This window comes from Nerophis lumbriciformis, linkage group LG20, assembly GCF_033978685.3.
Source record: "Nerophis lumbriciformis linkage group LG20, RoL_Nlum_v2.1, whole genome shotgun sequence".
NCBI lineage: Eukaryota > Metazoa > Chordata > Actinopteri > Syngnathiformes > Syngnathidae > Nerophis > Nerophis lumbriciformis.
In genome coordinates this window covers 38968981-39102500 of record NC_084567.2, presented here as the reverse complement: position 1 = coordinate 39102500, position 133520 = coordinate 38968981, and the positions used below count along the sequence as shown (strand labels likewise).

The following is a 133520-nucleotide window of genomic DNA, read 5'->3' as shown; positions in this document are numbered from 1 at the left end:
AAACCACAAAATAAAATAAATAAATCAACACAAAAATGTGACACATTATGGGTGGGTCACATATGTATGTCCAGTAGATGGCAGTATTGTCCTGTTTAAAAGTGTCACAACATTGCTGTTTACGGCAGACCAACTGCTTTACGGTAGACGCTGTTGTTGTGTGTTGTCAACATGTCACTCAGGTCCGCATGGAGCTGGAGGGGGCGTGGCCTCCAGCTCCGCCTGAATTTCGGGAGTTTTTCGGGAGAGGCGCTGAATTTCGGGAGTCTCCCGGAAAATCCGAGAGGGTTGGCAAGTATGGGCACAGTTGAGTGTTCCAACAGGACAATGACCCCAAACTAAAACTAAACTAAAATAATGCTATTTGGTAACAGTAGAAAAGAGCATCATCCACGTATACAAATAGACGGAGTAGATATTGAAAGGGTAAAAGAAACCAGATTTGTGGGCGTATTAATAGGTGATCAAATGAACTGGAAATCTCATATACAAAACATACAACATAAGGTGGCAAAAAAACATTTCAATAATGAATAAAGAAAAATACGTCCTGGGCCAAAAATCACTTCATATTCTCTACTGCTCGCTAGTGTTACCATATCTGAGTTATTGTGCAGAAATATGTGGAAATAACTACAAATGTGCGCTACATTCGCTAACCGTGTTACAAAAAAGATCAGTTAGACTGACACATAATGTTGGATATAGAGAACATACAAACACTTTATTTATTGAGTCAAAAATATTAAAGTTCCATGATTTGGTAAAATTGCAAACAGCTAAAATGATGTACAAAGCAAACTATAACCTGCTACCAAAGAATGTACAACAATTCTTCTCAACTAAAGAGGAGAAATATAACCTTAGAGGAAAATGTAATTTAAAACATTTGTATGCACGTACAACACTTAGAACCTTTAGCATATGAGTATGTGGAATTAAATGATGGAATGGACTAAGTAAAGAAGTCAAACATTGTACTGATATGATCCAGTTTATGTGCGTTTGTTTTATGTGAGAAGGAGAGACAAGAAAGAGTGAGAAGAGCCTGTAGTGTAATGCCCGCAGCTAAAAGCAACTGCGTGAGAACGTATACTCCAATATCACCATATAGTCATTTTCTATATCGCACTGAGACAAACCCGGGATATATCGAGTACCGTATTTTTCGGACTATAAATCGCAGTTTTTTTCATAGTTTGGCCGGGGGTGCGACTTATACTCAGGAGCGACTTATGTGTGAAATGATGAACACATTAGCGTAAAATATCAAATAATATTATTGATCTCATTCACGTAAGAGACCCAAAATGTTGAAAGAGCCATATTGGACCAAAAATACAAAAACAAATCTGTCTGGAGCCACAAAAAATTAAAACCCATAGTGTGTCATGAGATATAAATTGAATTAAGAGGACTTAAAGGAAACTAAATGACCTCAAATGAGGCATAATGACGCAATATGTACATATAGCTAGCCTAAATAGCATGTTAGCATCGATTAGCTTGCAGTCATGCAGTGACCAAATATGCCCGATTAGCACTCCACACAAGTCAATAACATCAACAAAACTCACCTTTGTGCATTCACGCACAACATTAAAAGTTTGGTGGACAAAATGAGACAGAAAAAGAAGTGGCATAAAACACGTCCTAGAAAGTCGGAGAAAGTTATACATGTAAACAAACTACGATGAGTTCAAGGACCGCCAAAATTAGTAGGACAAAACGGCGCTCGCCAAATACTCGAATCAGTGAAGCATGTTTAATATTAACAGTGTGCTTTATAACAATTAGGGAGGTTTGTGTCATGTTTGTCCTCCTACAGAAAACATATTAAAACAAAAAATATATTTTATTCACCTCATCTTTTTCCATTTTTCATACATTTTTGAAAAAGCTCCAGAGAGCCACTAGGGCGGCGCTAAAGAGACGCATGCGGCTCTAGAGCCGCGGGTTGCCGACCCCCGGACTAGACGTATAAGATTTCATGGGATTTAGCGATTAGGAGTGACAGATTGTTTGGTAAACGTATAGCATGTTCTATATGTTATAGTTATTTGAATGACTCTTACCATAATATGTTACGTTAACATACCAGTTGGTTATTTATGCCTCATATAACGTACACTTATTCAGCCTGTTGTTCACTATTCTTGATTTATTTTAAATTGCCTTTCAAATGTCTATTCTTGGTGTTGGCTTTTATCAAATACATTTCCCCCCAAAAATGCGACTTATACTCCAGTGCGACTTATATATGTTCTTTTCCTTCTTATTATGCGTTTTCGGCAGGTGCGACTTATACTCCGGTGCGACTTATTAGAGATGCGCGGTTTGCGGGCACAACCGCGGAGTCCGCGGATTATCCGCGGATCGGGCGGATGAAATAAAAAAAAATTAGATTTTATCCGCGGGTCGGGTCGGGCGGTTGAAATAAAAAAAATTAGATTTTAAATAGATTCAGGCGGGTGGCAGTTAAACCAATTCGGAAATATATATACATAGTTAAATGTTGTTACCCACATACGAAAAACGAGCAGGCACCTGCTGCATATGCCACAACAGAAGAAGAAAAAAAAAAGAGATGGACACTTTTACGGAGCGGAGAAGGGACGCCTCGCCGGGGTCCGGGACCGAGGCCCCTTCCCCCGAGAGGGCCCCACCAGGAGCCGTAGCTGAGGCGATCCGCGAGAATGGCCCGACGCACGTCCAGGGTCACCACCGCGCCCACCGCACCGACACCCCGCCTCGTCCGCCTTCGCCGCGGCCGGCGTCACGCGCAGCAGGTAAGCAGCTTACCTGCCCGCCACCCCCGTGGCCGGGGGCGCGTAACAGGGGTCACTCCGCGCGCAGTGCGCTCACGAAAGGGGTGGGGCTCACCCTGGTTGATATAGACAGCAGGACGGTGGCCATGGAAGTCGGAACCCGCTAAGGAGTGTGTAACAACCCACCTGCCGAATCAACTAGCCCTGAAAATGGATGGCGCTGGAGCGTCGGGCCCATATACCCGGCCGTCGCCGGCAGCGAGACGCGCTTGGAGGTGCGCTCAGCGCGGCTCCCATATGATTGCGCACTGGTGTGCGTCTGGGCCGTGACAGCGTGGCACGCGAATGTCTGTGCTGCATTGGATCAGTCTCCTTTCTTTAACAGGCAAAAGCTTTATAACCTCACTGATGCCTTGCATCGTCTATATTAGATATATAACAGCGGGCGGGTGCGGTTCTGATTAAATGTTAGATCGGGTGGATGGCGGATGGTTGACGACTTTCTGATGCGGTTGCGGATGAAATAATTGCCTATCCGCGCATCTCTACGACTTATACTCCGAAAAATACGGTATATTCCATATATGGCCCAGCCCTAACTTAATCCCACGTCTGCCTGTGTTCCACCAGAGTGTACATCGGCAAGAGGCTGACCACGCCTCCCACCAGCTCCTTCTGAAGCCCAGCCTGAAGAAAAGTGCCTGAGAAGTGGCCTGGAACCATGAAGGAGAAGAGTTTTTTCCTCCCGCTACCCTGCTTGCCTCCTCTTCCTCCTGGCTGAGATATGACATGTTCTCAGTAATGTATCCTCTTCCTTTTCTGGACTGGCTTTTCTGAGTGTACAGGTTCTACCTTTACATCCACTCATCTGTCAAGGCTTTTCAAAGAGTGCCTAAAGGCCTTTTTCTCTCTCTCTTTCTCCACTTTAGTGAGGATCACACTTTAATTCAGGTGATAAGATCCACTCTAGGTAAAAAATGAAAGTGTCAACACGCCTTTATGGGGGTAGTAGCCCCTTTGCTCTTTCTTTGCTGTTCTTTTCTTCTCATGTTTGTGTATTTTACAGCAGTCACTGTTAGGTTTACCGTAGTGGCCATCCCTTATTGAAGAAACAAAAGAGGTGAAGGATTGTTGTTTGCAGAAAGACGGGTGTTGTTGATGCACACGCAGTATTTCAGTGTTGAGGAGTCCAGACAGGTCGACGTTCTTTTAGTGCAAGTTGAGCCGCTTTGTTGGTCTGCGACATATCAAAGTTATAATTCTCATTTTTACCCTTTCTGGCAATTTTAGGTTCCGTTAGGTCAGGGGTCGGCAACCCGCGGCTCTTTGATCACTCTGAATCTGAATCTGCTGAACCCCCCAATTTTCCCGTGAAACTTCCGGATTTCAGTGCCTCTCGCAGAAAACTCCCGGGATTAATATTCACCGATTTTCACCCTTACAGCTATAATAAGGGCGTGCCATGATGGTACAACATTTGGCGCTCTCTACAATCTGCATTAACAGCGTGCCAGCCCAACACTTGTTATACAATATACATCTTCTGCTTGCACACGTAAGTGACAGCAAGGCATACTTGGTCAACAGCCACACAGGTTACACTGACGGTGACCATACAAAACAACTTTAACACTCTTACTAATAATGCGCCACACTTTTAACCAAAACCAAACAAGAATGACAAACACATTTCGGGAGAACATCTGCACCTTAACACAACATAAACACAACAGAACAAACACCCAGAATCCCATGCAGCCCTGACTCTTCCGGGCTACATTATACACCCCTGCTACCACAAAACCCCGCCCCCCACCCCAACCCTGCTCCCTCACACATCACCCCCCGTGATGGTACAGCATATAGCGCCCACTACAACCAGCGTGCCCGATCGGCCACATGTCGTATGGTGTTTTTGCTTGCTCACGTAGGTGACAGCAAGGCATACTTGGTCAACAGCCACACAGGTTACACTGACGGTGACCATATAAAACAACTTTTAACACTCTTACTAATAATGCGCCACACTTTGAACCAAAACCAAACAAGAATGACAAACACATTTCGGGAGAACATCTGCACCTTAACACAACATAAACACAACAGAACAAACACCCAGAATCCCATGCAGCCCTGACTCTACCGGGCTACATTATACACCCCTGCTACCACAAAACTGTGTCAAAAAAATCTGGATTTTTGCTCAGTGTGCAAAAAATAGGATTTTTTTGTAAATGTCAAAAAGTCGGGATTTTTTCTAAATTTCAAAAAATCTGGATTTTTTTCTAAGTGTAAAAAAGTCTGGATTTTTTTCTAAGTGTCAAAAAGTCTGAATTTTTTCCGGCCACCCCCTCTGTACGTCGGTTGAGGTGGGCGGGGTTTGGTAGCGGGGGTGTATAATGTATCCCGGAAGAGTTAGGGCTGCATGGGATTCTGGGTATTTGTCCTGTTGTGTTTATGTTGTGTTACTGTGCAGATGTTCTCCCGAAATGTGTTTGTCATTCTTGTTTGGTGTGGGTTCACAGTGTGGTGCATTATTAGTAAGAGTGTTCTAGTTTTTTTTTTATACCGCCACCGTCAGTGTAACCTGTGTGGTTGTTGACCAAGTATGAAACTGCTCAAAATGGCTCTTTGACTGGTAAAGGTTGCCGACCCCTGCGTTAGGTTTTGTTACTTATCCGAAAGGTCTGACAAACAACGAATTGTACGAAAATTAGAGCCGTTTTTCCTGTAAGAAATAATGTCAATTCTATTCCACCCGACAGAAATGAACACAAAACACATTTTAGAGAGAATTATTATAATTTGACATCGCCTTTCTTTGGCCATTTGGTTGGATTGTTTTATAGTCGCACTCCTTAAAACACACATCGTCGAAAAAATGCGTATCGATAAGGCATAAAATGTCTTTGGTGATTAATTCATTTAAATGTAAATTTGCACGCAAATGCCGTTCTTAACTCGTTATTATTTAGTGCAACAAAAAAAATTTTTTTGGTGTGGCCATTTGATTCAGAGTCCATTCTCGTAATATATTACAGTATATACAGTACAGGCCAAAAAGTTTGGACACACCTTCTTTTGTTTTCTTTATTTCCATGACTATTTACATTGTAGATTGTCACATCAAAACTATGAATGAACATGTGGAGTTATGTACTTAACAAGAAAAAAAGGTGAAATAACTGAAAACATGTTTTATATTCTAGTTTCTTCAAAATAGCCACCCTTTGCTCACTCTTGGCATTCTCTCCATGAGCTTCAAGCACACCTGTGAAGTGAATACCACTTCCGGTTTCAGCTCATGGAGAGAATGCCAAGAGTGTGCGAGAAAGTAATCAAAGCAAAGTGTGGCTATTTTGAAGAGACTAGAATATAAAACGTGTTTTCGGTTATTTCACCTTTTTTAACTCCACATGTGTATACCGACACACAACGGCTTTTAAGTTGTTTTTTTTAAATGTTATTTTATTTACGAAAATCACAGGATTGTAGTCAACCCAACAAAAGAAAATAAAGCAAACCCAACCTAATCCCATCTTTACAAGAAAAGACATTTACAAATAAATTAAGAAGACATACAAATACAGTACTAACGAAAATTTATATAAGCTAATGTATCAATAATACTAATAATAGTTGAATATTGCTTTTAATAACATAGACATAGTACATAGTGTACTACAGTACACATAGAATACTACATAGTGCACTACAATACACACACATAGACATGTTACATAGTGTACTACAGTACACACACACACAGATATACTACATAGTGTACTACAGTACACACACATAGACATACTACATAGTGTATTGCAGTACACGCACACATACATACTATATAGTGTACTACAGTACACATAGACATACTACTTAGTGTACTACAGTACACACACACAGATATACTACATAGTGTACTACAGTACACACACATAGACATACTACATAGTGTACTACAGTACACACACATAGACACACTATATAGTGTACTACAGTACACATAGACATACTACATAGTGTACTACAGTACACACACACAGATATACTACATCGTGTACTACAGTACACACACATAGACACACTATATAGTGTACTACAGTACACATAGACATACTACATAGTGTACTACAGTACACACACACAGATATACTACATAGTGTACTACAGTACACACACATAGACATATTACATAGTGTACTACAGTACACACACACAGATATACTACATAGTGTACTACAGTACACACACATAGACATACTACATAGTGTACTACAGTACACACACATAGACACACTATATACTGTACTACAGTACACATAGACATACTACTTAGTGTAGTACAGTACATACACACACATATACTACATAGTGTACTACAGTACACACACATAGACATACTACATAGTGTACTACAGTACACATAGAATACTACATAGTGCACTACAGTACACACACATAGACATACTACATAGTGTACTACAGTACACACACACAGATATACTACATAGTGTACTACAGTACACACACATAGACATACTACATAGTGTACTACAGTACACACACATAGACACACTATATACTGTACTACAGTACACATAGACATACTACTTAGTGTAGTACAGTACACACACACACACACATATATACTACATAGTGTACTACAGTACACACACATAGACACATTACATAGTGTACTACAGTACACACACATAGACACACTACATAGTGTACTACAGTAAACAACATAAACATACTACATAGTGTACTACAGTACACACACATAGGTACATACTACAGTAAACAACATAAACATACTACATAGTATACTACAGTACGCACATACATACTACAGTCAACAACATAAACATAGTACATAGTGTACTACAGTACACACACATACATACTACAGTAAACAACATAAACATACTACATAGTGTACTACAGTACACACACATACATACTACAGTAAACAACATAAACATACTACATAGTGTACTACAGTACACACACACATACATACTACAGTAAACAACATAAACATACTAAATAGTGTACTACAGTACACACACACATACATACTACAGTAAACAACATAAACATACTAAATAGTGTACTACAGTACACACACACACGTACATACTACAGTAAACAACATAAACATACTACATAGTGTACTACAGTACACACACACATACATACTACAGTAAACAACATAAACATACTACATAGTGTACTACAGTGCACACACACATACATACTACAGTAAACAAGGTAGATGTACTACTTAGTGTACAGTACACAACATAGACATAATACTTAGTGTAAAGTACACACCTCCTAGAGCTGGTCGCCGGGTGTAAACTAATAAGAAATTAGGCCTGTCTTGGTTGATAGTAGGCAGGTGTCACCACAGTATTATGTGCAGTACTTCACAGTATTACACACACAGAGTCTGCTAATAGCAAAACTATGTTATGATGGCCAAATACTATCAAGTATTCTTTCAGTCTCACCTAAACACATCCAATATGGCGTCGACATGATTCAACGTTTAATGCGGCTTGTATGTGTGTGTATGTGTATATGTATATATATATATATATATATATATATATATATATACAGTATATATATGTAGTATGTATGTATACATATATATGCATGTATATGTATACATGTATGTATGTATGTATATATATATATATGTGTTTGTGTATATACAGTACAGGCCAAAAGTTTGGACACACCTCATTCAATGCATGTTCTTTATTTTCATGACTATTTACATTGTAGATTGTCACATGAAAACTATGAATGAACACATGTGGAGTTATGTACTTAACAAAAAAAAAGGTGAAATAACTGAAAACATGTTTTATATTCTAGTTTCTTCAAAATAGCCACCCTTTGCTCTGATTACTGTTTTGCACACTCTTGGCATTCTCTCGATGAGCTTCGAGAAATGGTTTCCACTTCACAGGTGTGCCTTATCAGGGTTGATTAGTGGAATTTCTTGCTTTACCAATGGAGTTGGGACCATCAGTTGTGTTGTGAATGAGAAAGGTGTGTCCAAACTTTTGACCTATATATGTATGTATGAATGTGTATATATATGTATGTATATATACATATGTATATATGTGTGTATCTGTATGTGTATATATATATATACACATTTAATATATGTGTGTGTGTATATATATATATATATATATATATATATATATATATACACACATATATATATATATATATATATATATATATACACATATATATATATATATATATATATATATATATATGTATGTGTGGGAAAAAAATCACAAGACTATTTCATCTCTACAGGCCTGTTTCATGAGGGGGGGTACCCTCAATCATCAGGAGATTTTAATGGGAGCATTCGCATACCATGGTTTATATAGGGCACAGAGTGGGTGGGTACAGGCTGGCGTAGGGGCGTGGTGATTGGCTCATGTGTTACCTAGGAGGTGTTTCCGTCTGTGGCGGCATGCTGTTACAATTTCGCTGCGCTTGTTGAGGGATGACAGGTCTGGACGGTAAATAATAAACAGTTTCTCTTTCTCATGAAACAGGCCTGTAGAGATGAAATAGTCTTGTGATTTTTTCCCCACACATACATATATTGCGCTCTACTACGGTATCGAGCACTATTTTTTGGATAACCTTATTAAGACATATATATACAGGTAAAAGCCAGTAAATTAGAATATTTTGAAAAACTTGATTTATTTCAGTAATTGCATTCAAAAGGTGTATATATATATATATATATATATATATATATATATATATATATATATATATATATATATATATATATATATATGTGTGTGAGTGTGTGAGTGTCTATGGATACCTTCTGCCAACTAGTGCATGTCACTATAAACAGATAATATTTAATTAAGAAAAATTTTATAATTTCTCAAAGAGCACACGAATGCACCACGGCACAGTGTTTATGAATAATTTCTAAAAAAAAATTAAAAAAAAATCTAAATGGAAAAAAACAATGTTTTTCTTTTATAGAATGGAGTTATCTTCTTTTTTAGGTATTTATCTTCCACAAAATAAGCAGAATTTCTACGGCTGTTCTCGATTTTTTTTTTGCTTGATTTGACTGACCGACACACTTATTGAGAGATGGCGGACACACGTGTGACATGTGGAGTCTTTAGTTGGACGTGTCTTGTCTCACAGCTGCTTTTTCAGCTCCCCACACCCATCAGGGGGTTGAGTCAGGTGGGCCCACAAACAAACAAACAACTTCCTGCAGAGCTGCCACTGCCACTGATCTGTCCTGCAAAATGCCAAAAAATCCTGTGTGGAAATGCAGTGTAGATGAAATGTTAGCAGCACTAATCATGCTAGCAAGGATCCAGCAATTGTTATAGTTTGCACAAAACCAAAACAAAGAAAAGTATGAAGGTTAGCAGAGTGGTGACCCACCCACAACTATACTCACCATGTGTGCTCCTGCTTGACCATTGGTGGCTTTCAGAAAGCTGATTTTGTTTTGTTTCAAAATGATTGATTCATGATGAAGAACAGGTCCTAACAGTGTCGTTCATGTATCGTCATGCATTTGCTTGATTAGTTCCTTAACCTGTTGCATTCACCAAATGAGAAAACCTGTTTGTCATTAAAGATAACCTGGATGAATACTTCCTGGTTTTTGTGAGAATGAGATATGTTTAAGTGTTCTTTTTTAATCCACAGTCATGTTTAAATCAGCTAGTGTTTTCCCTCCTGACCTCCTTGCTTTTATCTTATGTCCGCCAGTAAACTCTTATATATCATTTTTGACACTTAGAAAAAATTCAGACTTTTTGACACTTAGAAAAAAATCCAGTTTTTTTTTTAATTTAGAAAAAATCCAGACTTTTTGACACTTAGAAAAAAATCCAGTTTTTTTTTTAATTTAGAAAAAATCCCGACTTTTTGACATTTACAAAAAAATCCTAATTTTTGCACACTGAGCAAAAATCCTGATTTTTTTGACACAGAGAAAAAAAATCGGACTTTTTGACACTTACAAAAAAATCCTGATTTTTTGACACTTAAAAAAAACATCCAGACTTTATTGACACTTATAAAAGAACCAGACTTTTATACACTTATTAAAAAAAATCCAGATTTTTTTGAAATTTTGAAAAAATCCAGACATTTTGACACTTACAGAGAATCAACATTTTTTGACACAGCAAAAAATGTTCAGACATTTTGACACGTGGAAAAAAAATCACGACTTTTTGACACTTACAAATAATCCCGATGTTTTCACACTTAGAAAAAAAATCCCGACTTTTTGACACTCAGCAAAAATCCCAATTTTTTTACCACAGAAAAAACAATCCCGACTTTTTGACACTTAGAAAAAAAAATCCAGACATTTTGACACTTAGATAAAAATTCATCCAGACTTTTTGACATTTAGAAAAAAATCCAGATATTTTGACACATTAACAAAATCCAGATTTTTTGAAATTTAGAAAAAATCCTTTCTTTTTGACATTTACAAAAAAATCCAAATTTTTGCACACTGAGCAAAAATCCAGATTTTTTTTGACACAGAGAAAAAAAACATCCTGATTTTTTGACACTTAGAAAAAAAAATCGGACTTTTTGACACTTAGAAAAAATCCAGATTTTTTGACACTTAAAAAAAAAATCCAGACTTTATTGACACTTATAAAAGAACCAGACTTTTATACACTTGAAATTTTGAAAAAATCCAGACATTTTGACACTTACAGAGAATCAAAAATTTTTGACACAGAAAAAAATTTGCAGACATTTTGACACATAGAAAAAAAATCCCGACTTTTTGACACTTAGAAAAAAAAATCCTGACGTTTTCACACTTAGAAAAAAATTAATCCAGACTTTTTGACATTTAGAAAAAATCCAGATTTTTTGACACATTAAAAAAAATCAGATTTTTTGACATTTAGAAAAAAATTCAGATTTTTTGTCACTTACAAAAAATCCCAATTTTTTGACACTTAGAAAAAAAAACTCAACTTTTTGACACTTAAAAAAACCAAACTTTACTTTTTGACACTTAAAACAAAAATCCCAACTTTTTGACACTTAGAAAAAATCCTCCAACTTTAAAGCATATGATGGCATAAGTTATCCATCAATTTGTACATACAAAAATTAAATAACCAGGTAAGTATAAAATAAATTCGATTTTCTAAAATATGTGAATGGAGAGGGGGTGTGACGTTCATATGTTGTCAATATTCAGTGTTTTATCCTTCATAGTTAATATTGTAAATCCCACGTTCTTTATTTTCATGTACATTCTGGGTGTCTCACTAAGTAAAAAAAATGTAAAATGTAAAAAGATTAGATTTTTGAAAATTACAAAAAAAAAATCGTAATTTGAATGTGATTAAAAAAACATTTTTTTAGCACCCCTAATTATTATATACCGTATGATAGTTTGTGAAGATAACAATATATACGTAAATATCTGCTTGTCACCTCAGCAAAAATCCCAATTTTTTTACCACAGAAAAAAAAATCCTGATTTTTTGACACTTAGAAAAAAACAATCCCGATTTTTTGACACTTAGGGAAAAAAATCCAGACATTTTGACACTTAGAAAAAAATTAATCCAGACTTTTTGACATTTAGAAAAAAATCCAGATTTTTTTGACACATTAAAAAAATCCAGATTTTTTGACATTTAGAAAAAATCCAGATGTTTTGTCACTTACAAAAAAATCCCAATTTTTTGACACTTAGAAAAAAAAACTCAACTTTTTGACACTTAAAAAAAACAAACTTTACTTTTTGACACTTAAAACAAAAATCCCAACTTTTTGACACTTGGAAAAAATCCTCCAACTTTAAAGCATATGATGGCATAAGTTATCCATCAATTTGTACGTACAAAAATTAAATAACCAAGTAAGTATAAAATAAATTAGATTTTCTAAAATATGTGGATAGAGAGGGGGTGTGGCGTTCATATGTTGTCAATATTCAGTGTTTTATCCTTCATAGTTAATATTGTAAATCCCACATTCTTGTACATTCTGGGTGTCTCATTCAGTTAAAAAAATGTAAAATTCCATTTCGTTTTTTTCAGGCGGTCTGTCATAACATTTTTAGCTTTCAAGCAGACATTATTGTGAGGTTTTGTATTAGTGTTCACATTTTTTTCTCTAAATTTGGCCCCCCGAGTCAAAATAATTGCCCAGGCCTGTCTTAAAGGCTCCTGTTTTTCGGCTCTCAGAGCAATTTTGGCCAGTTCCTTATGTTTTGAAGAAGCAGCTGTGCTCCTTACTGGGCGGGAGGGGCTGTTTTCGCTCTACATAAGCTGACTCTTTTTGTTTGAATTTAGACCTTGGTTAAGTACCATCCTGTCTCTGGGGGCCTTTTTTACTCAACATATATGTCAACCAAAACAACTTGGGAGTGACCAGTGAGTTTTATTCCCTGAGAGGAAGTCATTTTGCAGAGATGATTTATGGAAGTGGACATTTAAAGTTCCTTCAGGACCGCTCCTAAAAAAAAAAATGCGGTGAGGTTTATTGCCGTTCGGTCTTCCGCTTGTGTTCAGCACACTTTGCCAGCCGTCGCGGTCCACAACTCTTCTGGAGCGCGTTCAAGTGCGCGGTTTTCTGCACGCCTGCTCTGGCATAACTTGTGGGGACTCTTGTAAGAACTAAACCACTTCAACTCAAACCTCGGGGGAAATAACATCTTGTGGACCAAATTACCAAAAACTTAGCACATGCAAACTTGACCGTGCACGAAAAGATGATCTACTAAACTCGTGAGCAGAGGATTGTCTCTTAAATGATCAAATTAGAGAACACAATCCAAGAGATTTTAACCCATTTCTCCATTAATTACTGTTTTAAACTAAAATGGTGAAAAACCTAGATTGATAAAGTCACGGACTGACTGGCGCTAGCTCGCTAGCTTAAATGCTAACATGAAAACAAGAGATTTTAACCCGTTAAGAAACAACATACCCCAATCTAAACGTACATAAACACATCACTGGTGCGTTCAAGGACCGCTGAATAAAAGCACACCGCCGCCCGGCAGAAAGAGTTAAAACAATAAAAGATTAGCCATAAAAAACGATCAAATATTAAGACATAAAAAACATGTAAAATAGTGGCTTTTTAACAGTTTATTTATTTTAGTTCTTTAAAAAAACAACTTGGTCAAATGATTTCAGTGCTGTTATTAGTATTTTTAACTATAGCGCAATAATGATAACTGTAATACTGAATTTTAATATGTTACATCCCTATTGTCAAAACTGAAAGGTCTATTCAGCAATATTATTTTACAATTTCATAGCTGCTGGATGGCTTAAGGGGTTGATTAAAAAAAGATTCAATAGATCAGCTGTCTGCTGGCCTTTTTTAAGGGTGTTTGTTTGTTTATATAAAAAATAAAATATCTCTTATACTAAAAAAAATTAATTGCTATGTGAATTTTGTGATCAATCAATCAATCAATGTTTATTTATCACAAGTGTCTCAAAGGGCTGCACAAGCCACAACGACATCCGCGGTACAGAGCCCACATAAGGGCAAGGAAAAACTCACAACCCCAGTGGGACGTCGATGGTCCAGATGCAACACCGGCACACCCCCTGAGCGCACCTTCGGTGTGCTAAAAAAAGGTTCTATTGTCTAAATCGCTTCTCAATAAAGCCCAGAAAAGGTGGTGCCTTTTTATATTTGTGTGCTGCATGTCCACAACATGACAACATGCCAGGTTGGAGGAGGCGTGAGGACAAGCACACCGTCGCATTTTCTCCACTAACTGCAGGTACCCTAAAATTATGACACTTACAAAGAAATCCCGATTTTTTTACACTTAGAAAATTCACAACTTTTTGACACTTAGGAAAAAAATCCAGACTTTTTCACACTTAGCAAAAATCCCAATTTTTTTTGACACATAGAAAAAAACATCCTGACTTTTTGACACTTAGGAAAAAAATCCCGAATTTTTTGACACTTACAAAAAAAATATCCGCACTTTTTGACACATTTAAAAAAAAATCCAGATTTTTGATACTTAAAAAAAATCCAGATTTTTTGACACTTGGAAAAAAATCCCGACTTTTTGACGCTTAGGGAAAAAAATCCAGATTTTTTTGACACTTACAAAAAAAAATCCGACTTTTTGACACTTAGGAAAATATCCAGATTTTTTGACATTTAGGGGAAAAAAATCCAGATTTTTTTAACATTTAGGAAAAAAAAAAAAAGACTTTTTGACACTTAGAAAAATCCCGACTTTGTGACACGTACAAAAAATCCAGATTTTTTGACACTTAGAAAATTCACAACTTTTTGACACTTAGAAAAAAAATCCCGACTTTTTCACATTTAGCAAAAATCCCAATTTTTTTTGACACAGAAAAAAACATCCTGACTTTTTGACACTTAGGGGAAAACCCCCCGATTTTTTTGACAATTAGGAAAAAAATCCCGATTTTTTTGACACTTGCAAAAAAAATATCCGCACTTTTTGACACATTTTTAAAAAAAAATCCAGATTTTTGTGACACTTAAAAAAAATCCAGATTTTTTGACCCTTGGAAAAAAATCCCGACTTTTTGACGCTTAGGGAAAGAAATCCAGATTTTTTTGACACTTACAAAAAACAATCCGACTTTTTGACACTTAGGAAAAAATCCAGATTTTTTGACATTTAGGGGGAAAAAATCCAGATTTTTTTGACATTTAGGGAAAAAAATCCAGATTTTTTTGACATTTAGGAAAAAAAAAAAAAGACTTTTTGACACTTAGAAAAAATCCCGACTTTGTGACACTTACAAAAAATCCTGATTTTTTGACACTTAGAAAATTCACAACTTTTTGACACTTAGAAAAAAAATCCCGACTTTTTCACACTCAGCAAAAATCCCAATTTTTTTTGACACATAGAAAAAAACATCCTGACTTTTTGACACTTAGGGGAAAAAAACCCTGATTTTTTTGACAATTAGAAAAAAAATCCCGATTTTTTGACACTTACAAAAAAAATATCCAGACTTTTTGACACATAGAAAAAAAAAATCCAGACTTTTGGACACTTAGAAAAAATCCAGATTTTTTGACACTTGGAAAAAAATCCCGATTTTTTGACACTTAGGGAAAAAAAATCCAGATTTTTTTGACACTTAGAAAAAAAATCCCGACTTTTTGACACTTAGGAAAAAATCCATATTTTTTGACATTTAGGGGAAAAAAATCCCGATTTTTTTTTTCATTTAGGGAAAAAAATCCAGATTTTTTTTTACATTTAGGGGAAAAAATCCAGATTTTTTTGACATTTAGAAAATAAAAAAATACTTTTTGACACTTAGAAAAAATCCCGATTTTGTGACACTTACAAAAAATCCAGATTTTTTGACACTTAGAAAATTCACAACTTTTTGACACTTAGAAAAAAAATCCCGACTTTTTCACATTTAGCAAAAATCCCAATTTTTTTTGACACAGAAAAAAACATCCTGACTTTTTGACACTTAGGGGAAAACCCCCCGATTTTTTTGACAATTAGGAAAAAAATCCCGATTTTTTTGACACTTGCAAAAAAAATATCCGCACTTTTTGACACATTTTTAAAAAAAAATCCAGATTTTTTTGACACTTAAAAAAAATCCAGATTTTTTGACCCTTGGAAAAAATTCAGATTTTTTTACACTTGGAAAAAAATCCCGACTTTTTGACACTTAGGAAAAAAAATCCAGATTTTTTTGACACTTAGAAAAAAAACTCTGACTTTTTGACACTTGGGAAAAAATCCAGATTTTTTGACATTTAGGGAAAAAAATCCAGATTTTTTGACACTTACAAAAAAATATCCACACTTTTTGACACATAGAAAAAAAAATCCAGACTTTTGGACACTTGGAAAAAAATCCAGATTTTTTGACACTTGGAAAAAAATCCCGACTTTTTGACACTTAGGGAAAAAAATCCAGATTTTTTTTGACACTTAGAAAAATAAATCCGACTTTTTGACACTTAGGAAAAAAATGCAGATTTTTTGACACTTAGAAAAAAAAATCTGACTTTTTGACACTTGGGAAAAAATCCAGATTTTTTGACATTTAGGGAAAAAAATCCAGATTTTTTGACACTTACAAAAAAATATCCACACTTTTTGACACAGAAAAAAAATCCAGACTTTTGGACACTTGGAAAAAAATCCAGATTTTTTGACACTTGGAAAAAAATCCCGACTTTTTGACACTTAGGGAAAAAAATCCAGATTTTTTTTGACACTTAGAAAAAAACCCAACTTTGTGACAGTTAGAAAAAAAACTGACTTTTTGACACTTAGAAAAAATCCCGAATTTACAAGAAATACTTATTGACACTTAGGGGAAAAAATCCGACTTTTTGACACTTAGAAAAAACCCCAACTTTGTGACAGTTAGAAAAAAACCTGACTTTTTGACACTTAGAAAAAATCCCGAATTTACAAGAAATACTTATTTTAAAGACTCTTATTTTGTTAGTGCAGGCAGGATGAAACAGCGCTTTTATTGTGAAGACAGGAACTGTGCGGTCAGTCTTTAGGCATTTGACAGCAGGTACGGCGCGAGAGTCTGTTGAAATAAAAAGTGTTTCTCGCCTTCCTGTCGGTCATTTTTTCTTAATAATGATCTGTCAGCAGCCAGCTTCATCTCACAAGACCCTCGGGTGCCGTGAATGTCAATCAAGTGAAGAAAGTGACGTCTTGGTGAAGATGTATTTACGTAATGGGTACCCCTGGTCTAGTTGAATAGCCCTGACTTACAAGTTAGCTTCAACTATAAAATCTCATCTCCGATATACAATCATTCATATTTTCCTTCATTTATGCAAAAGTAACCTATTTTTCCCCAAATAAAGCACACAGTAAATATGAATAAATGCACTTCAACACAGTCTCCAGTTTCAAATCATATATTTGTTTGCATAAATACAATAATGTGTAATCGATGATCCTTTCTCCTCCTCCATCCTCAGCACATGTTCTTGACCAATCCCTACATGGCGAGGCTCGTATAGCTCCGCCCACTGCAGCGGATGTGGTTACCATGGGTTACCAAGGGTGGTGGCTTGCCATGTCTCTGCATTGGTGCCTTAGTCCTCATGCTGCACTTCCCAGCCCACGTAAGAACTGTACTTACGTCACCTCATTAGCGTCTCGCATGCGTGACTTTGTGTTGAAAATGCAGTTTTATGTCGGGGAAAGAGAGAAACCTGCAGGATGCTCATGGACTGTGTTGTACAAAAATGTCTGGTGAAATATCTGAGGTACAACTGTAAAGTCATCATGGCTGCCACACTGCAGGAAAGAGCTGACAAAATGTCAAATGAGACTAAAAACTAGCAAAATAATTTGTCCGTGCTGCTCGTTATTTTTACTGGATAAGACATCTTAAAGTAATATTTGTATGTCCAGAACAGTGATTTTTAAAAATGTGGTGTGTAAAAGTGGCTTAATTTAATAAAGAAATTAATTTAAATAAATAATAATTATAATTATATATATTATAATAATTATATTATAATATTAATTAATTATATATAAAATAATATATTTTATATAATATTTTATTATATAAATTATTATTCATTATTATATTAATTATACTATAATAATTATATTGTATAATTTTACATATATATAATTTAAATAAATGAATTAATGTATTCATTTAATTTAATTAACTCTAGTGGCACGTAAAAGATTCAATTAAATATTCAAACACAGTGTCACTGTTCAAACTATGTGTAATGTTACAGTGGCCAAAAATATGAAACGTTAATTAATTTCTATATCAAATAATTATTTTATATAATATTATTATATTATATAATATATTATTATTAATTATTACATTATGTAATATTACTTATTATATTAATGAATTATGTTATAATAATTATATAAATAATTATAGTTGTGTATATATATTATATATATATATAATATAATAATTTATAAATTAATTAATTTAATTCAATTAACTCTAGTGGCATGTAAATGATTCAATTAAATATTCAAACACAGTGTTACTGTTCAAACCGTGTGTAATGTTACAGTGGCCAAAAATATGAAATGTTAGTTAATTTCTATATCAAATCATTATTTTGTATAATATTATTATATTATATAATATATTATTATTAATTATTATATTATATAAAATTACTTATTATATAATTAATTATATTATAATAATTATATAAATAATTATAGTTGTATAAATATATATATATATAATAATTTATAAATTAATTAATTTAATTTAACTCAAGTGACACGTAAAAGATTCAATTAAATATTCAAACACAGTGTCACTGTTCAAACTGTGTGTGATGTTACAGTGGCCAAAAATATGAAATGTTAATTTCTATATCAAATCATTATTTTATATAATATTATTATATAATATATTATCATTAATTATTATATTATATAATATTTCTTATTATATTAATTAATTATATTATAATAATTATATAAATAATTATAGTTATATATATATATGATTTTTTTAATTTATTAAATTAATTTAATTAACTGCAGTGGCACGTAAAAGAGTCAATTAAATATTCAAACACAATGTTACTGTTCAAACTGTGCGTAATGTTACAGTGGCCAAAAAATATGAAACGCACTTGTTAAATAAAACCTCTGTCTTGTTTTTAATGAATGTGTAGGCCTACTATGCTACTGTATTTTAATGTTGGTCATTATGGCCGTACTTGGAAAACCAAGTGTAATATATATAAAATAAGTCTTTTATTTCGCAAACAAGCAATTTTTAACTTACAATTTTTAAACTAAGCGTCCTCGGAATGTTGCAGAATCTTTAAACACGATTTTCTATGTGGGGAAACCCAAAATACCTCCTTTGAATCGTTATTTTCCTCAATAGAACAGACAAATATACTCAAACACGCCAAAATGAAGATTATGATGTTAAAGTCAATGACTACAATTGATTAAATGGCTCTTAAAACTTGGGAAATTTCTAGAAATGCAATTGAAAATCAAGTAGCAAATATTGAGCGGAGGCTGACTGAGCACGCTGACGTGTAAACACAGATGAGCGGATATGTCACGTGTGTTTACGTGATGTCACTACTTGTTGGACCAGCCAGGACCGTGCGTGCCCACTCCCTTTCCTCCCACGCCGCCAACTTTCCTCACTTACTACAACCCCACACTTTATCTCTGTCTGCACAACATTTGCACTGCTGACCTCAGGGCCGGCCCGTGGCATAGGCCGTATAGGCAAATGCTAAGGGCGCCGTCCATCAGGGGGCGCCACGCCAGTGCCACAAATGTTGGAGGAAAAAAAAAAAAAAAAAAAAAGTTGGTACTATTATTTCTAAATACAAAAAATAATCCCACGTTAATTAAAATGCAAAGTAAAGCCTATTTAATAGAAATATTATTTGTTACAACATTACGCCCCCCCTCCCTTCCCGTATCATGACTCTTTTTGGACGTCACCACATCAAAAAATCAACACAAGATGTCAAAACGGCCAAAACTGTCAGGTGCCCAGGGAAGAAAAAAGAGAAAAGAAGAGGAGGAGAAACGAGAAAAGACAGAGGTAGCAGGTAGGTAACATTAGCCTACATGACATTATTTGTCTGTTACAGAATGTGATAGTAGCTGGCTTTTTAGCATTAAGCTAATGTTACATGATTCGGCAATTGCTAATCAATAAATAGTTAGTTGTGTTTTAACGTCGGGTTAATATTGTGGAGGGGGCTAAATTGTTATGGAAAATAATAATGTAACGTTAGGTAATTACAGTACTCCCACCTTACATTCCTCAGGGACATTTGTATTAGATCTTTTAAGCAGGTGTTTTTTGTTTACATTGTTATTGCCTTCTGGTTAGCTAATGTTTGCCCTGCAGGTAATAGTCACTTTTCCACCCCTTTATATATTAGGTATACCGTATTTTCCGCACTATAAGCCGCGCCTAAAAACCACAAATTTTCACAAAAGCTGACAGTGCGGCTTATAACCCGGTGCGCCTTATATATAGATTAATATAAATATTTATTTTCATAAAGTTTCGGTCTCGCAACTACGGTAAACAGCCGCCATCTTTTTTCCCCGTAGAAGAGGAAGCGCTTCTTCTTCTATGGTAAGCAACTGCCAAGGTAAGCACCCGCCCCCGTAGAAGAGGAAGCGCTTCTTCTTCTATGGTAAGCAACTGCCAAGGTAAGCACCCGCCCCCGTAGAAGAGGAAGCGCTTCTTCTTCTACGGTAAGCAACCACCCGCCCCCGTAGAAGAAGAAGCGCGCGGGTATTACGTTTCATTTCCTTTGTGTGTTTACATCTGTAAAGACCACAAAATGGCTCCTACTAAGCGACACGCGTATAACGCAGAATTTAAACTTAAGGCAATAAGTCATGCCGAAGAACACGGAAATAGAGCAGCAGCAAGAGAATATAACATAAACCGGCCATTTTGGATCCCGTATTCGCCCAACTTTTTAATTCGGACACCGAAGGAGAAGAATTCGAGGGATTTATGAATGAAGAATAACTTCAGAAAGTGAGCGTTATGTTTATTTTGTGTGTTGTGACATTAACGTTCGAGCAACATTAAGTTATTGATGTTATTGCTCTGCACTATTTTGAATTTTACTATGTTTGTGATTGCACATTTGCGTACATTTTGGGAGTGAACAGAGTTGTTAGAACGCTGGTTTTTAATATATTATTAAAGTTTGACCGACCTATCTGACTGTTTTTTTGACATTCCCTTTAGCGCAGTTAGATGCGGCTTATAACACGGGGCGGCTTATAGGTGGACAAAGTTTTGAAATATGCCGTTCATTGAAGGCGCGGCTTATAACCCAGGGCGCCTTATGGTGCGGAAAATACGGTAGTTGTAAGTAAAAAAAAAAAGGTCAAAGACAAAGCTATTCGGTTTCTTGTGAGTATATACACTTCACTGCCGATGTGGGGGGGCGCCACCTAAAATCTTGCCTAGGGCGCCAGATTGGTTAGGGCCTGGCCTGGCTGACCTTTACACTTTGTGGACCACACACACACACACGCACACACACACACACACAAAAACTCCAGCAGCCTCCCATCCCTCCAGAGAGAAAGCCGGGTGGCAACAAAACTGTCTCACAGCCGACACGTTGTCATGGAAACTGTGCTGACTTCCACAGTCGCCACTGCAGTGGCAGTTTTGGCTCTTTTTTTAGCGAGTCCGGAAGGGTTTTATCTGTGGTTGTTGACCCTGCAGCACACGAAACATGACTTTTATACCTCCTCAAGGTTTTGGACACGTCCCTTGTTAGACTGCATGGGTGTTCCTAATGTTGTGGCTGTAGAATCGTATCGTATTCATCTCTGAAACTAGACAAAATATGCACACAAAAAACAAAAAGGTTGCATTTTGTCAGAATAATTGTATCTAAGTTATCACAAAACTTTGTGTTACATTGAGTTCAGCTCGCCCCTGCGAGAGAACAAAAGCTGTCTTTGGTCCTACCAAGCAAAAGGCTTGTAAAACTCCACTGTGTAGGATGGGGAGCGACATGAGGATGTCGGTTTCTTTGATGTATTTTAATCCACAGGAAGATTTTGTCTACAAAGCGGAGAGGAGGCACCTTTTCTTTGAACTGTTTTACGACCTTTTGCAACCAAAGGCGATGGCTGTTTACGACCCCCCTCCCTTAGAAACAGCTGTTACCATGTAATGAGGGAAAGTCCAAATAAAAGAGGAAGGCGTACAATCTTTCGTCAGAGCGTGGGACGACACTGTTCAAGGGTACAGTGTCTACGCGTTTCTCCTCAATTGAGCTAAATTGAATTCTGTCTCTGTTTAATTCCTTGCTTCTTATCTTGTTTAATAGATGTCATCAGTGTTTGAACCTGACAATTTACAGCACTTTTTTTCCCAAATGTTATGTTCCAGCCTTTTTTCAAAATGGAATAAATTCATTTTTGTCCTCAAAATTCAACACTCAATACCCCACATTTTTTAAATATTTTTTATTTATAAAAACTAAAAATAGATTAAAAACATGTACCATATTTTTCCGACTATAAGGCGCTCTTAAAATCCTTTTTTTCCCTCAAAAATCGACTTATAGTGTGCCTAATGTATGGAACAATTCTGGTTTTGCTCGCCAACCTCGAAGCTATTTTATTTGGTACATGGTGTAATGATAAGTGTGACCAGTAGATGGCAGTCACACATAAGAGTCATGTGTAGACTGCAATATGACTCAAGTAAACAACACCAACATTGTATATCCATCCATCCATCCATTTTCTACCGCTTATTCCCTTCAGGGTCGCGGGGGGCGCTGGAGCCTATCTCAGCTACAATCGGGCGGAAGGCGGGGTACACCCTGGACAAGTTGCCACCTCATCGCAGGGCAACATTGTATATGTTCCATTGAAAATATAGAATAGTAGCTAATGTTAGCATACTTGCAATTGACTAACAATACCAATGAGCATTTTGACTTTGTTAATGGTTTGAAATGATTGTGAAATGTGGAAGTTTGAAAAAATTGCTAACAGCTAATAGCGTGCCAAATACAGCATGCTAACAGTTAGAGTGCCAACGTCAACATGCTAACAGTTAACATGCGTAAAGTACCAAAATATTTGACTCTGGAGTTTATATCTGCAAAAATAGTTTAAAAAAAGAAAAGCTAGCATGCTAGTATTAGCTGCTAATGTTAGCATACTTGCAATTGACTAACAATACCAATGAGCATTTTGACTTTGTTAATGGTTTGAAATGATTGTGAAATGTGGAAGTTTGAAAAATTGCCCATTCATTTTGAATGGGAAACAATGTCCTGGAAAATGTGGAATTCCTGGAAATGAGGGAATTCAAAAAAATAAAATAATGGTCGTATTTTGTGTTGTTTTTAGTATCTTCAAAATCACTCCAACTGTTATATCACTACCTTCTTAAAGACACAAATCATTGGGAAAATGGGATGTTTTAAATTTAGAATAATTACTTTGAATCACCAACAAAAATGATAATAATGATAAATGCCCTATTTTGGTATTATAAAATCAAAGGAATGTTTTGAAAAAGCACAAACTGTGCAACTGAATATGTGTCCCCAAGAAATAAAATGTATAAATGCGTGATAACATAAACTGTAAAATACATTTTAAAATCAAGCAAAGTTTTCCTGCACATTGATGCCAATGCATACTCTAAATATTACTTCAAACTAGGGTTGTTCCCATACCAATGTTTTGGTACCGGTACCAAAATGTATTTTTGATACTTTTCTAAATAAAGGGCACCACAAAAAATTGCATTATTGGCTTTATTTTAACAAAAAATCTTAGGGTACATTAAACATATGTTTATTATTGCAATTTAGTACTTAAATAAAATAGTGAACATACTAGACAACTTGTCTTTTAGTAGTAAGTAAACAAACAAAGGCTCCTAATTAGTCTGCTGACGTATGCAGTAACATATTGTGTCATTTATACACCTATTATTTTGTCAACATTATAAAGGACAAGCTGTAAAAATTGATTATTAATCTACTTGTTCATTTACTGTTAATATCTGCTTATTTTCTGTTTCAACATGTTCTATCTACACTTCTGTTAAAATGTAATAATCACTTATTCTTCTCTTCTTTGATACTTTACATTAGTTTTAGATGATACCACACATTTGGGTATCGATCCGATACCAAGTAGTTACAGGATCATACATTGGTCATAATTTAAGTCCTCATGTGTCCAGGGACATATTTACTGAGTTTATAAACATAATATGAATTTTGAAAAAAGATTTTGTGATGCTAAAAAATAACGATGTAGTCATATTAGTATCGACTAGATACGCTCCTGTACTTGATATCATTACAGTGGATGTCAGGTGTAGATCCACCCTTGGCGTTTGTTTACATTGTGACGCAGGTGAGCTATTGTATCCTCCTACGGTGCGTAGTGAAGCATGTTTGGATATTCCTCGTCCTGCAGTGATAATGATACTTGTAAGAAACTTACTTTTTTTGAGGATTAGTGATTTAGAAGTAGCTAAAACACTGCAGACTGTGGATGGATGTTAGCCGCTAGCTAGCTAGCCATGTCTTAAAGCACCTCTTAAACCAAAATGCTGATATATATATATATATATATATATATATATATATATATATATATATATAAAATCTATAATATATATAATATTTAGATTATGTAATATATGTATTATATAAGGCGATCCTTCATCGGCTTGTGTCCCGGTAGTGCCTTCTCCTACATATATATGATATATATAATATATATTTATACATACATCATACTTGCCAACCCTCCCGAATTTTCCGGGGGACTCCCGAAATTCAGCGCCTCTCCCGAAAACCTCCCGGGACAAATATTCTCCCGAAAATCTCCCTATTTTCAGCCGGAGCTGGAAGCCACGCCCCCTCCAGCTCCATGCGGACCTGAGTGAGGACAAGCCTTTTTTCATGACGGGAGGACAACAGGGTGACAAGAACTAAATCATCCAGACTAGAGATAAATTGTATTATTATTTTTATCTTACCTAAAAATAAATATATTTATTAATTAAAAAAAAATAAAAATAAATACATTGTTACTATATTTTGCTAAAAACATCAACATTAATTGTACTTTTATTTGTATTTTTTCCTGACTCCTTATTACATCCAGCCATAGAATTATACATTAAAATAAACATATTTGAAATAATTGATTTTAAATTTTTATAATAATTCATTTAAATTGACCATATTTAATTATTAAAATAATTGCTTGTTTATCAACAACTTTAGCATTTTATTCATTACATTTTGAAACTCTCAGAAGCCAAGTTATGTTATATTCCTTAATATTTATTCATGCAAGTTTGAAGTATCAATTATCTAAACACAGTTTGTTTGCATATTTTCAGGATGTAGATATATATATATATATATATATATATATATATATATATATATATATCCATCCATCCATCCATTTTCTACCGCTTATTCCCTTTTGGGGTCGCGGGGGGCGCTGGAGCCTATCTCAGCTACAATCGGGCGGAAGGCACGGTACACCCTGGACAAGTTGCCACCTCATCGCAGGGCGATATATATATATATATATATATATATATATATATATATATATATATATATATATATATATATATATATAAAAGAATACCTACCGGAATCAATAAAAGGCTATCGATGCTGTCATCTAGCAAAGCTGAATTTGACCAAGCAACCCCCCCGTACCAAAAAGCCCTTGATGAAAGCGGATACAATTTCACCCTCACCTATGAACCCACGCCAGGAAACCAGCCAAAAAAGAACAGAAAACGAAACGACATCATCTGGTACAACCCCCCATACAGCAAAAACGTCTCAACTAACATTGGACACAAATTCCTCAATCTGATTGACAAACACTTTCCCAAAGACAACACCCTAAGAAAAGTATTCAACAAGAACAACATTAAATTGAGCTACAGCTGCATGAACAATATACGACAAATCATCTCAAACCACAACAAAACAATTGCAAATGAGCCGTCGGCCCCCGGACAGAGCGACCCCAAAACCAACAAAGGCTGCAACTGTCGAAAGAAACCTGATTGCCCTCTCAACGGGGGGTGCTTACAAACATCAGTTGTCTACCAATCTAAGGTAACACGCAAGGACATTAACACATCCGACACATATGTAGGATTAACCGAGGGTGAATTCAAAACCAGATGGAACAACCACAAGGCTTCTTTCAGGAACAAAAACCTGCGAAATACCACAGAACTCAGCAAACACATTTGGGACCTCAAAGACAATAATGTTGAATATTCAATAACATGGCAAATTCTTGCATCCAACACACCTTACAATAGTGGTAATAAAAGATGCAACCTATGCTTGAAAGAGAAACTGTTTATTATTTACCGTCCAGACCTGTCATCCCTCAACAAGCGCAGCGAAATTGTAACAACATGCCGCCATAGACGGAAACACCTCCTAGGTAACACATGAGCCAATCACCACGCCCCTAGGCCAGCCTGTACCCACCCACTCTGTGCCCTATATAAACCATGGTATGCGAATGCTCCCATTAAAATCTCCTGACGATTGAGGGTACCCCCCCTCATGAAACAGGCCTGTAGAGATGAAATAGTCCTGTGATTTTTTTCCCCCACACATACATATATATATATATATATATATATATATATATATATATATATATATACATATATGAAATACTTGACTTGGTGAATTCTAGCTGTCAATATACTCCTCCCCTCTTAACCACGCCCCGCCCCACCCCCGACCACGCCCCCACCCCCCACCTCCCGAAATCGGAGGTCTCAAGGTTGGCAAGTATGATATACATATATATATATATATATATATATATATATATAGTATATATATATATATATCTGTTTCAGTATTGTTATCATTATCATTATTATTATCAATATTACAGTAGTATTTTCAGAACGTGCCAGGGACTTGTGGTGCTGAAAGGACAGCGCCCTTCTTCAAGATTCGGGTGTGACTTCCGGTCAATCTTCCGCGCCCACGTCCACCGGAACCACGTGGTACGCCACCCTATCGCACTCCATTGATTCGCGTCACTCACTTTGTTTAAAATGATTTGACAATTTCCGCCACGAAACACGGATGCCCATCTTAGTCGACACCGGTTATTTTATATAGGGCTTTTATTTTGACAGGGTAGACACCCGGTGTGTGTGCCTCACTGAGGAAGACTTGACACATCATCCTCGCCACGCTCTTAGAAATAAAAGTGCGCTACAGTGATAAAGATATTTTTTCCTGACATTTTCCTCAAGGGTGGGGTTATTCCACGCGTGCACGGTGCTCCTAGTCACGCCGCCCCCACCTGCAAGTGGACCTTCTCAAGGCGGTGGCCGTGCAGGAGACGCTTTTTTGTGTGTGTGCAGCAGCAAGCAGCATGTCGACCACCGGCGGCTTTCTGAACAACATGGGCTCCGACAGCCCCTCCAGGCCCCGCCAGCAGTTCTGCGGGATGTTCTGCCCGGTGGAAGGCTCCTTGCTGGACGGCAAGACTTTGGACTTGGACGCGCTCTCGGCGTGCAGAGGCAAGCGGGACAGTCGAGTCATCGACCGGCAGAGCGACGTCTCCCAGCCCAAGAAGGTGGAGATCCGGGAGAGCACCGGCAAGGAGGCCCTGCAGAACCTGGGCGACTATAAGGTAATAAAAAATAAAAAAAAATTATAAAAAAAACCTTTTATAAACACCTGCACAATAGACAAGTTAGCCGGACTACATTTCCCAGAAGGCATTGCGTTGCAACAGCAGATGGATGCATGCAGAGCTGGGAGGGAGTGGTTGCTTGCTTCATCGTGCATTTTTTTTAGCAACATAAGGCGTGTCATTGTCAGGAAATTCTCATGGATTTGATATTTTCAATTGTTCAAACAACAAAAAAAAAACATAGTGGACAAAGAGTATTATTAGTATAGTTTTAGTATAGAGTGTGAATGTTGTCTATCTGAGGTGGTGACTTGTTCAAGTACCAATGATTGCCACACACACACACTAGGTGTGGCGAAATTATTGACCCATCACCCTTGATCACCCCCCCCTGGGAGGTGAGGGGAGCAGTGAGCAGCAGCGGTGGCCGCGCCCGGGAATCATTTTTAGGTGATTTAACCCCCAATTCCAACCCTTGATGCTGAGTGCCAAGCAGGGAGGTCCCATAGGGTTTAACCCATGTAGGCATACTTGCCAACCTTGAGACCTCCGATTTCGGGAGGTGGGGGGAGGGGGTGGGGGTGGTCGGGGTGGGACGGGGGCGTGGCTAAAAGGGGAGGAGTATATTTACAGCTAGAATTCACCAAGTCAAGTATTTCATATATATATATATATATATATATATATATATAAGAAATACTTGACGTTCAGTGAATTCTAGCTCTCTCTCTATATATATATATATATATATATATATGTATTTTATTATATATATATATATATATATATATATATATACGTATATATATATATTTATTTTATTTTATATATATATATATATATATATATATATATATAAAATAAATACTTGAATTTCAGTGTTTATTTATTTACACATATACACACACACATAACACTCATCTACGTATTTTCCGCACCATAAGGCGCCCTGGGTTATAAGCCGCGCTTCAATGAACGGCATATTTCAAAACTTTGTCCACCTGTAAGACTCCCCGTGTTATAAGCCGCATCTAACTGCGCTAAAGGGAATGTCAAAAAAACAGTCAGATAGGTCAATCAAACTTTAATAATATATTAAAAACCAGCGTGATGTGGGCGCGCATGGAGTCGTATATCAACATGGACGGAGCTGCGTGAAAAAAGCCACCCGGCCTCTTCGCGTAAACTTCCCTTAACCACTCGCTCATCTTTTCTTCATCCATCCATCCCTTCGAGTTAGCTTTTATGATGACGCCGGCTGGAAAGGTCTCTTTTGGCAAGGTCTTCCTTTTGAATATCACCATGGGTGGAAGTTTCTGGCCATTAGCATGGCAAGCTAGAACCACAGTGAAGGATGACTTCTCATTCCCTGTGGTGCGAATATTCACCGTACGTGCTCCCGTTGTATCCACAGTGCGGTTCACAGGAATATCAAAAGTCAGTGGAACCTCGTCCATGTTGATAATGTTCTCTGGCCGGATCTTTTTTTCAGCTATCTTGTTTTTACAATATGCACGGAAAGTAGCCAGCTTTTCTTGAAAGTCTTTAGGCAGTTGCTGTGAAATAGTAGTCCGTGTGCGGATGGAGAGATTGCGTCTTTTCATGAACCGGAAACCTGTCGCTTAGTAGGAGCCATTTTGTGGTCTTTACAGATGTAAACACACAAAGGAAATGAAACGTAATATCCGCGCGCTTCTTCTTCTTCTACGGGGGCGGGTGGTTGCTTACTGTAGAAGAAGAAGCGCTTCCTCTTCTATGGGGGCGGGTGCTTACCTTGGCGGTTGCTTGCGTAGAAGAAGAAGCGCTTCCTCTTCTACGGGGAAAAAAGATGGCGGCTGTTTACCGTAGTTGCGAGACCTAAACTTTATGAAAATGAATCTTAATATTAATCCATATATAAAGCGCACCGGGTTATAAGCCGCACTGTCAGCTTTTGAGTAAATTTGTGGTTTTTAGGTGCGGCTAATAGTGCGGAAAATACGGTACTCATTGTTGAGTTAAGGGTTGAATTGTCCATCCTTGTTCTATTCTCTGTCACTATTTTTCGAACCATGCTGAACACCCTCTCTGTGCTGTGTGGCACGCACAAAAGTGCTTTCATCAAATGCACTAGATGGCAGTATTGTCCTGTTTAAGAGTGTCACAAACATTGCTGTTTACGGCAGACGAACTGCTTTACGGTAGACGAAAAACGTGACTGCTGGTTGTTGTGTGTTGTTGCCGCGCTGGGAGGACGTTAATGAAACTGCCTAACAATAAACCCACATAAGAAACCAAGAACTCGCCCTCCATCATTCTACAGTTATAACGTGATTGGGCAGGTATGCTGACCTGAGTTCGCCTGAATTTCGGGAGATTTTCGGGAGAAAATTTGTCCCGGGGAGGTTTTCGGGAGAGGCGCTGAATTTCGGGAGTCTCCCGGAAAATCCGGGAGGGTAGGCAAGTATGCATATAGGTCCCATTTATTTATAGTCTTCGGTAGAGATGTCTGATAATATCGGACCGCCGATATTATCGGCCGATAAATGCTTTAAAATGTAATATCGGAAATTATCGGTTTCAAAAAGTAAAAGTTATGACTTTTTAAAACGCCGCTGTGTACACGGACGTAGGGAGAAGTACAGAGCGCCAATAAACCTTAAAGGCACTGCCTTTGCGTGCCGGCCCAGTCACATAATATCTACGGCTTTTCACACACACACAAGTGAATGCAAGGCATACTTGGTCAACAGCCATACAGGTCACACTGAGGGTGGCCGTATAAACAAGGTTAACACTGTTACAAATATGCGCCACACTGTGAACCCACACCAAACAAGAATGACATCCGCACCGTAACACAACATAAACACAACAGAACAAATACCCAGAAGCAGCACTAACTTCCGGGACACTACAATGTACACCACCCCGCTACCCCCTACCCCAAAAGCCCGCCGCCCGAAGTTGCAGACAGAAATATAGTCAAGCCCGAGTCCCAATCACTTCAATATTTAAACGTCAGGCAACGTTTGCAGAGATTATGGGCCTGATCTCCTAAAGGTTTGCCTCCCTGAAAACATGTGCAAACTTGATAGCACACGCAAAGCTAATTTACTAAATCTCTTAAGTCAAAAACAAAAATAGCGCAATCCATTTAGCGTGTCTGTTTGAATGAATATGCAAAATATATGCTAATTAGAGATGTCCGATAATATCGGACTGCCGATATTTATCAACCAAAAAATGCTTTAAAATGTAATATCGGAAATTATCGGTTTCAAAAAGTACAATTTATGACTAAAACGCCGCTGTGTACACGGACGTAGGGAGAAGTACGGAGCGCCAATAAACCTTAAAGGCACTGCCTTTGCGTGCCGGCCCAATCACATAATATCTACGGCTTTTCACACACACAAGTGAATGCAAACGCATACTTAGTCAACAGCCATACAGGTCACACTGAGGGTGGCCGTATAAACAAGTTTAACACTGTTACAAATATGCGCCACACTGTGAACCCACATCAAACAAGAATGACATCCGCACCGTAACACAACATAAACACAACAGAACAAATACCCAGAAGCAGCACTAACTTCCGGGACACTACAATGTACACCATCCCGCTACCCCATACCCCAAAACCCCGCTGCCCCCCCCAACTCCGCCCACCTCAATCTCCTCATCCTCTCTCAGGGAGAGCATGTCCCAAATTCCAAGCTGCAGTTTTGAGGCATGTTAAAAAAAAAGAATGCACTTTGTGACTTCAATAATAAAAATATGGCAGTGCCATGTTGGCATTTTTTTCCCATAACTTGAGTTGATTTATTTTGAAAAAAACCTTGTTACATTGTTTAATGCATCCAGCGGGGCATCACAACAAAATTAGGCATAATAATGTGTTAATTCCACGACTGTATATATCGGTATCGGTTGATATCGGAATTGGTAATTAAGAGTTGGACAATATCGGCAAAAAAAGCCATTATCGGACATCTCTGGTCTTCGGTATGACTCGGCCGGGGTTTGAACTCACAACCTGCCGACCTCAGGCGGTAGAAAATGGACGGGAATAAACGTTACCCGCGCCGCACTTTGTATACGCTTGATGTCATTATGAAGTAATTGTATTGCTGGGGTTTGGTGTTGCCTAATGATCGGAAAACTGAGTCACACAAGCAAGTGTTCACTGACTCATGCTGTACGTTTTTTTTTTTTTTTTGTAAATTCGCAGCAAATTACCGCCTAATGATTGCATCACTGTCACTATCATTTACTGTGAAATATATTTTTTTACAGCAATTTTCTATAACTGCAGAGCTATGGTTTTACGGTTAATTACCATAACGTTACAACTAAACGCTGTAACTTCATGATTGTAATTTTATAGTTAATTATAGGGGTGCACAAAAAAATTTGATTCACATCGATTCTAAATCGATTCATAATTTTTGAAAATTAATCCAAAAAAAGTATATATATATATATATATATATATATATATATATATATATATATATATATATATATATATATATATATATATATATATATATATATATATATATATATATATATATGTATGTGTGGGAAAAAAAATCACATGACTACTTCATCTCTACAGGCCTGTTTCATGAGGGGTTCCCTCAATCATCAGGAGATTTTAATGGAAGCATTCACATACCATGGTTTACATAGGGCACAGAGTGGGTAGGTACAGGCTGGCGTAGGGGCGTGGTGATTGGCTCATGTGTTACCTAGGAGGTGTTTCCGTCTGTGGCGGCATGCTGATACAATTTCGCTGCGCTTGTTGAGGGATGACAGGTCTGGACGGTATATAATAAACAGTTTCTCTTTCAAGCATAGGTTGCATCTTTTATTACCACTATTGTAAGGTGTGCTGACTGCAAGAATTTGCCATGTTATTGAATATTCAACATTATTGTCTTTGAGGTCCCAAAGACAATAATGTTGAATAGACAAGAATGTTGAATATTCAATAACATGGCAAATTCTTGCATCCAGCACACCTTACAATAGTGGTAATAAAAGATGCAACCTATGCTTGAAAGAGAAACTGTTTATTATTTACCGTCCAGACCTGTCATCCCTCAACAAGCGCAGCGAAATTGTATCAGCATGCCGCCACAGACGGAAAAACCTCCTAGGTAACACATGAGCCAATCACCACGCCCCTACGCCAGCCTGTACCCACCCACTCTGTGCCCTATATAAACCATGGTATGTGAATGCTCCCATTAAAATCTCCTGATGATTGAGGGAACCCCTCATGAAACAGGCCTGTAGAGATGAAATAGTCTTGTGATTTTTTTTCCCCACACATACATATATTGCGCTCTACTACGGTATCGAGCACTATTTTTTGGATAACCTTATTAAGACATATACCTAAACATATACATATATTTGTATGTATATGTATATGTGCATATATATATATATATGTATGTACAAAACCCAAAACCAGTGAAGTTGTCACGTTGTGTGAGTGTTAAATAAAAACAGAATGCAATGATTTGCAAATCATTTTCAGCTTATATTCAATTAAATAGACTGCAAAGACAAGATACTTAACGTTCGAACTGGAAAACTTTGTTTATTGTTGCAAATATTAGCTCATTTGGAGTTTGATGCCTGCAATCATTTTTCAAAAAAGCTGGCACAAGTGGTAAAAAAGACTGAGAAAGTTGAGGAATGCTCATCAAACACTTATTTGGAACATCCCACAGGTGAACGGGCAAATTGGGAACAGGTGGGTGCCATGATTGGGTATAAAAGTAGATTCCATGAAATGCTCAGTCATTCACAAACAAGGATGGGGCGAGGGTCACCACTTTGTCAACAAATGCCTGAGCAAATTGTCCAACAGTTTAAGAACAACCTTTCTCAACGAGCTATTGCAAGGAATTTAGGGATTTCACCATCTACGGTCTGTAATATCATCAAAAGGTTCAGAGAATCTGGAGAAATCACTGCACGTAAGCGATGATATTAGGCGGTACTGCATCAAAAAGCGACATCAGTGTGTAAAGGATATCACCACATGGTCTCAGGAACACTTCAGAAAACCACTGTCAGTAACTACAGTTGGTCGCTACATCTGTAAGTGCAAGTTAAAACTCTGCTATGCAAAGCAAAAGCCATTTATCAACAACACCCAGAAACGCAGTCGGCTTCGCTGGGCCTGAGCTCATCTAAGATGGACTGATGCAAAGTGGAAAAGTGTTCTGTGGTCTGACGAGTCCACATTTGGAAACTGTGGACGTCGTGTCCTCCGGACCAAAGAGGAAAAGAACCATCCGGATTGTTATAGGCGCAAAGTTGAAAAGCCAGCATGTGTGATGGTATGGGGGTGTATTAGTGCCCAAGACATGGGTAACTTACACATCTGTGAAGGCGCCATTAATGCTGAAAGGTACATACAGGTTTTGGGGCAACATATGTTGCCATCCAAGCAACGTCTTTTTCTAGGACGCCCCTGCTTATTTCAGAAAGACAATGCCAAGCCACGTGTTACAACAGCGTGGCTTCATAGTAAAAGAGTGCGGGTACTAGACTGGCCTGCCTGTAGTCCAGAACAACATTTCTCAACGAACTATTGCAAAGAATTTAGGGATTTCACCGTCTACGGTCCATAATATCATCAAAAGGTTCAGAGAATCTGGAGAAATCACTGCACGTAAGCAGCTAAGCCCGTGACCTTCGATCCCTCAGGCTGTACTGCATCAAAAACTGACATCAGTGTGTAAAGGATATCACCACATGGTCTCAGGAACACTTCAGAAAACCACTGTCAGTAACTACAGTTGGTCGCTACATCTGTAAGTGCAAGTTAAAACTCTACTATGCAACGCCAAAGCCATTTATCAACAACACCCAGAAACGCAGTCGGCTTCGCTGGGCCTGAGCTCATCTAAGATGGACTGATGCAAAGTGGAAAAGTGTTCTGTGGTCTGACGAGTCCACATTTCAAATTGTTTTTGGAAACTGTGGACGTCGTGTCCTGCGGACCAAAGAGGAAAAGAACCATCCGGATTGTTATAGGCGCAAAGTTGAAAAGCCAGCATGTGTGATGGTATGGGGGTGTATTAGTGCCCAAGACATGGGTAACTTACACATCTGTGAAGGCGCCATTAATACTGAAAGGTACATACAGGTTTTGGGGCAACATATGTTGCCATCCAAGCATTGTTTCTTTCATGGACGCCCCTGCTTATTTCAGCAAGACAATGCCAAGCCACGCGTTACAACAGCGTGGCTTCATAGTAAAAGAGTGCGGGTACTAGACTGGCCTGCCTGTAGTCCAGAACAACATTTCTCAACGAACTATTGCAAAGAATTTAGGGATTTCACCATCTACGGTCCATAATATCATCAAAAGGTTCAGAGAATCTGGAGAAATCACTGCACGTAAGCAGCTAAGCCTGTGACCTTCGATCCCTCAGGCTGTACTGCATCAAAAACTGACATCAGTGTGTAAAGGATATCACCACATGGTCTCAGGAACACTTCAGAAAACCACTGTCAGTAACTACAGTTGGTCGCTACATCTGTAAGTGCAAGTTAAAACTCTACTATGCAACGCCAAAGCCATTTATCAACAACACCCAGAAACGCCGCCGGCTTCGCTGGGCCTGAGCTCATCTAAGATGGACTGATGCAAAGTGGAAAAGTGTTCTGTGGTCTGACGAGTCCACATTTGGAAACTGTGGACGTCGTGTCCTCCGGACCAAAGAGGAAAAGAACCATCCGGATTGTTCTAGGCGCAAAGTGGAAAAGCCAGCATCTGTGATGGTATGGGGGTGTATTAGTGCCCAAGACATGGGTAACTTACACATCTGTGAAGGCGCCATTAATGCTGAAAGGTACATACAGGTTTTGGGGCAACATATGTTGCCATCCAAGCAACGTCTTTTTCATGGACGCCCCTGCTTATTTCAGAAAGACAATGCCAAGCCACGCGTTACAACAGCGTGGCTTCATAGTAAAAGAGTGCGGGTACTAGACTGGCCTGCCTGTAGTCCAGAACAACATTTCTCAACAAACTATTGCAAAGAATTTAGGGATTTCACCGTCTACGGTCCATAATATCATCAAAAGGTTCAGAGAATCTGGAGAAATCACTGCACGTAAGCAGCTAAGCCTGTGACCTTCGATCCCTCAGGCTGTTCTGCATCAAAAACTGACATCAGTGTGTAAAGGATATCACCACATGGTCTCAGGAACACTTCAGAAAACCACTGTCAGTAACTACAGTTGGTCGCTACATCTGTAAGTGCAAGTTAAAACTCTACTATGCAACGCCAAAGCCATTTATCAACAACACCCAGAAACGCCGCCGGCTTCGCTGGGCCTGAGCTCATCTAAGATGGACTGATGCAAAGTGGAAAAGGTGTTCTGTGGTCTGACGAGTCCACATTTGGAAACTGTGGACGTCGTGTCCTCCGGACCAAAGAGGAAAAGAACCATCCGGATTGTTATAGGCGCAAAGTTGAAAAGCCAGCATGTTTGATGGTATGGGGGTGTATTAGTGCCCAAGACATGGGTAACTTACACATCTGTGAAGGCGCCATTAATGCTGAAAGGTACATACAGGTTTTGGGGCAACATATGTTGCCATCCAAGCAACGTCTTTTTCATGGACGCCCCTGCTTATTTCAGAAAGACAATGCCAAGCCACGTGTTACAACAGCGTGGCTTCATAGTGAAAGAGTGCGGGTACTAGACTGGCCTGCCTGTAGTCCCAATGAAAATGTGTGGCGCATTATGAAGCCTAAAATACCACAACGGAGACCCCCGGACTGTTGAACAACTTCACTGGTTTTGGGTTTTGTAAATAAAACACCCACAGACGACAAATGCCCCCCGGCGCCGCATTTTGGACACTCTTTTTAAGCACTCCGGATGCTTTTAAAACCTTTTAGCGAGGGTGTAATGTTTGAGTTTCATGTTGCATATTGATTGGAAGCCTTAGTCACACAAGATAGTGTTCACTGACTCACGTACCAGTGGACACTTCATTAGGTACACCTGCACCTTGGAAAGAGGAGCCAGTACAAGACCTTTATCATGCAAATCCCACAAAGTTATTAAGATAATTGTTCTTAGTCAGGGCCCCACAACAGATAAGTGTCCTAATATTTTTTTTTATAATTCTACCTCAAGAAAGTTGAATATAATTAAGGCTGAAACGACGCGTCGACATAGTCGACGTCATCGGTTACGTAAATACGTCGACGCCGTTTTTGTGCGTCGGCGCGTCGCATATTTACGTCACTCTACTTTACTGTCATGGCGGAGCGCAAAGCAGACGATGCGAGCGAGGGGAAAAAAGCACGCCAAAAGTCGTTAAAAGTGTGGGAGTATTTCAATAAACGGCCTAATAATGTTGTTGTATGCACACTGTGTCGAGCGGAAATGGCCTATCATAGCAGCACAACGGCTATGAACGAACATTTGAAAATAAAACCCCGACAGCGTTCTTGCCATCACCATCAACAAGTCAATCGTCCGCGTGCGTATACGTTGTCATTATTACACAAAAACATGAATGTGTCATTTGTATCTGCGTTGTAAATTCATAAACTAAAGCACCGTTTCGCTCTGAGAGGCGCGTTTGGCGTGCCTGTTCAGTGTTTACAAAGACGCGCTCCTCTTTAACGCTGTGGAGAGGCGGCGGCGGCGAGCGAGCGGCGAGGCGGGGCGCGCCGGGAGCGACGCCGCAATCGTGCCCAGGTGCGCGATCCGCGCAGTTGGAAGAGAAAAGACTTTGTGTAAAATTAAAAGATTGTAAACCTGGCAAAGCCGTCTGGCGTTCAGTCTGTCGGTCCTGAAAGAACCCCACGGCACAAGACGTGTCACAAACGCTAACGTTAATTAGTTGTGCAAATACCTTTTACAACATTAACAGTTACATATACTATGTACAAACCAACAATTAACTTTCACTTTAATCATACTATCATTGTTGTGTTATTAAGCAAAATAAGCAATACTTTTACTTTTGTTGAAATGTTTACACTGTACACTTTTTTGTATTGGATGTTTAGCTTTATTTTTGCACATTTTAGCAAATAAGCAATACTTTTACTTTTGTTGAAATGTTTACACTTGTTACAGAATATTTCCGTTTTGCACTTTTTTGTATTGGATGTTTATCTTTATTTTTGCACATTTTAAAGCAAAATAAGCAATACTTTTACTTTTGAAATGCTTATACTATTCCAGAATATTAAGATTTGCACTGGATGTTTACTTTTATATTTGCACATTAAAAAGCAAATAAGCTACTTTTAATTTTGTTAAATGTTAAAAGTTTTAAATGTTTACATTGTTACAGAATATTTTGTCATGTTGTTGTCAATGTTGACTGAGTGGCCATACTTTTTTTTTTGTAAATAAAAGCCATGCCTTTTGAAAAAACTGGCCTACATTTATTTTTCCCTCTTCATTTTAAATAAAAAAAAAAATCGGTAAAAGGAAAAATAATCTATAGATTAATCGAAAAAATAATCTATAGATTAACCGAAAAAAATAATCTATAGATTAATCGATAGAAAAATAATCGTTAGCTGCAGCCCTAAATATAATTAATGCGTCAGGCCTGTGTTGGAATTTCTACATCAATTGTGGCAGTTGGCCACTTGGGGGCAGTGTTGGCTTACCCTGCTCTGCATCCAAACAGCCTCTAATGCAGTGGTTCTTAACCTTGTTGGAGGTACCGAACCCCACCAGTTTCATATGCGCATTCACCGAACCCTTCTTTAGTGGAAAATAAAATGTTTTTTTTCCAATTCAAGACAAAGTTATATGTTTTTTTTTTACTGGTGCACAAAATGAACCGTGCATGACCTTGTTTAAAGAACAAAATCAACACAGTGCATAAACTCAAAACAAATTACACACCTGCAAATCCGATGGAAAATTAGAGGGAACATTGTTCGGGGGTATCCATAATACGCCGATAGGGAGAAGTTTTTATTTACACGATGAGTCGGGTTTGTCTTGACCTCCGCCGAACCCCTGAGGCCGACTCACCGAACCCCGAGGCCAGGTTAAGAACCACTGCTCTAATGCTTTGACTGATTGATGACTAGCTTTTTTCCGCCAAAGCCAGCACATTTCCTTCCATCCTGCATCAAAAATGCACACAAACGGGCGATTATATGGCAACACAATGGCGAATATTATTGATCACACAGCGGAACCTCGATATACGAACTTAATTTGTTCTTGAACATGGTTTATAAACCGAAAAGATTGTATAGTAAAGCAGAGTCCCCCGTAAGAATCAATGTTAACATGAATAATTGGTGTATAAATGTCTGTGTATTAGAGATGCGCAGATAGGCAATTATTTCATCCGCAACCGCATCAGAAAGTCGTCAACCATCCGCCATCCACCCGATGTAACATTTGATCAGAACCGCACCCGCCCGTTGTTATATATCTAATATAGACGATGCAAGGCATTAGTGAGGTTATAAAGCTTTTGCCTGTTAAAGAAAGGAGACTGATCCAATGCAGCACAGACATTCGCGTGCCACGCTGTCACGACCCAGACACACACCAGTGCGCAATCATATGGGAGCCGCGCTGAGCGCACCTCCAAGCGCGTCTCGCTGCCGGCGACGGCCGGGTATGGGCCCGACGCTCCAGCGCCATCCATTTTCAGGGCTAGTTGATTCGGCAGGTGGGTTGTTACACACTCCTTAGCGGGTTCCGACTTCCATGGCCACCGTCCTGCTGTCTATATCAACCAGTGTGAGCCCCACCCCTTTCGTGAGCGCACTGCGCGCGGAGTGACCCCTGTTACGCGCCCCCGGCAAAAGGGGTGGCGGGCAGGTAAGCTGCGCGGGCGGCGCGTGCAGAGTGACCCCTGTTACGAGCCCCCGGCCACGGGGGTGGCGGGCAGGTAAGCTGCTTACCTGCTGCGCGTGACGCCGGCCGCGGCGAAGGCGGACGAGGCGGGGTGTCGGTGCGGTGGGCGCGGTGGTGACCCTGGACGTGCGTCGGGCCATTCTCGCGGATCGCCTCAGCTACGGCTCCCGGTGGGGCCCTCTCGGGGGAGGGGGCCTCGGTCCCGGACCCCGGCGAGGCGTCCCTTCTCCGCTCCGTAAAAGTGTCCATCTCTTTTTTTTTTTTTTCTTCTGTTGTGGCATATGCTGCAGGTGCCTGCTCGTTTTTCGTATGTGGGTAACAACATTTAACTATGTATATATATTTCCGAATTGGTTTAACTGCCACCCGCCTGAATCTATTTAAAATCTAATTTTTTTTTATTTCAACCGCCCGACCCGACCCGACCCGCGGATAAAATCTAATTTTTTTTAATTTCATCCGCCTGATCCGCGGATAATCCGCGGACTCCGCGGTTGTGCCCGCAAACCGCGCATCTCTACTGTATATATGTGTATATATATATATATATATATATATATATATATATATATATATATATATATATATATATGTATGTGTGGGGGAAAAAAATCACAAGACTATTTCATCTCATATATATATATATATATATATATATATATATATATATATTAGGGATGTCCCGATCCAGGTTTTTGCACTTCCGATCCGATACCGATATTGTTTTTGCATTTCCGATCCGATACTGACCGATACCGATACTGACCGATACTGGCCTATCCGAGCATGTATTAAAGTTTAAAGTTATTTAGCCTACTTAGTTGTCAGAATCTTGTTGAAAAGGGTTTTAGTACTCTTGATAACAACTAGCCAGCTGAATTAGGGGAGTTTGAATAATACACAATGGTTGGTAACAAGAAACTGACCTGTTTATTCAAGGATAAACACAAAATAGACAAAATTATACATGACAAACAGAAATGGCATCATTGAACTAGGGCTGGGCGATATGGCCTTTTTTTAATATTGCGATATTTTAAGGCCATATTGCGATACACGATATATATCTCGATATTTTGCCTTAGCCTTGAATGAACACTTGATGCATATAATCACAGCAGTATGATGATTCTATGTGTTTTGATTGATTGATTGAGACTTTTATTAGTAGGTTGCACAGTGAAGTACATATTCCGTACAATTGACCACTAAATGGTAACACCCCAATAAGTTTTTCAACTTGTTTAAATCGGGGTCCACTTAAATTGATTCATGATACAGATATATACTATCAGATATATACTATCATCATAATACAGTCATCACACAAGATAATCACATTGAATTATTTACATTATTTATAATCCAGGGTGTGGAGGGGGGCGCCGGATGTAAGTGTCAAAAAGACAGCCAAAAGAGTTTGATATGAGAATAAATCTAAAGTTAAAATATAGGGTAGAAATGCACCCATTTGCAGGAAATGTAGTCTTGATTTTCAAAATTTTCTTTCAAGGCTTGCATGTCTACATTAAAACATTCTTCTTCATACTGCATTAATATATGCTACTTTTAAACTTTCATGCAGAGAAGGAAATCACAACAAAAAAAAATCACTATTTTTTTCATACGGTGTTGATGTGGAAATTTTTGCCTCAGCATTTTGATGGTGTGGACGTGTGGCACCGAATGGAGATAAGCGTCTCGACAGACGTTACAATATTTGAGCAATGATGACGAAAACTGTTTTCTCTGTCGTGTCCGTGTGTCGAAAATTGTTATGCTCTTATTTTTTCATTTGATTTTGTGCGTGGCATAGATTTGCTATACGCAGAGGACGCTTGAGCAGTTTGCAATTGCACAGGCGAGCACCTTAGAGGGAGCATTGCTCGCACGGCTGCGCTAGCATCACAGCTAACGTTAGCCATGCTGCTACTTCTATGCTCGGGGAGGACGTATACGTATGTGACGTGTGTAAGAAGGTGCACTTGCTGTCTGTGAGAGGGAGACACAGGAAAGAGTGAGAAAAGCCTGTCGTGTAATGCCAGCAGCTAAAAGCAACGGCGTGAGAATTCACAGACCTGTGGATGTGTTGAAGGTGTGCTGGAAAATGCGGAACGGAAATTACGGAGCAGCAGAAAAGTGGAATGTATTATTTAAATCGGTGCGTTGGAAAACACGGACCGGAGTTTTTTTTAAAACTGGATCTGGATCGGCATTTTCCCATGCCTTGCCGATACGCAAGTTTTGGCAAATATCGGCAGCCGATCCGATCCAAATATCGGATTGGGACATCCCTAATATATATATATATATATATGTATATGAGTCTGGTGTGGATGAACTTGACTGGCCTGCACAGAGTCCTGACCTAAACCCGATAGAACACCTTTGGGATGAATTAGAACGGAGACTGAGAGCCAGGCCTTCTCCACAAACATCAGTGTGTGACCTCACCAATGCGCTTTTGGAAGAATGGTGGAAAATTCCTATAAACACACTCCGCAACCTTGTGGACAGCCTTCCCAGAAAAGTTGAAGCTGTAATAGCTGCAAAAGGTGGACCCACATCATATTGAACCCTATGGGTTAGGAATGAAAGTTTAAGTTCATATGTGAGTCAAGGCAGGTGGCCAAATAATTTTGGCAATATATATCTTGTATTATTGTGTTGTCATTAGATTGTGTTAAAATGCTCCCTTCTACCCATGGTAAAAAAAAAAAAACATAATAACCGTACATATGCTTGTCTTAGCAGTGATTGATTCCCCCATTTAATCTAATAAGGTTAACTAATTACATTGTAAATCCTTTTTTTTTGTCCTGTGGCAGTCTGGAGTTTGCATATTTAATGTGAAAAATAGGGGTAGTGCTCAATACACATAGAGAAAATATAATTTGATTTTTATAGAGGGAATGTACAGTATGGAGATAGCTTTTGTTTAGGGATGTCCGATATTCCGATATTGTCCAACTCTTAATTACAGATACCGATACCAACCGATACCGCTATATATACAGTTGTGGAATTAACACGGTTTTATGCCTAATTTGGACAACCAGGCATACTTGCCAACCTTGAGACCTCCGATTTCGGGAGGTGGGGGCGTGGTCGGAGGTGGGGCGGGGGCGTGTTTGGGGCGTAGTTAAGAGGGGAGGAGTATATTTACAGCTAGAATTCACCAAGTCAAGTATTTTCATATATATATATATATATATATATATATATATATATATATATATATATATATATATATATATATATATATATATATATATATGTATGTGTATATATATATATATATATGTATATATAAGAAATACTTGACTTTCAGTGAATTCTAGCTATATATATGTATTTTTATTTTATATATATATAAAAATAAGAGAAATACTTGAATTTCAGTGTTCATTTATTTACACGTATACACACACATAACACTCATCTACTCATTGTTGAGTTAAGGGTTGAATTGTCCATCCTTGTTCTATTCTCTGTCACTATTTTTCTAACCATGCTGAACACCCTCTCTGATGATGCATTCTGCTTCGTCTCCTTGTTGTGTGCGCAGTTGTGCACTGCACTCTCTAAAAGCCTTAGATGTTATTGTCACATATGCATGTACAGTAGATGGCAGTATTGTCCTGTTTAAGAGTGTCACAACATTGCTGTTTACGGCAAACGAACTGCTTTACGGTAGACGAAAAACGTGACTGCTGTTGTTGTGTGTTGTTACCGCGCTGGGAGGACGTTAATGAAACTGCCTAACAATAAACCCACATAAGAAACCAAGAACTCGCCTTCCATCATTCTACAGTTATAACGTGATTGGGCAGGCACGCTGTTTATATTGTGGGAAAGCGGACGTGAAAACAGGCTCACTCAGGTCCGCATGAATTTCGGGAGATTTTCGGGAGAGGCGCTGAATTTCGGGAGTCTCCCGGAAAATCCGGGAGGGTTGGCAAGTATGCAACCAGGTATGGTGAAGATAAAGTCCTTTTTTTTTTAAATTAATAAAATAAAATAAGATAAAAAGTAAAACAATGTAAAAACAGTTACATAGAAACTAGTAATTAATGAAAATGAGTAAAATTAAAGGTTAGTACTATTAGTGGACCAGCAGCACGCACAATCATGTGTGCTTACGGACTGTATCCCTTGCAGACTGTATTGATATATATTGATATATAATGTAGGAACCAGAATATTAATAACAGAAAGAAACAACCCTTTTGTGTGAATGAGTGTAAATGGGGGAGGGAGGTTTTTTGGGTTGGTGCACTAATTGTAAGTGTATCTTGTGTTTTTTATGTTGATTTAATAAAAAAACAAACATAAAAAAACAAACAAAAAACGATACTCATAATAAAAAAAACGATACCGATAATTTCCGATATTACATTTTATAGCATTTATCGGCCGATAAGACATCTCTACTTTTGTTGCCCTTAAACTATGAATTTTTAGCTGTTCCAATCCTATCAGGCAGGGCCGGCCCGTGGCATAGGCCGTATAGGCAAATGCTAAGGGCGCCGTCCATCAGGGGGCGCCACGCCAGTGCCACAAATGTTGGAGAAAAAAAAAAAAAGTTGGTACTATTATTTCTAAATACAAAAAATAATCCCACGTTAATTAAAATGCAAAGTAAAGCCTATATAATAGAAATATTATTTGTTGCAACATTACCCCCCCCCCCCTCCCTTCCCGTATCATGACTCTTTTTGGACGTCACCACATCAAAAAATCAACACAAGATGTCAAAACGGCCAAAACTGTCAGGTGCCCAGGGAAGAAAAAAGAGAAAAGAAGAGGAGGAGAAACGAGAAAAAGACAGAGGTAGCAGGTAGGTAACGTTAGCCTACATGAAATGATTTGTCTGTTACAGAATGTGATAGTAACCTGGCTTTTTAGCATTAAGCTAATGTTACATGATTCGGCAATTGCTAATCAATAAATAGCTAGTTCTGTTTTAACGTCGGGTTAATATTGTGGAAGGGGGTAAATTGTTATGGAAAATAATAATGTAACGTTAGGTAATTACCTTACATTCCTCAGGGACATTTGTATTAGATCTTTTAAGCAGGTGTTTTTTGTTTACATTGTTATTGCCTTCTGGTTAGCTAATGTTTGCCCTGCAGGTAATAGTCACTTTTCCACCCCTTTATATATTAGGTATAGTTGTAAGCCTAGTTGTTAAAGTGCACATCATTAATGTTAATTAAGCAATATGTATGTAAAAAATATTGTATTTCATATATTCATTTTTTATTTTTTGCATTCATTTATTTATTCATATTTTTTTTATCTTGTTAACTATTCTGATTGTTAATTTGCTTTCTTTAAGTAAAAAAAAGGTCAAAGACAAAGCTATTCGGTTTCTTGTGAGTATATACACTTCACTGCCGATGTGGGGGGGGCGCCACCTAAAATCTTGCCTAGGGCGCCAGATTGGTTAGGGCCGGGCCTGCTATCAGGTATTTGTTTTTTAATGTTTGCAACACAAAATGCCGCAGACTCTTGCGTTTGTCCATCAGATCCATGCGCTCTAATCGTAATTGATGCCATTAAAAAAAAAAAAGAAAAAAAAGAAAAAAGAAAAAGCACTGCTGTCAATGGAAGCAGGGCGAGGCCTCGCGCATGCGCCGTCGTCTTCCTCTCTTCGGGCGGGGAAGAGGCTCGGCTCGGCCCCTCCCCCTTCGTGTTTGCTTCGGAAAGACTCGGTGCATCGGCGGAGACCAGGAGGCTGCCAAAGACTCCATCCTGACTCGCAGCGACGTTTTTTACCCGTCCTTTTTTGTGTGTGTGTGTGTGCGCGCCGTCGGTGGGGGAGCTTCGCTTAGCGTGAGGAACAAACCATCCCGCTCTTTTTTCTTTTCTTCGTCTTTCCCGCCCTTAATCCGTCGGCGTTCATATAACGGTCCAAGATGTCCGGCTACCAGGGCAAGAAGAACATCCCTCGCATCACAGTGAGTGTGTGTGTGTGTGTGTATGTATGTGTGTGTGTGTGTGTGTGTGTGTGTGTGTGTGTGTGTGTGTGTGTGTGTGTGTGTGTGTGTGTGTACGTACGTACAGGAAGTCATGGCGTTAAAAAAATGTCCTTCCATGCGGTTAGAAACCTTTTCCCTTTCCACTGGCTTACAGGATTTGACATGCATGCGGCTTGTCGTTTTGTTTTTTTCGCTCAACCTTTTCCCTTCCCACTGACTTACAGGGATGGGACAATCAATGTCATGCAGGTTTAAATGCACTCTTCTCTTTGTCAGCTTAGGTTCAGTTGCCATTTCAATGATCAAACACGTCAGGGCCATTCAAAATATGGAACATATCGTGGAGTTATTTCCTCAAATCACAGTGGGGGCATGAAGAATGGACGTGTAGTGAACAGGGAGGAGGGAGTGGAAGGGGGGGGGGGGGGGGTTGGGGGGGGGGAAGGGAGGGGACTTGTGTTTCCTTCCATGATTGTCTTCTCACTTGAAGAAAGGATGTACCTGCTTGGACGCCATTGGCGTTGTTAGGCCTATTTTAAGGGGGCTCAAGCCCCCCTAAAATATTCTTATGCCCCCCTAAATAATTTGGTGTTTTTTTTTGTTTTTTTTTACAAATAAATGCCGACATATTCATTATAAAGTGGCCCAAATATAAGTTTAAATAAATAATCATATAACCTGTTATTATGCACTCAGTTTCCCCTCACTTCGTAGCGTAAGGTAGAGAACCCCTTTAGTGCGTCGGTATCCAATCCATTCCACTTGTTCATATAGAAAATGCCCACATCACTCAAATTCCAGTCCGCATTTTCTCTGCGACCTTGCTTGCGGTCCTGCAGGTGTACGAAGCACATTATCTTCCTTTACAATGAGTTAAGCTGCACAAAACCTTGTGTGTGCAATTGTAAATAATTAATTTTTTTAAGTTTTGGGTTTCTTGTAGAATCTATATAAAGTAATATACATTAGCCTATTGTTAAAATAATGAAAACATTAAATATATTTGTTTTATTGTATTGTTACATTAATAGCTGTTTTATTATTATAGGATAGCTTGTTAAACATTTCATAGGATTTTCAGAGGGAGGAAAAACCAAGACATTTAATATAAAATGTAAAATGAATAAATACATATAAAGAAAAAGAAAAAAAATGGTTAAAAGCCGTCGTCCCGGGGAGCATTTCATTTCGTCCCGTGCATTTAAAAAAAAAAAAAAATAACAATGAATAATTTCTAAGTCTTTGTTAGCCGTTTGTGAACTTTTGTGCTCGTGCGTAACATTCGCTCGCATCCTGTGCATGTCCTGGGGGCAAAGCCCCCCCCTGTCCTTAAAAGCTAGTGACGCCCCTGTTGGACGCATTAAACCCACGGATGCGGCTAATGGGATCTTATTTTACGTAGTATGGCAGTATACACGGAAGAATAACATGTGTATTGTTGTACCGTATTTTTCGGAGTATAAGTCGCTCCGGAGTATAAGTCGCACCGGCCGAAAAATGCATAATAAAGAAGGGAAAAACATATATAAGTCGCACTGGAGTATAAGTCGCATTTTTGGGGGAAATGTATTTGATAAAACCCAACACCAAGAATAGACGTTTGAAAGGCAATTTAAAATAAATAAAGAATAGTGAACAACAGGCTGAATAAGTGTACGTTATATGAGGCATAAATAACCAACTGGTATGTTAACGTAACATATTATGGTAAGAGTCATTCAAATAACTATAACATATAGAACATGCTATTAGTTTACCAAACAATCTGTCACTCCTAATCGCTAAATCCCATGAAATCTTATACGTCTAGTCTCTTACGTGAATGAGATAAATAATATTATTTGATATTTTACGCTAATGTGTTAATAATTTCACACATAAGTATATATACTCCTGAGTATAAGTCGCACCCCAGGCCAAACTATGAAACAAACTGCGACTTATAGTCCGAAAAATACGGTACTACATAGGGCTGAGCGATATGGCAAAATGAAAAAAAAGATCACGATTCATTGTTTTCGTATAATCCGTTCTCGATTTATACCACATATTTTTAAATATCGTTTTTAACTCGCCAGTTTTAAAGCGTCTGTACGAACAATAAGGGTTGTGCGATATTGACGATATTGTCAGGCTTGGTCAAAAGGATAGGACTCAGATGCAGAGTAGGGAATACTTCGACAGGCTTTTATTTTGACAGCTTCCTTTCACCTCCAGAGTCAGGGTAATACAATATCTATATTAACAAAGACTAGTCGGCGAAAAAGGTTCCAAAAAATAGGAACAACCGAAAATCACTCCGAAAGGAGGAAAACACAAAAACAAAGACGAACTATACTTGGCGCCGTATATGCTATAAAATTTATTAACACAAAACGCTCCAACGGGAGGAAGAAACAATGGATATCAAAAATTCTACACTTATCTAATCTCATAAAGTTTAACAAAAAATTGGAGGAAAGAATGAAAGAAAAAAACTGATAACTCACCACTTCGGCTGAATAAACTAAATAACAAAAAATCACTCTGCTGAGGAGGAAAAAAGGAAAACTCAAAATAGCAACGAAGGAATTCAGGATCAAGAAATATAAATGCAAGGCAAGGCAAGGCATGGACAGGGAATCTAGAGAGGCACGAATACACGAGATAATCTGGCACAGAACAAGGGGAAACGTGGGCTTATAAAACACATGAGGGTAATGGGAAACAGGTGGAAACAACCAGGGGTCAGGGATGACGTCAGACTGATGACACCAAAGGAAGGGCAAGTGGTCTGACACGAGAGGAGTTACTTTTCAAAGTAAAACATGCAATTCACAAGACAGAAGAAACCAAGACAAGACATCCCTCACTGCGGTGTGACAGATATTAGTTAAGTTAAAGTTAAAGTGCCAATGATTGTCACACACACACTAGGTGTGGCGAAATTATTCTCTGCATTTGACCCATCACCCTTGTTCACCCCCTGGGAGGTGAGGGGAGCAGTGGGCAGCAGCGGTTCCCGCGCCCGGGAATCATTTTTGGTGATTTAACCCCCAATTCCAACCCTTGATGCTGAGTGCCAAGCAGGGAGATAATGGCTCCCATTTTTATAGTCTTTGGTATGACTCGGCCGGGGTTTGAACTCACAACCTACCCATTTAAAGGTGGACACTCTAACCACTAGGCCACTGAGTAGGGGGACGTGCCGAACGATGTAACACCGATCGGTATCGGCCGATTTTCACGATAAAGTATGTGATAGCCATTGCAATTACCGTAGTTTTTGGACAAAAGGACGTACCTGCACTGCAAAAACTGAAATCTAAGTAAGATTAAATATGTCAAATCAGGGTGATATTTGCTTATTTTCTGTCTGATAAGATAATTCTTCTCACTAAGCAGATTTTATGTTAGACTGTTTTACTTGTTTTAAGGGTTTTGGTCCTAAATTACTTGTTTTAAGGGTTTTGGTCCTAAATTTCCTCTCCAAGGTTTCTCATTGTCATTCTCATTGACATCCCACTGGGTTGAGTTTTTCCTTGCCCTTATGTGGGATCTGAACCGAGGATGTCGTTGTGGTTTGTCCAGCCCTTTGAGACACTTGTGATTTAGGGCTATATAAATAAACATTGATTGATTGATTGATTGATACATGATCTCAGTAAGATAGTACAGCTTGTAGCTGAGATTTGATGACCTATAATGAGTAAAACATGCTTGAAACTAGAATATCAACTGTTGCAAAGCTGTGTCATCAACACTCACAAGTATAAAACTACTTTTTTAAACTAATAATTTCTTACTTCAAGCATGAAAAAAAAAATCATGATGCCGAGCACATATCATTATGTCAAGATAATGGCACTAGCATTTACTTATTTTAAGAATATTTTTCAACATATTGAGCAAAAAGGTCTCTTTTTTTTCTACCAAGAAAAGTGCACTTGTTGTTAGTGAGAATAAACTTATTTTAAGGTATTTTTGGGTTCATTGAGGTTAGCTAATTTGTACTTGTTATGGAAAGTCTTGACAAGCCGAATTTTCTTGTTCTATTGGCAGATAATTTTGCTTAGTTCAACTAAAATACCCCTAATTTTTTTAATTTTTTTCCTTGTTTTTGAACACTGACTTTTTGCAGTGTGAGCGGGTCTATTTTCATACAAAAGCCGAATTATAGTGGTTAGAGCAGTCTTTTTCAACCTAGTGTGCCGTGAGATACAGTATGGTGTGCCATGGGAGATTATCTAGTTTTACCTATTTGGATTAAAAGTAGGTTTTTCAAACCAGTAATTATAGTCAGCAAATGATGTGTTGTTGTTGAGTGTCGGTGCTGTCTAGAGCTCGGCAGAGTAACCGTGTAATACTCTTCCAGATCAGTAGGTGGCAGTAGGTAGCTAATTGCTTTGTAGATGTCGGAAACAACTGGAGGCAGCGTGCAGGTAAAAAGGTGTCAAATGCTTAAACCAAACATAAACAAAAGGTGAGTGCCTCTAAGAAAAGGTATTGAAGCTTAGGGAAGGCTATGCAGAACGAAACTAAAACTGAACTGGCTACAAAGTAAACAAAAACAGAATGCTGGACGACAGCAAAGACTTACTGTGGAGCAACGACGGCGTCCACAAAGTACATCCGAACATGACATGACAATCAACAATGTCCTCACAAAGAAGGATGAAAACAACTGAAATATTCTTGATTGCTAAAACAAAGTAGATGCGGGAAATATCGCTCAAAGGAAGACATGAAACTGCTACAGGAAAATACCAAAAAAAGAGAAAAAGCCACCAAAATAGGAGCGCAAGACGAGAACTAAAACATTACACACAGGAAAACAGCAAAACAGTCCAAATAAGTCAGGGTGTGATGTGACAGGTGGTGACAGTACACCTACTTTGAGACAAGACCTATAGTGATGCGTGGTTGGGTGTGGTTTAAAGTCATATCCAACAACAACTTTTTACTGTCAACTGAGTTTCGTTTTTTAATGATTTCTGCTGGTGGTGTGCCTCCGGATTTTTCCAACGCAAAAAATGTGCCTTGGCTCAAAAAAGGTTGAAAAACACTGGGTTAGAGTGTCCACCCTGAGATGGGTAGGTTGTGAGTTATTGTGTGGAAATATGGGGAAATAACTACAAAAGTACACTTCATTCACCGACCGTGTTACAAAAACGGGCAGTTTAAAAGAATACATAATGTTGGATTAGTGTTGTCCCGATACTAATATTTTGGTACCGGTACCAAAATGTATTTTGATACTTTTCGGTACTTTTTTGACACTTTTTTAAATAAAGGGGACCACAAAAATTGCATAATTGGCTTTATTTTGACACAAAATCTTATGGTACATGAAACATATGTTTATTATTGCAATTTAGTCCTTAAATAAAACAGTGAACATACTAGACAACTTATCTTTTAGTAGTAAGTAAACAAACAAAGACTCCTAATTAGTCTGCTGACGTATGCAGTAACATATTGTGTCATTTATACACCTATTATTTTGTCATCATTATTAAGGACAAGCTGTAGAAAATGAACTATGAATCTACTTGTTCATTTACTGTTAATATCTGCTTATTTTCTCTTTCAACATGTTCTATCTACACTTCTATCTATGTTCTATCTACACCAAATGTAATAATCACTCATTCTTCTGTTGTTTGGATACTTTACATTAGTTTTGGATGATACCACAAATTTGGGTATCAATCCGATACCAAGTAGTTACAGGATAATACAATGGTCATATTCAGAGTCCTCATGTGTCCAGGGACGTATTTCCTGAGTTTATAAACATAATGTAAAATTTTTTTTTTAAACGAAAGAGGAGAAAAATATCGATGTTATCATCGCAGTATTGACTAGATACGCTCCTGTACTTGGTATCATTACAGTGGATGTTAGGTGTAGATCCACCAATGGCGTTTGTTTACATTTTGACCTACGGTGTGTAGTGAAGCATGTTTACCTATTCCTCGTCCTGCAGTGATAATGATACTTGTAAAAAAAACGTACTTTATTTGTCACCATGGAGGCGAGGATTAGTGATTTAGAAGTAGCAGACTGCTAAAGGACTTTAGCCGCTAGCTAGCTAGCCATGTCTTAAAGCACCTCTTCCTGTTCCGTGTTATAACTTCACCTTTATCGTTAGTTTTTAAGGCAAAATGCGTCCATTCTCCCTTTTCTGTCTACACACCGTGTCTGCTTGTAAGTACTCTGTGATTGTGCGCTGCCAAACATGCTCCTCTGCTCGTAAAACAAGCAATGTCACGACATGACGACGACAGTGGAGGCAGTATAGCATACTTGCCAACCCTACCGAATTTTCCGGGAGACTCCCGAAATTCAGCGCCTCTCCCGAAAACCTCCCGGGACAAATATTCTCCCGAAAATCTCCCGATTTTCAGCCGGAGCTGGAAGCCACGCCCCCTCCAGCTCCATGCGGACCTGAGTGAGGACAGCCTTTTTTCATGCCGGGAGGACAACAGGGTGACAAGAACTAAATCATCCAGACTAGAGATAAATTGTATTATTATGTTTATCTTACCTAAAAATAAATATATTTATTAATAGACAAAAAAAAACTAAATACATGTTTACTATTGTCGGAGGCGGATATTTACATATATCCGAATTTAAGTTGTACTTCTTCCATTTCTTTGTCATATTTGAAAACAGCTCGTGTTTTCCATTTCTTCTCTTGATGCTCTGTCAGCAAGTATACTGTGTGTGTTAACCTTGAGTTCTTTGGAATGTGTTTTGACTAGCATTTGTTTTGTCTACAGAGATGGGACGAGAGAGAGGGTGGTGGGATCGGGAAGACAGACCATTTTGGGAGGCGCAATAGAATGTTCTAGGGTTAGACTGGTCTCAATCAATGTATATTGGCAAAGCTTTGAGAATATACAACAAAATACCTATTCTGTCTCTGGTGGTTTTTCAACTCAGCTTTAAGTGTCGGAAAGAACTTGGGAGCGAATTGTGACTTGAATTCCCTGGGAGGAACAACTGGTCCAAAACGCAACACTATATTTTGCTAAAAACATCAAAATTACTTGTATTTTTATTTTTTCCTGACTCCTTATTACATCCAGCCATAGAATTATACATTAAAATAAACATATTTGAAATAATTGATTTTAAATTATCATAATAATTCATTTAAAATGACCATATTGAATTATTAAAATAATTGCTTGTTTATCAACAACTTTAGCATTTTATTCATTACATTTTGAAACTCTCAGAAGCCAAATTATGTTATATTCCTTAATATTTATTTATGCAAGTTTGAAGTATCAATTATCTAAACACAGTTTTGTTTGCATATTTTCAGGATGTAGATATCTATATATATTAGAGATGCGCGGTTTGCGGGCACAACCGCGGAGTCCGCGGATTATCCGCGGATCGGGCGGATGAAATAAAAAAAAATTAGATTTTATCAGCGGGTCGGGTCGGGTCGGGTCGGGCGATTGAAATAAAAAAAAATTAGATTTTAAATAGATTCAGGCGGGTGGCAGTTAAACCAATTCGGAAATATATATACATAGTTAAATGTTGTTACCCACATACGAAAAACGAGCAGGCACCTGCTGCATATGCCACAACAGAAGAAAAAAAAAAAAGAGATGGACACTTTTACGGAGCGGAGAAGGCCCCCGACGCCTCGCCAGGGTCCGGGACCGAGGCCCCTTCCCACGAGAGGGCCCCACTGGGAGCCGTAGCTGAGGCGATCCGCGAGAAGGGCCCGACGCACGTCCAGGGTCACCACCGCGCCCACCGCACCGACACCCCGCCTCGTCCGCCTTCGCCGCGGCCGGCGTCACGCGCAGCAGGTAAGCAGCTTACCTGCCCGCCACCCCCGTGGCCGGGGGCTCATAACAGGGGTCACTCCGCGCGCTCCGCCCGCGCAGCTTACCTGCCCGCCACCCCTGTTGCCGGGGGCGCGTAACAGGGGTCACTCCGCGCGCAGTGCGCTCACGAAAGGGGTGGGGCTCACCCTGGTTGATATAGACAGCAGCTAGGACGGTGGCCATGGAAGTTGGAACCCGCTAAGGAGTGTGTAACAACCCACCTGCCGAATCAACTAGCCCTGAAAATGGATGGCGCTGGAGCGTCGGGCCCATATACCCGGCCGTCGCCGGCAGCGAGACGCGCTTGGAGGTGCGCTCAGCGCGGCTCCCATATGATTGCGCACTGGTGTGCGTCTGGGTCGTGACAGCGTGGCACGCGAATGTCTGTGCTGCGTTGGATCAGTCTCCTTTCTTTAACAGGCAAAAGCTTTATAACCTCACTAATGCCTTGCATCGTCTATATTAGCTATATAACAACGGGCGGATGGCGGGCGGATGCAGTTCTGATCAAATGTTAGATCGGGTGGATTGCGGATGGTTGACGACTTTCTGATGCGGTTGCGGATGAAATAATTGCCTATCCGCGCATCTCTAATATATATATATATATATATATATATATATATATATATATATATACACATGCATATATATATATATATATATACATATATATATATACTGTATATGTATGAAATACTTGACTTGGTGAATTCTAGCTGTCAATATACTCCTCCCCTCTTAACCACGCCCCGCTCCACCCCCGACCACGCCCCCACCCCCCTCCTCCCGAAATCGGAGGTCTCAAGGTTGGCAAGTATGCGGTATAGTACCGAATATGATTCATTAGTATCGCGGTACTATACTAGTACCGGTATACCTTACAACCCTAATTACAACTGTATACATGTTTAAAATAAACTATAGCCAACTAACCAACTGTGGGTGTAAAGAGCGACAAAAACCTCTCCGTGTTTTTACTGTAAGTCCATAACGCTGCATTAGTGTGAAAAATGTTTGTATTAAAAGCAAACATAAGTTAAATGAAGATGAAACAGTGTGGTCGGATGCAGTCATATATTCACTCCTCCTAAATGTACAGTAGATGCAACTGGAACTAACAGTTGATTGTCAGTTATTATTGTTAGTAATACATTAAAAATGAAGATTGCTTGAGCAGCTGCGAGGCAGTAACGTACTTACAGCATTTCTCATCTAATATACATGAACCTCAGCAAATTGACCACCTGGGATTGGAGCGGCTTCAACACTAATGGCTGGAATGTAGCCGTCAAATAGGAAGTGCACTGGAGGCTGTAAATACGCACAACTCAGTGAATATTCCATTAGACCGTAACTGGGATTGGGGATTGAAATCTACGTTATACAAGATGTCTCAAAGCACATTTGATTTTGTTTCATTAGGGCGCATCGGCTAATATAAATAAATGATGTGGCGTTTCTGTTTTGATGCGAGGGTGCAACATTCCAAGTTGCAGACAGAAAAATAGTCAAGCCCGAGTCCCAATCACTTAAATATTTAAACGTCAGGCAACGTTTGCAGAGATTATGGGCCTGATCTCCTAAAGGTTTGCCTCCCTGAAAACATGTGCAAACTTGATAGCACACGCAAAGCTAATTTACTAAATCTCTTAAGTCGAAAACAAAAATAGCCCAATCCATTTAATGAATATGTGGAATATATGCTAATTTGAGATGTCCGATAATATCGGACTGCCGATATTATCAACCAAAAAATGCTTTAAAGTGTAATATCGGAAATTATCGGTTTCAAAAAGTACAATTTATGACTAAAACGCCGCTGTGTACACGGACGTAGGGAGAAGTACAGAGCGCCACTAAACCTTAAAGGCACTGCCTTGGCGTGCCGGCCCAATCACATAATATCTACGGCTTTTCACACACACAAGTGAATGCAAGGCATACTTGGTCAACAGCCATACAGCCGTATAAACAACTTTAACACTGTTACAAATATGCGCCACACTGTGAACCCACACCAAACAAGAATGACAAACACATTTCGGGAGAACATCCGCACCGTAACACAACAGAACAAATACCCAGAATCCCTTGCAGCACTAACTCTTCCAGGACGCTACAATATACACCCCCCCCCCCCCGCTACCCCCCTACTCCCCAGCCATTATCGGACATCTCTAATAATCACAAGGACAGTTGTCACAAAACTGCAAATCCCTGATTAGTATGACGAGGAATTTATGTATTTTTATATATTTATCAACCAAAAAATGCTTTAAAGTGTAATATCGGAAATTATCGGTTTCAAAAAGTACAATTTATGACTAAAACGCCGCTGTGTACACGGACGTAGGGAGAAGTACAGAGCGCCACTAAACCTTAAAGGCACTGCCTTTGCGTGCTGGCCCAGTCACATAATATCTACGGCTTTTCACACACACAAGTGAATGCAAGGCATACTTGGTCAACAGCCATACAGCCGTATAAACAACTTTAACACTGTTACAAATATGCGCCACACTGTGAACCCACACCAAACAAGAATGACAAACACATTTCGGGAGAACATCCGCACCGTAACACAACAGAACAAATACCCAGAATCCCTTGCAGCACTAACTCTTCCAGGACGCTACAATATACACCCCCCCCCCCCCGCTACCCCCCTACTCCCCAGCCATTATCGGACATCTCTAATAATCACAAGGACAGTTGTCACAAAACTGCAAATCCCTGATTAGTATGACGAGGAATTTATGTATTTTTATATATTTATCAACCAAAAAATGCTTTAAAGTGTAATATCGGAAATTATCGGTTTCAAAAAGTACAATTTATGACTAAAACGCCGCTGTGTACACGGACGTAGGGAGAAGTACAGAGCGCCACTAAACCTTAAAGGCACTGCCTTTGCGTGCTGGCCCAGTCACATAATATCTACGGCTTTTCACACACACAAGTGAATGCAAGGCATACTTGGTCAACAGCCATACAGCCGTATAAACAACTTTAACACTGTTAAAAATATGCGCCACACTGTGAACCCACACCAAACAAGAATGACAAACACATTTCGGGAGAACATCCGCACCGTAACACAACAGAACAAATACCCAGAATCCCTAGCAGCACTAACTCTTCCAGGACGCTACAATATACCCCCCCCCCCCCCCCCCCCCCCCCCCCCCGCTACCCCCCAGCCATTATCGGACATCTCTAATAATCACAAGGACAGTTGTCACAAAACTGCAAATCCCTGATTAGTATGACGAGGAATTTATGTATTTTTATATATTTATCAACCAAAAAATGCTTTAAAATGTAATATCGGAAATTATCGGTTTCAAAAAGTACAATTTATGACTAAAACGCCGCCGTGTACACGGACGTAGGGAGAAGTACAGAGCGCCACTAAACCTTAAAGGCACTGCCTTTGCGTGCCGGCCCAATCACATAATATCTACGGCTTTTCACACACACACAAGTGAATGCAAGGCATACTTGGTCAACAGCCATACAGCCGTATAAACAACTTTAACACTGTTACAAATATGCGCCACACTGTGAACCCACACCAAACAAGAATGACAAACACATTTCTGGAGAACATCCGCACCGTAACACAACAGAACAAATACCCAGAATCCCTTGAAGCACTAACTCTTCCAGGACGCTACAATATACACCCCCCCCCCCCCCCACCCCCCCACCCCCCCGCGCTACCCCCAGCCATTATCGGACATCTCTAATAATCACAAGGACAGTTGTCACAAAACTGCAAATCCCTGATTAGTATGACGAGGAATTTATGTATTTTTATATATTTATCAACCAAAAAATGCTTTAAAATGTAATATCGTAAATTATCGGTTTCAAAAAGCACAATTTATGACTAAAACGCCGCTGGGTACACGGACGTAGGGAGAAGTACAGAGCGCCACTAAACCTTAAAGGCACTGCCTTTGCGTGCCGGCCCAATCACATAATATCTACGGCTTTTCACACACACAAGTGAATCACAAAACTGCAAATCCCTGATTAGTATGACGAGGAATTTATGTATTTTTATATATTTATCAACCAAAAAATGCTTTAAAATGTAATATCGTAAATTATCGGTTTCAAAAAGCACAATTTATGACTAAAACGCCGCTGGGTACACGGACGTAGGGAGAAGTACAGAGCGCCACTAAACCTTAAAGGCACTGCCTTTGCGTGCCGGCCCAATCACATAATATCTACGGCTTTTCACACACACAAGTGAATGCAAGGCATACTTGGTCAACAGCCATACAGCCGTATAAACAACTTTAACACTGTTGCAAATATGCGCCACACTGTGAACCCACACCAAACAAGAATGACAAACACATTTCGGGAGAACATCCGCACCGTAACGCAACAGAACAAATACCCAGAATCCCTTGCAGCACTAACTCTTCCGGGACGCTACAATATACACCCACCCCCGCTACCCCCCTACCCCCCAGCCATTATCGGACATCTCTAATAATCACAAGGACAGTTGTCACAAAACTGCAAATCCCTGATTAGTATGACGAGGAATTTATGTATTTTTGTGCAATCAAACAAAAAATGTATTGAAAAAAAAAAAAACTACTTAAAAAACGTGCCGTTTTTTTTTTTACAAGTCAAATAATGTTCAACTCAAACATTGAAAATGCAAGATTTAGCTGGACCACATCTTGATTTGTCAAGTCACCGGATTAGCATCACCGAACATAAAATTACCATGGCGACCTATCCTGTTTCCTAGTACTGCATATCTTTACTTTATCCTCAAAATTATACTGGATGAGCAGAAATCCCGCTTTGTAGTACTTTTTAATGTCTCTAATCTGGTGAGGGCAGAAGTAACCACAACAACATTCAAGACTAACCAATAACAACATTTCTCACGTAGCTCACACTATTGAATTTGAAACGCTATCAAAAACACAACTAAAACTTTAGGAAATGAATACAAAATTGATAGTTTCATGCAGAAAATTTTTTGGATTCATGAACAAAAATAGCATTTATGTTTTAGATTTGGTAAAAAATATTTTTTGTAATTAATTTTTTTGTTTGAGTGCGTAAAAAAGATGGGTAATTACATATTTCTTACCCCCTACTTCTAAATCCTGTATAAAATGTTGATTGTGTTTAAATACTAATATATTTCAATAATACAGTATAACGCCAGTAATAGCTCAAATATGACTTTATTGGTCATTTGTAAATCAAACTTCATAGCTACAACTAATATTCCTGCAGCAAACCTGCGTGAGCAATCGGACTTCTAAAAATAGATAGAAGCTATAATAAGAACGGCCTGGATTAAAGTCAATCCCTAACGGCGTGCACTAACTCCTAAAGATGCTTCACCCTGCATATGCTGGCTTGTATTCACACTTGACACACACACACACATTCACTCACCTTCCACAACCCCTAACATAATCCCGAATTTCCCCAAAGCGAAACGCCAGACAAATGTGTGGAGAAAGGGAACATTTGACATTACGGAGCGCAAGAACAAAGCAGAGCATTGTGTGGTAAAGTCAGTAACAAGAGTGCAGTGACTCTGGTTGTTCTCTGTGCTCAACTGAGGGGGTTCACTGAGGTAAAGAGACTCATTCATTCATCTTTTTACAATGAAACTGGAGATGTCCGATAATGACTTTTCTGCCGATATTCCGATATTGTCCAACTCTTAATTACCGATACCGATATATACAGTCGTGGAATTAACACATTATTATGCCTAACTTTGTTGTGATGCCCCGCTGGGCACACTAAACAATGTAACAAGGTTTTCCAAAATAAATCAACTCGAGTTATGTAAAAAATGCCAACATGGCACTGCCATATTTATTATTGAAGTCACAAAGTGTATTTTTTTTTTTAACATGCCTCAAAACAGCAGCGTGGAATTTGGGACATGCTCTCCCTGACAGAGCATGAGGAGGTTGAGGTGGGTGGGGGGGGGTGGGGTGTAGTGGGGGGTGTATATTGTAGCGTCCGGAAGAGTTATTGCTGCAAGGGGTTCTGGGTATTTGTCCTGTTGTGTTTATGTTGTGTTACGTTGCAGATGTTCTCCCGAAATGTGTTTGTCAGTCTTGTTTGGTGTGGGTTCAGAGTGTGGCACATATTTGTAACCGTGTTAAAGTTGTTTATACGGCCACCCTCAGTGTGACCTGTATGGCTGTTGACCAAGTATGCCGTGCATTCACTTGTGTGTGTGAAAAGCCGTAGATATTATGTGACTGGCGCTCTGTACTTCTCCCTACGTCCGTGTACACAGCGGCGTTTTAAAAAGTGTTAAAGTTTACTTTTTGAAACCGATAGCGATCATTTTGAAACCGATACCGATAATTTCCGATATTACATTTTAAAGCATTTATCGGCCGAAAATATCGGCAGTCCGATATTATCGGACATCTCTAAATGAAACACATAAACAAAAGTTAATGCAACAATAGTCAGACATTTATAGATACACTATATTGCCAAAAGTATTTGGCCACCTGCCTTGACTCACATATGAACTTGAAGTGCCATCCCATTCCTAACCCATAGGGTTCAATATGACCTTTTGCAGCTACCGGAATTACAGCTTCAACTTTGATTGATTGATTGATTGATACTTTTATTAGTAGATTGCACAGTACAGTACATATTCCGTACAATTGACCACTAAATGGTAACACCCGAATAAGTTTTTCAACTTGTTTAAGTCGGGGTCCACCTAAATCAATTCATGGTAAAACTCTTCTGGGAAGGCTGTCCACAAGGTTGCGGGGTGTATTTATAGGAATTTTCGACCATTCTTCCAAAAGCGCATTGGTGAGGTCACACACTGATGTTGGTGGAGAAGGCCTGGCTCTCAGTCTCCGTTCTAATTCATCCCAAAGGTGTTCTATCAGGTTCAGGTCAGGACTCTGTGCAGGCCAGTCAAGTTCATCCACACCAGACTCTTGTCATCCATGTTTTTATGGACCTTGCTTTGTGCACTGGTGCACAGTCATGTTGGAAGAGGAAGGGTTCCCGCTCCAAACTGTTCCCACATGGAATTGTCCAAAAATGTTTTGGTATCCTGGAGCATTCCAAGTTCCTTTCACTGGAGCTAAGGGGCCAAGCCCAACTCCTGGAAAAACAACCCCACACCATAATTCCTCCTCCACCAAATTTCACACTCGGCACAATGCAGTCCGAAATGTACCGTTCTCCTGGCGACCTCCAAACCCAGACTGGTCCATCAGATTGCCGGATGGAAAAGCGTGATTCGTCACTTTAGGTGGCATCCTATGACAGTTCCACGCTGGAAATCACTGAGAGCGGCCCATTCTGTCACAAATGTTTGTAAAAACAGTCTCCATGCCTAAGTGCTTGATTTTATACACCAGGCCAAGTAATTAGGATTCTCATCATTTGGATGGGTGGCCAAATACTTTTGGCAATATAGTGTATGTAAATGTGATCTAAATGTAGCTACCATGACTTAAAATGTATCTGCTACCATTTATAATTAGTGAATAGACCAAGAGATCACATTTTTGGTAAGCAGTCATTCTTATAAAAAGTTAACTAATTAACAACCAATTCATAAACACTTTCAGTGTTTCCCACAGGACAGGCATCTATTTGTGGTGGTGTGGTCGGCGGGGGGTGGGGGGGTGGGCAGCGGCGATGACCAAGAAGAACGCAGAGTTGGAATATAATTACAACATTTTATGTACATATTTATATACAGATTTGAACAATTAGTGATTCACTGAAATATATTTATTAATTGTGGTTCTTACAAAAAATATATCTTATAAAATATAAAAGCTAAAATGTCTCTTAAAGCTCTGCCCCTTTAATGAGTGAATACTAAATAATTTAACTTTAGCCTACTACTACAACCATATTATTTACCAGCAACATGAAGTGAAACAGAGGCAGAGGTGTCCTGCCACAGTCAGTCAACCTCCTCCTCCTCCTCCTGCTGCTGCTGAACAGGTCGCACCTGTGGTCCGGACTGTAGGCCTACCTCCTCTCCAAGTCGAGCCCTTTTCGGCCGTTGAAAATATTTTTCTATACTCATCTGTGTGAAGGAGTGAACAGCCAACATTAGAATTTATTACTAACGAGCAGAAGCGCTCTATGTACAGTGCCGTCTAACCTTAAGCGGCAGCAGCTCAACACATGCAGGGTTCAACGTTAAGGTTTTTTTCTACTTGCCTGACTTCTCAAATCTACTTGCCCCAATATTTTTACTTGTCCTGCCTAGGTTTTTTTCTGGCTGTGTAGTGCTCATGTCTTATATCTTACTAGAATCCTTCCCGTTGACTATTTACAACACTACACAGTATTTATTATTATTATTATTATTATCTATAATTACATTTAAATGGCATTGCATACATGTAAAATTAAATGCTATTTCACATTATTTGACCAGTAGCAGTTACACTCATCTGAACAGGTCAGCCACCTGTTTAAAGCCCGATCACAGTTGAAATCTTGAAATGAAGGGCCTTTAATGGCCAAAACATTAACCTGGACAACATTTTAACAGCTGGTTGGCTCAGATTTTATTATTTTCATTGCATTCACATGCTGCAGTGGACAGTGGACAATTTAGCTTCAGTCCACGTGTGTTTATTGACAACAGGGTTATAACCTGGACACGTTAGCTCGTCGGTATGAAAACAGGTGACCGAGTCAAACAGCGGCGGTGTTAATGAAGCAGCGTCACGCGAAACCGTCAGTGAAACGCTCGGTGAAATCGCGGATTAACGTTAAATATATGACGAGCCGCGAGCGATGCAGCTATAACCTATCTACCTATAACACCTGTAAAAAAGAAGCAATGCTACCATGCTAGCAAGCGTTAGCTAGCCGGCTATGAGCCACCAAGCTGCTAACTATAGCCAAAAGGCACCATTTAAGTTTTTTTCCCCATGGCATCCTGGATCAAGGCTTTCAGCAGCTTTTGGACGTTTGAGGTAGAAACGTAGGAAGCGCCATCATTATGAAAAGTAGCCCGCGAGTATTTTGGTCCCGTCCGTCCGTCCCTCTTCTTTTTCTTCTTCTGGCCCACCAGGTGAATTAAGTGCTATTGGCGGAGTTACAATGCATACCGCCACCTACTGCACCAGAGGTGTAACTACAAGCAACATTCACAGACAGTCCCATTGCTTTTATGAGCGGTCGAGCGAGTCAAAAGCCGAAAAATCCATTCGTGGCGGACATAATTCTTTCGTGGCGGGCCGCCACAAATAAATGAATGTGTGGGAAACACTGACTTTATAAACATACCCTTATGGTAAAATAGTACTGCCACTTATATCTATCTAGCATCACGCAGTGGTATTCCTTTTTTGATAATTCATTTCAAAAGAAGGTGAATGAAATATAGCAACAGCAAGCGTGTGTGTCCGTAAACTCACGTGTGGACGGATATGTAGTGTGAGGGTGAAAATGTCGTACATTAAATCAAAGTGTCGGATGTCAGAACTGGCAGCGCTCCCCACCTGACATCATGCAATGTTAGCAGGATGTTTTCCATCTGGACCAAAACACAATGTGTTGCCCGGTAATGGCGACTGCTCTCAGACGTTTTCATAGCAACCAAGATGCTTTTGGCCGGCAGTATGAATAATGAACCATTGAACTAAACTTGCTCTCTTACCACACACAACCCGTCTGTTACTTGCTTGGCTTTAGTATATAGTCGCCAGCTAAAGTGTACATACACTTGTAAAGAACATCATGTCATGGCTGTCTTGAGTTTACAATCATTTCTACAACTCTTATTTTTTTGTGATAGAGTGATTGGAGCACATACTTGTTGGTCACTTGTTGCTCACTTGTTTATGTAGACCAGGGGCGTCAAAGTCAAGGCCCGCGGGCCGGATCTGGCCTGTATTATCTATGGATGATATTTGATTAGTATTAGAACCGGCCCACAGGCCACAGCCGCCTGCTGCTGTTTTGCACGCACCAATACTCAATCGGTGTTGGCGCTAGGAATTTTCCAAATGGGGTGCCAGGGACCCCATCAAGTCATAAAAATGGGGTCCCGTAGTACATTTTTGGGGTGCTACTTTTTTGTAAGCGTTTTGAAAACAAATGATAAATGTATGCATCAGTGACAGGTGAGGCGGGGCCTCACCTGCCATCATGGAAAGAAAAAAAATGTAAAAAGAATTTTTTTTAATTAAATTGTTATATGTATCCAGTGATTATACTATAAAGTTATTTTCCATTTAACTTCACCAGTTTTAGATTATTTTTTATTTAAAATCGCTGAATTTTCACATTTGCCGTTCAAATACTGAGAAGAGACGGTGCGGTGAACAGTAGCCAGTTGAGGCACGTCACTGCGTTGTGCCTCACCATGGATTGCGGACTCGGCTAACTGCTGGACTGCTGTGCAGTGAGACCGTATTGCTATATGAATTATATTATACATTTCCATAGTTTAGTTAGCTGAGGTATATAATGTACAGTGTATTTTGTCAACAACTGTATGTCTGTAACGTATTTCTTGTGCTGAGCGATCATAAAACGGCTGCATAAGACGCACTGGCTGAGGCTCGCAGTAATCCCGCCTCCTGCACCCCCGCCGTAGAATGCAACCCCTGACGGGAGTGTTGTATCAACTAAAGCCCACACTTAAACTTTCCACGTGCAAGATTGAATCTATTTAAAAAAGTTATTTCATAAGAAGCCAAAAAGTGCAAAAACAATAATGTTCGTGTTGGAGGAGTTGTGAATGACTGCAGGGCCACAACATTAGGTACACCTGCAGACTGCAGGTGTACCTAATTCACAACTCCTCCAACATGAACATTATTGTTTTTGCACTTTTTGGCTTCTTATTAAATAACTTTTGTAACCTATTTTTATGGGCTTTCCTCTTTGTGATGTTAAGTTCCTGTTATGCGCTGTTATACAGTATATGCCTTGAGCTCTTATTTTGAAGGCGCTAAGAGCGGAAGTGATGACACGTTGGAGTGGAGCGGAGGTTTTTGAAAGAAGGTAAATAAAGTGGTCCTCGTGTAAACTGGAGCCTCCGTGTTTGTTATTTTGTAGTTTCATACAGTATAGGCGACATTTATAAACCCTCGGTTACACTTTTTTAAATAGATTCAATCTTGCACGTGGAAAGTTTAAGTGAGGGCTTTAGTTGATATAACACTCCCGTCAGGGGGTGCATTAATCCAGCACAACAGCGGCGCATGGACTTCATTTATAAGTAAAGGTAAGACCATAATAACGTTTTTTTTATTAAATGTGCTTTTTTTGTGTGCTACAGTTTGTATGTGTAAAGTTAAAGTTAAGTTAAAGTACCAATGATTGTCACACACACAATAGGTGTAATGAAATTTGTTCTCTGCATTTGACCCATCCCCTTGATCACCACCTTGGAGCAGTGGGCAGCAGCGGTGCCGCGCCCGGGAATAATTTTTGGTGATTTAACCCCCAATTCCAACCCTTGATGCTGACTGCCAAGCAGGGAAGAATGCTGGTATGAGCTTTTAAACATAACCCGTTAACTGCTGCCAATCAAATGGTGAATAAGATACTCTTTAGGGTTCATATGTTTGTAAATCTGACTGTGATGAAGTCAGTGCCTCACCAGCCATCAACCTCACCGCACGTCACTGGTATGCATGATCCTGTTATATCTCACATTCTATATCGTGTTTTGGAAAAAGGTTGTCATAAACGTTACTTAATTCATTGAAAAAATAATACAAAAGAACACAAATGTTTATGCATATGTAAATGTATTCAGTTATAAACATTCATTCTTCTTTCCTTCATGGATCTAAACTTTATCGCTGCCGGTATTTTTTTCTATATTTTTATTGTAATATTTTCAGAATGTGTTTGTTCTAGGGCTGGGCGATATGGCCTTTTTTTAATATCTCGATATTTTTAGGCCATATCGCAATACACGATATATATGTGGATATTTTGCCTTAGCCTTGAATGAACACTTTGTTAGGATAGAGTTCAAGGGTGGACCCCGGGATGCAGAGAATGGAGGCAAGGGAAGCGATAACAAATGAAAATATTTAATAAGTCCAAAATGGTAACTAAGGGTGATGGGGCAAAAGTGCACACCATGGGAAATATAACAAAAGTAGTCTCTTTCAGGGGTTGGCGGAGCAAAGGTCAGGACGCACACAGCGTGGCAACAACTAGTCCTCTAAAACAAGGTGGCGAGGAAAACAAAAACACAACAAGGTCAATATAACAGAAATATGCGAAGGCAACATACCAGGGAAGCAGAATCAAGGTAGCACATGTCAGAGCGGAGTTCAGGAACAATAACCGGCGGGGACCAGCTGGTGGAGACGCGCTTAAATGCTACCCGGAGGTGATTAGCAGCAGGTGTGCCTCATTGGGGACAAAAGACTGGAAGAAACTGAAAAAAACAATAGAGAAGGCAGGGAGAAGACAACAAACATAACACACTTGATGCATATAATCACAGCAGTATGATGATTCTATGTGTCTACATTAAAACATTCTTCTTCATACTGCATTAATATATGCTACTTTTAAACTTTCATGCAGAGAGGGAAATCACAACTAAAAGTGTATTTATTAAACAGTTATTAAGCAGCGGCACAAACATTCATGTCATTTCCAAAACAGAAAGTGCAAAATTGTCAGTCATTTAAAAACAAGCTATTAGTGCACTTTTGTGCATGATGATGTCACTAAGATGACTTATCAAAACAACACTAAATTAAAGTGCACTTTTTGTACAGAACGCCACTACAATAGTTTAAAACAAATAAAGTGCACTTTTGTGTATGTCACACAAGATATTTCAATAACTGTCAAATAAAAGTGAGCTGCATAATAGGAAATCAAATAGTGTATGTCCTTCGCTATGTGGTAGGTTCCGGCGGACGTTATCTCCTTCTGTTGTTGACTAGTTTTTTCCATACGGTGTTGATCTGGAAATGTTTGCCACGGCATTTTGATGGGGTGGGTGTGTGGCACCGAACGGAGATGTTGACATGCGGAGTAAGCACTCTTCATTCTCTAGCAGGTGACTTTTCACATGATGCTACATATTAGCAGTAATGCTACTTTTTGTAGCAACGCTTTTTCCCCACACTTGACAAATGACGGTTGTCTGGTCGACATATTCCCCCTTGAAGCCAAACCACCGCCAGATGATGGACCCCCTGCTGTTTTCCTTGGGAATTCATTATTCCTTCATTTGTTACCAGATTCGCACCTTCTTTCTCTCGTATTACAGCTCGCACCACTCCGCTAGCATCACAGCTAACGTTACCCATGCTGCTACCTCTCTGCTCCGCAAAGGCGTATACGTATGTGACGTATGACGTGACAATATGTGACGTATGTAAGAAGGTGCGCTTGCTGTCTGTGAGAAGGAGAGACAAGAACGAATGACAAGAGCCTGTAGTGTAATGCCCCGCAGCTAAAAGCAACTGCGTGAGAACGTATTAGGGATGTCCCGATCCGATATTTGGATCGGATCGGCCGCCGACATTTGCAAAAAAATGCGTATCGGCAAGGCATGGGAAAATGCAGATCCAGATCCAGTTAAAAAAAACAACTCCGCTCCGTGTTTTCCAACGCACCTATTTAAATAGTACATTCCACTTTTCTGATGCTCCCTAATTTCCGTTCCGCATTTTCCAGCACACCTTCAACACATCCACAGGTCTGTGGATTCTCACGCAGTTTATTTTAGCTGCTGGCATTACACGACAGGCTCTTCTCACTCTTTCCTGTGTCTCCCTCTCACAGACAGCAAGCGCACCTTCTTACACACGTCACATACTGTCGCGTCATACGTCACATACGTATACGTCCTCCCCGAGCAGAGAGGTAGCAGCATGGCTAACGTTAGCTGTGATGCTAGCGCAGCCGTGTGACCAACGTTCTCTCTAAGGTGCGCGCTTGTGCAATTGTGCACTGTTTAAACGTCCTCTGCGCATAGCAATTATATGCCACGCGCAAAATCAAATAAAAAAATAAGCGCATAACAATTTTCGACACACGGACACGACAGAGAAAACAGTTTTCGTCATCATTGTTCAAATATTATAACGTCTGTCGAGACGCTTATCTCCGTTCGGTGCCACACGTCCACACCATCAAAATGCCGAGGCAAAATTTCCAGATCAACACCGTATGAAAAAATTAGTGATTTTTTTAGTTGTGATTTCCTTCTCTGCATGAAAGTTTAAAAGTAGCATATATTAATGCAGTATGAAGAAGAATGTTTTAATGTAGACATGCAAGCCTTGAAAGAAAATGTTGAAAATCAAGACTACATTTCCTGCAAATGGGTGCATTTCTACCCTATATTTTAACTTTAGATTTATTCTCATATCAAACTCTTTTGGCTGTCTTTTTGACACTTACATCCGGTGCCCCCCTCCACACCCTGGATTATAAATAATGTAAATAATTCAATGTGATTATCTTGTGTGATGACTGTATTATGATGATAGTATATATCTGATAGTATATATCTGTATCATGAATCAATTTAAGGGGACCCCGACTTAAACAAGTTGAAAAACTTATTGGGGTGTTACCATTTAATGGTCAATTGTACGGAATATGTACTTCACTGTGCAACCTACTAATAAAAGTCTCAATCAATCAATCAAAACACATAGAATCATCATACTGCTGTGATTATATGCATCAAGTGTTCATTCAAGGCTAAGGCAAAAATATCGAGATATATATCGTGTATCGCAATTTGGCCTTAAAATATCGCAATATTAAAAAAAGGCCATATCGCCCAGCCCTAGTTCAATGATGCCATTTCTGTTTGTCATGTATAATTTTGTCTATTTTGTGTTTATCCTTGAATAAACAGGTCAGTTTCTTGTTACCAACCATTGTGTATTATTCAAACTCACCTAATTCAGCTGGCTAGTTGTTATCAAGAGTACTAAAACCCTTTTCAACATGACTCTGACAACTAAGTAGGCTAAATAACTTTAAACTTTAATACATGCTCGGATAGGCCATTATCGGTCAGTATCGGTATCGGTCAGTATCGGTATCGGATCGGAAGTGCAAAAACAATATCGGTATCGGATCGGAAGTGCAAAAACCTGGATCGGGACATCCCTAGAACGTATACTCCAATATCACGATATAGTCATTTTCTATATTGCACAGAGACAAACCCGCAATATATCGAGTATATCGATATATCGCCCAGCCCTAGTTTGTTCTATTTTTGGCCAAAGTAAGACGAAGAAAACCATCTGAAGTTGTCTTTATTTTTCAGTTTTGATACCATGGTTTTAATAGTGCACATATTTTCCTCCATGCGCCCACTGAGCTAAAATGAGTTTGACACCTTTTATGTAGACAAATATTTGTTTTTAACTTCATCAATTTTGGTTGTGTTTTTGTAAAAGCAGACACGCGGTTATGTCAAAAGGGATAAAAACAACAAGATTTGACCGCAGTGATTTTTCTCCTGACGTGACTGCAGTGTTACTGAACAAGTGGATGCTTCAGCCAAGTACAGTGGATTGATGCAGGGCGGGGTTTGGACAGACTGCTTGGGATGCATCGTAAGCAGTCGTGCAAACAGCAGGGCAAGCTCAAATAGAGGGCTCTTTGTTAGTGGAGGATGCTGGAGTCCCTGTGAGCAGACCTGCCACTCCCTTTTTTGCATAGTAATCCATAACAGCAGGGGGGGGCGGTATGGCCAAGACAAGTGGCCCAGCAGTGGGTGTGGAAGATTGATTACAGCCTGGGCCCTGCAATTGGTCCTCACTCGTGTCTGCTTCTGCAAAGATCTGAATCCCTAAGAAGGACAGGCTGCTATCTTCATTGTTTCACCAGGGAATTCCCACCCCGATTTTGGTGCTCTGGCGGCGCTGTCTGAACGATAGCATTGTCTCTTCTGTCTGCCTTAATTTGATTAAATCATCCAAGAATGAAATGAAGACGCTCGAATACGTTCAAAGAAATATTTGCACTCCCAAAGAGAGAAATAGGGATGTCCCGATCCAGGTTTTTGCACTTCCGATCCGATACCGATACTGACCGATACTGGCCTATCCGAGCATGTATTAAAGTTTAAAGTTATTTAGCCTACTTAGTTGTCAGAATCATGTTGAAAAGGGTTTTAGTACTCTTGATAACAACTAGCCAGCTGAATTAGGGGAGTTTGAATAATACACAATGGTTGGTAACAAGAAACTGACCTGTTTATTCAAGGATAAACACAAAATAGACAAAATTATACATGACAAACAGAAATGGCATCATTGAACTAGGGCTGGGCGATATGGCCTTTTTTTAATATTGCGATATTTTAAGGCCATATTGCGATACACAATATATATCTCGATATTTTGCCTTAGCCTTGAATGAACACTTGATGCATATAATCACAGCAGTATGATTATTCTAATGTGTTTTGATTGATTGATTGAGACTTGTATTAGTAGATTGCACAGTACAGTACATATTCCGTACAATTGACCACTAAATGGTAACACCCGAATAAGTTTTTCAACTTGTTTAAGTCGGGTTCCACTTAAATTGATTCATGATACAGATATATACTATCAGATATATACTATCATCATAATACAGTCATCACACAAGATAATCACATTGAATTATTTACATTATTTATAATCCAGGGTGTGGAGGGGGGCGCTGGATATAAGTGTCAAAAAGACAGCCAAAAGAGTTTGATATGAGAATAAATATAAAGTTAAAATATAGGGTAGAAATGCACCCATTTGCAGGAAATGTAGTCTTGATTTTCAAAATTTTCTTTCAAGGCTTGCATGTCTACATTAAAACATTCTTCTTCATACTGCATTAATATATGCTACTTTTAAACTTTCATGCAGAGAAGGAAATCACAACTAAAAAAATCACACATTTTTTCATACGGTATTGATGTGGAAATTTTTGCCTCAGCATTTTGATGGTGTGGACGTGTGGCACCGAATGGAGATAAGTGTCTCAAAAGACGTCACAATATTTGAACAATGATGACGAAAACTGTTTTCTCTGTCGTGTCCGTGCGTCGCAAATTGTTATGCGCTTATTTTTTTATTTGATTTTGTGCGTGGCATAGATTTGCTATGCGCAGAGGACGCTTAAACAGTGCGCAATTGCACAGGCGAGCACCTTAGAGGGAGCGTTGCTCACACGGCTGCGCTAGCATCACAGCTAACGTTAGCCATGCTGCTACCTCTCTGCTCGGGGAGGACGTATACGTATGTGACGTGTGTCGTGACAGTATGTGACGTGTGTAAGAAGGTGCGCTTGCTGTCTGTGAGAGGGAGACACAGGAAAGAGTGAGAAGAGCCTGTCGTGTAATGCCAGCAGCTAAAAGCAACTGCGTGAGAATTCACAGACGTGTGGATGTGTTGAAGGTGTGCTGGAAAATGCGGAACGGAAATTACGGAGCAGCAGAAAAGTGGAATGTATTATTTAATTTGGTGCGTTGGAAAACACGGACCAGAGTTTTTTTTTAAACTGGATCTGGATCGGCATTTTCCCATGCCTTGCCGATACGCAATTTTTGGCAAATATCGGCAGCCGATCCGATCGGGACATCCCTAGTTTGGGGGTCATTGTCCTGCGCCCATTGCTTCTTGCGAGATAAAATAAGACAATATTCCGGTTGTAAACTAACTGATCCTATTCTCTTCCAGAGTGACCGTCTCCTTGTCAAAGGAGCAAAGATCGTCAACGATGACCAGTCTTTCTGCGCCGACATTTACATGGAGGATGGAGTCATCAAGTGAGTTCACTTATGTTTGTTCAGTGTGGTGTTGTCCCGATACCAATATTTTGGTGCCGCTACCAGTACCAAAATGTATTTTAGTACTTTTTGATACCATTCAAAATAAAGCGGACCACAAAACAACGTCATTATTGGCTTTATTTTCACAGAAAATAGTACAATACATTAAACATATGTTTCTTATTGCAATCAAAGAACAAATTCGACATAGAAAAATTGGCCCTAGTACAGGGGTGCCCATTACGTCGATCGCGGAGGGTATGTCTAAAAAAAATAGACCTAAAAATGAGCGATCATCAATCTTCACCAAGACGTCACTTTCGTCATTTGCTTGACATTCACGACACCCGAGGGTCTTGTGAGATGATTATTAAGAAAAAAATGACCGACAGGAAGGCGAGAAACACTTTTTGTTTCAACCGTACCTGCTGTCAAAACTCTAAAAACCGACTGCACAGTTCCTGTTTTCACAATAAAAGCGCTGCTTCATCCTGCCTGCGCTAACAAAATAAGAGTCTCAGAAAGCTAGCAAGCAAGGGAGTTTGCCGCCAATGCATTTCTTGTAAAGTGTATAAAAAGGAGTATGGAAGCTGGACAAATAAGATGGCAAAAAGCAAGCACTTTCATGTGGTATTGGACAGAAAGGAGGACTTTTTTTCTCCTCCGTTTGAAAATGTGGACGTTATCATCACTACTGTCTGATTCCAATCAATGCAAGTCATCAGAATCAGGTAATACACCAACTTATATTCTTGCCTTCATGAAAGAAAGGAATCTATATGTGTTAAACATGCTTGTGTTATCATTAAACACCTTTAACAAAAACCTCTCTTTCATAAATAAATAACAAGGTGGCGACTTGTCCAGGGTGTACTCCACCTTCCGCCCGAGTGCAGCTGGGATAGGCTACAGCACCCCTGTGATCCCTAGAGGGACAACCGGTAGAAAATGGATGGAATAACATAGTGAACATCCTATAAAATATATCTTTTAATAGTAAGTAAGCAAGCGGGTTACAGAGGCTCCTATTTTGGCTGCGTACGCAGTAACATATTGTGTCATTTCCCAGTGTATTATTTTTAGTGAAGTAAGGATCGATACTGAAATATTGATACAGCCGATACCAGATCCTTATGCTCTAAGATAGATTCTCAAATAAAAATATCAATACTTTGTTCGGGGGTGTCCAAACTTTTTTCCCACCAAGGCCGCCCATAATGAAAAGTCAAAGTATGCGAGGGCCATATTGATATTTTTATTTTGAAAAAAATGCTAAAAACAGATATTGTTAGCTTTGTATTATTGGTGACTAATTATATTATTATTAATTATTGGAACATTTCAGCTTTTTCTCATTACATACCAATATATTTGCTCTTTTTTCTTACACCTTTTACTGTTGTTTTTTCCCCCATGTAAGAATAGAATAAAAACAATGAAAATTGTTTGTGTAATTGTATACCGTAATGCAGGGGTCCCCAAACTTTTTGACTCGAGGGCCGCATTGGGTTGAAAAAATGTATATATATATATATATATATATATATATATATATATATATATATATATTAGAGATGCGTGGATAGGCAATTAATTCATCCGCAACCGCATCACAAAAGTCGTCACCCATCCGCCATCCACCCGAACCAACATTTTATCAAAACCACACCCGCCCGCACCCACCCGTTGTTATATATCTAATATAGACGATGCAAGGCATTAGTGAGGTTATAAAGCTTTTGCCTGTTAAAGAAAGGAGACTGATCCAATGCAGCAGAGACATTCAATGCGTGCCACGCTGTCACGGCCCAGACGCACACCAGTGCGCAATCATCTGGGAGCCGCGCTGAGCGCACCTCCAAGCGCGCTCGCGCGCGCGTCACTCAAGCTGCTGCAGGCAGCTGCGTTCCATCTTCAATCAACACACCCGGCACTGATGAGAGGGACGACTACTTAAACAACCGCCACCAGAGATCCTCCTCCTGCCTCCCGACCACGCTTCCGCCCCTGGACAAACCCTGCCTGCCTTGCCCTTGTCTTGACAGCACCGCTCCTCTCAACACGCACCTCCAACACTTACGGTAAAACCCTCCAGTTAAATTCCACACATAGTCTGACACCCATTTCCTGTTTGGTTACATATATACATATATATATATATATATATATGTATATGTATATGTATATATTCCTCGCGCACTAATTGACTGAAACGGCGCAAGTCACGTTATCACGTTATCGATGGGAAAATGCATTTTTAGACAAGATGATTTGCCTAAGTGGCTCGGAGACCCCGAGAGTAACAAGCGGTAGAAAATGGATTTGAAAGGACATATTTAAGAAAAAACAACAAACGTTTTATTCTATTTTTTATTGTTTTCATCGAGAGAATACCAAGAGTGTACAAAGCAGTAATCAGAGCAAAGGGTGGCTATTTTGAAGAAACTAAAATATAAAACATGTTTTCAGTTATTTCACTTTTTTTTGTTAAGTACATAACTCCACATGTGTTTATTCATAGTTTTGATGTGACAATCTACAATGTAAATAGTCATGAAAATAAAGAAAACGCATTGAATGAGAAGGTGTGTCCAAACTATATATACATTAGAGATGCGCGGATAGGCATTTATTTCATCCGCAACCGCATCACAAAAGTCGTCAACCATCCGCATCCACCCGAACTAACATTTAATCAAAACCGCACCCGCCTGCACCCGCCCGTTGTTATATATCTAATATAGACGATGCAAGGCATTAGTGAGGTTATAAAGCTTTTGCCTGTTAAAGAAAGGAGACTGATCCAATGTAGCAGAGACATTCAATGCGTGCCACGCTGTCACGGCGCAATCATCTGGGAGCCGCGCTGAGCGCACCTCCATGCGCGCTCGCGCCACTCAAACTGCTGCAGGCAGCTGCGTTCTATCTTGTTTTAACATCCTGTGGCACTCTTCTGGGATCACGGCGGACGAAACTGCTCATGCTCAGGGTGTTTGTGGAGGTTCGGGGTTTTGCACAAATGTGATGCACCATGTTAGATGTCCCGGTTTTGTGACTGTCGTAGACATAAACAGCGTCGCAGCTCTTGCAAATCACGTAGCCAGCATTACTATCATCCTGATTTACAACCTCATAAAAACGAGTCCACTCTGAACTTTTCTGGCCTTTTTTTCCCCTGGTCTTTAGTATTCCCTTTTTTAGTTTGTCGCAAACCACGTTTGCTGCCGGCGTTGTCATCTCTTTTTTTTTTTTCTTCTTCTGTTGTGGCATATGCTGCAGGTGCCTGCTCGTTTTTCGTATGTGGGTAACAACATTTAACTATGTATATATATTTCCGAATTGGTTTAACTGCCACCCGCCTGAATCTATTTAAAATCTAATTTTTTAAAATTTCAACCGCCCGAACCGACCCGCGGATAAAATCTAATTTTTTTTTATTTCAACCTCCCGACCCGCGGATAATCCGCGGACTCCGCGGTTGTGTCCGCAAACCGCGTATCTCTAATATACATACATACATACATAAAATATTTGCTTCAACATATGTTTACTTTTTTACCATTTTGAATTCAGACAAATTGGGGAAAATCTCATTGTGCCTGGCGGCGTCAAAATCATCGACGCCCACGGGCGCATGTTGATGCCAGGCGGGATCGACGTGCACACCCGCTTCCAGATGCCAGATCGAGGCATGACATCGGCTGATGACTTCTACCAGGGAACCAAAGCAGCGCTGGCAGGAGGCACCACCATGATCAGTAAGTCATTTTCTATCTTCCATTGAAGCACTTCTCGGTGGCTTACAGCATCTGAGATATAAACTGAGTTTTAGAATTGTCTCTACATTTTAAGGGGCCTGTGATCTTGTACATACCGAAACTACTTTATTTGCAGTTTTACAGATCTGCGCATCTTATGGACAAGTGTAATTGTTGGCTTGTGTCCAGGGTATTCATCCACATGTGAAAGTGGTAATGGATGGTTGAAGTTACATTTTCATACAGGTACCTCACATGTTTACACTTGCACAATGTATTATGTTCCTAAAAGGAGGAGGCAGAACTTAACTTTATTTAATGCTACCTCTTAGCAAATACTGATTGTTTGTAAACCTCCTGTGTTTAACATAATTTTTTCATATAGGATAAATGTTAGCATGAAATAAATATATTAGAAATAGATGTATAAAAAACTAAATATAGTATAAATGTATTAAAAAAAATATAAAACTAATTTAATTTACCGTGTTTGTGGTGAGTGGTATTGACAGTGCAACAATTTCAACACCATATTTAAACTACCGTATTTTCCGCACTATAAGCCGCCCCGGGTTATTAGCCGCACCTTCAATGAATGGCATATTTCAAAACTTTGTTCACCTATAAGCCGCCCCGGGTTATAAGCCGTGCCTACGCTGCGCTAAAGGGAATGTCAAAAAAACAGTCAGATAGGTCAGTCAAACTTTAATAATATATTACAAACCAGCGTTCTAACAACTCTGTTCACCCCCAAAATGTAATGTGCAAATGTGCAATCACAAAAATAGTAACACTCAAATTAGTGCAGAGCAATAGCAACATCAATAACTCAACGTTGCTCGAACGTTAATGTCACACAACACACAAAATAAACATTTAAAGCTCACTTTCTGAAATTATTCCTCATCCATAAATCCCTCGAATTTTTCTTCAGTGTCTGAATTAACAAGTTGGGCGAATACGGCATCCAAAATGGCCGGCTCCGTCTCGTCGAAGTCATCAGAGTCAATGTTGCTGTTGTTGTCCAGCAGTTCCGTGAATCCTGCCTTTCGGAAAGTTCGGACCACAGTTGAGACCGATATATCCGCCCAGGCATTTACAATCCACTGGCAGATGTTGGCGTATGTCGTCCGGCGCTGTCTCCCTGTCTTAGTGGCGCAGGTCATCTTGTTGCTTCCTCTACCTACGCACCATTTATGTTCAATTCTCTTGCTGCTGCTCTATTTCCGTGTTCTACTGCGTGACTTATTGCCTTGAGTTTGAATTCTGCGTTGTACGCGTGTCTCTTAATAGGAGCCATTTTGTGGTCTTTACAGATGTAAACACACAAATGAAATGAAACGTAATATCCGCGCGCTTCTTCTTCTACGGGGGCGGGTGGTTGCTTACAGTAGAAGAAGAAGCGCTTCCTCTTCTATGGGGGCGGGTGCTTACCTTGGCGGTTGCTTACCGTAGAAGAAGAAGCGCTTCCTCTTCTACGGGGAAAAAGGATGGCGGCTGTTTACCGTAGTTGCGAGACCTAAACTTTATGAAAATGAATCTTAATATTAATCCATATATAAAGCGCACCGGGTTATAAGCCGCACTGTCAGCTTTTGAGTAAATTTGTGGTTTTTAGGTGCGGCTAATAGTGCGGAAAATACGGTAGTTCCTTATCCTCTTTATTTCGTTTCAGCACAATAACTAAACAAAAGCAAAAACTACCATTTAATACTCATTTAAATGAATTTAAATGAATACATTTTATGATGCATTGTAAAAATCAATTAATAAATGTCAATAATCGATTATCGATTTATTCATTGTAAATAAAGTAATGCAGACAGTTCTAAAATTTGGTTGACAGAATCTTGTTGCAAGCCACTTCACCGAGAGATCCGACTAACTCTTTTATTTTAGGGCACTTATGTTCTAGTTTTGCACAGATTTTCATTAATTCAATAAATGTGATGGAAATCAATTTAACTGTTTCTTATTACAAATGCACTGTGTGATGATCTTCTCCCCGGCTCATGTTTTGTTTTAATTTAAGCCTCCCTTTGTTCTGTTTCAGCACCCCTGGGTTTGTGTTTCTTGGTTGCCATGGGTGCTGATTATTTTCACCTGCCTCTGATTAGTGTTCGGGACGCTCACCTGCTCAGAGAGCTATTTATTACTGCTTTTCGCCACACTCGGTCTGGCTGTTTTGTTTGCCTCATGCAACAAGTTACGTTTGAATACCTTTTTGACTCTTGTTCCTGTGCTAAGCTTCGCCATAGCCTCCCCTGCTATCTGCACGCTTTTCTGTTTATTCTTGTATTCTGGACTGATTTATGGAAAATAAATCATTTTCCTACCTGCTCGCTGCCTCAACACAGCTCCCCACCGCATTCAAGCAGCCTCTCCTCGGCGAGTCAGACAGGGCTAAAGCAATAACAAATGCCATTGGTTGTTTTTATAGCAGCAGATTTAAGACCATATTGCATTAAAAACTAGATTTTGACCCACTTCTATGGTGGAAGAACAATGAGCCCATATATCCTCTTACTGCCAAGTTAGCCAGGCACTACCTCGCCATACCTGCTACCTCCGTGCCCAGTGAAAGGGTATTTTCCACAGCTGGAGACATTTTAACTGCAAGCAGGTCTGCTCTTTCTGCAGACAATGTGGATACACTCATTTTTCTGGCAAAAAACATGAAAATTGAGTGAAAGTCACCAGGGTTAAAGGCTGGGGGGGGGAAAAAAAGTTAATCTGAGGCTGAGTTGACTTGAAACTGTTTATGTTGCACTATTTGTATGTACGGTAGAAGAAAAGTTTAGTCATTTTATTTAATCTGGGCAACATTTTGAAGCAGTTTAATGTTGCACTTTATATGTGGAAATGTTGCACTTTATATGTAGAAAGGTTTTGTTAAGAAACCAATTCTGAGCCTTATCTTACTTAGTTTTTATTTTATATATGTTGACTGCATTAACCCTGGCAATCGACCCCGTGTGTATATGTATGTTATTGTTATGCTTAGCATTCATGACTGCCTGCTGTTGCACTGATCAGCCTAGTGGTGGCTCACATCCATCACACACAGAGCTATTTTAAAGCAATGTTAAAAGGATAAAGCCATTGTTTACAAATTTTGGTAAATAAATAACCAGAAAATTGATATTTTGTTGTTTTCTTACTGTACCAAAAATCAACCGAACAGTGACCTCTAAACCGAGGTACGTACCGAACCGACATTTTTGCGTACCGTTACACCCTTTGTTGCAAGTGATAAACCCTTATTTGGTGAAAGGAAAATACATGTAAAACTGCATCAAAATAGATAAAGATGCAACAATAATCGATTTTTAATCCAATCCAATCCAATCCACTTTATTTATATAGCACATTTAAACAACAAAATGTTTCCAAAGTGCTGCACAACAATATTAAACACAATTAAAAACAATATAAAATAAATATGATTAAAAACAATTTCAAAGGGTAAAACCAATTAAAACAGTAAATAGAAATCAAAATTTAAAAAACACCGAGGACAACAGAGGACCACACAACTCACGTAGTGTTAAAAGCCAGAGAATAAAAGTGGGTCTTAAGACGAGACTTAAAACACTCCACTGTGGGAGCAGTTCGAATATGGAGGGGCAGAGTGTTCCAGAGCTTAGGGCCGACCACAGAGAAGGCCCTGTCTCCCCTGGTTTTAAGTCTCGTCTTGGACACCACGAGCTGGAGCTGGCTCTCGGACCTCAGAGCGCGCGCAGGATTGTAAGTTTGGATGAGGGCCGAGATATACTGAGGTGCCAGTCCATGTAAAGCTTTAAAAACAAACAGCAAGGTTTTAAAATCAATTCTAAAATGAACAGGGAGCCAGTGCAAACTCTCAAGGATTGGGGTTATATGCTGGCGTCTCCTGGCCCCTGTTAAAAGTCGTGCTGCCGCGTTCTGGACTAACTGCAACCGGGAGAGAGCTTTTTGGCTAATGCCAGCATAAAGTGCATTGCAGTAGTCCAGGCGACTTGAAATAAAAGCATGCACGACTTGTTCAAAAAGGTTAAAAGATAAAAACGGTTTTACCTTTGCTAAAAGACGAAGATGATAAAAACACGATTTTAAAACGCCATTGACTTGTTTGTCAAGTTTAAAATCGCTGTCTATAGTAACGCCAAGGCTGGTGACTTTGGGACGACATAATTTTGCAATGGTCCCAAGTCACACTAAAATTTCCGTTTTTCCCTCATTCATTATTAAAAAATTCTGGGCTAACCAAGCCTTGACGTCGCATAGACAGTTGAGAAGGGGTGTCAGGGGGCCGTGGCCTTTTGAAATAGGCATATAAATTTGGCAGTCGTCTGCATAAAAGTGATAAGACACTCCATGCCTCTTAAAAATCTCTCCAAGATGGAGGAGATATAGAGCGAACAGGATGGGGCCTAGAATAGATCCATGGGGGACACCACAGTAAAGCGGAGCAGAAGAAGAAGTGGCGTCACCCAGCCTGACAGAGAAGGACCTTTCTGACAGGTAGGATCTGAACCACTCTAATGCAGACCCCCTGACACCCACACAGTCTCTCAGGCGATCTAAAAGAATTGTGTGGTCGACTGTGTCAAAGGCAGCTGTAAGATCTAAAAGCACTAAAATGGCAGATTTTAGTCGAATCAAAGCTTGTTAATCGTAATCATGAGGTGCCCAAATATTCCCACCGGATTCCTGTGTCCTCCTGTGTCCAGAGAATTATCCTCTGAGTTTGTAAACATGAACAAAAACGACAAAGAACAGATATCAAACAAAATTATCACTGTACTAGTATCAGTCCTATACTGATATTACCCTTGGTATCGACCGCTATATGGATCAATCCGCCCTCGTCCTATGTGTACGCCGCCTGGCGGCTACACAGCAATAGAGCACTGGTGCAAAAGGAAAACGCTTTTTCATTGAGATCTCAGCTGGAACACACCCAATTAAAGGTATTACTTGAACTCCCAATAGAAAAGACTGAGTGGTTTTTGCCTCATTTGTGTGATTCCAGTCGACCACGTGGTACCCGAGCCAGGCGCCAGTCTCATCACGGCCTTTGAACAGTGGCGGGACGGGCTAGACGGCAAGTCATGCTGCGACTATTCCTTGCACGTGGACATCACCGAGTGGCACAAAGGCATGCAGGAAGAGATGGAGGCACTCGTCAAGGATCACGGTATGAGGACTTTGTTAGCGTGACGATGTAGCAACGAGTTGCGCACACACAACATCTGAATGTTAACTTCCATTTTTGGTTTCAAATGATTCTAATTTGGTGATTAGGAAAAGTCTGAATGCTCTTTGAGGCTTGTGTGCACATGTGTGAGAGATTTGGCTGGTCACATGACAATTGTAATTACAACATACCGTATTTTTCGGACTATAAGGCGCACTTAAAGTCCTTTCATTTTCTCAAAACTCGACAGTGCGCCTTAGAACCCGGTGCGCCTAATGTACGGAATAATTTTGGTTGTGCTTACCGACCTTGAAGCTATTTTATTTTGTACATGGTGAAATGATAAGTGTGACCAGTAGATGGCAGTCACACATAAGAGATACATGTAGACTGCAATTTGATGGCAGTCACACATAAGAGATACGTGTAGACTGCGATATGACTCAAGTAAACAACACCGAAATGTTATATGTTCCTGTGGAAGTTGCTTCCTCGCAGTCCCACTGTCAGACACGGCACAGGAGCCCAGCGTGCAGGTTTGAACAAGGTTTTAATAATCATATGTTTTCAAAAAATGTTTCCTCCAATGGGATGTGACTGTTCAGTCCTCCGCATCCTCCTCCTCTCCTGTTCCCAGCCGCTTACTGTTAAAGACAACAGATGATTAGATAACTCGCACCACCCGAGAGATCTAATCACCTGTTCAGCTGTGTCTCGCCGTCGACACTTGCCACGCCCCCGTCTGATGGTGCTCTGCCCTCAGCACAATAGATGGAGGCGGTGACCTTTGCTCCTGCAGGCAGCGCTGGCCACACCTCCCTCCACAGTTCCATTGAAAATATAGAACATTACACGTGGCGCTCAAAAGTCTTATCAAAATGTTTTAGTACGACTTTGGTAAGCTATGAAGCCGCACCGCTTGATGGATTGTACTGTGCTTCAACATAGGAGTATTATTATGGTGTGTGTATAAGGTAAGACATATTATCTGGCGTTTTGTTTCGCAATATCATGCAAAAGCAAATTTTCTTACCTTCTGGTACCTGCTGATGTGTATTTGGGATCTGCATAAGTCCTGAAAATTTGCGCGCGTCCACCTTTGTAGTCCACCATAGTCAATAAAAGTTAAAGTACCAATGATTGTCACACACACACTAGGTGTGGTGAAATTTGTCCTCTGCATTTGACCCATCCCCTTGTTCACCCCCTGGGAGGTGAGGGGAGCAGTGGGCAGCAGCGGTGCCGCGCCCGGGAAGCTTCTTCTTTTTCTCTATCTTCTTGTTATGGGACATTCATCCTCCACTGTTGCCATTTCTAAAATAAAGTAGCGTAAAGTTCTTACTACTATCTGTCAGTAAACTCGCCATGAAAGTGCTAAAACATACCGGTGTAGTGAGTTTACATTATTCACCCAAGTAACTTTAGTTATTAGAGAGTTCCGGTCGGACGGTTTTTCACGGGACACATTTCGGGCGTTGTTGTTGCACTAGTGAGCCACGGATGAGGAGATGCTGCTCCGTTATTGATTGAAGTAAAGTCTGAATGTCATTTTTTTGACACTTCTTCCACTCCCGTCCTTGCACGCTACACCGCTACAACAAAGATGACGGGGAGAAGACGCCGTCGAAGGTGAGCCACGTAAATAAGACCGCCCACAAAACGGCGCATCCTGAAGCGACTGTCAGAAAGCGACTTGAAGATGATGTGTAAAACATCATCTATGCAACATTTTGACCAAAGAACCACAATTTCATGTTATGTAGACCACAAAGAAGTCTTACATTTAGAAAAAGAAAAAAAAAATATGACTGAATAGACCCGCTCATCGGCAGTGCGCCTTATAATCCTATGGTCCGGAAAATATGGTATGCATTACTGGATAATTAGCCATATTATTTTAGTTTACACAATCACAATAATTCAGCAATTTCCCACATTCTTTTATATGATTATTAGGCGTCAACTCTTTCCTGGTGTATCTGGCTTATAAGGATCTTTTCCAGCTAACTGACACTCAGGTGGGCCTTTTTACCCTTCTTATGTCTTAGTAAAGAAAGTCAGAATTCTCACTCTACAAATACTAGAAAGGATATAATGTGTGTGTGTTAAAGTTTATTGTGCGTGTGGTTTGCCGTGTTGTCAAACAGTGTTGCATCACACTTAGAGGTGTTCTTAAAGATGTAGACATATTACAACAATACTAAATCCTCTGGCTTTCCTGCAGGTGTACGAAGTGTTTAGTGTGATCCGTGATCTCGGCGCAATCGCTCAGGTGCATGCTGAAAATGGAGATATTGTCGCTGAGGTAAGTTGTTAATAACCTGACTTATGACGTCACACCAACATGTGTAAAATATCATTGAAAATCCTTACCTACAAATGAGGATGTATATCCAAAGTGCTTAGTTTGTGCGTTTAAAACTGGTCAAGTGGAACTAGGGTTGTACAGTATACCGATACTAGGATATTATTGCGTTACTAATGGATCAAAAACGGTACTATACTCTCTTTGAAAAGTACCGGTTCGCCATATTATTTCATTTACAGGCATGACGGCGCGTCGTGACATTGCTGGTTTTACGAGCAGAGGAGCATGTTCGGCATCGCACAATCACGGAGTACTTACAAGCAGGCACAGTGTGTAAACAGAAAAGGGAGAATGGACTCATTTTGGCCTAAAAACTAGCAATAAAGGTGAAGCTATTATACTGAAACGGCCACAGGAAGAGGTGCTTAAAAACATGGCGAGCTAGTTAGCGGCTAATGTCCATCCGCAATCGTCACTGGTTTAGCTTTGTCATGACTTGGTCCGGGGTGTGTGCTTTTCCAGGATGCAACGGAAAGTTGGCACGGGCGAGACGGGAATTAAGCTACATGATTTATTTATTAACTATAAATACAAAAAAAAGGATCAAACAAAAGGCGCGCACAGTGGCGGAGAATAAACTATGAACAATTAAACAAAACTTGCAAACTATGGCTTGAATAAAGAAAACTTACTTGGCATGGACAAAAAAGGAGCAGCGTGAACGATGGACATGAAAAAATGGACAGAGCATAAATGTGGTGTGAGGTCGTCAGGACGAACAACAGAAAATGAATGAACTTAAATACTATGGACATGATTAGTGAAAGCAGGTGCGTGACTCAAAACGTGAAACAGGTGCGTGACGTGACAGGTGAAAACTAATGGTTGCTATGGTGACAAACAAGAGTGCACAATGAGTCCAAACGTGGAACAGGTGAAACTAATGGGGTAATCATGGAAACAAGACAAGGGAGTGAAAAGACAGAAACTAAAGAGTCCTATAACTAAACAAAAACATGACTTAACACAAAACATGATTACACAGACATGACAAGCTTCTTCAAATAAAGTATCATCCCTGCAGGATGAGGAATAGCTAAACATGCTTCACTACACACTGTAGGAGGATACAATGTAAACAAACGCCATGGGTGTATCTACACCTGACATCCACTGTAATGATACCAAGTACAAGAGCGTATCTCAATATTTTTTATCGTCACAAAATCTTTTTTTTTTTTTTTTAGTTCAATTCATATTATATTCATAAAGTCAGGAAATACGTCCCTGGACATGTGAGAACTTAAATTATGACCAATGTATGATCCTGTAACTACTTGGTATCGGATCGATACCTAAAATTTGTGGTATAATCCAAAACTAATGTAAAGTATCAAAGAAGAGAAGAATAAGTGATTATTACATTTTAACAGAAGTGTAGATAGAACATGTTAAAATGAAAAATAACCAGATATTAACAGTATATGAACAAGTAGATTAATAATCCATTTTTACAGCTTGTCCTTTATAATGTGTACAAAATAATAGGTGTATAAATGACACAATATGTTACGGCATACGTCAGCAGACTAATTAGGAGCCTTTGTTTGTTTACTTACTACTAAAAGACAAGTTGTCTAGTATGTTCACTATTTTATTTATCCTCTTAAGGCCCAATTTTTTTTTTTTTTACATGCTTTTTTTTTATTTATCTTTGCTATTTGGGCTTATTGGACCCTAATTAGAATAAAAACTAAGAATCATCTTTTGATTTGATGTACTTAGTCCATAAGTACACAAATGTGTACTTCATGTGTAACATGCTAATTTTTGTTTTTACACTTTTCTTTCCAAATTCCATTGTATGTTATACTCTTCTGACACCACCAGATGGCAGTATAAGTGTCCACATAAGCGGCCATAAGACCCCAATTCAGTAGTGTACACAATTTTGGAAATAAGTGCTAAAAGGTGCTGTCCACGCATGTGGCCTAAGATTTGTTGTTAAAATTAAAGCCAAAAATGCAATTTATTGTGGTCCCCTTTACATACTTGCCAACCCTCCCGGATTTTCCGGGAGACTCCCGAAATTCAGCGCCTCTCCCGAAAACCTCCCGGGACAAATTTTCTCCCGAAAATCTCCCGAAATTCAGGCGGACTCAGGTCCATGAGGACCTGAGTCCGCTAACCCACAACATAAACAGCATACCTGCCCAATAACGTTATAACTGTAGAATGATGGAGGGCGAGTTCTTGGTTTCTTATGTGGGTTTATTGTTAGGCAGTTTCATTAACGTCCTTCCAGCGCGGCAACAACACACAACAACAGAAGTCATGTTTTGGTATACCGTAAAGCAGTTCGTCTGCCGTAAACAGCAATGTTGTGACACTCTTAAACAGGACAATACTGCCATCTAGTGCATTTGATGAAAGCACTTTTGTGCGTGCCACACAGAATGCATCATCATGTTCAGCATGGTTCGAAAAATAGTGACAGAGAATAGAACAAGGATGGACAATTCAACCCTTAACTCAACAATGAGTAGATGAGTGTTATGTGTGTGTATATGTGTAAATAAATGAACACTGAAATTCAAGTATTTCTCTTATTTATATATATATATATATATATATATATATATATATATATATATAAAATAAGTAGTACAAGTATTTATTTTATATATATATATATAATAAAATAAATATATATATATATATATATAATAAAAAATAAATAGCTATATATATATATATATATATATATATATATATATATAGCTAGAATTCACTGAACGTCAAGTATTTCTTATATATGTGGGCTCTGTATTGAGGATGTCGTTGTGGCTTGTGCAGCCCTTTGAGACACTTGTGATTTAGGGCTATATAAATAAACATTGATTAATTGATTGCTTGATATATATATATATATATATATATATATATATATATATATATATATATATATCTCTATGAAATACTTGACTTGGTGAATTCTAGCTGTAAATATACTCCTCCCCTTTTAGCCACGCCCCCACCCCGACCACGCCCACCCCCTCCCCTCTCCCCCCACCTCCCGAAATCGGAGGTCTCAAGGTTGGCAAGTATGCCTTTATTAAGAAGAGTATCGGAATACATTTTGGTACCGGTACCAAAATATTGGTATCGAGGCAACCCTATGTGGAACATACAGCCGTTGCCTCAGTTTCACAGTGTGTGCGTGTGTGTGTGTGTGTGTGTTTTAGGAGCAGCGTAGGATGCTGGAACAAGGCATCACTGGTCCCGAGGGACACGTGTTGAGCCGTCCTGAGGAGGTAAGACACATTTGCTTGATCTGGATTCAGTTGGTAATGCATTCATAAAAATATGAAACAATAGTGTTTGTATGCAAGCCTTGGAAGTGTCACTATTCTGGAAACGTTCTCCCCATGTTTGTGTTGCCGTGAGGCTGTGCAGATCGAACACTGTGGAAACAAAGGGAACTTTGAAAGAGATTTGGCTTTAAACTACCTTAACAATGTCTCTCATTGTTAAAGTGTTCCGTTTACCTCCTGCACGTATGCCCTCTTCGTGTTGACGTCATTTCACACTTTCCAGCTGGAAAAGAAAAAGAGAGGAAGGCTGTCATCCCATCACCTATAGAGATGGAGACTTTATAGTTCAATCAAACTCAGGCACCCAGAGAGGAAGTAAACAAGGTAACTTTAACCCAAAATAAAATACAGACAAGTTTTCTACCATATGACAGAAAACCTCAAGCACAGACATGCCTAAAGTTATTGGATAGGATCAGTCTTTCTACTTCCTTTCCAAGTTATATCATAGTGCAAAAATATGACCGCCGTCGCTGTAATACTTTTCCAAAAAACTGAAGTGCAAACTGGAGTATTCACTAGGCAACAAAGTGATGGATATCCACAGACTGAACACATCATTAGGTACAGTTCATTTACCGTATTTTCCGCACCATAAGGCGCCCTGGGTTATAAGCCGCGCCTTCAATGAACGGCATATTTCAAAACTTTGTCCACCTATAAGCCGCATCTAACTGCGCTAAAGGAATGTCAAAAAAACAGTCAGATAGGTCAGTCAAACTTTAATAATATATTAAAACCAGCGTGATGTGGGCGCGCATGGAATCGTATATCAACATGGACAGAGCTGCGTGAAAAAAGCCACCCGGCCTCTTCGCGTAAACTTAAACTTACCTTAACCACTCGCTCATCTTTTCTTCATCCATCCCTTCGAGTTAGCTTTTATGATGACGCCGGCTGGAAAGGTCTCTTTTGGCAAGGTCTTCCTTTTGAATATCACCATGGGTGGAAGTTTCTGGCCATTAGCATGGCAAGCTAGAACCACAGTGAAGGATGACTTCTCATTCCCTGTGGTGCGAATATTCACCGTACGTGCTCCCGTTGTATCCACAGTGCGGTTCACAGGAATATCAGTTGCTGTGAAATAGTAATCCGTGTGCGGATGGAGAGATTGCGTCTTTTCATGAACCGGATCCCTGTCACTTAGTAGGAGCCATTTTGTGGTCTTTACAGATGTAAACACACAAAGGAAATGAAACGTACGGTAATATCCGCGCGCTTTTTCTTCTTCTACGCGGGCGGGTGGTTGCTTACAGTAGAAGAAGAAGCGCTTCCTGTTCAATGGGGGCGGGTGCTTACCTTGGCGGTTGCTTGCGTAGAAGAAGAAGCGCTTCCTGTTCTACCGGGAAAAAAGATGGCGGCTGTTTACCGAAGTTGCGAGACCGAAACTTTATGAAAATGAATCTTAATATTAATCCATATATAAAGCGCACCGGGTTATAAGGCGCACTGTCAGCTTTTGAGAAAATTTGTGGTTTTTAGGTGCGCCTTGTAGTGCGGAAAATACGGTACATCCATGAAGATCCTGATATACAAACTGTGTAAAAAAAATATTGACTAAGAAAAATATAAGTGTTATAAATAGAGATGTCCGATATTGGCTTTTTTACCGATATTCCGATATTGTCCATTTCTTAATTACCGATACCAATATCAACCGACACCGATATATACAGTCGTGGAATTAACACATTATTATGCTTGTTGTGATGTCCCGCTGGATGCATTAAACAATGTAACAAGGTTTTCCAAAATAAATCAACTCAAGTTATGGAAAAAAAATGCCAACATGGCACTGCCATATTTATTTTTAAAGTCACAAAGTGCATTATTTTTTTTAACATGCCTCAAAATAGCAGCTTGGAATTTGGGACATGCTCTCCCTGAGAGAGCATGAGGAGGTTGAGGTGGGCGGGGTTGGGGGGGGGGCCGGGGTTCAGGTTTAGGGGTAGCGGGGGTGTATATTGTAGCGTCTCGGAAGAGTTAGTGCTGCAAGGGGTTCTGGGTATTTGTTCTGTTGTGTTACGGTGCGGATGTTCTCCCGAAATGTGTTTGTCATTCTTGTTAGGTGTGGGTTCACAGTGTGGCGCATATTTGTAACAGTGTTAAAGTTGTTTATACGGCCACCCTCAGTGTGACCTGTATGGCTTTTGATCAAGTATGCATGCATTCACTTGTGTGTGTGAAAAGCCGTAGATATTATGTGACTGGGCCGGCACGCAAAGGCAGTGCCTTTAAGGTTTATTGGCGCTCTGTACTTCTCCCTACATCCGTGTACACAGCGGCGTTTTAAAAAGTCATACATTTTACTTTTTGAAACCGATACCATCCATCCATCCATTTTCTACCGCTTATTCCCTTTGGGGTCGCGGGGGGCGCTGGAGCCTATCTCAGCTACAATCGGGCGGAAGGCGGTGTACACCCTGGACAAGTCGCCACCTCATCGCAGGGCCAACACAGATAGACAGACAACATTCACACTCACATCCACACACTAGGGCCAATTTAGTGTTGCCAATCAACTTATCCCCAGGTGCATGTCTTTGGAGGTGGGAGGAAGCCGGAGTACCCGGAGGGAACCCACGCAGTCACGGGGAGGACATGCAAACTCCACACAGAAAGATCCCGAGCCCGGGATTGAACCCAAGACTACTCAGGACCTTCGTATTGTGAGGCAGATGCACTAACCCCTCTGCCACCGTGAAGCCCAACAGATACCGATAATTTTAAACCAATACCGATAATTTCCGATATTAGATTTTAAAGCATTTATCGGCCGATAATATCGGCAGTCCGATATTATTGGACATCTCTAGTTATAAATTTTGGTATCGATGGTACCAAATACTGTAACTACAGGGCCAGTATTACCGATACTCATACAGATACCAATTTGTCAAGCGCCAAATAACTTTGCCTTTCACTTGTTGATCATGATTATCATCGGAATAAAACAAAAACGTTTGAGATACAAACAAGAAAAAAAAGGGAACAATTTAACAATTCAACGTACAACAAACTTTTCCCATCAAGGGCCGCACACTGAACAATGAAAGAATACACTGCAAAAAGTTTGTGTTCAAAAACAAGAAAAAAAAATTAGTGGTATTTTATTTCAACTAAGCAAAATTAACTGCCAATAGAACAAGAAAGTTCGGCTTGTCAAGACTTTCCAAAACAAGTAAAATTAGCTAACCTCAATGAACCCCAAAATACCTTAAAATAAGTATATTCTCACTAATAACAAGTGCACTTTTCTTGGTAGACAAAAAAAAGAGACATTTTTGCTCAATATGTTGAAAATATTTGGACTATAAGTCGCACCTGCCGAAAATGCATAATAAAGAAGGAAAAAAACATATATAAGTCGCACTGGAGTATAAGTCGCATTCTTTGGGGAAATTTATTTGACATTTGAAAGGCAATTTAAAATAAATAAAGAATAGTGAACAACAGGCTGAATAAGTGTACGTTATATGAGGCATAAATAACCAACTGGTATGTTAACGTAACATATTATGGTAAGAGTCATTCAAATAACTATAACATATAGAACATGCTATACGTTTACCAAACAATCTGTCACTCCTAATCGCTAAATCCCATGAAATCTTATACGTCTAGTCTCTTACGTGAATGAGATAAATAATATTATTTGATATTCTACGGTAACGTGTTAATAATTTCACACATAAGACGCTCCTGAGTATAAGTCGCACCCCCGGCCAAACTATGAAAAAAAACTGCGACTTATAGTCCGAAAAATACGGTAAATGCTAGTGCCATTATCTTGACATAATGATATGCGCTCGGCATCATGATTTTTTTTATTCATGCTTGAAGTAAGAAATAATTACTTTAAAAAAGTAGTTTTATACTTGTGAGTGTTGATGACACAGCTTTGCAACACTTGATATTCTAGTTTCAAGCATGTTTTACTCAATATAGGTCATCAAATCTCAGCCACAAGCTCCAATATCTTACTGAGATAATTTAGAGCGTGTTGAGACACTGTGCAAGGGTACAGTGTCCAGGCGTCTCTCCTCAATTTGAGCCAAATTTAATTCTGTCTCTGTTTAATTCTTTGCTTCTTGTCTCGTTTAATAGATGTCATCAGTGTTTGAACCTGACATAGGTCATAACATTTCAGCAACAAGCTGTAATTTCTTACTGAGATCATTTAGGACCAAACCCCTTAAAACAAGTAAAACACTCTAACATAAAATCTGCTTAGTGAAAAGAATGATCTTATCAGACAGAAAATAAGCAAATATCACCCTTATTTGAGATATTTCATCTTACTTAGATTTCAGTTTTTGCAGTGTACAGGAGGTGACTTTGATGCATTTTTGTACATTAAAGATGTCAACACCAATTTAGTGTAGATCCGTACTATATATGATAATCTATTTAAAAAAACCATTATCTTAGCTTTTTTTGTTATAAGTGACAAAACAAATTGTTGTTAGTGTTATATCTAACACACCTCATTAATAAGGAATTCCTTATATTTTCAGTACATTTCGAGGGCCAATTATTATTCCTTGAGTTTGTTAATATAATAATATATCAATATAACAATATTAACAACACACGGAAAAAAATAAAATAACATTGTATTAATATTTGGATCGATCCACTCACTCCTAATGAACAGTCCAAAACTCCTGACTCAGCTGAGCATGCAGGATCTACCACTGGCATTTTTACACTTGGTGGAGGTCTACCCAATTCCATTCTAGTTTGATTATGTTTGACATCTTTTGTTTTTTACCAGGTGGAGGCTGAGGCTGTAAACCGCTCTGTGACCGTGGCCAATCAAACCAACTGCCCCCTGTACATCACTAAGGTGATGAGCAAGAGTGCTGCTGATGTCATCGCTCAAGCCAGGAAGAAGGGTAGGTTTGCTTTTGTCTTGTTGTTGTTAGTTTTCTTCATTTTTTTTGTCTGTATGACCACCATCTCCATAAATCAAAGGCTGTCATTGCAGTGAGTAAAACCAACAATGCCATACCATATTTTGTAGGTTTTCTAGTAACACGGTATCTAATTAATTACTTGTATGCACGTTACAATGCTGTTACAGATGCGTTTGATGTAACGTGGCACGTCACTTTTGATGCGGCCAAGACAGCTTTAGAATCCCAGCCGTTGACACACGTTTAATCTTTTTATTTACCGTATATTTCGGACCATAAGGCGCACTTAAAATCCTTTCATTTTCTCAAAACTCCACAGTGCTCCTTATAACCCGCTGCGCCTAATGTACGGAGTAATTTTGGTTGTGCTTACCGACCTTGAAGCTATTTTATTTGGTACATGGTGAAACGATAAGTGTGACCAGTAGATGGCAGTCACACATAATATATACGTGTACACTGCAATATGATGGCATTCACACAAGAGATACGTGTAGACTGCAATATGATGGCAGTCACACATAAGAGATACGTGTAGACTGCAATATGATGGCAGTCACGTGTAGACTGCAATGTGATGGCAGTCACACATCAGAGATACGAGTAGACTGCTATATGATGGCAGTCACACATAAGAGATACGTGTAGACTGCAATATGATGGCAGTCACACATACAGTAAGAGATACGTGTAGACTGCCACATGATGGCAGTCACACATAAGAGATACGTGTAGACTGCCATATGATGGCAGTCACACATAATATATACGTGTACACTGCAATATGATGGCAGTCACACATAAGAGATACGTGTAGACTGCAATATGATGGCAGTCATACATAAGAGATACGTGTAGACTGCAATATGATGGCAGTCACACATAAGAGATACGTGTAGACTGCAATATGATGGCAGTCACACATAAGAGATACGTGTAGACTGCCATATGATGGCAGTCACACATAAAAGATATGTGTAAACTGCAATGTGATGGCAGTCACACATAAGAGATATGTGTAGACTGCAATGTGATGGCAGTCACACATAAGAGATACGTGTAGACTGCCATATGATGGCAGTCACACATAAGAGATACGTGTAGACTGCCATATGATGGCAGTCACACATAAGAGATACGTGTAGACTGCAATATGATGGCAGTCACACATAAGAGATACGTGTAGACTGCAATATGATGGCAGTCACACATAAGAGATACGTGTAGACTGCAATATGATGGCAGTCACACATAAGAGATACGTGTAGACTGCAATATGATGGCAGTCACACATAAGAGATACGTGTAGACTGCCATATGATGCAATCACACAAAATATACATGTAGACTACAATATGATGGCAGTCATACATAAAAGATACATGTGGACTGCAATATGATGGCAGTCACACATAAGAGATACGTGTAGACTGCAATATGATGGCAGTCACACATAAGAGATACGTGTAGACTGCAATATGATGGCAATCACACATAAAAGATACATGTAGACTACAATATGATGGCAGTCACACAAGAGATACATGTAGACTGCAATATGATGGCAGTCTCACATAAAAGACACAGTAGACTGCAATATGATGGCAGGCACACATAAGAGATACGTGTAGACTGCAATATAATGGCAGTCACACATAAGAGATACGTGTAGACTGCAATATGATGGCAGTCATACATAAGAGATTGGTGTAGACTGCAATATGACTGAAGTAAACCACCAAAAATCTTATATGTTCCATTGAAAATATAGAACATTACACACGGTGGCAGTCACACATAAGAGATACGTGTAGACTGCAATATGATGGCAGTCACACATAAGAGACACGTAAACTGCAATATGATGGCAGTCACACATAAGAGATACGTGTAGACTGCAATATAATGGCAGTCATACATAAGAGATACATGTAGACTGCAATATGAGGGCAGTCACACATAAGAGATACGTGTAGACTGCAATATGATGGCAGTCACACATAAGAGATACGTGTAGACTGCAATATGATGGCAGTCACACATAAGAGATACGTGTAGACTGCCACATGATGGCAGTCACACAAGAGATACGTGTAGACTGCAATATGATGGCAATCACACAAAAGATTCATGTAGACTACAATATGATGGCAGTCATACATAAAAGATACTTGTAGACTGCAATATGATGGCAGTCACACATAAGAGATACGTGTAGACTGCAATATGATGGCAGTCACACATAAGAGATACGTGTAGACTGCAATATGATGGCAATCACACATAAAAGATACATGTAGACTACAATATGATGGCAGTCACACATAAGAGATATGTGTAGACTGCAATATAATGGCAGTCATACATAAGAGATACATGTAGACTGCAATATGAGGGCAGTCACACATAAGAGATACGTGTAGACTGCAATATGATGGCAGTCTCACATAAAAGACACATGTAGACTGCAATATGATGGCAGGCACACATAAGAGATACATGTAGACTGCAATATAATGGCAGTCACACATAAGAGATACGTGTAGACTGAAATATGATGGCAGTCATACATAAGAGATTGGTGTAGACTGCAATATGACTGAAGTAAACCACCAAAAATCTTATATGTTCCATTGAAAATATAGAACATTACACACGGAAATCTATCAAAATGTTTTAGTAGGACTTTGGTAAGCTATGAAGCCACACCGCTTGATGGATTGTACTGTGCTTCAACATAGGAGTGTTATTATGGTGTGTGTATAAAGTAAGACATATTATTTGGCGTTTTGTTTCGCAATATTATGCAAAAGCAACTTTTCTTACCTTCTGGTACCTGCTGATCTGTATTTGGGATCTGCATAAGTCCTGAAAATTTGCGCGCGTCCACCTTTGTAGTCGGTGGCGACTTCGTATTCGATAAGCGCCGCTTCCTGAAGCGACTGTCAGAAAGTGGCTTGAAGATGATGTGTAAAACATCATCTATGCAATATTTTGACCAAAGAACCACCATTACATGTTATGTAGACCACAAGGAAGTCTTTTACATTCAGAAAAAGAAAAAAAAATTATATGACCTCTTTAATGCGTCTTATCCGGTGCGCCATATTTTTTAAGTAATTTTCCAATCACTTTAAACCAACACCAACTGAAGAGATGATCAATGTCGGTAACAAAATACCAAGTAAGAGACTTTCATGACTGGACTTTTAGGCACTGTGGTCTACGGAGAACCAATCACTGCGAGCCTGGGAACAGACGGCTCCCACTACTGGAGCAAAAACTGGGCCAAGGCAGCAGCTTACATCACCTCCCCTCCGCTGAGCCCTGACCCAACCACACCAGACTATCTCAACTCTCTGCTCTCCTGGTAACACCACCATCAAAAACTCCAGGTACACATACAGTTTTTTTCCCCCTAACTTTTTGCTCTTTTTTTCTTTTAGTGGCGATCTGCAGGTGACAGGAAGTGCACATTGTCCCTTCGACACCGCTCAACGTGCTGTGGGCAAAGACGACTTCAGCTTGATTCCCGAAGGCGTCAACGGGGCAGAGGAGAGAATGTCCATTATCTGGGACAAATGTGTGGTATGTGTTAGGATGTGTACTTCACATGAAATACCGTATTTTTCGGAATATAAGTCGCACCAGAGTATAAATCGCACCTGCCGAAAATGCATAATAAAGAAGGAAAAAAACGGATATAATTTGCACTGGAGCCCAGCTAAACTATGAAAAACACTGCGACTTATAGTCAGAAAAATACGGTACTACTGGGATATTTGCAGTGTTGGGTTAGTTACTGAAAACCAGTAACTAGATACAGTTACTAGTTACTTTATTTCAAAAGTAACTCAGTTACTAACTCAGTTACTTACACCAAAAAGTAATGCGTTACTGTAAAAAGTAACTATTTAGTTACTTCTTCTACTTTTTGTTTTTAAAGCTCCCATTAGCATTATCATTTCAGTACTGTTATTGTAGTGGAGAATAATACAATCTGTTGATCAACTTGACATGCATTTGCATCACTGAACTCTGCTAAGCAATGTGGTCTACATACAACACACAAAGACAAAGATATGTTTCAAAGGGCCAATTTATTTCAGGCCAGAACAAACTGACAAAACTATTTTAAATAGCTGCAACATAACATACATAAGTAACAAAGAGCATAATAACACTAACCCTAACCACGTTAAACCCAGATTCCAAACTAACAAAGGTCTTAACTCATTCTCTTTCTATGCCACATCAATATGGAATCCACTCCCAACAGGTGTAAAATAAAGGGCATCTCTATCCTCCTTCAAAACCGCACTAAAAGAACACCTCCAGGCAACTACAACCCTAAACTAACACCCTCCTTTCCACATAATACCTCTTCGGATTGTAAATAATCAAATGTAGACATTTTTTTCTTATACTTTCTGATCTTTCTCTCTGTGTCCACTACTTGCTGTACATATCCTACCAAGTCAGTCCTACACTGTTTCAATGTCCATTTCTCTGATGATGCAATTGTTGATGCTGATTGTTGATGACAGAAGTGTTGATACCAACCACACCTAACCCCCCCCCCCCCCATATCCCACATCCCGGATTGTAAATATTTCGATGTATATACTCTGATGATTATCTTGTGTGATGACTGTATTATGATGTTAGTATATATTTGATAGTATATATCTGTATCATGAATCAGTGGACGCCGACTTAAACAAGTTGAAAAACTTATTTGGGTGTTACCATTTAGTGGTCAATTGTACGGAATCTACTAATAAAAGTTTCAATCAATCAATCAATCAACAACATAGCTGTAAAGCTGGCTTCACCTAAGGAAGGCACACGTGACATACACCAGCGTTTCTCAAAGTGTGGGGCGCGCCCCACTGGTGGGGAATAGAGACATGGCAGGTGGGGCGCGAGGAACGGGAGGAAATTTCACTTTAAATTTTTTTTATTATCATTATATTCTTAGATTTTTTTTTTTTACTATGCTTTCATTTTCTATACACACTGTAAATCACTTTGTGATTCTGTCTGTGAAATCCGCTATATAAATAAATGTAAATTACCGGTACTTATTTTTACTGTAGGCTTTAAATTTCTCGGTAGGAGCGAAAGTTTGACAGACATAGCAACAGTAACTAATGGGGGCGGGGCTAAGCGGAACAAACTTTCGTGCGGATGGGTAGCAGGCTAATGTGTGGATCACAATTACACAAATATATACATTTGTGACTCACACCTCAAAGGTCGTCGATGCAGCGCCTGCAGAGAAACAAAAATGTGACGGGCACACACTGTGTCATTCACCGGGAAGCACTCGCGTCAAGGCAGCTCAGCCCCAAACTCAATGTGGTTTTAACAGATGTTGTGAGCGCGGTAAATTTGATCAAAACACGACCACTGAAAGTGCGACTGTTCTCTGCACTGTGTGAGGAAATGGGAGCTGATCATACAGCCGTGCTGTTTCACAGTGAAGCAAGGTGGCTTTCCTGGGGGAAAGTGCTGTCACTTGCCCTGTCTTGCCAAATGCATTGCTCCTCCTTTTTTTTTTGTGCAAAGATTGCAAAGTGGCACTTTTATTTTATTTATTATTGAACTTGATGCAAGTTATTTGATTTATTATTGAACTTGATGCAAGTTATAACACTTTTTTTAATTTTTATTATTGAACTTGATGCAAGTTATAACACTTTTTTTAATTTTTATTATTGAACTTGATGCAAGTTATAACACTTTTTTTGATTTATTATTGAACTTGATGCAAGTTATTTGATTTATTATTGAACTTGATGCAAGTTATAACACTTTTTTTGATTTATTATTGAACGTGATGCAAGTTATAACACTTTTTTTGATTTATTATTTAATTGATGCAAGTTATAACACTTTTGTTTGATTTATTATTGAACTTGATGCAAGTTATAACACTTTTTTTGATTTATTATTGAACTTGATGCAAGTTATAACACTTTTATTTGATTTATTATTGAACTTGATGCAAGTTATAACACTTTTTTTGATTTATTATTTAATTGATGCAAGTTATAACACTTTTGTTTGATTTATTATTGAACTTGATGCAAGTTATAACACTTTTTTTGATTTATTATTGAACTTGATGCAAGTTATAACACTTTTATTTGATTTATTATTGAACTTGATGCAAGTTATAACACTTTTTTTGATTTATTATTTAATTGATGCAAGTTATAACACTTTTGTTTGATTTATTATTGAACTTGATGCAAGTTATAACACTTTTTTTGATTTATTATTGAACTTGATGCAGGGTATAACACTTTTTTTGATTTATTATTGAACGTGATGCAAGTTATAACACTTTTTTGATTTATTATTGAACTTGATGCAAGTTATGACACTTTTGTTTTATTTATTATTGAACTTGATGGAAGTTATTTTATTTATTATTGAACTTGATGCAAGTTATACCACAGCTGCACACTTATTTTATTTATTATTGAACTTGATGTTATTTTATGTTATTGAGTTTGAATGTATACAACTTGATGTTCAATAAATTTGAAAATGTTAAAGCTTGGCATTAGCGCTCTGTTGGGGCGATGGGGGCAGGTGGGGCTTGAAAACTCCCCCTTGTCCAAAGTGGGGGATGACAAAAAAAGTTTGAGAACCACTGACATACACAGAGCCTAACCAGGCAGATTTGAATTGTTGTTTTGGGCAGTAGACGGGATCTTTTGATCCAAGACACAACTTACATTTAACTAAAATGTTATTTTCTTTGTGCTCGACAAAAGAAAAGAAGTGAGAATATCTCATACTTGCCAACCCTCCCGAATTTCAGTGCCTCTCCCCGGGACAACCATTCTCCAAATTTCTCCTGATTTCCAGCCGGACTTAAGGCACGCCCCCTCCAGGTCCGTGCGGACCTGAGTGAGGACAGCCTGTCGTCACGTCCGCTTGGCCAACCAAAAAGTAACCACAGAACACTATACCGTATAGTCGTATAGTGTTCTGTGGTTACTTTTTTGTTGGCCAACGGTTTACGTTGTATTGCGCACCCTCCTCCCCTCCCCTCCCCTCCCCACACCCACACACACACACACACACAGAGCGCAGAGGAAGAATCAGAAGCATGTCATTGCTTCGCTGCCATAAAACACGATCGGATCCTCAGTTTCTAGCCGATACTACATAAAAAATAGCGTAAAATAACGCAGTAACGCATCATGTAGTAACGGTAACTGAGTTACTGAATATAAAAAATAACGCGTTAGATTACTAGTTACCGTTACTTTGTAACGCGTTAGTCCCAACACTGGATATTTGTAGTACGTAGATCAGAGGTGTCCAAACTACGACCCACCAGCGTCCTCAATATGAACTGCGGTACGTCTGGGAATATCTTTATAATAACATTAAAGGTATTCCACTCATACATATTCTCCTCTTTTGGTACTTCCAAGTATGTTAGTTGATGACCCTGTTTGTTATATTATTAACTGCGTGTAGCATCTATTTATATCGTTTGTTGAGGATGCATTCGTCATCAAATACCTGGCCCACTGTGACCCCCCGAAGTAGCAATTCAAATGCTTTTCTCGTCCATGGTGCAAATTAACAAAAACTAAGACAGCAAATTAACATACATGTGCCACACAATGTCACCAGCCTATTGATATGTGGACGTTTGAAAAAAACACATGTCAAAATTACACACATCTATTTTTTTCCCTAAGCTTTGAACCCTGCGTCTTATACAATGGTGTGGCTAATTTATGGATTTTTTTTTCTTCTCACGGCTAAATTATAGAATAGATTAAGCAAAGAAATACAATGCACTAAAATGATCCTAATAAACATATTGAACCGTATTAAAAAAGGAGAAAATCTTATTCATCTCATAAAGTATGAATAAAGACATTAATGACTTTTCTGTTTTGTTTTATCAGCCGTTTAACTGCCGTGTTACAGGCACCGTTTGGAAACTATTAGGGAATGTAAATAAACATTTACACAATCTTTCTATGTAAATATCTCATTTTACAACATACCAGTATATATCTGTGGCTTAAGTATAGGGATGTCCGATAATATCGGCCTGCCGATATTATCGGCCGATAAATGCATTAAAATGTAATATCGGAAATTATCGGAATCGGTTTCAAAATTATCGGTATCGGTTTCAAAAAGTAAAATGTATGACTTTTTAAAACTCCGCTGTGTACACGGACGTAGGGAGAAGTACAGAGCGCCAATAAACCTTAAAGACACTGCCTTTGCGCACCGGCCCAGTCACATAGTATCTCCGGCTTTTCACACACACAAGTGAATGCAACACATACTTGGTCAACAGCCATACAGGTCACACTGAGGGTGGCCGTACAAACAACTTTAACACTGTTACAAATATGCGCCACACTGCGAACCCACACCAAACAAGAATGACAAACACATTTCAGGAGAACATCCGCACCGTAACACAACATAAACACAACAGAACAAATACCCAGAACCCCTTGCAGCACTAACTCTTCCGGGACGCTACAATATACACCCCCCCATGCTGTTTAGCACGTGGTATTTGGATCTAAGTAGATCAGGCCCTTAGTTGTTAATCAGAGCTCGCTTTAACTGAAATGTATATGATCATTTCCTAATAATATTGTTAAGCTCACATCCTTTATTCATTTACAAATGATAGTAGTTAGGTTGAGATAACCACCTTGCTGCTGGGCGAGGAAACCCTTTTTTTTTTTTTTTAAAGATAATGTCATTGTCAACTGTCACATTTTCATGTGTGACCGAGTTAGCTGCAGTTGCTTTTTCAGGCTTCTGATTAGGCAAAATGCACAACTTGTGTTGATGGGGATTGTATTAACACCGGAGTGGGGCGAATGTGCATTTTTTTTAATTGGTCTTAATGTAATGAGATACATTTTTAGGTAAAAATGCATTAGAATAGCCAAGTAAAAACACTTTTATTTTCCTGATTGTCCACATTTTTGCTCTGGGCAGGTGACTGGCAAGATGGACGAAAACCAGTTTGTGGCGGTGACCAGCACTAACGCGGCCAAGATCTTCAACCTGTATCCCCGCAAGGGTCGTATTGCTGTGGGCTCTGATGCTGATCTGGTGCTGTGGGACCCTGACGTCATAAAGATCATCTCTGCTAAGACCCACAACTCGGTACAAATGTGATTCCATATTTTCACTGTTGTGTGTGTTCAATTTCGCACATTTAGATCTTCGTCACTTGTTATTTTCCTTAGCATGAAACATAGTTTTCCTGAAAATTCATACATATATTATGTTTTCTGTAAATATTCAAGCAAACAGATGGTGAATGCAGTCAATTCAAAGCCATTCAAAGGGGTGTTCCACAAGGTTGTGTACTATCTCACAACGCAAAAAGAGGGTGAAAACAAAAGGTATAAAAGTAGACTAAAAACGTGCCATAGTAGCAATATAAAATATAACATATATGCAGAGGTGGGTAGAGTAGCCAGAAATTGTACTCAAGTAAGAGTACTGTTACTTTAGAGATTTATTACTCAAGTAAAAGTAAGGAGTAGTCACCCAAATATTTACTTGCGTAAAAGTAAAAAGTATGTTGTGCAAAAACTACTCAAGTACTGAGTAACTGATGAGTAACATACACACTCATATATATATATATATATATATATATATATATATGTATATAATTTATATTTATTTATTTTGCTGTTTTTGTTCACATGTTAAAGGTGTTTTAATGAATATACATGCATGTTTAACATATAGATTCCTTTCTTTCACATGAAGACTAGAATATAAGTTGGTTTATTACCTGATTCTGATGACTTGCGTTGATTGTAATCAGACAGTAGTGATGATAACGTCCACGTTTTCAAATGGAGAAGAAAAGTTCCTCCTTTCTGTCTAGTACCACATGAAAGTGGTGGGTTTTTGGCATCGTATTTGTCCAGCTTCCATATTCGTTTTTATACACTTTACAAGAAATATATTGGCGGCAAACTCCGTAGCTTGCTAGCTTGTTTGCGCTGGCTTTCGGAGACTCTTGTTTTGAAAGCGCAGGCGCGATGGAGCGGCACTTTTATTGTGAAGACAGGAACGTCCTCATGTGCGGTCAGTCTTTAGGCTTCTGACGGGATGTACGGTTGAAATAAAAAAGTATCTTTTTTCCTTCACACTTTTGATTGATTGAAACTTTTATTAGTAGATTGCACAGTACAGTACATATTCCGTACAATTGACCACTAAATGGTAACACCTCAACAAGTTTTTCAACTTGTTTAAGTCAGATCATGTGACCGCCTGGCTCTGTTTGATTGGGCCAACGTCACCAGTGACTGCATCTGATTGGTGGAACGAAGTGAAACGTCACCAGTAAGGCAGGCACTATGAAGGTCTGTCTGACAGACCAAAACAAACAAAGCGTGCATTAACAGATCGATAAAAATTAGTAGCGAGTAGCGAGCTGAATGTAGATAAAAGTAGCGGAGTAAAAGTAGCGTTCCTTCTCTATAAATATACTTAAGTAAAAGTAAAAGTATGTTGCATTAAAACTACTCTTAGAAGTACAATTTATCCCAAAAGTTACTCAAGTAGATGTAACGGAGTAAATGTAGCGCGTTACTACCCACCTCTGCATATATGTAATATTTACATACAATATATAACAAATCCCAATTACCATGTACAATATTACAGTATATGTAACAGCTGCAGCAAAAACAAAAAAGGGCAGGATAAACTAGAGAGTAGATCCAGCAGAAAATATACATTATAAACAAACAAAAAAAAAAAGATGATTTTTATTTTATTTTTTATTGTTTTGATTAATACAGCAAGAAGAGTTAGTTACTTAATCACGCTGTCATGGGAGGTTTGGCGGTGGTTTTACTTGAACAGGGTGTGGGCCTTGCACAGCAGCAGCAGCAGGGCCGTGATGTCATTCCTGACATCTGGAACAGAACAGTTTTGATTGTTAGCAGGCGTGTGTGTGTGTGTGTGTGTGTGTGTGTGTGTGTGTGTGTGTGTGTGTGTTCTTGTATTTCTACCTTTCTTGAGACCTTAGCAAGGAAAAGTAGCTTCCATATGTGGAGCGGTGTACAAGTGATGACATAAATCATGGTCCCAATACGAAAAACCATTGCATCTAATAGAGAATGTCTCATTTGCACCCCTGGTGGTGAAATCTATCAAAATGAGGGTGGTCCCAAAAAGGAGGGATTTTTCAAATTGACTGTGTCGGTTTTAAAAGTGGTCAACATATGAAATAACAAGTGTGTGTAAAAATTTGAAGTGCGCCCCCTTTGGCCAAAATTAATTTAAAAAAATAAAGAAATATGTACTTTATATAGAGACATACTGTAATAACTTGAAGTAAATAATGAAGATTAAAAACCAATTACCAACAAAAAATGTAACTAAAAGCAGTCTTTTTCTCATAATGTGTCAACTTTTTTCCTGTTAAAATTGGGAACAATTTCTCATAATCTTTCTGTTTCTGTAATATTGCAATATTTGCAATACTTTTTTATGTAAAATTATTACTTTTATGTAAAATTATTTCTTTTTAATGCAAAAAGGTGACATTTTACATGTAAAATTCTGACTTTTATCACAATATTCAATGATTTTTCAATCAATGTTTACTTATATAACCCTAAATCTTGAGTGTCTCAAAGGGCTGCACAAGCCACAACGACATCCTCGGCTCAGATCCCACATCAGGGCAAGAAAAAACTCAACCCAATGGGATGACAATGAGAAACCTTGTAGGGGACCGCAGATGTGGGGACCCCCGCCCCTGAGCAACCAGTGCAATGAATGTCAAGTGGAAGCATAATATTGTGAGAGTCCAGTCCATAGTGGATCTAACATAATAGTGTGAGAGTCCAGTCCATAGTGGCTCTAACATAATAGTGAGAGTCCAGTCCATAGTGGATCTAACATAATAGTGAGAGTCAAGTCCATAGTGGATCTAACATAATAGTGTGAGAGTCCAGTCCATAGTGGATCTAACATATTAGTGAGAGTCCAGTCCATAGTGGATCTAACATAATAGTGAGAGTCAAGTCCATAGTGGATCTAACATAATAGTGTGAGAGTCCAGTCCATAGTGGATCTAACATAATAGTGAGAGTCCAGTCCATAGTGGATCCAACATAATAGTGAGAGTCCAGTCCATAGTGGATCTAACATAATATTGAGAGTCCAGTCCATAGTGGATCTAACATAATAGTGAGAGTCCAGTCCATAGTGGATCTAACATAATAGTGAGAGTCCAGTCCATAGTGGATCTAACATAATAGTGAGAGTCCAGTCCATAGTGGATCTAACATAATAGTGAGAGTCCAGTCCATAGTGGATCTAACATAATAGTGAGAGTCCAGTCCATAGTGGATCTAACATAATAGTGAGAGTCCAGTCCATAGTGGATCTAACATAATAGTGAGAGTCCAGTCCATAGTGGATCTAACATAATAGTGTGAGAGTCCAGTCCATATCGGATCTAACATAATAGTGAGAGAATATTGCCAACGTTTTTGTTGTTCTTGTAAGACAGTGACATTTTTTTTAGTAAAATTATGACTTTCGTCATCATTTTGCCGAGTAAAATTCCGATTATTATTATAATATTGCCCACATTTGAAAGTTTTCTTATAAAATCGTGACTTTTGTCGAGTAAAATTATGACTCCTTTCATAACATTGCCAACATTTTAAGCTTTTCTTCTAAAAATTGTGACTGTTATTGAGTAAAATTCCAACTTGTGTCATAATATTGCGCAAATGCTCAGTTTTTCTTGTAAAAATTTGACTTGCGATGAGTAAAATTACGACTTTTATTATAATACTGCCAAAATTCTAAGTTTTTTGTGTGTGAAATTGTGACCTTTTTCTTGTGAAATTCCAACTCATTTTTCACAACAGGCTTGTTTATATTGGCATAGTATGTATATGTCATTAATGTTGTAAATACACTTCTTTATATATCTAGAAAGGGTGGTCCTAAAGAGGTAGGCATTTTTCTCAGGTCTCAAGATGGTAACACATACAAGTTTGTGTGTGTGTGTGTGTTGTGTACTGGGAAATGTTCTTTGGTTTCTTTTTTATTCTGACTGCACAGAAAAAGATGAAGATTTGTTCATGGGAGGAATTGCTCATTGGCAATTTGTGTGTGTGTGTGTCATACAAGCTCTTTGTAGTGATGTCATTCTAGTTGTTCAAAGTCTGCCTCATGAATGACCACAGACTTAACTTCAGTAGACTTTCAGCATTCAGCTTTAACGTCACAAACACACACACACACCCCACCCCAACCGTCCTTGATTGACCCTGTTTCTTCTTCCTCTGCTCCCGAGGCCTATGTGCCTCATCGGCTGGTTTCTCACTTGTTGCCATGACACTTCTTGGTCAATGTGGTCGAAATCATCTCAGCTCTTTTTATACCATAAATGTAGTCATTCACATTTTAGCTCCCTGGGTAAGCTGTAAGTCTAGCATGTTCTACAAGGACATCGCATCACTCGCCTGAAGCCTGAAGATAGCAGGAAAGAAAATATGTGGAGGATATTAAATTCAATCATTGTGTTTCTGCTTTGATGTAATAAACTGCTATTAGTTGTAATAGATCAGGGGTGTCAAACTCATTTTAGATCAGCATGGAGGAAAATCTGTGCACACACGGGACGGACTATTAAAATCATGGCATTTAAACTAAAAAATAAAGACAACTTCAGATTGTTTTCTTTGTCTTACTTTGGCCAAAAATAGAACAAATACATTCTGAAAATATTACAGTAAAAATATAGAAAAAAATACCGGCAGCGGTAAAGTTTAGAGCCGTGAAGGAAAGAAGAAAGTGAATGTTTATAACTAGAGATTAGGGATGTCCCGATCCGATATTTGGATCGGATCGGCTGCCGATATTTGCCAAAAATTGCGTATCGGCAAGGCATGGGAAAATGCCGATCCAGATCCAGTTTTTTTAAAAAAACCCCGGTCCGTGTTTTCCAACGCACCTATTTAAATAATACATTCCACTTTTCTGATGCTCCGTAATTTCCGTTCCGCATTTTCCAGCACACCTTCAACACATCCACAATTCTCACGCAGTTGCTTTTAGCTGCTGGCATTACACGACAGGCTCTTCTCACTCTTTCCTGTGTCTCCCTCTTACAGACAGCGAGCGCACCTTCTTACACACGTCACATACTGTCACGTCACACGTCACATACTGTCACGTCATACATCACATACGTATACGTCCTCTCCCAGCAGAGAGCGAGGTAGCGGCATGGCTAACGTTAGCTGTGATGCTAGCACAGCTGCTAAGGTGCGCACTGTTTGAGCGTCCTCTGCGCACGGCAAATCTATGCCACGCACAAAATCAAATAAAAAAATAAGGGCATAACAATTTTCGACACACGGACACGACAGAGACAACAGTTTTCGTCATCATTGTTCAAATATTGTGACGTCTGTCGAGACGCTTATCTCCATTCGGTGCCACACGTCCAGACTCCACACCATCAAAATAGTATATATCTGTATCATGAATAGTTGAAAAACTTATTCGGGTGTTACCATTTAGTGGTCAATTGTACGGAATATGTACTTCACTGTGCAACCTACTAATAAAAGTCTCAATCAATCAATCAAAACACATAGAATCATCATACTGCTGTGATTATATGCATCAAGTGTTCATTCAAGGCTAAGGCAAAATATCGAGATATATATCGTGTATCGCAATATGGCCTTAAAATATCGCAATATTAAAAAAAAGGCCATATCGCCCAGCCCTAGTTCAATGATGCCATTTCTGTTTGTCATGTATAATTTTGTCTATTTTGTGTTTATCCTTGAATAAACAGGTCAGTGTCTTGTTACCAACCATTGTGTATTATTCAAACTCCCCTAATTCAGCTGGCTAGTTGTTATCAAGAGTACTAAAACCCTTTTCAACATGATTCTGACAACTAAGTAGGCTAAATAACTTTAAACTTTAATACATGCTCGGATAGGCCAGTATCGGTCAGTATCGGTATCGGTCAGTATCGGTATCGGTCAGTATCGGTATCGGATCGGAAATGCAAAAACCTGGATCGGGACATCCCTACTAGAGATGTCCGATAATGGCTTTTTTGCCGATATCCGATATTTTGATATTGTCCAACTCTTAATTACCGATTCCGATATCAACCGATACCGATATATACAGTGGTGGAATTAACACATTATTATGCCTAATTTTGTTGTGATGCCCCGCTGGATGCATTAAACAATGTAACAAGGTTTTCCAAAAATAAATCAACTCAAGTTATGGAAAAAAATGCCAACATGGCACTGCCATATTTATTATTGAAGTCACAAAGTGCATTATTTTTTTTAATATGCCTCAAAACAGCAGCTTGGAATTTGGAAATGCTTGGAGTGGGGGGGGGGGGGGGGTGTATATTGTAGTGTCCCAGAAGAGTTAGTGCTGCAAGGGGTTCTGGGTATTTGTTCTGTTGTGTTTATGTTGTGTTACGGTGCGGATGTTCTCCCGAAATGTGTTTGTCATTCTTGTTTGGTGTGGGTTCACAGTGTGGCAGTGTTAAAGTTGTTTATACGGCCACCCTCAGTGTGACCTGTATGGCTGTTGACCAAGTATGCATTGCATTAACTTGAGCGTGTGAGAAGCCGTAGATATTATGTGATTAAGGCCGGCACACAAAGGCAGTGCCTTTTAAGGTTTATTGGCGCTCTGTACTTCTCCCTACGTCCGTGTACCACTCCGTACAGCGGCGTTTTAAAAAGTCATCAATTTTACTTTTTGAAATTGATACCAATAATTTTCCGATATTACATTTTAAAGCATTTATCGGCCGATAATATCTCTATTTATAACTGTATGAATTTACATATGCATAAAAATGTGTCTTTTGTATTATTTATTTTAATGAATTAAGTAACGTTTATGACAACCTTTTTACAAAACACAATATTGAATGTGATATATAACAGGAATAATGCATGCATTTATAAAAAATTTTCAAAACACTTACAAAAAAGTGGGACTCCAAAATTGTACTTTGGGACCCCATTTTTATGACTTACCAGTTTAAAAATTCCTAGCGCCAACACTGATGGAGTATTGGTGCATGCAAAATAGCAGCAGGCGGCTGTGGCCTGCGGGCCGGTTCTAATACTAATCAAATATCATCCCAGGGGCCATGGATCATTCATCCGGCCCGCTGGCCTTGACTTTGACACATAAGTAATAGATCTTTGGACCATGCCCGAGAGTTAAGTTCCACTTTTTAACATAATCTCAACCTGTTTGTTTGAATATTCTTTGTTACAGACTGTGGAGTACAACATCTTTGAAGGAACAGAAGTGCGTGGTGGGCCTCTGGTGGTGATCAGCCAAGGCAAGATCGTCTTGGAGGAAGGAAACCTCCACACCACGGAAGGCTCGGGACGCTTTGTGGCCCGCAAGCCTTTCCCTGACTACGTCTACAAGAGGATAAAGGCCCGCAGCAGGGTAAAATGCACTGACACGTCTATGTACTTTTATACATACTTTATATCAAATGGTGAATATTACATTTGTATTGTTTACTTTTTAAAATCAAAAAATGGCTTAATTTTCCCACGATGCAGCTGGCTGAGCTGAGGGGCGTACCTCGAGGATTGTATGACGGTCCAGTTTGTGAGGTGTCAGGCACCCCTAAAGCCATGACGCCCGCCTCCTCTGCCAAGACGTCACCTGCAAAGCAGCCAAACCAGCAGCTCCGTAACCTGCATCAGTCTGGCTTCAGCCTTTCCGGTCAGTGCGCACACATCACTAAGCTTGAACTTACAAAACCCAAAACACAATGAAGTTGGCACTTTGTGTAAATGGTAAATAAAAACAGAATACAATGATTTGCAAATCCTTTTCAACCTATATTCAATTGAATAGACTGAAAAGGCAAGATACTTAACATTCAAACAGTGTTGGGTTAGTTACTGAAAACCAGTAACTAGTTACTTTATTTCAAAAGTAACTCAGTTACTAACTCAGTTACTTACACCAAAAAGTAATGCGTTACTGTGAAAAGTAACTATTTAGTTACTTCTTTTTTCCCCCCTTTTTTAAGGCTCCCATTAATGCCCTTTTAGCCTTCATTTCAGTACTGTTATTGCACTGGAGAATAATACAATCTGTTGATCAACTTGACATGCATCACTGAACTCAGAAAGCAATGTGGTCTACATACAACACACAAAGACAAAGATATGTTTCAAAGGGCCAATTTATTTCAGGCCAGAACAAATTGACAAAACTATTTTAAATAACTGCAACATAATGGCACTTTAACTTTAACTTTAAGTAGATAGGATCTTTGATCCAAGACACAACTTACATTTAACTAAAATGTTATTTTCTTTGTGCTCGACAAAAGAAAAGTATTGAGAATGTCTCCATGTTAAAAAAAACTCGACTTCTGGCTTTGCCATGATGTCTTGTTAGTTGTTATGAGAGTCGCGTATGTGTGTGTGTGTGTTTGTGTGTGTGTGGCCCTTTAAGATATGACAGCGTGTGAGGTGAGTGACGTCAGTGAGTGAGTGGGCGAGAGAGGTGAGCGAGCGGCGACAGTGAGTGCGTGCAGGTGCTCTAGCTTGGTGGATGGCTGCGTCCAATAAAGTCACAAAGTTACAACAAACCGCCCGTCTTGTCATTCACCCTCAGCTGTAAAGACCTACTGCCGGGTAAAGTGAAGGTTGTTAGCCCCGAAGACGTACATAGGCCCTGGAGGAACGTCTCCATTGCGCTCCTCAACTGCGGTATGGTAGTCTCCCCCGCCCCCACCCACACAAAGCAAGCCTTTTCTTTTCCACCGCTGCAATAAAACACACTCAGATCTTCTGTTTCTATCCGATACTACATGAAAAATAACGTAAAATAACGCAGTAACGCATCATGTAGTAACGGTAACTGAGTTACTGAATATAAAAAATAACGCGTTAGATTACTAGTTACCGCCGAAACTAACGGCGTTACAGTAACGCGTTACTTTGTAACGCGTTAGTCCCAACACTGCATTCAAACTGGTACACTTTGTTATTTTTTGCAAATATTAGCTCATTTGGAATTTGATGCCTGCAGCATGTTTCAAAAAAGCTGGCACAAGTGGCAAAAAAGACAGAGAAAGTTGAGGAATGCTCATCAAACACTTATTTGGAACATCCCACAGGTGAACAGGCTAATTGGGAACAGGTGGGTGCCATGATTGGGTATAAAAGCAGCTTCCATGAAATGCTCAGTCATTCACAAACAAGGACGGGGCGAGGGTCACCACTTTGTCAACAAATGTGTGAGCAAATTGTCCCAATAGTTTAAGAACAACATTTCTCAACCAGCTATTGCGAGGAATTTAGGGATTTCACCATCTACGGTCCGTAATATCATCAAAAGGTTCCAAGAATCTGGAGAAATCACTGCACGTAACATTGAATGCCCGTGACCTTCGATCCCTCAGGCGGTACTGCATCAAAAAGCGGCATTAGTCTGTAAAGGATATCACCACATGGGCTCAGGAACACTTCAGAAAACCACTGTCATAATTAAGTTTGTCGCTACATCTGTAAGTGCAAGTTAAAACTCTATTAAGCAAAGCCAAAGCCATTTATCAACAACACCCAGAAACGCCGCCGTTCATATGTGAGTCAAGGCAGGTGGCCAAATACTTTTGGCAATATAGTGTATATATTTCTTATATTACATTCCCATTTTGACATAAGAAAAATTACTAAAATTCTAACAGTCTTAAATGCCTCAAATGTCCGGTATTTTGAGTTAGGGTTGTGTGTATTTTCAATGTACGTTCAGGGTTAAGAAGGGGTTAAAAACAAAACAAATTGTGCGTGCAGCAGCATTGGTGAGGGAGGGGCAGAGACAGAGAGAGAGAGAGAGTTATGATAAACGCGCATGCGTCGCCAGGCTCCGCTTTTTATCCATAGATTTATCACATTTAATTTTTTATTATCTATAGCAGGGGTGTCAAAAGTGTGCCCCGGAGGCCATTTGCGGCCCACAGCTAATGTTTTAAAGGCCCACGGCACATTCTAAAAATACTATTAAAATAAACAAAAACATAACAAAAGTGAAATAAAAACGCTTAAAGGTTAAATGTAATTTAGAAAAAGTTGCAATGTTGACTAATAAAACAAAGCTGTTTTTTTTTCTTTCAAACTGTCATGTTATGAATTATTGACCTATCGAAGATTCCCATTACTCCACATCAAATATTCCACTAAGAAAAATATTTTTGGTGGAAGATTTTGCAAATTTGGTAAATAAATAACCAAAAAATGTATATTTTGTTGTTTTCTTACTGTACCGAAAATGAACCGAACCGTGACCTCTAAACCGAGGTACGTACCGAACCGAAATTTTTGTATACCGTTACACCCCTAGTATTTTGACATGAGTAAAATAGCTAACTTCTTTTAATTTACTGTGCGTGACAATGTGATTTACTCTTATCATGCTTGACTAATAGCAACAGTAAATAAAATAAAACAGACTGCATAAAAACAATGAATTATTTTTATAAAGCCACTTCTTTGGTTTATACATCTGTCCTAATAATAATGTAGTGAGTAATAAGTTGAGGGCTTTCCAAGCAAAAAATAGATTAATTACACATAATACACTGCAAAAACTGAAATCTAAGTTAGATTTAATATCTCAAATAAGGGTGATATTTGCTTATTTTCTGTCTGATAAGATAATTCTTCTCACTAAGCAGATTTTATGTTAGTGTTTTACTTGTTTTAAGGGTTTTGGTCCTAAATGATCTCAGTAAGAAATGACAGCTTGTTGCTGAGATGTTATGACCTATGTCAGGTTCAAACACTGATGACATCTATTAAACGAGACAAGAAGCAAAGAATTAAACAGAGACAGAATTAAATTTGGCTCAAATTGAGGAGAGACGCCTGGACACTGTACCCTTGTACAGTGTCTCAACACGCTCTGGCGAAAGATTGTACACCTCCTCTTTTATTTGGACTTTCCCTGATTACATGACAACAGCTGTTTCTAAGCGACAGGGGTGGTAAACAGTACAGTTCAAAGAAAAGGTCGTAAAAACAGTTCACAGAAAAGGTCGTCTTGAGGGGAGTCAGGCCCTGCTTCATCTCCGCTTTGTAGTTCTTGGGTCACGACAATATCTTTCTGTCGATTACAATACATGAAAGAAAGAGAACACCTTCATGTTGCTTCCCATCCTACACAGTGGAGTTTTACAAGCCTTCTTCTTGGTAGATCAAAGACAGCTTTTGTCTTCTCGCCGGGAACTCATGGCAACACAAAGTTTTGTGATAACTTAGATACAATTATTCTGACAACCTATATTGAGTAAAACATGCTTGAAACTAGAATATCAAGTGTTGCAAAGCTGTGTCATCAACACTCACAAGTATAAAACTACTTTTTTAAAGTAATCATTTCTTATTTCAAGCATGGGGAAAAAAATCATGACTTTGACACAATTGTGTCTCATAATTAAAACAGATGACAGCCAAATGGATTTTGCTGTTTTATTTTCAATGAAACAATAGAAAATACGTACTCATATAGTAGTACAGTTGTTATTAGTGACAAAATACTTATTTGAAGGTATTTTTGGGTTCATTGAGGTTAGCTAATTTGACTTGTTTTGGAAAGTCTTGACAAGCCAAATTTTCTTGTTCTATTGGCAGATAATTTTGCTTAGTTCAAATAAAATACCCCTCATTTTTGTATTTTTTTTTCTTGTTTTTGAACACTGACTTTTTGCTGTGCAGTTAATGAGTCACACATGTGTTTACTTGCTTGCACTGCAAAAAGTCAGTGTTCAAAAACAAGAAAAAACAAAACAAAAATGAGGGGTATTTTATTTGAACTAAGCAAAATTATCTGCCAATAGAACAAGAAAATGTGGCTTGTCAAGACTTTCCAAAACAAGTAAAATTAGCTAACCTCAATGAACCCAAAAATACCTTAAAATAAGTGGATTCTCACTAATAACAAGTTCACTTTTCTTGGTAGAAAAAAAAGACCTTTTGGCTCAATATGTTGAAAAATATTCTTAAAGGGGAACATTATCACAATTTCAGAAGGGTTAAAACCATTAAAAATCAGTTCCCAGTGGCTTATTTTATTTTTCGAAGTTTTTTTCAAAATTTTACCCATCACGCAATATCCCTAAAAAAAGCTTCAAAGTGCCTGATTTTAACCATCGTTATATACACCCGTCCATTTTCCTGTGACGTCACATAGTGATGCCAACACAAACAAACATGGCGGAAAGAACAGCAAGCTATAGCGACATTAGCTCGGATTCAGACTCGGATTTCAGCGGCTTAAGCGATTCAACAGATTACGCATGTATTGAAACGGATGGTTGTAGTGTGGAGGCAGGTAGCGAAAACGAAATTGAAGAAGAAACTGAAGCTATTGAGCCATATCGGTTTGAACCGTATGCAAGCGAAACCGACGAAAACGACACGACAGCCAGCGACACGGGAGAAAGCGAGGACGAATTCGGCGATCGCCTTCTAACCAACGATTGGTATGTGTTTGTTTGGCATTAAAGGAAACTAACAACTATGAACTAGGTTTACAGCATATGAAATACATTTGGCAACAACATGCACTTTGAGAGTGCAGACAGCCCTGAAATGGGCTGTCTGCATTTAAATGTTTTTAAGCTAAATTATTGGTAAACACAGTTTATGTATAATAATTTACGTAAAACCGCGAGTAATGGATAAAGTTTTCATCAATTAATATATTCTGTAGACATACCCTCATCCTCTTTTCCTGAAAGCTGATCTGTCCAGTTTTGGAGTTGATGTCAGCATCTGCTTTGAGTGTCGCAGGATATCCACACATTCTTGCCATCTCTGTCGTAGCATAGCTTTCATCGGTAAAGTGCGGAACAAACGACTGACCATTTCGTCGGCTTTCCCCACAGCCTCGTATTTTGAACTAATTTCGTCCAATTTCTTGCCACTTTGGCATCTTTGGGCCACTGGTGCAACTTGAATCCGTCCCTGTTCGTGTTGTTACACCCTCCGACAACACACCGACGAAAGTGAGAAAACGGCGGATTGCTTTCCGATGCTCCGAGAGCGAATAATAGAAAGGCGTTTAATTCGCCAAAATTCACCCATTTAGAGTTCGGAAATCGGTTAAAAAAATATATGGTCTTTTTTTCTGCAACATCAAGGTATATATTGACGCTTACATAGGTCTGGTGATAATGTTCCCCTTTAAATGAAGTAAATGCTAGTGCCATTATCTTGACATAATGATATGCGCTCGGCATCATGATTTTTTTTTTCATGCTTGAAGTAAGAAATGATTACTTTAAAAAAGTAGTTTTATACTTGTGAGTGTTGATGACACAGCTTTGCAACACTTGATATTCTAGTTTCAAGAATGTTTTACTCAATATAGGTCATCAAATCTCAGCAACAAGCTGTAATATCTTACTGAGATCATTTAGGACCAAAACACTTAAAACAAGTAAAACACTAGGGCTGCAGCTAACGATTATTTTTCTATCGATTAATCTATAGATTATTTTTTCGATTAATCGGTTAATCTATAGATTATTTTTTCGATTAATCTATAGATTATTTTTCCTTTTACCGATTTTTTTTTTAATTTAAAATGAAGAGGAAAAAATACATGTAGGCCAGTTTTTTCAAAAGGCATGGCTTTTATTTACAAAAAAAAAAGTATGGCCACTCAGTCAACATTGACAACAACATGACAAAATATTCTGTAACAATGTAAACATTTAAAACTTTTAACATTTAGCAAAATTAAAAGTAGCTTATTTGCTTTTTAATGTGCAAATATAAAAGTAAACATCCAGTGCAAATCTTAATATTCTGGAATAGTATAAGCATTTCAAAAGTAAAAGTATTGCTTATTTTGCTTTAAAATGTGCAAAAATAAAGATAAACATCCAATACAAAAAAGTGCAAAACGGAAATATTCTGTAACAAGTGTAAACATTTCAACAAAAGTAAAAGTATTGCTTATTTGCTAAAATGTGCAAAAATAAAGCTAAACATCCAATACAAAAAAGTGTACAGTGTAAACATTTCAACAAAAGTAAAAGTATTGCTTATTTTGCTTAATAACACAACAATGATAGTATGATTAAAGTGAAAGTTAATTGTTGGTTTGTACATAGTATATGTAACTGTTAATGTTGTAAAAGGTATTTGCACAACTAATTAACGTTAGCGTTTGTGACACGTCTTGTGCCGTGGGGTTCTTTCAGGACCGACAGACTGAACGCCAGACGGCTTTGCCAGGTTTACAATCTTTTAATTTTACACAAAGTCTTTTCTCTTCCAACTGCGCGGATCGCGCACCTGGGCACGATTGCGGCGTCGCTCCCGGCGCGCCCCGCCTCGCCGCTCGCTCGCCGCCGCCGCCTCTCCACAGCGTTAAAGAGGAGCGCGTCTTTGTAAACACTGAACAGGCACACCAAACGCGCCTCTCAGAGCGAAACGGTGCTTTAGTTTATGAATTTACAACGCAGATACAAATGACACATTCATGTTTTTGTGTAATAATGACAACGTATACGCACGCGGACGATTGACTTGTTGATGGTGATGGCAAGAACGCTGTCGGGGGTTTTCTTTTCAAATGTTCGTTCATAGCCGTTGTGCTGCTATGATAGGCCATTTCCGCTCGACACAGTGTGCATACAACAACATTATTAGGCCGTTTATTGAAATACTCCCACACTTTTGACGACTTTTGGCGTGCTTTTTTCCCCTCGCTCGCATCGTCTGCTTTGCGCTCCGCCATGACAGTAGTGTGACGTAAATATGCGACGCGCCGACGCACAAAAACGGCGTCGACGTATTTACGTAACCGATGACGTCGACTACGTCGACGCGTCGTTTCAGCCTTATAAAACACTAACATAAAATCTGCTTAGTGAGAAGAATGATCTTATCAGACAGAAAATAAGCAAATATCACCCTTATTTGACATATTTCCTCTTACTTAGATTTCAGTTTTTGCAGTGTGACATCACTAATTTGACATGTTGGACCTCACAGGTGCTCAGGTGGACGACAACATCCCACGCAGGAACACCCAGCGCATTGTGGCGCCCCCCGGTGGCAAGACTAACATCACAAGCCTGGGTTAGAGCGTCACCCTCTGGCCGCTGCGAGGAGGAGGAGGAGGAGGAGAAGAAGGTGACGCGGTTGTGAGTAAAGGACGCCCGACAAGTTCTGAGGGTTCTACGCCGCCGACACCTCCCGACAACTGATTGGGTCTTTCTTCAGCCGTGATCTTTAAACTCCTTCCCCTCTTGTTTTTTTGTTTTGTTTTTTTTCCACACATTCCCACTCTCCTTTCCCCTTCAAACAAAAAAAAGCTCTGCCTCACACGATGAAAAAAACACTCTTTATTTGTGCACTTTTTATTTTATTTTACCGGTATTTAGTTTTGATACTTTTCTTCCACCCTGGACTGATTGAGTGAAATGTATTGTTTTCCATCCTAGAGGGGGCAGCCTTCAGGTTTCTCCCCTCATTTCAAGAGTAAAAGCATATTTGTCTGACGGAGCTTGACGAGTCATTCCGAGCAGGAAGGAAGGTTAACGAAGGGAAATAAAAAAAACGCCTTATTGTCGCTCCAGATAAACAATTCCACCTGTGTCACCAAACAGTGCATTTTACACACAGAATGTTTCGTTCCATTATTCTATTATTCCTGCTCTTGATGTGCCTAAAGCCACAGAAGGCGTCTGCGTAGTCTTCTTAAAGCGAAGGATGTAAGATAGCCAGGATAAACCGATTCAAAGGTGCCAGATTTTGTGCTTTCGTTTTGGGCCTGCTGTGCCCCTGTAAAGATGGAAGAAGAGGGAAAAAAAAAAAAAAAGCTCACTTTTTTGTTGTCAAATTAGTGTCAACTTGTAACGTACTTGCAGAACGGCTGAGCAGATGTTGTTTTTTGCGCTTTTAAACGAGGCGGCGAGCTGATGTCGCGTAGCGTGCGTGTGACGTTGGAGGGATGGAGCGCGTGCGACACTTCTTACATACTCCAACGCTTCCTTCCATCGTCGTGCCGATTCCGGTTGCTATGACGCCGAGCCGGCCCTCGGACTCCGCCCTGCGGAAGAGTGCGTCGTATGAAGCTGTTCCCACACACACACACACTCCAAAAGTTCTGAAGAAAACCAAAGTAATGCTTCCCAATTAATCCAAAAATATTACCACAAAACTAGGGGTGTAACGGTACACAAACATTTCGGTTCGGTACCTCGGTTTAGAGGTCACGGTTCGGTTCATTTTCGGTACAGTAAGAAAACAACAAAATATTAATTTTTTCGTTTATTTATTTACCAAATTTGTAAACAATGGCATAACATACATATACACACAGGGTCCATTGCCAGGGTTAATGTGGTCAACATATATACCATCCATCCATCCATCTTCTTCCGCTTATCCGAGGTCGGGTCGCGGGGGCAGCAGCCTAAGCAGGGAAGCCCAGACTTCCCTCTCCCCAGCCACTTCGTCCAGCTCTTCCTGTGGGACCCCGAGGCGTTCCCAGGCCAGCCGGGAGACATAGTCTTCCCAACGTGTCCTGGGTCTTCCTCGCGGCCTCCTACCGGTCGGACGTGCCCTAAACACCTCCCTAGGGAGGCGTTCGGGTGGCATCCTGACCAGATGCCCGAACCACCTCATCTGGCTCCTCTCCATGTGGAGGAGCAGCGGCTTTACTTTGAGCTCCTCCCGGATGGCAGAGCTTCTCACCCTATCTCTAAGGGAGAGCCCCGCCACCCGGCGGACGAAACTCATTTCGGCCGCTTGTACCCGTGATCTTGTCCTTTCGGTCATAACCCAAAGCTCATGACCATAGGTGAGGATGGGAACGTAGATCGACCGGTAAATTGAGAGCTTTGCCTTCCGGCTCAGCTCCTTCTTCACCACAACGGACCGATACAGCGTCCGCATTACTGAAGACGCCGCACCGATCCGCCTGTCGATCTCACGATTCACTCTTCCCTCACTCGTGAACAAGACTCCGAGGTACTTGAACTCCTCCACTTGGGGCAAGATCTCCTCCCCAACCCGGAGATGGCACTCCACCCTTTTCCGGGCGAGAACCATGGACTCGGACTTGGAGGTGCTGATTCTCATCCCAGTCGCTTCACACTCAGCTGCGAACCGATCCAGTGAGAGCTGAAGATCCTGGCCAGATGAAGCCATCAGGACCACATCATCTGCAAAAAGCAGAGACCTAATCCTGCAGCCACCAAACCAGATCCCCTCAACGCCTTGACTGCGCCTAGAAATTCTGTCCATAAAGGTTATGAACAGAATGGGTGACAAAGGGCAGCCTTGGCGGAGTCCAACCCTCACTGGAAACGTGTCCGACTTACTGCCGGCAATGCGGACCAAGCTCTGACACTGATCATACAGGGAGCGGACTGCCACAATCAGACAGTCCGATACCCCATACTCTCTGAGCACTCCCCACAAGACCCCCCGAGGGACACGGTCGAATGCTTTCTCCAAGTCCACAAAACACATGTAGACTGGTTGGGCAAACTCCCATGCACCCTCAAGGACCCTGCCCAGAGTATAGAGCTGGTCCACAGTTCCACGACCAGGACGAAAACCACACTGTTCCTCCTGAATCCGAGGTTCGACTATCCGGCGTAGCCTCCTCTCCAACATATATACATTAAAAACTAAATAAAATAAGGCTCAGAATGGTTTCTTAACAAAACCTTTCTACATATAAAGTGCTTTTTTTTGATTGATTGATTGAAACTTGTATTAGTAGATTGCACAGTACAGTACATATTCCGTACAATTGCAAGTTGTTGCTCAGATTAAATAAAATGACAAAACTTTTCTTCTACATATAAAAAGTGCAACATTAAACAGTTTCAAGTCAAGTCAGCCTCAGATTAACTTATCTTGGCAGTAAGAGGATATATGGGCTTATTGTTCTTCCACCGTAGAAGTGGGTCAAAATCTAGTTTTTAATGCAATATGGACTTAAATCTGCTGCTATAAAAACATTTGTTATTGCTTTAGCCCTGCCTGACTCGCCGAGGAGAGGCTGCTTGAATGCGGTGGTGACGCTTCAAATGGGTTAGCATGTATTATGAGGTGATAGATCGATAATAATAATAATAATAACTGGGATTTATATAGCGCTTTTCTAAGTACCCAAAGTCGCTTTACATGTAGAACCCATCAATCATTCACACCTGGTGGTGGTAAGCTACTTTCATAGCCACAGCTGCCCTGGGGTAGATAGATAGTACTTTATGAGGCAGCGGTGAGTGCGGGGAGTGGCTAGTGTTTTGTTGGATTGGCTGTGTGCAAGACCTCAATAAAGCCACGATGTGCAACTAATCGCCGGACTCGTCATTTACCCTGGAGTCCGGAGCTGTGGAGACCCACTGCCGGGTAGAGTGAAGGGTGTTGCCCCCCGAGAATACATCGGCCCTGGAGGAGTGTCTTCCCTGCGCTCCTCGACTACGGTCTGGGAGCCGGAAGCAGGAAAGGTGCGACACATGTTTGACGTGTTGTCAGAAGCAGCTGCTGAACAATGTTGGCAAACCTCCGTCCTCCATTGTTGTATCGCGCAGCTAAAGTGTTCCCAAACGGGAGATCTTAACGAGGCAGGAGGGTCTTCCAGCTCTGGCTTTTACATGTTGTCCTAGCCCGGTCACTGCTAGCATGTGTACTCCGAACTGAACCGAAACGGTTCAATACAAATACACGTACCGTTACACCCCGACACAAAACACATTCCAAATAATACTTATAGTTTTACATGCAGAAAACTATTACACTTTTACCTTTATTAAAGACTGTTAATAGTGCTTCTCACCTTCATGACCAAAGTGCTGTCACTCGCAACTTTCTTTGGCCCCATGTTGACTTATTTAACTGTGACCGTACTCACTTTAGCTGGTATTCCATGCCGTGATTAGCACCGAGCGTCAAAAAAATGGTCCGCATGTTTGTGTGCGTTTCCATGGTGACAGCCAAAGTACCAAGAACCCCCCCCTTCTTTCCTTTCATTGTTTCAAGCTGTTGCTATGGCGACGGAGCTCTCTACATATAAGCTGCTGCTTGTGTTTGTCATAGCTACACGTACACACTAAACAACACTGGTTTTGGAGTGTGTGTGTGTGTGTGTGTGTGTGTGTGTGTGTGTGTGTGTGTGTGTCCCATCCCTCCTCCAACTCACAATCACACCCACACGACTGTCAGCCCGAGTGCTTCTACTATGCCACGTTATGCTAATCACATACGAATGATCCGCGTGTTCGAGCGGGAGGACACCGCCTTGCTTCCTAAACCCACCAGTACCGCCCCCCGACCCCACACCCCTCCATCAGCCTTTGCACCCCCCCCCCCCATTGTGAAAGTAAAACAGTGTGATGGTATTTGTGGGGATGCTTGCTCAATTATGGGAACAAAATAGTGTCAAATTCAACGAATGGTAAAATGGAAAAAAAAAAAAAAAAAAAAAGGAAGACTAAAGTACACCATGGACTTCAAATAATAAAAATAATCAAAACATGTGTTTATTGTCTATTTCTTTATATGTGAGTAATTGTTAATACTTTTTAAAAATATTTCTGTACTACAGGTAAAAGCCAGTAAATTAGAATATTTTGAAAAACTTGATTTATTTCAGTAATTGCATTCAAAAGGTGTAACTTGTACATTATATTTATTCATTGCACACAGACTGATGCATTCAAATGTGTATTTCATTTAATTTTGATGATTTGAAGTGGCAACAAATGAAAATCCAAAATTCCGTGTGTCACAAAATTAGAATATTACTTAAGGCTAATACAAAAAAGGGATTTTTAGAAATGTTGGCCAACTGAAAAGTATGAAAATGAAAAATATGAGCATGTACAATACTCAATACTTGGTTGGAGCTCCTTTTGCCTCAATTACTGCGTTAATGCGGCGTGGCATGGAGTCGATGAGTTTTTGGCACTGCTCAGGTGTTATGAGAGCCCAGGTTGCTCTGATAGTGGCCTTCAACTCTTCTGCGTTTTTGGGTCTGGCATTCTGCATCTTCCTTTTCACAATACCCCACAGACGGCTGCGTTGACCCTGGATCTCAGGAAACAGAGTGGACCGACACCAGCAGATGACATGGCACCCCAAACCATCACTGATGGTGGAAACTTTACACTAGACTTCAGGCAACGTGGATCCTGTGCCTCTCCTGTCTTCCTCCAGACTCTGGGACCTCGATTTCCAAAGGAAATGCAAAATTTGCATGGTTGGGTGATGGTTTGGGGTGCCATGTCATCTGCTGGTGTCGGTCCACTCTGTTTCCTGAGATCCAGGGTCAACGCAGCCGTCTACCAGCAAGTTTTAGAGCACTTTATGCTTCCTGCTGCTGACCTGCTCTATGGAGATGGAGATTTCAAGTTCCAACAGGACTTGGCGCCTGCACACAGCGCAAAATCTACCCGTGCCTGGTTTACGGACCATGGTATTTCTGTTCTAAATTGGCCCGCCAACTCCCCTGACCTTAGCCCCATAGAAAATCTGTGGGGTATTGTGAAAAGGAAGATGCAGAATGCCAGACCCAAAAACGCAGAAGAGTTGAAGGCCACTATCAGAGCAACCTGGGCTCTCATAACACCTGAGCAGTGCCAGAAACTCATCGACTCCATGCCACGCCGCATTAACGCAGTAATTGAGGCAAAAGGAGCTCCAACCAAGTATTGAGTATTGTACATGCTCATATTTTTCATTTTCATACTTTTCAGTTGGCCAACATTTCTAAAAATCCCTTTTTTGTATTAGCCTTAAGTAATATTGTAATTTTGTGACACACGGAATTTTGGATTTTCATTTGTTGCCACTTCAAATCATCAAAATTAAATGAAATAAACATTTGAATGCATCAGTCTGTGTGCAATGAATAAATATAATGTACAAGTTACACCTTTTGAATGCAATTACTGAAATAAATCAAGTTTTTCAAAATATTCTAATTTACTGGCTTTTACCTGTATGTTATGTTACATAAAGGACCACAAGACAAGCATAAGGCACAAACATGCATTTTGACTCTGACAAGCAAGAAAAACACTAAAATGCACATAGTTTTGTGTCAGGTGCTATAAAATACAAACCCCTAACATGAAAATGACATTTGCTTGCACTCATTCAGAATAATGGCAGCCTGTAATATATTTTTGTCCACTAGATGGGAGTACATCCCCACTACTACCACTACGCCCCACCTTTGAGAAGTAATGTTATTTTTTTCAATACAGCATATTGTTTTTTAGATGAATAAAACACAACAAAAAAACATGTGGAATAAGCAATCATAGATGTGATTATCACTGTAACTACTACTCATTTCCTGTGTTTGGAAGAGGAAGTGGACATGGCCTTAGACACCATAGACATCTTCTAAGTAGACGCAGCATGGAGCGCTACTGCCTACTGGCGCTGACGAGACGCGGGGCCGCCATCTTGGAGTGGTGATCCGCACCACTCAGTGCAATTCATTTGGCAGGAGCAATGAACTGTCAGCGCATTTAATTCATTTTACCTCACTGAATACCACTGATTTTTTGTCACATTTTTTTTTTCATACGTGTAGCTATGATAAAGGACATATGTTTTGGCGTGTTTTATTATTCATAGTTTGCTTAACAGTAATAGAATATTCTTATATGCTATAAGTGACCAGACGTCCGAGATCAAAACTGGGAATATAATCCCAGAGAAGGGGAAAAAAAAGGTCAGCTATTTTTAAATTGAAGAAACAATATGATTAGGTTATATATACATGCGTATACACACAAAATCTGTGGTCATAACTTTTAGTCCTGTTGGCTTTTACAATCTTTATCTTCATCATTTATTTCAACTTTATGTTATTCATGTATGACATTTTTAAATTTAATTAATTTCATTGACAATCAAGTCTATCATGGTCATACTCTTGTTTGCTCGCGGCTACGATTTCAGTGCTATTGAAGATCTTTGCTCCTTTTCAACTCTCTGGTAATAATACTCTTTTCACAAAATACAACCAATAGTACGTTAATGTTAAATCTTACTTGTGAAAAGCATACTTGCCAACCTTGAGACCTCCGATTTCGGGAGGTGGGGGAGGGGGTTAGGGCGGGGGGCGGGGCGTGGTTAAGAGGGGAGGAGTATATTTACAGCTAGAATTCACCAAGTCAATTATTTTATGTATATATATATAAAAGAAATACTTGACTTTCAGTGAATTCTAGCTATAAATATATATTTATTTTATTATATATATAAAAATAAGAGAAATACTTGAATTTCAGTGTTCATTTATTTACACATATACACACACATAACACTCATCTACTCATTGTTGAGTTAAGGGTTGAATTGTCCATCCTTGTTCTATTCTCTGTCACTATTTTTTTTTTTTCTAACCATGCTGAACACCCTCTCTGATGATGCATTGCTGTGTGAAATGCACTAGATGGCAGTATTGTCCTGTTTAAGAGTGTCACAACATTGCTGTTTACGGCAGACGAACTGCTTTACGGTAGAGAAAAACACGTCACTCAGGTCCACATGGAGCTGGAGGGGGCGTGGCCTCCAGCTCCGCCTGAATTTCGGGAGATTTTCGGGAGAAAATTTGTCCCGGGAGGTTTTCGGGAGAGGCGCTGAATTTCGGGAGTCTCCCGGAAAATCCGGGAGGGTTGGCAAGTATGGTGAAAAGTAATCCCCCGATTCCTATTTTCAACAGTCCGCTTATTTGAGCAGGAAAACGCTGAACACCATCTTTGTTTTCTACCTGTCAACTGTCAGTTTAGCATCTTTGTTTTCTACCTGTCAACTGTCAGTTTAGCATCTTTGTTTTCTACCTGTCAACTGTCAGTTTAGCATCTTTGTTTTCTACCGGTCAACTGTCAGTTTAGCATCTTTGTTTTCTACCTGTCAACTGTCAGTTTAGCATCTATGTTTTCTACCAGTCAACTGTCAGTTTAGCATCTTTGTTTTCTACCTGTCAACTGTCAGTTTAGCATCGTTGTTTTCTACCTGTCAACCGTCAGTTTAGCATCTTTGTTTTCTACCTGTCCACTGTCAGTTTAGCATCTTTGTTTTCTACCTGTCAACTGTCAGTTTAGGCTGCTCGCCGGCTCCACATCACCACTTCAAGATGGCGGCCCAATTTCTCGTGTCACAGCAGCCAATGCTGCATCTACTGCAGGCAAGTGAATAAGGCCTGAGTTGCCAGCTAGCGATTAGCACTCTACTTGCCAGCTAGCAATTAGTGGTTTTGGTATTTGCTTGCGATCAGTGGTCTCGTTGCTAGCTAGCAATTGGACGCCAATTGACAGCTAGCGATTAGTGCGTCAGTTGACTTAATACAATAAATATAGAATATATCCTGTCAGGGACTGCTGTCGCTCTTGAACCCCAAGATGCAGAGATGGCAGGCGTAGCACAGGAAAACATGACTTTAATGTCAAAAAAACAAATGGTAGGTAAACATGCAGGGAAAACAGGTAACAGGAAACAGGTTACAGGAAGCGGGCAACAGGATACAGGATATACAATCATCGAGCCCTGACTGGAGGGCGAGGCAGGCATAAATTGAAGCCTGGTTGGCAATTACAACTAGGTGTGCAAGACAGGGTCAAATGAGGGAAACAAGCGCTCAGGGAGACATGCAGGAAATGGAACCAAAATAAGAGCGCTGACAGGATATAAACACAAACACAAAGGAAAACCCAAACATAACCAAACTGTGATTAACAAGGCTGGCATATCCATTTAAAGGGGAACATTACCACCAGACCTATGTAAGCGTCAATATATACCTTGATGTTGCAGAAAAAAGACCATATATTTTTTTAACCGATTTCCGAACTCTAAATGGGTGAATTTTGGCGAATTAAACGCCTTTCTATTATTCGCTCTCGGAGCGATGACGTCACAACGTGGCGTCACATCGGGAAGCAATCCGCCATTTTCTCAAACACCGAGTCAAATCAGCTCTGTTATTTTCCGTTTTTTCGACTGTTTTCCGTACCTTGGAGACATCATGCCTCGTCGGTGTGTTGTCGGAGGGTGTAACAACACGAACAGGGACGGATTCAAGTTGCACCAGTGGCCCAAAGATGCGGAAGTGGCAAGAAATTTGGACGTTTGTTCCGCACACTTTACCGACGAAAGCTATGCTACGACAGAGATGGCAAGAATGTGTGGATATCCTGCGACACTCAAAGCAGATGCATTTCCAACCATAAAGTCAAAGAAATCTGCCGCCAGACCCCCATTGAATCTGCCGGAGTGTGTGAGCAATTCAGGGACAAAGGACCCCGGTAGTACGGCAAGCAATGGCGGCAGTTTGTTCCCGCAGACGAGCGAGCTAAACCCCCCTGGATGTCTTGGCTCACACCGTCCCTTATGCCACCGAAGATGATCAAGAGAAGAATATCGACCCTAGCTTCCCTGGCCTGCTGACATCAACTCCAAAACTGGACAGATCAGCTTTCAGGAAAAGAGCGCGGATGAGGGTATGTCTACAGAATATATTAATTGATGAAAATTGGGCTGTCTGCACTCTCAAAGTGCATGTTGTTGCCAAATGTATTTCATATGCTGTAAACCTAGTTCATAGTTGTTAGTTTCCTTTAATGCCAAACAAACACATACCAATCGTTGGTTAGAAGGCGATCGCCGAATTCGTCCTCGCTTTCTCCCGTGTCGCTGGCTGTCGTGTCGTTTTCGTCGGTTTCGCTTGCATACGGTTCAAACCGATATGGCTCAATAGCTTCGGTTTCTTCTTCAATTTCGTTTTCGCTACCTGCCTCCACACTACAACCATCCGTTTCAATACATGCGTAATCTGTTGAATCGCTTAAGCCGCTGAAATCCGAGTCTGAATCCGAGCTAATGTCGCTATAGCTTGCTGTTCTTTCCGCCATGTTTGTTTGTGTCGGCTTCACTATGTGACGTCACAGGAAAATGGACGGGTGTAAATAACGATGGTTAAAATCAGTGATGGTTAAAATCAGTGATGGGTAAAATTTTGAAAAAAACTTTGAAAAATATTATAAGCCACTGGGAACTGATTTTTAATGGTTTTAACACTTCTGAAATTGTGATAATGTTCCCCTTTACAAAGTAAAAAGCTAAAATATTAATTACTGTTCATAAAATACTTTAGTAAAAATGTTTTTATTATTATTTATAATGTAACATATCCATTGGCCCGTACAAGGCTCATACGGTTATTATGATAGTTTTATTATTAGGGTTTGCTCCCTTGGAAATAGTGAATTTGTGTTTTCAAAGTTTCCGTCTGTAATTTCTTTCATTATCCGTGTCAAATCACCAGCGACATCAGAGTGAGCCGCAGCAGCAGCAGGTGTTTCTGTGCTTTAATTGGATAAGTGCCCTGATTGGCTGGCGCCCTGAGGTGCTGCAGCACAGCAGATGATCTGCAGTGCAATTAGTTGTTTTCTATCAGTGAGAAACAAACATTTATTCAGCGGCTGTTCATCTCACTTAGTTATACACGAGCACAGTCCCGAGGTTTTTTTATACTTCTGCATTCCACTCATGCCTGTGCACATTCATTTATGTTAGCGCTTATATGTCAGTTTGTCTGCTCACTTGATTGCCTTTAGGTTGTGTTTAGTTCCTGTTATTATTTGTGTTGCTCTCTAACTGTGGTTTGTGTTTTGTTGTCCCGGTACCAAAATGTATTTTGATACTTTTCGATACTTATTTAAATAAAGGGGACCACAAAAAATTTCATTATTGGCTTTATTTTAACCAAAAATCTTAGGGTACATTAAACATATGTTTAGTATTGCAATTTAGTCCTTAAATAAAATAGTGAACATACTAGACAACTTGTCTTTTAGTAGTAAGTAAACAAACAAAGACTCCTAATTAGCCTACTAATGTATGCAGTAACATATTGTGTCATTTATACAGCTATTGTGTATATGTATGAATGTATATGTGCTTGTATATGTACAGTATGTGTATATGTATGTTTGTACAGTGAATGTATATGTACATGTATGTGTATATGTATGTTTGTACAGTGAATGTATATGTATGTATCATGGTGTGGACTTTTTCGCAGCTTACTGCGAGGATTGTTTTCCCGAGACGCAAACGGACTTGACCGAACAAGGCTTGCAGGTAAAAACATGATTTAATCTTTCTATTAAAAAAAAAAGGTACAAACAAAAAGCGCTCACAGCGGAGGCACAACTTAACGCAGGGAACAAAACTAACACTCAGGCAGAACTATGGACATGAAACAAAAAAACACTTACTGTAACAAGAACTATGGCATGGACAGAGCAAAAACAAGAATACCAGCATGAAAGGATCATCAATAGAGCACGGACAGAGTAATGTCGCCAGGACGACTGACCGGCAATGGCAGGCTTAAATAATGCCTCTGATTAGTGCTCGGGAAGCAGGTGAGCAGGCGAGCACTAATCAGAGACAGGTGAACGCAATGAGTAACCACAGGTGTGATCCAAACAAATGAGGCAGGTAAACGAATGAGTCGCCATGGTGACAAAACAAACAAGGAAGCGCAGACGGGAACTAAAGAAGTCCAAAACTAACAGAACATAACTAAACAAAACATGATCCGGACCACGGATCATAATAATAATAATAATAATAACTGGGATTTATATAGCGCTTTTCTAAGTACCCAAAGTCGCTTTACATGTAGAACCCATCATGACAGTATATTTGTACAGTGAATGTGTATATGTATGTTTGTACAGTGAATGTATATGTACATGTATGTGTATATGTATGTTTGTACAGTGAATGTATATGTACATGTATGTGTATATGTATGTTTGTACAGTGAATGTATATGTACATGTATGTGTATATGTATGTTTGTACAGTGAATGTATATGTACATGTATGTGTATGTTTGTACAGTGAATGTATATGTACAGTATGTGTATATCAGTGACGTGTGGTGAGGTTGATGACTGGTGAGGCACTGACTTCATCACAGTCAGATTTACAAACATATGAACCCTAAAGAGTATCTTATTCACCATTTGATTGGCAGCAGTTAACGGGTTATGTTTAAAAGCTCATACCAGCATTCTTCCCTGCTTGGCACTCAGCATCAAGGGTTGGAATTGGGGGTTAAATCACCAACAATTATTCCCGGGCGCGGCGCCGCTGCTGCCCACTGCTCCCCTCACATCCCAGGGGGTGATCAAGGGATGGGTCAAATGCAGAGGACAAATTTCACCACACCTATTGTGTGTGACAATCATTGGTACTTTAACTCATTGGCGTCGTTAGGCCTATTTTAGAGGGGCTCAAGCCCCCCTAAAATATTCTTAAGCCGCCCTAAATAATTTGGTGTTTTTTTGTTTTTTTTTACAAATAAATGCCGACATATTCATTATAAAGTGGCCCAAATATGAGTTTAAATAAATAATCATACAACCTGTTATTATTCACTCAGTTTCCCCTCACTTCGTAGCGTAAGGTAGAGAGCCCCTTTAGAGCGTCGGTATCCAATCCATTCCACTTGTTCATATAGAAAATGCCCACATCACTCAAATTCCAGCCCGCATTTTCTCTGCGACCTTGCTTGCGGTCCTGCAGGTGTACGAAGCACATTATCTTCCTTTACAATGAGTGAAGCTGCACAAAACCTTGTGTGTGCAATTGTAAATCATTTATTTTTTCAAGTTTTGTGTTTCTTGTAGAATCTATATAAAGTAATATACATTAGCCTATTGTTAAAATAATGAAAAAAACATAATTAAATATATTTGTTTTATTGTATTGTTACATTAATAGCTGTTTTATTATTATAGGATGGCTTGTTAAACATTTCATAGGATTTTCAGAGGGAGGAAAAACCAAGACATTTAATATAAAATGTAAAATGAATAAACACATAAAAAGAAAAAGAAAATATATGGTTAAAAGCCATTGTCCCGAGGAGCATTTCATTTTGTCCCGTGCATTTTTTAAAAATAATAATAATAACAATGAATAATTTCTAAGTCTTTGTTAGCCGTTTGTGAAGTTTTGTGCTCGTGCGTAACATTCGCTCGCATCCTGTGCATCTCCTGGGGGCAAAGTCCCCCCTGTCCTTAAAAGCTAGTGACGCCCCTGCTTTAACTTAACTTTAACTTTACACATACAAACTGTAGCTCACAAAAAAGCACATTTAATAAAAAAAACGTTATTATGGTCTTACCTTTACTTATAAGTGCGGGAACAGTAGTGTTCGTGTTGGAGGAGTTGTGAATGAATGAAATATGAAATCCGTGCTGCAGTCTGCAGGTGTACCTAATGTTGTGTCCCTGCAGTCGTTCACGGCTCCTCCGGCGCGAGCATTTTTGTTTTTGCACTTGTTGGCTTCTTGTTAAGTGACTTTTTTTGGGTGGAGGGTTTGGGTGTGGGCTTTGGTTGGTGTGGCGCTCTCGTCGGGAGGTGCAGTCTGCGGCGAAGGTGCCTTAACCAGCACCAGGAGGCGGGGTTACGCGAGCCTCAGCCAGTGCGTCTTCGCAGCAGTTTTATGATCGCTCAGCACAAGAAATACTTTACACACATACAGTTGTTGACAAAATACACTGTACATTATATACCTCAGCTAACTAAACTATGGAAATGTATAATATAATTCATATAGCAATACGGTCTCACTGCACAGCAGACCAGCAGTTAGCCGAGTCCGCAATCCATGTTGAGGCACTGAGTGACGTGCCTCGACTGGCTGCTGTTCACCGCACCGTCTCTTCTCAGTATTTGAACGGCAAATGTGAAAATTCAGCGATTTTGAATAAAAAATAATCTAAAACTGGTGAAGTTAAATGGAAAATAACTTTATAGTATAATCACTGATACATATAACAATTTCATTTTTTTTTTTTCTTTTTACATTTTTTTTCTTTCCATGATGGCAGGTGAGGCGGGGCCTCACCTGCCTCTAGTGACCGCACGTCACTGGTGTATATGTATGTCTGTACAGTGAATGTATATGTACATGTATGTGTATATGTATGTCTGTACAGTGAATGTATATGTACATGTATGTGTATATGTATGTTTGTACAGTGAATGTATATGTATGTTTGTGCAGTGAATGTATATGTACATGTATGTGTATATGTATGTTTGTACAGTGAATGTATATGTACATGTATGTATGTATGTATGTATGTATGTATGTATGTATATGTACATGTATGTGTATATGTATGTTTATACAGTGAATGTATATGTATGTTTGTGCAGTGAATGTATATGTACATGTATGTGTATATGTATGTTTGTACAGTGAATGTATATGTACATGTATGTATGTATGTATGTATGTATGTATATGTACATGTATGTGTATATGTATGTTTATACAGTGAATGTATATGTATGTTTGTGCAGTGAATGTATATGTACATGTATGTGTATATGTATGTTTGTACAGTGAATGTATATGTACATGTATGTGTATATGTATGTTTGTACAGTGAATGTATATGTACATGTATGTGTATATGTATGTTTGTACAGTGAATGTATATGTACATGTATGTGTATATGTATGTTTGTACAGTGAATGTATATGTACCGGATTGTAAATGTTAATGTGCCGTATGTGGCCCACGGGCCGTATTTTGCCCAGTTCTGGTCTAACTTAATGTGAATTTGTGTTTAAAAGGAGCGTCCTCCTGCTCTGGCCTCCCTCCACGTATTCCTTTAATTGGCCTGCAGAGAAAAGCCGCTGGCTGACAGGTTATCACCACAGATAGATTTCAATTATTTGCACCATTTGGACTCATTTGTCTGCATTTGTTGACATAATGTTGACATCGAGCTTGTTGCGCTGTCCGATTACATTCCTTCAAGGAGGTCGCGTCATTAAACTCAACCCTTAAAATGTAAATTAGAGGTTAGGGAGATCATCCCATGTCAAATTCTTGTCTTGATAGAAATCAAATTGCACTTTTTTTTCTTAAAGCTTTTTTCAGGGGAAATCAGAAGTCACCCAAAACCGAAAACATGGAAACAGAATAAAACACTCAACAAGGAAACCAGCAATCACATAAATCAGGGGTCCCCAAACTACGGCCCCGCGGGCCAGACACAGCCCGCCAGCGTCCAAAATCCGGGCCGCGGCTAGTCCCGAGTAAAGAAATAATACAATAAATAAAAGTAAACACAGTCGTGGTCAAAAGTTTTCATACACTTGTCATGGTTGTCTTGAGTTTCCAATCATTTCTACAACGCTTATTTTTTGTGATGTAGTGATTGGAGCACATACTTGTTGGTCACAAAAAACATTCATGAAGTTTGCTTCTTTTATGAATTTATTATGGGTCTACTGAAAATGTGAGGGTCAAAAGTATACATACAGCAATGTTAATATTTGCTTACATGTCCCTTGGCAAGTTTACCTGCAATAAGGCGCTTTTGGTAGCCATCCACAAGCTTCTGCTTGAATTTTTGACCACTCCTCTTGACAAAATTGGTGCAGTTCAACTAAATTTGTTGGTTTTCTGACATGGACTTGTTTCTTCAGCATTGTCCACACGTTTAATTCAGGACTTAGGGAAGGCCATTCTAAAACCTTCATTCTAGCGAACCACCCAGACTGCTATCGACGCAAAGTTCAAAAGCCAGCATCTGTGATGGTATGAAGGTGCATTAGTGCCCAAGGCATGGGTAACTTACACATCTGTGAAGGCACCATTAATGCTGAAAGGTACATACAGGTTTTGGAACAACATATGCTGCCATCTAAGCGCTGTCTTTTTCATGGACGCCCCTGCTTATTTCAGCAAGACAATGCCATGCCACGTGTTACATCAACGTGGCTTCATAGTAAAAGAGTGCGGGTACTTTCCTGGCCCGCCTGCAGTCCAGACCTGTCTCCCATCGAAAATGAAGTGTAAAATACGTCAGCAGAGACCTCGGACTGTTGAACGACTGAAGCTCTACATAAAACAAGAACGGGAAAGAATTCCACTTTCAAAGCTTCAACAATTAGTTTCCTCAGTTCCCATACGTTTATTGAGTGTTGTTAAAAGAAAAGGTGATGTAACACTGTCATGATCCGTGGTCTGGATCATGTTTTGTTTAGTTATGTTCTGTTAGTTTTGGACTTCTTTAGTTCCCGTTTAGGCCTCCTAGTTTGCTTTTGTCACCATGGCGACCATTTTTGGGGTCGGGAGCTGTGTTGGCGGCACTTGGCGTCGTGGAGCTGTGACTGGCGGCACTTGGCGTCGTGGAGCTGCGACTGGCGGCACTTGGCGTCGTGGAGCTGCGACTGGCGGCACTTGGCGTCGTGGAGCTGCGACTGGCGGCACTTGGCGTCGTTGAGCTGCGACTGGCGGCACTTGGCGTTGTTGAGCTGCGACTGGCGGCACTTGGCGTCGTTGAGCTGCGACTGGCGGCACTTGGTGTCGTTGAGCTGCGACTGGCGGCACTTGGCGTCGTTGAGCTGCGACTGGCGGCATGCCATGAGTTTATTATTTGCTGCGACTGGCGGCATGCCGCCAGTCGCAGCAAATAATAAACGACGCCAAGTGCCGCCAGTCGCAGCTCAACGACGCCAAGTGCCGCCAGTCGCAGCTCAACGACGCCAAGTGCCGCCAGTCGCAGCTCCACGACGCCAAGTGCCGCCAGTCGCAGCTCCACGACGCCAAGTGCCGCCAGTCGCAGCTCCACGACGCCAAGTGCCGCCAGTCGCAGCTCCACGACGCCAAGTGCCGCCAGTCGCAGCTCCACGACGCCAAGTGCCGCCAGTCGCAGCTCCACGACGCCAAGTGCCGCCAACACAGCTCTCGACCCCAAAAATGGTCGCCATGGTGACAAAAGCAAACTAGGAGGCCTAAACGGGAACTAAAGAAGTCCAAAACTAACAGAACATAACTAAACAAAACATGATCCAGACCACGGATCATGACAAACACAGTGGTGAACATGCCCTTTCCCAACTACTTTGGCACGTGTTGCAGCCATGAAATTCTAAGTTAATTATTATTTGCAAAAAAAAAATAAAGTTTATGAGTTTGAACATCAAATATGTTGTCTTTGTGGTGCATTCAACTGAATATGGGTTGAAAAGGATTTGCAAATCATTGTATTCCATTTATATTTACATCTAACACAATTTCCCAACTCATATGGAAACGGGGTTTGTAATTGGATTTATTATTTGGGCTTGTTTGGTCAGGAAAACTAACAACAGAACGACTTAATTGCCTGCAATCGGGCACACGACCTTGGTGTGCAACATGTACGCTCTCGTCCGCAGGTGTGAACGCTTTGTCAACACGTGTTCTGTGATGGACTCTCAGGTGACTGTCAGGTGACCTTTTCTTTTTTTTGGTTACATCAGGATAATATTTCCAGTTAACGAAAAGGTCTGCTGCTGCAGGTGCTCATTATTTCCACACTTTGTTCTCATTCAAAGGAATTTGAACACCTCCGTGCCGACTCCTTAAGTAGCATCTTCCACGCTTGAAGTATCATGGCCTTTTTACATGAACAAATTAGTCCCCGCATGGCTTTTTAAATTCCTAATGACTATGTTTTTTTTGTGTTTTTTTTCCCAGGGTATCTGCCAGCTGCTGACTCCTGCATGTTGTGCAATGATGTTATTTTCCCCTCTTTCTGCTGGACAATCACTGCAATGCACATTGAGGAGGGTATTTTCCCAGGGTATTATCCCCTTTTCTAATTAATTTTCAATCACTGCCAGCAAATATACACTTCTTTGTTATAAAGAGGAAGCGCTTTAAGAAGAGAAGGCGTGTTATGTTGTGAAATTCAGTGTAAAACGTGAAATATTGCAATAATCAGACATGGATTATTTATACACGTCTTAGTACGTATTTCATTATTTTATGTACTTTCATTTGAATCAGTACAAAAGAGTCCCAAGAACACATTTTGAATAGAAATATATTGCATATTTTTAGTCAAAAGGGTGGTTTTGTTGGTCTGAGCACTACAATTTCAAAGAGCACACTATATTGCCAAAAGTATTTATTCACATATGAACTTAAAAGTGCCATCCCATTCCTAACCCATAGGCTTCAATATGACCTTTTGCAGCTATTACAGCTTCAACTCTTCTGGGAAGGCTGTCCACAAGGTTGCGGAGTGTCATGACTTGGACTTTGGCTTGGTTTGTTCTCCCGTGGTGCAAATGAACTGGACTGGTCAAGGCTTGAAGGTGGGTACATGATTTATTTAAACTATCAAAAAAGGAATAAACGAAAAGCGCGCACAGGGGCGGAAGTACGATACTAGACTTTAAACACAAAACTTGCACATTGGCAGAAACTATGAACAAT

General features: G+C 39.6%; 2 protein-coding genes and 1 long non-coding RNA gene across 4 annotated transcripts in view; 2 read left to right on the top strand and 1 right to left on the bottom strand.

The window, feature by feature from the left end:
• Window positions 1-4101, top strand: part of LOC133619671 (BCL2/adenovirus E1B 19 kDa protein-interacting protein 3-like) — a 39054-nt gene extending 34953 nt beyond the window's left edge. Inside the window, exon 6 of the mRNA XM_061980867.2 lies at window positions 3399-4101. Coding sequence (XP_061836851.2) covers window positions 3399-3447 — 49 coding nt within the window. The 3' untranslated portion in view covers window positions 3448-4101. The remainder of the gene's footprint in view (window positions 1-3398) is intronic.
• Window positions 4102-27798: 23697 nt separating this feature from the next.
• LOC133619670 (dihydropyrimidinase-related protein 2) lies at window positions 27799-115733 on the top strand. 2 transcript variants are annotated; one of them, XM_061980865.2, is made up of 14 exons: window positions 27799-28059; window positions 71479-71567; window positions 75144-75328; window positions 80343-80507; window positions 82464-82525; window positions 82732-82812; window positions 86061-86129; window positions 90967-91087; window positions 94322-94478; window positions 94555-94696; window positions 100118-100288; window positions 107462-107641; window positions 107761-107926; window positions 115225-115733. In XM_061980865.2, the coding sequence occupies exons 1-14, from the start codon at window positions 27799-27801 to the stop codon at window positions 115314-115316; spliced, it is 1941 nt and encodes a 646-aa protein (XP_061836849.1). In that variant the 3' UTR covers window positions 115317-115733. The 2 variants fall into 2 exon arrangements, with proteins under 2 accessions (XP_061836849.1, XP_061836850.1); XM_061980866.2 differs by lacking the exon at window positions 27799-28059 and adding an exon at window positions 45626-45908.
• On the bottom strand, window positions 115610-116279 carry LOC140679614 (uncharacterized). The gene is made up of 2 exons (XR_012051022.1): window positions 116097-116279; window positions 115610-116016 (listed from the first exon to the last, which is right to left on the bottom strand). It is a non-coding gene; the product is annotated as an uncharacterized lncRNA (long non-coding RNA).
• Window positions 116280-133520: the final 17241 nt, after the last annotated feature.

Coding starts and splice junctions, on each gene's coding strand:
- LOC133619670 (XM_061980865.2), top strand. CDS start 27,799: ATGTCGACCACCGGCGGCTTTCTGAACAACATGGGCTCCGACAGCCCC. Junction 75,329..80,342: donor AGGAGGCACCACCATGATCA/GTAAGTCATTTT, acceptor GTGTGATTCCAG/TCGACCACGTGGTACCCGAG. Junction 94,479..94,554: donor CTCAACTCTCTGCTCTCCTG/GTAACACCACCA, acceptor TTTTTCTTTTAG/TGGCGATCTGCAGGTGACAG.